The sequence below is a fragment of the Mesoplodon mirus genome, assembly GCF_964341445.2.
Source record: "Mesoplodon mirus genome assembly, chromosome: 5".
Taxonomy (NCBI): domain Eukaryota; kingdom Metazoa; phylum Chordata; class Mammalia; order Artiodactyla; family Ziphiidae; genus Mesoplodon; species Mesoplodon mirus.
In genome coordinates this window covers 31,835,737-31,946,080 of record NC_138980.1, presented here as the reverse complement: position 1 = coordinate 31,946,080, position 110,344 = coordinate 31,835,737, and the positions used below count along the sequence as shown (strand labels likewise).

The following is a 110,344-nucleotide window of genomic DNA, read 5'->3' as shown; positions in this document are numbered from 1 at the left end:
CTATGTTGTTCCACGTATCAATAGTTCATTCCTTTTTATTGTGCTGAGTACTAAAATTTGTTCATCCATTCACCTGTTGATAGATATTTGGGTTGTTTCCAGTTTCTGTTTCTGTTTCCAGTTTATCAATAAAGTTGTTATGAACATTTGTGTACAAGTCTTTGTGTGAATACATGTTTTCTTTTTTCTTGGGTAAATACCTAGAAGTGGAATGGCTGGATCATAGGGTAGGAGTAGGCTTAACTTTTATTTTTATCATTTAAAAATTTAATTTTTTAGAAGAGTTTTAGATTACAGAAAAATTGTGAAAGTAGTACAGAGAGTTTCCATACATCCCATACCCACTTTCCCCCATTAACATTTTACATTAATATGGTATATTTGTCACAGTTAATGAAACAATAGTGATATATCATTAACTAAAGTTAGTATAATATTATTATATTTTATTTAAAGGCTTTTACCTAGTATTTAAATTGGACTGTTTGTTTATTTTACTATTTTTTCTTTCTTTCTTTCTTTCTTTCTTTCTTTCTTTCTTTCTTTCTTTCTTTCTTGGCTGCGTCAGGTCATAGTTGCGGCATGGCGGGTTCTCCGTTGCGGCGCACAGGCTCCTCTCTAGCTGTGGCATGCAGGTTTTTTTCTTTCTCTGGTTGTGGTGTGCAGCTCCAGAGCATGTGGGCTCTGTAGTTTGCAGCACATGGGATCTCTCGTTGAGGCACGAGAGCTCAGCACCTGTGGCTTGGGGGCTTAGTTGCCCCTCGGCATGTGGGATCTTAGTTCCCCGACCACGGATCAAATCTGCATCCCCTGCACTGGAAGATGGATTCTTTTGCCCTGCCCCACCAGGGAAGTCCCTACTATTGAGTTTTGACAGTACTTTATATTTTCTGACTAAAGTCTCTCATCAGATGTAATATGCAAATATGTTCTTCCAGTCTGTCTTTTTATTTTCTAAACAGAGACTTTTGAAGAGCAGAAGTTTTACATTTTGATGAATTATAATTTATCAGTTCTTTTATGGATCATACTTTTGTATTATATCTAAGAAATCTTTGCCTAACCCCAGTTCACAAAGATTTTTGTCTAATGTTCTCCTCCAGAAGTTTTATAGCCTTGTGTTTTACATCTAAGTCTATGATGAATTTTCCTTTAAAGACACAAACTACTTGAATACCCATATATCTGTTAAAGAAACAGAATTTTTAGTTAAAAACCTTCCTATACAAGAAAGCTCACTTTTGCCACTTCTGTTCAACATTGTACTGAAAGTTCTAACCAGAACAATTGGGCAAGAAAAAGAAATAAAAGGCATCCAAATTGGAACAGAAGAAGTAAAATGTTCTCTATCTACAGATGAAATTATTTTATATACTGAAAATCCTTAAGACTACACATCAAAAACTAGTAGAGCTAATAAAGGAATTTAGCCAAGTTTTAGGGTTCAAGATCAACACACAGGGACTTCCCTGCGTGGTGCAGTTGTTAAGAACCTGCCTGCTAATGCAGGGGACACGGGTTCGAGCCCTGGTTAAGGAGGATTCCACGTGCCGTGGAGCAACTAAGCTCATGTACCACAACTACTGAGTCTGTGCTCTAGAGCCCACGAGCTACAACTACTGAGCCCGCACGCCTAGAGCCCGTGCTCCACAACAAGAGAAGCCACCGCAATGAGAAGCCCGTGCACCCCAATGAAGAGCAGCCCCCGCTCGCTGCAACTAGAGAAAGCCCATGCACAGCAACGAAGGCCCAATGCAGCCAAAAATAAATTTATTTATTTATTTATTAATAAAAGATCAACAGACAAAGAATAGTTGTGTTGTAAATCAACTATACTTCAATAAAGTAATTTTTTAATGTTTTATTTTATTTATTTATTTATTTTGGCCACTTTGGGCCTTAATTGACACACGCGGGCTTTCTCTAGTTGGGTGAGTGGGGGCTTGTTGTGGAGCACGGGATCTAGGCGCGCAGCCTTCAGTAGTTGTGGCACGCCAGTTCAGTAGTTGTGGCTTGAGGGCTCTAGAGCTCAGGCTCAGTAGTTGTGGTGCACGGGTTTAGTTGCTCCACGGCCTGTGGGATCTTCCCGGACCAGGGCTTGAACGTATGTCCCCTGCACTGGCAGGCAGACTCTTAACCACTGCGCCACCAGGAAAGCCCTTAATAAAATAATTTTTTAAAGTTGTATTGCCATACACTGGCAATGAACAATCCAAAAATGCAACTAAGAAAACAATTTCATTTACAATAGCATCAAAAGCATAAAATGCTTAGGAAAATATTTAACAAAAGAAGTGCAAGGCTTGTACACTGAGAACTATAAAATATTGCTGAAAAAATTAAGGAAGACCTACAGAAATGGAAAGACGTACAGTGTTCATGGATTGAAAGACTTAATATAGTCAAGATGGCAATACAGCCCCAAGTGGTCTACAGGTTCAGTGTAACTGCTAACAAAATCCCAATGACCATTTTTGCAGAAATGGTAAGGTTGATTTTAAAATTCATATGGAATCTCAAGGAACCATGAATAGCCAAAACAATCTGGAAAAAGAAAAACAAAGTTGAAGGATTCACACTTGCCACTTTTATAACTTACTACAAAGCTACAGTAGTCAAGAGTGAGGTACTGGCATAAAGATAAATCAATAGAAGAGTATTGAGAGTTCAGGAATAAACCCATATACCTATCATCAAATGTTTCTGAAAATGGTGCCAGGACTATTCAATAAGAGAAGAATAACTTCTTCAACAAATTGTGCTGGGACAACTAAATACCCACAGTGCAAAAGAATGAAGTTGGACACTTGCCTTATAACATATAAAAAATCAACTCAAAATGGATCAAAGATGTAAATGTAAGACTTAAAACTGTGAAACTCTCAAACCTAAGCGTAAATCTTCACGTTGGTATTTGGCAATAGATTCTTAGAGATGACCCCAAAGCACAAGCAGCAAAAGAAAAAAATAGATGAACTTGACTTCATCAAAATTAAAAACTTTTGTGCATCAAAGGACACTATCAAGAAAGGGAAAAATACAAGCTACAGAATGGGAGGAAATACCTGCAAATCACACATCTGGTAAAGATCTAATATCCAGAATATATAATAAACTCATATAATTCAACAACCAAAAGACAAACAACCCAATTTAAAAAATATGCAAAGGACATGAATGGACATTTCTCCAAAGAAGACATACAAATAGCCAGCAATCACATGAAAAGATGCTCAACACCATTAGTCACTAGGGAAATGCAAACTGAAACCACATGAGATGCCACGTTATACCTGCTAGAATGACTGTAATTTTTTCAAAAAAGGAAAATGTATTGGCCAGGATGTTGCATAATTGGAACCCTCATACATTGCAGGTGGAACGTAAAATGAGGCAGCCTTTGTGGCAAACAGTTTGGTGGTTCTTCAGAAGGTTAAACATAGAATTACCATATGACCCAGAAATTCTACTCCTAAGTATATATCCAAAAGAATCAAAAACAGGTATTCAAGCCAAAAGTTGCTTACAAATGTTCATAACAGCGCTATTAACAATATCAAAAATGTGGAAACAACCCAAATGTTCAACTGACAAGTGTATAAACAAAATGTGGTTACACCCATATAATGGAATACTATTCAGCTATAAAAAGACTGAATTGTACACTATAAAATGATTAAAGTGGTAAATTTTATGTTATATACTTTTTACCACAGTTGTAAAGAATCAGTGAATGTAATTGACCACATTAAAAAAACCAAGAGAGATAAACCATATGATCACTTCAATGCAGAAAAAGCCTTTGACTAAATCCAACATCTTCCTAATTAAAATTCTCAACAGGGCTTCCCTGGTGGTGCAGTGGTTGAGAGTCCGCCTGCCAATGCAGGGGACACGGGTTTGTGCCCCGGTCCCGGGAGATCCCACATGCCGCGGAGCGGCTGGGCCCGTGAGCCATGGCCGCTGAGCCTGCGCGTCTGGAGCCTGTGCTCCGCAATGGGAGAGACCACAACGGTGACAGGCCCGCGTACCGCAAAAAAAAAAAAAAAAGTACCTCTATACACATATACAGACAATATGATTAAGTAGAAAATTAGATTCTACAAAAAAGCTACTAGATCTAATATGTGTGCTCAGCACGTTTACAGAATACAAGATGAACACACAAAATGAATTGTATTTTTATACACAAGCAGTGACCAAGAGGAAATTGACATTTTAAAATGCCATTTACAATAGCATCAAAAAATTAAATATTTAGAGATAAACCTAACAAATAAAATGAAAGACTTGTACAATAAAAACTACAAGATATTGCTGAGAGAAGTTAAGATCTAAATAAATGGAGAGATATTCTTTGTTCATTGATTAGAAGACTCAGTAGTAAGATGCAAATTCTCCTCGTATTAATCTATAGAGTCAATGCAATCACAAAATCCCAACAGGACCTAAAAGAGTCAAAACAACTTTAGCAAAGAAAAAGTTGGAGGACTATCATTACCAGATTTCAAAATTTATTATACAGGGCTTCCCTGGTGGCGCAGTGGTTGGGAGTCCGCCTGCCGATGCAGGGGACGCGGGTTCGTGCCCCGGTCCGGGAGGATCCCATATGCCGCGGGGCGGCTGGGCCTGTGAGCCGTGGCCGCTGAGCCTGCGCGCCCGGAGCCTGTGCTCCGCAGCGGGAGAGGCCGCAGCGGTGAGAGGCCCGCGTACCGCAAAAAAAAAAAAAAAATTTATTATACAGTTACAGTAATCAAGACAGTGTGGTATCAGTATCAAGATAAACAAATAGATCAATGGAAGAAAATAATCTGGAAAAAGACATGCACATACATAGACAACTGATTACTGACAAAGTCGCAAAGGCAATTCAGTGGAAGAGAGATAGTCATTATACTTTTTTTTTTTTTTTTTTTTTTTTTTGCGGTACACGGGCCTCTCACTGCTGTGGCCTCTCCTGTTGCGGAGCACAGGCTCCGGATGCGCAGGCTCAGCGGCCATGGCTCACGGGCCCAGCCGCTCCGAGGCATGTGGGATCTTCCCGGACCGGGGCACAAACCTGCGTCCCTTGCATCGGCAGGCAGACTCTCAACCACTGCGTCACCAGGGAAGCCCCATTATACTTTTTGATGCTTAAATTTTCCCATCTTTGGCCCCTTGCAACAGTTTGACAGCTTCTTTGTTCTCTGGTATACGTTCCTGGCTCATCCTGTACATTTCCTGCCCCCAGACTGGAATTAGTCCTTTCTTCAAAGAGTTCTATGACCTGTTAGTGGCAAATGATATTTAGAAACCACTGTCTGGGCTCCTCAGTAGTTATTTCTTATAGACCTCTTCAGTCAACAGAACTAGACAACGCATTTTCTGTTTGAAAGAGAAAAATACATTGTGTTCTTACTAATATTTCTAAGTCAATTTAAGATTACAATGTTTTTACTCAATCCTTTTGACTTTAGATATATATATTTCTCTTTTACCAAAAACCTTGGTTCTAATGCATAACATAATCACTCTTTTTTGCTTTATCTACATGAATATATAGTTTTTATTTTATTTATTTTTTACTGAAGTATAGTTGTTTACAATGTTGTATTAGTTTCTGGTGTACAGCAAAGTGATTCAGTTATACATATGTGTGTCTATCTATTTTATATATAGTAGTGTGTAACTGTTAATCCCAATCCCCTAATTTATCCCTCCCCCTCCTTTCCCCTTTGGTAACCATAAATTTGTTTTCTATGTCTGTGTAGTTTTTAAATAACAGCATCAATATTATTATTGACCTATGATTACTAAATATCATTTAAGATTTCTTTCTGCTTTTAGGATATAGCCTATCAGGAATTTGTAGGCAAGTTACTGTGTTTTAAATTCACTTGAAATTATTATTTTCTTATTATTTTCTCCGTGGTTGAGCCACTAATTTGATACACAGCATCATAGGCTAGGTCCCATAGAAAACATAGCCTGAATCAAAAGCTTACATGTTTATACTTTACTGGGGAGTACAATTCCAAGGCATCAGGCATGAGAGAATGAAGCAGGGAGGCAAGGAATAGGGACAAGAACAGGGTAGGAAGTACATTGCTCCATCCCATGGGTTTGCCTCAGAGAGACCATATAAATGACCGCATCTCAAGACAGCTCAACACGGGGCAGGAAATGAGAAATTTTCATGTGGTGGATTCCCGTCTGTCACTGGTCAGGGTTTTGCCCCATGGCACATGAATTCCCCCACATTTCTGGGTAGTGCATGTGTGGGCACCGTGCTGATCCGCAGTGTCTTGTGCTCCAGTAGTAACAGACAAGCTGTAGGCGGGGGAAGCGGGAGGCTGGTGGTACATGGGTGAGGTGAAGTGCTGTCGGGTTGTGTCTGTGTAAATGGGTCACCATGGTGGTGACTAGACAGAATCCATGCAGAGTTGGTCACCACAGAAGTGGCCAAGGTGAAACAAGTGGTCAAGGGCCTTGGAGACAGGTGAGGCTGCAAAGATCTGAAGTGAAAACATAAGAGGCATCTGATACAGCACACCCCTTGGACCCCTCCGTGCTGTTCATTCCCTCTCATTACGCCTGGTCTCATACGACAATATGGGTTCTCCTCTACTGTGGGAACAAAATGCCCTCACTCCTTCCAAAAGGGGTGGTACAAGTCCAATCATTCATAAAATTCCCTTTAAGGCAGTAACCAGCCACAATCTCTCTTAAGACTTAGGGAAAATGAGTTAGTGAGACAAGCTACAGTTCTCTGCAGCTGAAGCTGGTCCCAAGGCTGTAAGTGATAATCACATCATCTCCCTCCTCCACTGTTTAGTCTAGATTTTGTCACTCTTAGCTAATACTTCAGTTGGCCTGATTGCTTTCCAGTGGAGTGATCCAGACTTTCATTTCTGAGGAGTCTGAGCCTTTAGTTACCTGGCCCTTGTCAGGTTGTAGTTGTTGCAATTGCTTGTTTTCTGTTGTCACTGGGTATAGAGGCACCCAGAGGTGTCCCAAGTGGATCCCCTGGGCTCCAGACATACTCTTTCTGACTCTTGTGTGTAACAGCAACCCTGGCCCCTCACTGTAATCAGGGGCATTGCCCTGCCAGTATGGTAACTCCTCCACCTCCAGGTTCATTGGCATATTGAGCCCAAAGTATCCAGATGGTAATCCCAGCATCTGGTTCAGTGGAACCTACACTATATCCCCTGGGAAACATGCTCCCCTCCCCCTGCCCCAAGCCAGACAGAGTCTAAGATTGTAGGGACAATTTCAATGCATCTGAGTTATTTAAACCATCTCTAAATAGGCCTCCTCCCTTTCCCACCCTGCCAACTGAGGTGTGTTTGAACTTGTTCACAGTTCACAAATCATGAAATTTTTTATGAACATGGTGTTTTTAAAAAGCAATAAAATATCTTTGCTTTAAAAAAGAATCTCTGCTTTAAAGGTCACTGTATTCAGCGTCCTTTCCCCCATCACGCAAAACTGAGATGGCCCTCCTTTTATCCTCTGATGTGAGATGCTCTAATTAAAGACTTTCCCTCTATATCCCACAGGCAGTAGCTTTATTTCCTGATTTAGTTCCCAAGGCTCTACTCTCATAAGTCCACCCACATTCATGAGGCCTTTGCTCTAAGGATCTAGCCTAGGCCCAATATTTACAGACCTTTGACTTTGTGCCCAGTGCAGCTCTCAGTACTGGGGACTCAGTGGTGGCCCAAGCCAACTTGCCTCTCTTTCCCTCCTGGAATACAGAGCTGGGAGATAAACAATAAACAGTTAAATAAGACAGTATCATCTAATGACAAGTGATTTGAAGAAAACATACATTTTAGGTTTTCTCTGACGATGCTGTACACATGTACTGAGATCTGAACGTCAAAAGGGACCAGCCAGGGGCTTCCCTGGTGGCGCAGTGGTTGAGAATCTGCCTGCTAGTGCAGGGGACACGGGTTCGAGCCCTGGTCTGGGAGGATCCCACATGCCGCAGAACAACTGGGCCCGTGAGCCACAACTACTGAGCCTGCGCGTCTGGAGCCTGTGCTCCGCCACAAGAGAGGCCGCAACAGTGAGAGGCCCGCGCACCACGATGAAGAGTGGCCCCCGCTTGCCACAACTAGAGAAAGCCCTCGCACAGAAACGAAGACGCAACACAGCAAAAATAAATAAATTAATAAACTCCTACCCCCAACATCAAAAAAAAAAAAAAAGAAAGAAAGATCAGGCAGTAGGCACTACCCTCAGATTCCCTCATTCTCCAACTGAGAAAAAAGTGGAACCTCTGCTTAAAAAAAAAAAAAAAAAAGGGACCAGCCATGTGAGGACTCAAGAAAAGTGTTCCAGGCAGAGTGTACTGCAAATGCAAAGTCCCTGAGGTATGAATAAGAATAATGAGGTAGAGGTTTGAGAATAATGTGTTCACAGTAACGAGGTCAGAGAAGCGTAAGTTAGGCTTCCTTGTCAGCCACAGGAAGGAGGTTGGATTCTATTCTAAGGACAATGGGAAGCCAATAGAGGGTTTGGAGCTGGAGAGCGATAGGATCTGACTTACTTTTTTTTTTTTTTTTTTTTTGGTTGCATTGGTCTTTTTTGCTGCACGCGGGCTTTCTCTAGTTGTGATGAGCGGGGGTTACTCTTCGTTCAGGTGTGCGGGCTTCTCATTGCTGTGGCTCCTCTTGCTGTGGAGCACGGACTCTAGGTGCACGGGCTTCAGCAGTTGTGGTGTACAGGCTTCCGTAGTTGTGGCTTGCAGGCTCTAGAGCACACGCTCAGTAGTTGTGGCACACGGGCTTAGTTGCTCTGCGGCATGTGGGATCTTTCTGGACCGGGTCTCAAACTCGTGTCCCCTGCATTGGCAGGTGGATTCTTAACCACTGCGCCACCAGGGAAGTCCCCTGACTTACTTTTTGAAACGTTTCTCTGACATCTGTGATGAGATTGAATCAGAGAGGGGCTGACTTACTTTTTGAAACGTTTCTCTGGCATCTGTGATGAGACTGAATCAGAGAGGGGCAAATGTAAAATCCAGGAGACCAGTTAGGAGGGAACTGCAGCGTTCCAGGGGAGAGATGAGATGGGGAGATAAGAGGACCTATGTGACAGATACAGTCTATTATTGACTTTTGGGTCTCTGTCACTTTCCACCTGATACTGCAGTTGACTTCCTGTTATTCTAGGAGATTCCTGAGGCTAGGTCACCCCCAGAACTGAGTAACTGTAAGACAGTAACACATATTGAATCAATCTATAGCAAAATCTAACTTCTGTGAAGGGCTTTAGCAATGATAAAGCCTTCTCCCTTTTTTCCAAATTTAGTTTATTGAAGTATAGTTATTTACAATGTGTGTTAGTTTCTGATGTATAGCAAAGTGATTCAGTATATATATATATATATATATATATATATATATATAGTCTTTTTCATATCCTTTTCCATTATTATTATTATTTTTTGTGGTATGTGGGCCTCTCACTGTTGTGGTCTCTCCCGTTGCGGAGTGCAGGCTCAGTGGCCATGGCTCATGGGCCCAGCCGCTCCACGGCATGTGGGATCCTCCCGGACCGGGGCACGAATCCGTGTCCCCTGCATCGGCAGGCGGACTCTCAACCACTGCGCCACCAGGGAAGCCCTCCATTATGATTTAATCGCTGGATATTGAATACAGTTCCTTGTGCTATACAGTAGGACCTTGTTGTTTATCTATTCTATATATAATAGTTTGCATCTGCCTATCCCCAACTCCGAATCCACCCCTCCCCCAACCCCTCCCCCTTGACAACCACAAGTCTGTTCTCTGTGAATCTGTTTCTGTTTCATAGATAAGATCATTTGTGTCATATTTTACATTCCACATATAAGTGATATCGTGTGGTATTGTCTTTCTCTTTCTGACTTACTTCATTTAGTATGATAATCTCCACGTCCATCCATGTTACTGCAAATGGCATTATTTCATCCTTTTCTATAGCTGAGTCATATTTCATTGGCTATATATATGTGTGTGTATGTGTGTTAGTGTGTGTGTGTGTGTGTGTGTATCAATCATATCTTCTTTATCCATTCATCTGTCAATGGACATTTAGGTTTTTCCATGTCTTGGCTATTGTGAATAGAGCTGGATAAAGTCTTCCGTTAATACTTTCTTTCATTCTGTCCTCTCCTAAATCTGCAAGGTGGCTATGATGAGGCCATGAATTTTACACGTCCTCTCTGAGTTAACCCTTGCCACAAACTGTGAGGTGGAGACTATTTGTTTACAGCTGAGAGATGAGCAGACTGAGACAGAGAGGTTCACTTTCCAAAACCACACAATTAATGGTGCAATACTCAGGTGTCTCTGCAGAGCATGAGATGTACTTTGTGACTTACATAAGGCAAAACTTTGCTTCCAAGCTTAATTTTTTTTCATCAGTCCAAACACCCCTAGCAGAAGCCTGAGAATCTAAAATACACTATTGGGTGCAGGTATTACTTCTCTCACTCCCCTTACTTTTTGGATGAATCTAGTTGAGTCGCCTTAATTCCTGCTAGCTCCACTTAACCAATAATGAATAATTTGATGGATAGGAGGGCAACAAACAGAAAACTGTTGCTGACATCTCAATGGTCTGCTTTACTCAGCAATCAAAATGCCATGTCCCAAACTGACAGAAAATATCTTATGTTCCAGTTACTCAGAAATTGAGGGCTTGTTCTAGGATTTCCATGACTCAGCAGGACAGAATTCATCCTTTATCAGGAACAAAATGGTAAGGCGTCAGCAAAGCCTTATTACTAGGATTAGAGAAATAAATATTCATTAAATTCTCTGAGACAGCTCTCAGTCACAAAACCCTGTGTGCATTCAAAACCTCTCTCTCTCTCTCACACACACACACACACACACACACACACCAGTCCAGAGACTGATGAAAATTCATTTAATTTTTCATTAAACTGTGTGTTCTTTCGAGGACAGTGGCTATGTCTTAACTTTATAGCATCTGGTCCAGAGCCTGGCTCAGAATAAGCACTCAGTAAATGTTTGTTTAATCGACTCCTAAAATCTGTAGAGAAATATAATTTTTTAAATTTTATTGAAGTATAGTTGAGTTACAATGTTGTGTTAATTTCTGCTGTACAGCAAAATGTTTCAGTTTTACACATATATACATTCTTTTCATATTCTTTTCCATTATGGTTTATCACAGGATATTGAATATAATTCCCTGTGCTATACAGTATGACCTTGTTATTTATCCATTCTATATATAATAGTTTGTATCTGCTAATCTGTAATTCCCAGTCCTTCCCTCCCCCACCCCCCTTTCCCTTGGCAGCCACAAGTCTGTTCTCTATGTCTGTGAGTCTGTTTCCTTTTAGTAGTTACATTCATTTGTGTTGTAGTTTAGATGCCACACATAGATGATATGTAGATGAATATAATTAATAAATCTATTAAAAAATATCTTCAGAATGCTTTAGAATGCACTGTCCGATGCAGTGGTCACTAACCATGTGTGGTAACCTAGTACTTGAAATGTGACCAGTCCAAATAGAGATTTAGGGAAGTGTAAAATACACCCCAGATTTTGAAGACTTAGTACAAAAAAAGATAATATATTTGATATATTGGGTTAAATCAAATATATTACTAAGATTGATCTCATCTGTGTTAGATGTGACCCTAAAGGATTTAAAATTACACATGTGGCTATCATTGTATTTTGATTGGACAACACAGCTCTAAAAAGGAAAATAAAGGTCAGAAAAAATTATTCTTAAAGAAGATGGCAAGCCAATATTTGATGCCACTTTTCATGCTCTTCATCTTGAACCTATCAAAAAAGCTTAGGTTTCTTCCAAGGCCAGCTTTTCCCGTGGCAAACAGAAGCCATGAGGATTCTGCCTAGGTCAGAGCGGTGGGCTGGTAGCTCATGGGCTGAAATGTGGCTTGCAGTTATGGTTGACATAGTAATTTTCTTAAAATCTGAATTAGTTATTACCATTTCAAAATGGGGAGATTTCATACACAGATCCTTATTTGTTAGGTGCTCTTAGAAAAGGGGAAGTTGTGGCAATGCTGGTCTTTTTTTTGTTTTGTTTTGTTTTTTACTTATTTTTGGCAGCGTTGGGTCTTTCTTGTGGCGTGTGAGCTTTCTCTTGTTGGCGGTGGCTTCTCTTGTTGTGGAGCACGGGCTCTAGGCGCGTGGGCTTCAGTAGTTGTGGCACACAGGCTCAGGGGTTGTGGCTTGCGGGCTCTAGAGCACAGGCTCAGTAGTTGTGGTGCACGAGCTTAGTTGCTCCGCAGCATGTGGGATCTTCCCGGACCAGGGCTCGAACCTGTGTCCCCTGCATTGGCAGGCGGATTTTTAACCACTGCGTCACCAGGGAAGCCCTGGTCTTTTTAAGTGAAGTTTAGTCAATTTACAATGTTTCAGGTGTACAGCAAAGTGATTCAGTTATACATATATATATACATATACATACACATATTCTTTTTCAGATTATTTCCCATTATAAGTTATTATAAGATACTGAATATAGTTCCCTGTGCTATACAGTAAGTCTTTGTTGTTTATCTATTTTACATATAGTAGTATCTACCTATTAATCCCGAATTCCTAATTAATCCCTCCCCATTACTGGTCTTACATGTAAGCCAAAAGGTACAGCTAAAAAGCAGAAGCCGCCTTTGCCCAGGGAATGGACTCTCCAGTTTGCCATATTGTATTCCTATGGTCGAGTTGTTGTTGCTGTTGCTTTTTTTTTTTTTTTAAGTAAAATATTTCTTGTAGTCACATCTTTATTCAAAGAAGAAAAGGGAAATGTAGACTAAGAGGGTGTCTGTGTCTTAAAGGAAGAGAAGAACATTCAGTGGTGTTTAATATAACCGCAAAGTTTGTGTGTGGAAAGAATACATCTTAAATCAGAATTATGCAACAACTCCAGGTGGCACCTGACTTTGCAATCCCTCATCTAGTTCTTCCAGATCCATCATTATTGGAGACATTGAATAGTACTGCATCTCATTTGAGCTTTGAGTTGATGTAAAAGAAATTCTCCAAAGTGGCTCTACTTGCTTACAATTTTACCTTAAGGGTCTAAGAAAAATTCTAGGACCTTGTTATGAAGTTTGTGCAGACCTAGTAAGAACTGATTCAGGCCTGAAAGAAAGAAATAGCCAAAACTTAAGTCCTTCCATCCTTTAATGTACTCTTCACAGAACTTCAGCTTTCCAAGCACTTCCGGTTCTGTCTCACCTAACTCAACCCCGTGAAGTTCATGGGGTGAGATTCCACAGATGGGGAGGACAGCGGGGGCCCAGGAGGCTGAGTGCCTTGCTAGGAGTCAGACGGGTAGTCTGTGGAAAAGCACCAGACCATGAACCCTCTGCCTCCCAAGGCCTTCTGACAGTGGACAGAGAAGACGGATGGCAGGAGAAAAGAAGTGGAAATGAAAATGGGAGACCTGAAGAGAGGTGGCGGGTTAAAAGGGGCAAGGAAAGTGCAGAAGAAGGCAGACATTGAGGGGTGGAGATAAGGCAGTGGAAAGGGTGGGGGACTGCTTCCAAGGAGAATGAGCTGACACAGCATATCTGGGGCTGTTGGTGAATCTCATTCCATCAGTGGCAAAACTAGAGCAGAGAGGAGGTGGTTTTGCCCGGAGATGTCCAGCACTTTGCCAGGTGGACACTAGAACGTGAATCCAAGTCTCCTGATCCCAGTCCTGGGATCTTCCTTCGGTTGGTCACAGGGAAGACGGGCCAGTGGGCAGAGAGACGCGTGAGGGCCTGAGGCAGGCAGGAGCAGAGTCGCAAGAGGGGTGGACGGAAAGCTCTGCCTAAGGCTGGTAGTGCCCGGGTGGCCGAGTGCCAACCATTTTCAAGGGGCGCACACCTTCCACAGCTTCCGGCTCGAAGGCGGCGTGGGAAACGCCTCCACCCCCACCCCGCCCCCAGTATTCGGGGACTTTCGGAACCTCCTGAGAGATGGTCAGGGGATTTTGGAAACATCATGGCAGAAATCAAACATCAAACGGCCGATATTTCTGAACGACCGCAATTTCCTAAAAAACATTCAGAAACATTGGAGATGAAAATGGTTAGGAAGAAGGCGAAATCTGCCGAGGGGCATTCGTGAATTTCCGAAGCTTCTCGAGGGGCATTCGGGACCTCTCGGCTCTTTGCGATCTATTCGAGAGTCAAGTCTCTGGTAGATCCGTTCGTCGCCTAACTCCTAAGGGCGACTTGGGCAGTCCCCCGACAATTTTCGGAAGTGTTCGGGATCGGCCCGAGAGTGGTGCCCTCTAGCGGCGGAAATTGTCACCATCCCCAGCCTCCAGGTTGGGCCGGCACGCACAGACGCAGTTGCGCGCCGGCGGCTGTTCAGACCGGATGTGGTTGCTACTGAGGTCACTTCCGGCGGGTGACGGTGCGGACGGGTCAGAAGCGTAGAGGCGGCTGCAAAATGGCGGCGCCAGAGGAGCGGGATCTAACACAGGAGCAGACAGAGAAGCTGCTGCAGTTTCAGGTAGCAGCGAGTACTCGGTGAAGCGAATGCCACCGCGGGCTAGGGAGTGGGTCCCTAGAGGAGCCCAGAACCCTGCTCAGATTGGGCCCGAGATTCTTCTCAGACCAGCAGGCGGCCTCCTCCCCCCCAAGCGCCAGTTGCCCTGCTTGCTGCCCCCGGCCCCCGAGCCTCTGTCGGTCCCCAGCCTTCCAAGAATGGCTGCGGCCAGACCCGCTCCCCCTTTCTCCCCTCAAGAGGGTCAGCTTCCCGGGTTCCCGTTAGCGGCGCCCGTCCTCAGCCATCCTTTCCAGCCTGGTTACCGGTTGGACCCTCTCCGCCAACGACTCTGGATCTGCTGGGATGCTTAATCCCCACCGTGGATTTGGCCTCGTTTCGGGTCTCTAGGAGGCCTCCTACCAGCCTCCCATGCCATTTCCACAAACGTTTACTGAGGGCCTCTTGGGTGCCAGGCCCTGTGTTGGGCGCTCTGGTGGCAGTGGGGTCAGGACTAGCGCCCGCCCTAAAGATGTGGGAGGACACCTCGTAATGAAACAGTGCATGATAAATGTCATCAGTGCCGTCTGACGGGGTTTATTACCCCGGGCTTATTCCTGGGCTCACGTTCTTGACTCTGCTTGAGGAGGGTGGGAAACTTGCTGGAATCTGCCTCCTTTTAGTGGATGTTTGGGTTAAGAACTTTGGACACTAAGCACTTTATCCCTGAGCTGGAGAATCTGGTTGGAGGAGACTTAGGTAACCTTGACTCTGTGTTACCCTGATGGGTACCAGTTTCTTCATTTCTAGAATACGTATCTTAAAAGTGTTTATCCCCTAAGGATGTTGTGGAGATCAAAATGAGTTTATGGATATCTAAAGGGCTTTGTAAACAGTAAACTGCTCTTAAACAGTATTGCAACTATTAATCATTATTTAACTTAGTATAGAATTAAAGTTAGTGGTACACTTATTTCCTAATATAAAATATGCTAAATATTCATTAATTATGCAATATTTACCAAGAACCTTAGTGCTCAGGCAATAACAACAAATGGATAGAATACCATTTATTGAGTATGGTGTTGTAAGTACTTTTCCTGAAACACTTAGCATACATTATTGTACTTAATGCAGCCTTATGAGAGTCACTGTTACAATCCCTATTTTACAGATGAGGGATATGAGGCTTAAGAAGTAACATGCTTAGGTTACACAGCTAGAAAGTTGCGATGTCATTTAAAACCAGGTGCATCTTTCCAGAACCCTTCCTGAGCTCTTGACATGTGTGCTATACAACCCATGTAAGTAGCAGTGTACACCTGAAAGTGGAATGCAAATGCTCTAATATTGTATTTTTTTCCTCTTTGCAAGTTCTCATTTTTCTGAGATTTCCTTGATTTCACTGCAGTTAATTTTGAAGTGTTTTCTTTTAAATCAAGCAGTGGGTTGGAAGTGTATAAATTGGAAAATACGGTCATAGAAGTAGTTGACATTTGTTTGGAGTTTTGAGTAGAGAAATTGATGACACAGCTCATTAGAATTAGAATGAATAAAGAGCAGACAACTAGCTTCTACTTCCTTATAGACTACTAATTTCAGAGTGTTGTTTAACTTTGGCAGATCATTTTATCCCTTACAACTCTTGAGGGATAAGCCCCCATGTTGTTTCAAGTGTAATGAGGTGAGGTGAACCATAAGTCGTGAAGTACTTAGTCTGGTCCTGGAAGAACATGAATATGTGGTAGCATTTCTGAGATAAAGTGCATAGGAATCTCTGTTTTTGTCTTCATTGGCTCTCTCTATCAGTAAGAGAGGTGGGTAGCAGGTTAAAGTTGTATTAAGATTGCTTTATGAAATTGGATGTAATAAGGCAAATACATTTTACATTTGTGTATTCTTTAAGCAGTTGCTTGGATCAGGTTCATCATCCAGATTACCATTAACATCCTCTGAAATTTACTAGGGTGTCAAGCGTTATACGAGGTATTTGATGTACATTAACTCTTTTAAACCTTTTTGTAACACTGTAAGGTGTTAACCCCAATTCAGTTTATTGATGAAGACACAGGTTCTCCGAGGTCAAATAACTTGCTCAGGTGGTAAGTGGCAGAGATTTAGAAATCCATACCCATACCCATCTTGCTTATAACCTAATGGAAAAGCCAGACACATACATAAATAATGAGTATTCTGCAGTATATTAGTGCTCATGGTGTAATAAACATAGTAGTAGAAACAGAGTGCTGTGGAAATTTAGGAAATTATAGTATTGATGAGGATGGAGGGGGAAAGAAGGGTGGCTCAGTAGTTACCATTAAGTTTCTACCGTGCCTTAGGCGTGGTGCTAGATAGTTCAGAAGCATTATGCTTAATCCTCACAATAGCCTAGTAAAAGCGCCACAGGTGATATCCCTCCTCCTAGGTAAGGAAACAGGTCTAGTAAAGTATTTGCTCCAGATCATTAAGCTCTTAAGTAGTGGGGGTGGAATTAGAATTAGAAATCTAGTGGATCTGGATCTGAACTTAAAAGCTGGACTCTTTCCACTGTACTTTGCTGCTTTGAAGGAGGAGTGGAATAACAGGTGGTGGGCAGGAGTATGTTCAAAGCTGAGGTATGGATATGAAATAATGTAGAATGTGTTTGTTGTGATGGATTTAGAGAATTGGAAGTTGAAAATAACACTGGAAAGGTAAATTACAGCCAGATTTTGGAGGGCTGTGCTCAATGGTTTAAACTTTAATCTGTAGGCTTGAAGAGCCATCAAAGATTTTTTCAACTAGAGAGTGAAATAACACTAGGTTTCAGCTTTGCTTCACTAACAGTATGGAGCATGTGCTTGGAATCTCCACAGGGGGTAGGACAGAACAGGATGACACTGCTAGGAGTCAGTTTTCAGTAAGTTGCCTCATTTGATATATTGAAATTAGCAAAAGTGAAATATTTTGGAAATCTCAGGTTTCCTCTGTTTCACTTTTTTTGTGACATATGATTTGATTGGAACTCCTTAGGGTATATTTAGCAGGCTTCTAAGTCTGTTTGATGTCTTTTAAGATTGTTATAGTTACTTTCTCCTGTTTATTTTAGAACCAGTTGAATATGAATAACTAATGCCATATTTATTTTAGGCCTTCCCCATTTTCTTCAAATGGGAAATAATGAGTTTTAAGAGGAGCTAATACAAATATGGGGAAGGTCAGTTGTGTTGAAGTCCGTGTTTCCAAATTTCCAAGTATAGCAGATTCCCCTGGTGTCTTGGTTTACTGCCTCTAGGTTACTGTTTGAACACCTGGAGAAGGATGACATGGATAACGAGAGAAGCGACTAAAGGAGCTATACATGGCCAATAGAGGAAGAAACAGTCCTTTTCTGCTTGTACAGGAGTATGAAATTTTGAGATTTGAAGGTGTTTTTGTTTTTGATGTTGTTTAAACACTTACTGAGCATTTACTTTATCCAAAGTGCTCTAGATCCATTGTATCTTTAAGTCCTCCCAGTAAACATGGTGTAGGTTCTGGTATTGTTGAGTAAACTAGGATCCAGAGATAATTTACCTAACGTCAGTGATGAGCTTAGATTTGAATCCAGAACTCTGGATTCTCTTTCTTACTACCTAGCACTGCTGCTCTGGCCCTAGGTTTTGATTTGTTTTCAACAACAGGTAGGTGAGTAGGGCCAATAGAAACAGTATGGGACACTTTGAAGAAAGAGAACACAGCAAAGGAAGTCCAAAAGTGTGATTCTAATCCTGGACATCATCACTAATGTTAATTCTCTTAATCTCCTCTACGTGAAGATGGACTTTTTAAGGAGAAGGGAAGAAGAATCCCCCAAAGTGGGAATGAACAAGGAGGACCGTTCTCTCCCTTCCATACCCACAGGTATGAGAGAGAAAATGGGAGAGAGGGCTTCAGGGGGAGTATCTTCAGGGAAAAGTCAAGTTTCAGTTAGACCATGAAGGTGAAGGAAGTGTTCTGGAAGTTAAGGATCCTAGGGGATATTGCTGACATAGCAGGGCTTTTAATTCTAAACAGAATCCTAAAAATGTGATGTTACTGGGTCAAAACAATGTACATTTTAAATTTTAATAGCTACTGCTAGACTGCTTTCCAGGGAGTTTTGGCAGCTCACACTCTCACCAAGAGGATGTGAGACGACCAGTTTCCCCACATCCTTGCCAGCACTGGATGGTATCTTTTCAGTTTTCGTTAATCTGGTTAAATTTTCAGAGTCCTTATTTTAATTTGCATTTCTAGTAGTAGTGGTGTCTGTAGTTTTTTATTTTGTTTTGCAGTCAGTTGAGCTTGAACAGCTAATGCAAACACTTGTTTTAAGCTATTTCAAATGGGAAAGAGTGGGGACATAGGAGTGAGGGATTGGCTTTGCAGGTGTCCCATGGTATTATAGAAGGTTTGTTTTTTGGTTGCAGAATAAACAGTGCTGATTTTAAGATTGAATTCTGTTCTATAAACTCCTAATTATGGATGAGATTGAGCTCCTTTTGGCTACTTATGGTTAGTTATTGTATGAATTCCCTGTTTATCCTTTGTTCATTTTCTATTGGATTATTTGACATTTTCTTATCAGTTTATACGAGTTCTTTATGTATACTGGTCATGTATAGAAAATATTTTCTTTCGTGACATCATTTATCTTTGATCATTAATCTCTTCACTTACCCTTATTTAAAATTATGTCATCAAATTGGCATTTTTTTTCTTTCTGGCTTTTGGATTTTGTTTTGTCTAAGAATGCCTTCTACTTAATGATATTATACATATGTTCTCTTTTGTTTTCTTCAAAATATTTTACAGATTTCTTGTTAAAATCAGATCTTTAATCCATGTGGAATTAATTTTTTGTATGTATGAGATGAGAACCCAAATTTGCTTTTTTCCAGGAAACACTATAGTTTAGCTGAATAGTCAATCCCTCCCCCAACTGATTTGAGTAGTCCTCTTTATCATAGTGTACTCTGTTTTCGATAACCTATTTGCTAGTAGCATTACTGAATTAATAATAATAGCTTTCTACCAAATTTTACTGATAATATCTGATAGGACAGGACTCCTTCCCTATTCTTTTTTTTAATTATTGGTAATTCTTACAAGTTCTTTCATGTACATTTAAAAATCATTTTGTGAGCCACTATGGAGAACAGTATGGAGGTTTCTTAAAAAACTAAAAATATGGGCTTCCCCGGTGGCACAGTGGTTGAGAGTCCACCTGCCAATGCAGGCGACACGGGTTCGTGCCCCGGTCCGGGAAGATCCCACATGCCACAGAGTGGCTGGGCCCGTGAGCCATGGCCACTGAGCCTACGTGTCCGGAGCCTGTGCTCCGCAACGGGAGAGGCCACAACAGTGAGAGGCCCGCGTACCGCAAAAAAACAAAAAAACAAAAAAAAAAAACCCTAAAAATATAACTACCATACGACCCAGCAATCCCACTACTGGGCGTATACCCTGAGAAAACCATAATTCAGAAAGAGTCATGTACCACAATGTTCATTGCAGCTCTATTTACAATAACCAGGACATGGAAGCAACCTAAGTGTCCATCGACAGATGAATGGATAAAGAAGATGTGGCACATATATACAACGGAATATTACTCAGCCATAAAAAGAAACGAAATTGAGTTATTTGTAGTGAGGTGGATGGATCTAGAGTCCATCATACAGAGTGAAGTAAGTCAGAAAGAGAAAAACAAATACCGTATGCTAACACATATATATGGAATCTAAAAAAAAAAATGGTTCTGAAGAACCTAGGGGCAGGACAGGAATAAAGACGCAGACACAGAGAATGGACTTGAGGCCACGGGGAAGGGGAAGGGGAAGCTGAGATGAAGTGAGAGAGTGGCAAGGACATATATACACTACCAAATGTAAAATAGATAGCTAGTGGGAAGCAGCTGCATAGCACAGGGAGATCAGCTCAGTGCTTTGTGACCACCTAGAGGGGTGGGATAGGGCGGGTGGGAGGGAGACGCAAGAGGGAGGAGATATGGGGATATATGTATATGTATAGCTGATTCACTTTGTTCTAAAGCAGAAACTAACACACCATTGTAAAGCAATTATACTCCAATAAAGATGTTTTAAAAAAATCATTTTGTGCAGCCGTGGAATTATTGGAATTGCTTAAAATAATATATTAATTTGGGACTGGTTGAAATTCAGGCACTTGTACATTTCTTTATTGAGATGTCACACGTCCTTTAAAATATTTTTTGTAACTTTCCTCTAGTTTTTGGATATTCCTTATTAAACTTATTCCTAGGTATTTTGTAGTTTTGGTCACCCTGTGAATGGGATATCTCTTTATTTCTAAATGGTTACTAATAAAAATACTGTTCCATTTTGTACATTTATCTTGATTTTGTTTGATCTATCGAATTCCTTATCATGTTTTCTGATCATTACTGATATTTTCTAGTTTTGTCTCTTGGGCTCTATTTTTAATAACAGTTTTATTGAGATATAATTGTCATATCTTAAATTAACCCTTTTAAAGTATGCAGTTCAGTGGTTTTTAGTGTATTTACAAAGTTGTGCAACCATTACCACTGTTTACTTCCAGAGCATTTTCATCACCTCAAAAAGAAGCCCATTAGCAGTCACTCTCCATTCTTCTCTCCTTCTAACCCCTGGCAACCACTAATCTATATTCTGTCTCCATAGATTTTGCCAATTCTGGGCATTTGGTATAAATGGAAGCATACACTGTACAGCCTTTTGTGCCTGGCTTCTTGCACTTAGCATAATGTTTTCAAGGTTCATCCATATTGTAGCCTATATGAGTACTTCATTCCTTTTTATGGCCAATAATGTTTCATTGTGTGGATAAACCACACTTTGTTTATCCATTCGTCAGATGATGGACATTTTTATTGTTTCCACTTTTCAGCTATTAATATTGATGCTGGGCTTCCCTGGTGGCGCAGTGGTTGAGAGTCCACCTGCCAATGCAGGGGACACGGGTTCATGCCCCGGTCCGGGAAGATCCCACATGCCGTGGAGCGGCTAGGCCCGTGAGCCATGGCCACTGAGCCTGCGCGTCCAGAGCCTGTGTTCTGCAACAGGAGAGGCCACAGCAGTGAGAGGCCCGTGTACCGCAAAAAAAAAAAAAAAAAAAAAATATTGATGCTGCTATGAATATTTGTATACCAATTTTTGTCTGGACATATTTTCAGTTCTCCTAGGAGTAGAATTGCTGGGTCACATGGTACCTCTGTTTAACTTTTTGAGAAATTGCCAAACAGTTTTTCCAATGCAGTTATACCATTTTCCCCTACCAGTAGTATGTGAAAGTTCCAGTTTCTCCACATCTGCATTAACATTTGTTAATCATCCATCTTTGAAACCATCCTAGTAAGTGTGAGGTGTTACTCTCGTTTAATCTCGTTGTTTTGATTTGCATTTCCCTAATGACTAAAAAGATGGTTGAGCATCTTTTCATAGGCTTATTGGCCATTTGTGTGTCTTCTTTTGGAGATACAAAGTCAAATCTTTTGCCCATTTTTTAAAAATTGAAGTGTAGTTAACTTACAGTGTTGTGTTTCAGGTGTATAGCAAAATGATCCAGTTATATTTTTTTCAGATATTTTTCCATTATAGGTTATTACAAGGTACTGAATATAGTTCCCTTTGTTACACAGTAAATCCTTGTTGCTTATCTATTTTATGTATGGTAGTTTGTATCTTTTAATCCCATACTCTTAATTTATCCCTCCCCTTTCTTCTTTTCCCCTTTGGTAACCATAAGTTTGTTATCTATGTCTGTGAATCTGTTTCTGTTTTGTATATATATTCATTTGTACTATTTTTTTAGATTCCACATATGTGATATCATATAATATTTGTCTTTCTCTGTCTCACTTCATTTAATATGATATTCTCTAGGTCCATGTTGCTGCAAATGGCAATATATCATTCTTTTTTATGGCTGAGTACTATTCCATTGTGTGTGTGTGTGTGTGTACACACTACATTTTTTTTAAACTGAAGTATAGTTGGTGTACAATATTATATAAGCTACAGGTATACAATGTAGTGGTTTGCAAGTTTTAAAGGTTATTCTCCAATTATAGTTATTATAAAATGTTGGCTATATTCCCTGTGTTGTACAATATATCCTTGTAGCTTATTTTACACATAGTTGTTTGTACCTCTTAATCCCCTGTCCTTATATCACTCCTTCCCCCTTCTCCCCACTGGTAACCACTAGTTTGTTCTCTATATTGGAGAGTCTGCTTCTTTTATGTTATATTCACTAGTTTATAGTATTTTTTAGATTCTACATATAAGTGATATCATACAGTATTTGTCTTTCTCTGTCTGACTTACTTAACTTAGCATAATACCTTGCAAGTCCATCCATGTTTCTGCAAGTGGCAAAAAGTTCACCCTTTTTTATAGCCGAGTAGTATTCCATTGTGTATATATACCACATCTTCTTTATCCATTTATCTGTTGATGGACACTTAGGTTGCTTCCATATAATGGCAGTTGTAAATAATGCTGCTGTGAACATTGGGGTGTATGTATCTTTTCAAATTGGTGTGGGTTTTTGTGTGTTTGGATATATACCCACCAGGAGTGGAATTGCTGGGTCGTATGGTAGTTCTATTTTTAGTTTTTTGAGAAACCTCCATACTGTTTTCCACAGTGGCTGCACCAATTTACTTTCCCACCAACAGTGTATAAGGTTTCTCTTTTCTTTGTATCCTCTCCAACGTTTGTTATTTGTGTTCTTTTTGATAATAGTCCTTCTTACAGGTGTGAGGTGATACTATTTATTTATGGCTAGCTGGCTGGCTGGCTATGTTGGGTCTTAGTTGCAGCACATGGTATCTTTATTGTGGCACACGGGATCTTTGTTGCGTCATGTGGGCTTCTGTTTAGTTGTGGTGTGTAGGTTTTCTCTCTCTAGTTGTGGCGCCCAGGCTCCAGGGCATGTGGGCTCTGTAGTTGTGACATGCGGGCCCCAGAGCGCATGGGCTCTGTAGTTTGCGGCATGGGGGCTCTCTAGTTGAGGCGTACGAGCTCAGTAGTTGTGGCATGCAGGCTTAGTTGCCCCGTGACATGTGGGATCTTAGTTCCCCCACCAGGGATTGAACCCGTGTCCCCTGCATTGGAAGGTGGATTCTTTGCCACTGGACCACCGGGGAAGTCCCTGCCCATTTTTTGATTGGGTTGTTTGTTTTTTTGATATTGAGTTGTATCAGATGTTCGTATATTTTGGATGTTAACCCCTTGTCAGTCACATCATTTGCAAATATTTTCTACCATTCCATAGGTTGTCTTTTCGTTTTTTTGATGGTTTCCTTTGCTGTGCAAAAGCCTTTAAGTTTGATTAGGTCCCATTTGTTTATTTTTGCGTTTATTTCTTTTGCCTTGGGAGACTGATCTAAGAAAATATTGCTATGATTTATGTTCGAGTATGTTTTGCCTGTGTTCTCTTCTATGAGTTTTATGGCATCATGCGTTATATGTAGGTCTTTAAACTATTTTTATTTTTGTGTATGGTGTGAGGGAGTGTTGTAATTTCATTGTAGCTGTCCAGCTTTCCCAACACCACTTGTTGAAGGGACTGTCTTTTCCCCATTGTATATTATTGCCTCCTTTGTCATTGATTAATTGACTGTAGGTGTGTGGGTTTATTTTTGTCCTTTGCCCATTTTTTACTTGGGCTATTTGTCTTTTGTTGTTGGGTTGTTAAGAGTTCTTATACATCCCGAATACAAGTCCTTTATCAGATATATCATTGGCAAAAATATTCTCCCATTCTCTGGGTTGTCTTTTCACTTAGTCATGTCTTTTGAAGTTTTTTAATTTCATGAAGTCCAGTTTAATGTTTTATCTTTTGTTGCTTGTGCTTTGGTCATGTCTTAGAAACCATGGTGTAATCCAGGGTTACAAAGATTTACACCTGTTTTCTTTTAAAACTTTTGTAGTTTTGACTCTTACACGTAAGGTCTGATCCATTTTTAGTTAATGGATATGAGGTGGGGGTCCAACTTCATTCATTTGGTTGTGGATATCCAGTATTCCCAGCACCATTTCTTGAAAAGATTATCCTTTCCCTATTGAATAACCTTGAAACCCTTGTTTAAGATCAGTTGACCATAACTAAAGGTTTATTTCTGGATTCATTTCTGTTCCATTGATCTGTATCTACACTTATCTGTATCTACACTGTCTTGACTATTGCAGTTGTGTAATAAGTGTGAAATCAGGAAGTATGAGTCCTCCAACTTTGTTCTTTTTGGCTATTCTGGATCCCTTTCATCACCGAATAAATTTTGGGATCACCTTGTCAATTTCTGCAAAAAAAGGCAGCTGGGTCTTTGATAGGGATTACTGTTAACTCTAGATCAATATGGGGAGCATTGCCATCTTAACAATACTAAGTCTGTCAATCCATGAATATGAGAAGTCTTTCCGTTTATTTAAGTCATCTTTAGTTTCTCTCGATGTTTTGTAGTTTTCTGTGTACAAATCTTGCACTTCTTTTATTAAGTTTATTCATACATATTTTATTCTTTTTGAAGGTACTGGGAAAGTAAATGTTTTCTTAATTTTATTTTCAGGTCGTTCATTACTACCATATAGAAATATAACTGATTCTTGTATATTGATCTCATATCGTACAACCTGGTTGAACTCATTATTAGTTCTCTATTAGTTTTTTTGTAAATTTCTTAGTTTTTTCTATATACAAGATTATGTCATCTGTGAATAGATAGTTTTATTTCTTTTTTTCCTTCTTGCTTAGTTTTAGTATAATGTTGAATAAAAATGGCAAGAGTAAACATCTTTGTCTTGTTCCTGATTTTAGGAGGAAATCATCAGCCTTTGACCATTATTATGTTAGCTGCGAGTGTTTCTTAGATGAGGGTGACGAAGTTCCCTTCTATTCCCAGTTAAGTTTTTATCCTGAAAGGGTGTCTTGGGTTCTTAAAAGGGTTATATGAGACAATGCAAGTAAAGTACCTGATAAATACTAGGGCTTTATCAAAAAAAGGGGCAATTTTGGAGAATGTTCAATTGTACACATGTTCTGTTACATTTCTCTTTATTTTTCCAGGGAATATTTAATAAAGGGTAGAACTGAAAATTTGCAAAACTGTCATCCTTTTTTAAAACTGGAATTAGAAGATAAGAAACACTTATCAAGTAGCCTAACGTATACTCGAAGGAGTGCAAGTCCTCTTCAAAAAGGATACATATAGAAAATATTTTATATACAGAAGACTTGTCTGATATTTTTCAAATTTACAGAATTAACCCTGTGATTTGGGAATTTAAAGTGTTGACAGTTAAACTTTGTAAAGTTTTTTCACTTAAACTCAAATTTAGCTTAGTTTTAGTATCCTTAGATACATTGATACATTGTATTTCCACAAGATACATTGTATTTCATTAGCTTTTGCCTAACCTTTTCATACAAAATGGTGACATTCTGATGCTGTCATCCCTTCTTTATTTGTTAATAGGGATAAAGATATATGTTCCCTCCCCTGTTTAGTTACACCGAGTTATAGTATATATAATAAAGGCGGGATAAACATTTGCTCCTTTCGATTATTTATTAGTTTTTAAATAATGAGTTGATTCCTAGCATCCTTGAGATTTTTAAATTATTTATTTATTTATTTATTTTTGGCTGTGTTGGGTCTTCGTTGCTGCGCATGGGCTTTCTCTAGTTGCGGCGATAGGGGGCTACTCTTTGTTGCGGTGTGCAGGCTTCTCATTGTGATGGCTTCTCTTGTTGCGGAGCACAGGCTGTAGGCGCATGGGCTTCAGTAGTTGTGGCACATGGGCTCAAGAGCGAAGGCTCAGTAGTTGTGGCACACAGGCTTAGTTGCTCTGTGGCATGTGGGATCTTCCCGGCCCAGGGCTCGAACCCATGTCCCCTACATTGGCAGGTGGATTCTTAACCACTGCGCCACCAGGGAAGTCCCACTGAGATTTTTTTTTTTAACATCTGTATTGGAGTATAATTACTTTACAGTGGTGTGTTAGTTTCTGCTTTATAACAAAGTGAATCAGCTATACATATACATATATCCCTATATCTCCTCCCTACCCCACCCCTCTAGGTGGTCACAAAGCACTGAGCTGATCTCCCTGTGCTATGCGGCTGCTTCCCACTAGCTAGCTATTTTACATTTGGTAGTATATGTAAGTCCATGCCACTCTCTCACTTTGTCCCAGCATACCCTTCCCCCTCCATGTGTCCTCAAGTCCATTCTCTACGTCTGCGTCTATATTCCTGTCCTGCCCCTAGGTTCTTCAGAACCTTTTTTTTTTTTTAAGGTTCCATATATCTGTGTTAGCATACGGTATTTGTTTTTCTCTTTCTGACTTACTTCACTCTGTATAACAGACTCTAGGTCCATCCACCTCTGTACAAATAACTCAATTTTGTTTCTTTTATGGCTGAGTAATATTCTGTTGTATATATGTGCCACATCTTCTTTATCCATTCATCTGTTGATGGACACTTAGGTTGCTTCCATGTCCTGGCTATTGTAAATAGAGCTGCAATGAACATTGTGGTACATGACTCTTTTTGAATTATGGTTTTCTCAGGTTATATGCCCGGTAGTGGGATTGCTGGGTCATGTGGTAGTTCTGTTTTTAGTTTTTTAAGGAACCTCCATACTGTTCTCCATAGTGGCTGTACCAATTTACACTCCCACCAACAGTACAAAAGGGTTCCCTTTTCTCCACACCCTCTTCAGCATTTACTGTTTGTAGATTTTTTGATCATGGCCATTCTGACTGGTATGAGGTGATACCTCATTGTAGTTTTGACTTGCATTTCTCTAATGATTAGTGATGTTGAGCATTCTTTCATGTGTTTGTTGGCAGTCTGTATATCTTCTTTGGAGAAATGTCTGTTTAGGTCTTCTGCCCATTTATGGGTTGGGTTCTTTGTTTTTTTTGATACTGAGCTGCATGAGCTGCTTGTAAATTTTGGACATTAATCCTTTGTCAGTTTCTTCATTTGCAAATATTTTCTCCCACTCTGAGGGTTGTCTTTTCGTCTTATTTATGGTTTCCTTTGCTGTGCAAAAGCTTTTAAGTTTCATTAGGTCCCACTTGTTTACCACTGAGATTTTTAAAATTTGAATTGTAGGTTTTTAAAAATTGCAGTAGGGCTTCCCTGGTGGTGCAGTGGTTGAGAGTCTGCCTGCCGATGCAGGGGACACGGGTTCGTGCCCCGGTCCGGGAAGATCCCACATGCCGCCTAGAGGCTGGGCCCATGAGCCATGGCCGCTGAGCCTGCGTGTCCGGAGCCTGTGCCCCGCAACGGGAGAGGCTGCAACAGTGAGAGGCCCGCCTACTGCAAAAAATTAAAAAAATAATAAAATAAAATAAAATTTGCAGTGAACTCATGGATGTAAATATATTTAACGTAATTCATTTCATTGCCATTGTGCTTATTAAGGCTTAGGTTGTGCCATCTTTGACAATTGTGAGTCTATTTAGATTGGCTCCTGATGACTTTTATCTTTTAGGAAATCCTAGTATTTACATAATTTTATTTTTTCAGAGTCACAGAAAAGATTTACCGTTTGAATTTGTAATTTGGAAGAGCCTGTATTATTGTTCCTGAAGACTTTTATCATATTGTCATGACCCCAGTCGTACTTGATAGGTTTTTAGCTTTTTGACATCATAAGATGTTTGACTCATCTTGTGCATTTTCTAGAATCAGGCGTTTCTCCAGGAAACCTTGTTACTTTTTGGTAAGAAATTATATTTAGATGCCACAGGTCTGGTAGCCATGAGTGCTCATTGCTGTTGGGTTGGTCTAGAACTTTTTAGTTAACAGAACCAGGAAATACATATAATATATAGTACAGACACACACATATGTTTGTATTTATTTAATTCATGATAAAACAATTTGATATTTCCAATTCAAATTCAGGACTGCCAATTCAAATTCAGCCCTACATTTTACCTCTCTTCTTTCTCCATACCAAAAAATTTGGTTCTTAATGAGAATAGCATGATTATTAATTTGCCTTATCACATAATCAATACTTTGTCTCAAAATAATAATACCCTTACTAGTAACAACAATATGATTATTTAAAACAATTTAAGCCCTTTTATTGCAGAATGTATAGTCAGTTTACTGTGTTTTAAAGTCATGTGAGATAATTTCATTTTGGATAGTTATGCTACCAACTGTACGTTTGATTTTTGCTTCTGATGTTTAGGAATTGCTGCTGCTGCTTTTTCTAAATTTTGTTTTATAAAACAGCTACATGATTCCAAAGTCAAATCTACATGTAACAATATATTTAGACAACTCTAACTTCTATTCTTCTCTCTTATACCCTGTTCCCTGCCTTCCCCTGCAGAGAAGTTTAGAATTAAAAAAACAAAAACCTTTCATTTAAAAAAACCAAGTAATAAGTATATATATTTGTGGACCCCTCCCTTTTAAAAAAGATAAATGGTGATGTATATTACACACTTTTCTCCAAATGTCTTTTATACCTATTATCTCATGGTGGTAACTACATAGCAATATAGGGATTTATTTCTCTTAAGTATTTACAGCTGTATAATACTCTATTGTATGGACATACCATAATTTAGATTGATGGATATTTGGGTTATTTCTCATCTTTTGCTGTAATAAATAATAGAGCAATAAGTAGCCTTGTGTACCAACATTTTATTTTTTGCTTTGGGATAGATTCGTAGAAAGATTTCTGGGTCAAAGGATTAAATGCTTATGTATATGTATACGAATATGTAGTGTTGCTAAATATTGCCAAATTTTCCTATGTGAGGATTGTACCATTTTGTATTCCCACTAGCAATGTATGAGGCCCCTGGCAACCTCACCAACAGAGGGTGTTGTCAAACTCAGTATAGTTTTAATTTACTTTTTCCTTATGAGTGAGGAATTTTTCATATATATAAGGGCCATTTGAGTTTATTTTTCTATAAATTGTCCACTTTTTCTTATCCACTTCTGTAACAAGTTATCCTTTTTCTTCTGTTTTTTTGGGTTTTTTTTTGCGGGGGGGTTGTCTTTTTGTTTGTTTGTTGTTTGGTTTTTTTGCCCACACTGCACGGCATGCGGGAACCCAGTCCCCGACCAGGGATCGAACCCATGTCCCCCCTGGGAGTGGAAGTGTGGAACCCCAACCACTGGACTGCCAGGGAAGTCCCATCCTTTTTCTTATGTATTTTAAAAAACTCTTTATATATTAGGATTTTTTTTTTTTTTTTTTTTTTTTGCAGTATGCGGGCCTCTCACTGTTGTGGCCTCTCCTGTTGCGGAGCGCAGGCTCTGGACGCGCAGGCTCAGCGGCCATGGTTCACGGGCCTAGCCGCTCCGCGGCATATGGGATCTTCCCGGACCAAGGCACGAACCCGTGTCCCCTGCATCGGCAGGCGGACTCTCAACCACTGCGCCACCAGGGAAGCCCTCAAAAGAACTTTATAATCAGCTTCTCAAAATTGAAATTTTATTAAATTTATAAAATGAATTTGAGGGGATGTGATTGACATCTTTATGTTGCTGAATCTTCTTATTCAAGAACACAGTTATTGTCCTCTCAGAAGCTTTTTGACAAACTGTTTCAGTAGTGCTTGCTAGGCTTTTGTTTGTTTGTTACATTTTTATGTAACAATCACAGGCATTTACGATCAAGTTGGTTCAAGTTTGGGGTTATTTCTTCAGAATGGGCTGGGCATCCCTGTTTGTTTTTGCACTCCTTTAAGTGTTTCAAGGAATAACATTTGTGTAATTGGCAGAGTAGTATAAAAGAATATCTGTACTACAGATATTCTTTTAGAAGCATATTTTTTTTTTTTTTTTTTTTTTTTGCAGTACGCGGGCCTCTCACTGTTGTGGCCTCTCCCGTTGCGGAGCACAGGCTCCGGACGCACAGGCCCAGTGGCCATGGCTCACAGGCCCAGCCGCTCCGCGGCATGTGGGATCTTCCCGGACCAGGGCACGCCTGCATCGGCAGGCGGACTCTCAACCACTGCGCCACCAGGGGAGCCCCTAGAAGCATATCTTTGAGGTGGATATTGATAAAGGTTAATTCTGCCAATTTTCTTTTGGGCCAGTTGAGGGTCATTTGACATATTTAGGAAATCTTAGTGGCTATTTCTCCATATTATATTTTCCCTTAAAATGAATAGCAAAAAATAGTAACATAATAAAATTGAAGATTTGATGTTAAATGCTTCCTCTGTGTACATGTGTTTTTAAACTACCATTTGGTGAGAGTGCCAGAAATGATAAATAGCAAAATCACTATGAGCACTGAGGTGCCTCTTGGCTTTGGATTTTCCCACCAAGGAAATTTTGAAAATGTTTTCATTTTCCTGGTATAAATTTAGAAGAGAAAATATTTTCTGGGGAATTTTTTTTCAGTATGTATGCATGTATATATGTATTAGTGTTTATAAATTCCTGTTGGAGTTAAATAAGTGAAACCAAAAAATCCACTACCCTCAATTAACCCTCCACTCTATCTGCATTGCCTCTACCCTAGTTTACACTTCATTTCCCCTTTGGAATATTTCAGTAACTGTACCAGTGCCCCTAATTTCAAGTCTCTGTCCTCTTCAATTCAGCCTTCCTATTCGTTCCAGAATAATCTTTCTAGCAAAGATTTGATTGTGTCACTAAGATTTTTCATTGCTTTGCATTGATTAAAGCAGCATGAAATCTTTGCATCTCATGATCTGACCCATATTTCGCTGTCCGACTCCATAATTCTACCCTTTCCATTTCTATTCCAGTGATATTTTTCAGTTCCCTTAACATGGCATTCTTTCTCATGCCTCTGTGCCTCCATGCATACTCCTCTATTGCCCTGAAACACCTCCTTCTGCTAGTTTTCAGCTCAGAACTCTGATACCATCCCGAGTTCCCTGGAAGACTTGGATTTGTTTATTACTGGTGTATAGTTTATTTATTTACATGTCTTTTTTTTTTTGGCTGCATTGGGTCTTCATTGCTGCGCAGGGGCTTTCTCTAGTTGTGGCAAGCAGGGGCTGCTTTTCATTGAGGTGAGCAGGCTTCTCATTGCAGTGGCTTCTCTTGTTGGTAGCACGGGCTCTAGGTGCACAGGCTTCAGTAGTTGTGGCACGTGGGCTCAGTAGTTGTGGCTCACAGGCTGTAGAGCACAGGCTCAGTAGTTGTGGCGCATGGGCTTAGTTGCTCTGCGGCATGTGGGATCTTCGCAGCCCAGGGCTCGAACACATGTCCCCTGCATTGGCAGGCAGATTCTTAACCACTGGGCCACCAGGGAAGTCCCTATTTACATGTCTTTTTACTCCACAAAATTATTGGGGATCAGGACTGTGATTTCTTTGTGGTGCTTGCTGCATGATGCTCAATTAATATTTGTTGAGTGAATTTAATAACTCACCAGAAATCTCACTTAACCAGAGGGGTTTTGTTTTAGTTGTTGTTGTTCTTGATGTTGTTTCTCTTTCTTTGTTAAAGCAGTTCCAGCAGCTTTAAGTATCCCATTTTTAGAAGGAAGGGAAAAATAAAAATTCCAGTTAGCCACATTCTCATCTTTGCAGCATGATGTAGGGGAAAGAGCTCCATATTAGGAATTGCACCATTTGAGATCTTGACAGTTAACTGAGGCCCTCTAGGCCTCAGTTTCCATATCTGCAAAATGACTCTGATATTTCTAACTTTACAGGGTTGTTTTAAGAGTGGATAAGAAAGCACATACTACAGTGCTTGGCTCATAGATGCTTAATAAATAATTGAATCTAAATCATGGAGCATTTTATAATGCCAAGTTTTGAGGCTGAAAAGTATAATTAAATTTAAAAGCAAATTATTAACATTTTGTCACTTGACATTAGATTATACATATATAGATACATGTATATATGTATGTATATATACATACATATACATACACAAATCTCATGCATGTCAAGTTTTGGAAGTGTAATTTCATGCTATTTTGATATACAGTGGCAGGTACTGTTGGCCTCGAGGGTGGGGAGGGAACAGGGAAGGCCAGATTCTCAGATGACTTTTTGGAAGACTAGTAAAGTTTGGTGCCTTTGTAATGTTTCTCATAAAGAAGAAAACAATAACACCTTTATGTCTTCCTAAACAACTTTTCTGCTTGATTCTGAGTAGCTGAGTCACATTAGGAAAGGTTGAATAAGGCCAAAGTGGTTTTTGTTTGTTTTTTAGTGGAATTAAGTGTGTTAAATGAAAGAATAGATACTGAAATAGGAACTTAGTGAAAGGTAATTTATTTGATTCCCAGAAAACAAAGTAATCTGATTGGAGTACTTTAGAACCTTTTAATCAAGTTGAAGTTCATCTCACAACACACTACAAATGTCTTTTTCCCCCAATTTTTAAAATGTGGCAAAATACACATAAAAGTTACCATCTTAACCATTTTTTAAGTGTACAATCTAGTGATAACTAATACATTCGTAATGCTGTGCAACCATCATTATCATTCATCTCCATAACTCTTTTCATCTTGTAAAACTGAAACTATACCCATTAGACAATAACTCCCATTTCCCCCTCCTCCAGCCCCTGGCAGCCACCGTTCTACTGTCTTTCTCTATGATTTTGAGTACTCTAAATACGTCACTTAAGTGGAACCATACAGTATTTGTCTTTTTGTGACTGGCTTGTTTTTCTTAGCATAATGTTCTCAAAGTTCATCCGTGTTGTAGGATATTGCAGAATTTTCTCCTTTTTGAAGGCTGAATAATATTCCATTGTATGTGTATATCACATTTTGCTTATTCCACTCATTTGTTGACAGACACTGAGTTGTTTCCCATCTTAGGTACTGTGGATAATAATGCTGCTCTGAACTTGGGTGTACATACACAGTAGTTCTGTTTTTGATTTATTGATGCACTGCACACTGTTTTCCACAATCGTACCATTTTACATTTCCACCAATGTTGCACAAGGGTTCCAGTTTCTCCACATCCCGGCCAGCACTTTTCATTTCCTGTTTTTTTCAGTAGTAGCTGTCCTAACAGGTGTTAAATGGTAGCTTATAGTTTTGATTTGCATTTCCCTAATGATTAGTGATGTTGAACATCTTTTTATATGTTTATTGGTTATTCGTATATCTTCTTTGGAGAAATGTCTATTCAAGTCCTTTGCCCAATCAAGATTGTTTATTTTTTTGTTGTTTTAAGAGTTCTCTATACTCTGGATATTAATCCCTTATCAGATATACAGTTTGAAAATATATTCTCCCATTCTGTGGGTTGACTTCTTACTCTGGGTAGTGTCTTTTGTTGTACAAATTTTTAAAATTTTCATAAGTCTAGTTTGTCTCTCTTCTTTTGTTGCCTGTGCCTTTGGTGTCACATTCAAGAAATCATTGCCAAATCCAGTGTCAGGAAGTTTTTAGCTTATGTTTTCTCCTAAGAGTTTTATAATTTTAGGTTTTACGTTTGGGTCATGGATCCATTTTGAGTTAATTTTTGTATATGGTATTAGGTAAATGAGTAGGAAAAACACACTCCTCCTATGTTTCTCCTTTTCTCTGAATAGACATGTATGTTTTCCACACATCAAGCAATTCTTTTTTTTTTCAAGTTCTCATCATTTATTGATAAAGCAAAATCGTCCATGGCATTAGAGTCTAAGGAGCATTCTATGCAAAATCATGGTGAGTTACAGGACGAATAAGGCAATATTTTACTCTTCAAGTTATAGTCATGGAATTAACCTGACTTTCCTTGGACTGTAGGACTTTTGCTGGGAGGAAATGATGCAGTGTGAGGTAGTGGAACATGTACTGTTTTTCTTTTTTAACATCTTTATTGGAGTATAACTGCTTTACAATGTTGTGTTAGTTTCTGTCAAGCAGTTCTCCTAGATTCAATTCAATTCAGTTCAGTTCTGACACTGTCTACCTGAAGTTAGCATCAGATCCCACGAGTTAAGAGCTCAGTCCCACAAGACTGCCCCCACTTCAGATGCCAATCACAAGTCCCAGTTGCCACCTGAACTTCTGACTGACCAGCTATATATTGGGGTTCACATGACCCCCTCCTTGGGTTTGATAATTTGCTAGAGTGGTTCACAGAACTCAGGAAAACACTTTCGTTTACTGGTTTATTACAAAGGATATAATAAAGGATACAAAAAACAGCCAGGTAAAGAGATATCTAGGGCAAGGTCCAGAAGGGTCCCAAGTGCAGGGGAGCTTCTGTCCCAGTAGAGTTGGGGTGCACCACCCTTCTGGCATGTAGATGGCTTCACCAACTCAGAAGCTCTCTGAATCTTATACTGTTGGGATATTTACAGAGGCTTTATTGCCTAGGCATGATTGATTTTAACTCCATTTTCAGACCCTCTTCCCTCTCTGGAGATTGGGAGGTGGGACTGAAAATTTGAAGCTTCTAATCATGGTTTGTTCTGTCTGATGGCCAGTCCCTATCCAGAAGCCCACCAGGAGTCACCTCATTAGAACAAAATACAATGATATCATCTAGAAAATTCCAGGGGATTTAGGATCTCTGTCAGGAACCAGGATCAAAGAACAAATATGAGAACAAAAGATGCTCCTAGTGCTCTTACCATGTAGGAAATTATAAGGGTTTTGAGAGCTCTGAGTCAGGAACCGGGGTCAAAAACTAAATGTTAGAACAAAAGAATCTCCTGGCACCCCTATCTGCAAGGGTTTTAGGAGCTCTATGTCAGAAACTGGGGGCAGAGACCAATATATATATTTCACAGTAAAGATCCAGCTTTTGCATGTGGATATCCAGTTTTCCAGCACCATTTGTTGAAAAGACTGGTCTTTCCCCATTGAATGGTCTTGGCACCTTTGTCAAAAATTATTTTACCATATATGCAAGGGTTTATTTCTGGACTCTATTCCATTCCATTGGCCTATATGTCTGTCTTTGTGTCAGTACCACATTGTCTTGATTATCTTTGTGTCAGTACCACATTGTTTTGATTACTGTAACTTTATAATAAGTTTTGAAATCAGGAGGTGTGAGTCCTCTAGCTTTGTTCTTCTTTTTCAAGATTGTTTTGGCTCTTTGGGTCCCTTGAGATTCCATATGAGTTTTAGGCTTGGTTTTTCTATTTCTGCAAAAAAAAAAAAAAAAAAAGGCATTGGGATTTTGATAGGGATTGCTCTGAATCTGTAGCTCACTTTGGGTTTTTAACAGTATTGTCTTCCAGTCCATGAACACTGGGTGTCTTTCCATTTATGTAGGTCTTTAATTTCTTTCAGCAGTGTTTTGTAGTTTTCATTGTACAAGTCTTTCACCTCCTCAGTTAATTCATAGTATTCTTTTTGATGCCATTGTAAATGGAGTTGTTTTCTTACTTTCATTTTTAGAGTGTTCATTGTTAGTGTAAAGAAATGCAGCTGAAACTTGTGTGTTGACTTTGTATCCTGCTACTTTGTTGAATTCATGTATTAGTTCTAACAGGGATTGGGGGCAGTCTTTAGAGTTTTCTACATATAAGAAGTTATGTCTCAATTGATTTTAATAGATAGCTATCATACAAAGTAGCTTCTCAAACCACAATGAAATTAAGGTAGAAATTAATAACAGAAGTAAAACTGGAAGATTCACAAATGTATGTAAACAACACACTCTTAAATAACCAATGGATCAAAGAAGTAATCACAAGGAAAATTAGAAAATATGTAGAGATGAATGAAAATGAAAACAGAACATGCCAAAACTTACGGGATGCAGCAACAAATGCTTGGGTAGTGCTGGGGGCATTGGTAGCTATTAAACACAAATGTTAAAAAACACAAAAGATGTTAAATAAAATAAAAAAATAATAATAAAAGGGTCTTCCCTGGTGGTCCAGTGGTTAAGACTCCGTGCTTCCCGTGCAGGGGCACAGGTTTGATCCTTGGTCGGGGAACTAAGATCCCGCATGCCGTGCGGCGTGGCCAAAAAATAAAAAAAAAATTTTAAAACCCAAAAGATCTTAAATCAACAACCTAACTTTATAACTTAAGGGACTAGAAGGAAAAGAACAAACTAAACTCAGAGCTAGCAGAAGGAAGGTAATATAAGGAACAGAGCCTAGGTAAACAACACAGAAAATAGAAAAATCAATGAAACCAAAAATTGGTTCTTTGAAATCAACAAAATTGACAAACCTTTAGCTAGGTGGACTAAGAAAAAGAAAAGATTCAGATTACTAAACAAATGAAAATGGAGACGTTATTACCAGTTCTACAGAAGGAAAAAATGATTAGAAGAGAGTACTGTGAACAATTGTATGCCAAAAAGTAGATAACCTAGATGAGATAGACAAATTCCTAGAAATACAAAACCTACCAAGACTAAATCACAAAGAAATAGAAAATCTGAATAGACCTATTACCAGTAAGGAGATTGAATCCATAATCAAAAATCTCCCAACAAAGAAATGCCTTGAACCTGATGGCTTCACTGGTGAATTCTACCAAACAAATTTAAATAACTAATTCCAGTCTTCCCAACTTTTTTAAAACATTGAAAAGGAGGGAACACTTTCTAACTCATTCTTTGAGGCCAGCATTACTGCCATACCCAGATACCACTAAAAAACTACAGACCAATATCCTTTATGAACATTAATGCAAAAACCCTCGAGCAAATACTAGCAAACTGAATTCAGCAGCATATTAAAAGGATTATACACCATGACCAAGTAGGATTTATCTCTGGAATGCCAAGAATGCTTCAACATATGAAATTCTATCCATGTAATACTCCACATTAAATAGTGAAGGGAAAAAATCCACATGGTCATCTCAGTTGATGTCCTTGTCCACATGAACTAAGTATAGTTTCATTATAACATTCTCATGTTTAATGTTTCCTTCATGTTTCTTAAAAATAATAGCTAAATTGAGCATTCTACACTTAATCTTTACAACCCAGTGGGTTAATTAGTATTTTAATTTACATTTTACCAAAAAGGAAACAACCTTAGGACTTCCCTGGTGGCGCAATGGTTAAGAATCCGCCTGCCAATGCAAGAGACACAGGTTCGATCCCTGGTCCAGGAAGATCCCACATGCCACGGAGCAACTAAGCCCGTGCACCACAACTACTGAGCCCACGCTCTAGAGCCCGCGAGCCACAACTACTGAGCCTGCGTGTCACAACTGCTGAAGCCCACGCACTTAGAGCCCATGCTCCTCAACAAGAGAAGCCACCGCAATGAGAAGCCTGCGCACCGCAACAAAGAGTAGCCCCTGCTTGCCACAACTAGAGAAAGCCCCCGCACAGCAACAAAGACGCAACGCAGCCAAAAATAAATTAAAAAAAAAAAGAAACTGGACCTCAGAAAGATGCCTAAGGTCACCCAGCTGGAATTAGAATGAAGGATTATTCAAGATTCTGGTGTCTTCTAAATTTCCAACAAAACTCCACCACTTATTCCACCTACTCTTAATTGCTTGGATAGGACCTTCCTTTAGGTGAAGTTAAATTTTTTTTTTTCTTTTTAACTAAAGGCAGGACTTTTCAAAGCCTTTAAAAGATGTATTGGGAATTTCCAGAAAGGGGATTTGATAAGCAGCATTTTCCAGTCTTATTTGACACCAAACTCAAAAGAACAAAACTTAATTGTTGACCCTGGGCATAAAGGAGAAAAATTTTATGTACATCTGTGAGCTGTTTCTTAGCTACCAGTAGGTACAGTGAAGAAAGAAGAGACTGGGATTAAGGAGACTGGACAGTTCTGCCACCCTCATGCTCTGTGACTTGGGAAAGCTTGTTCACTTTGCTAAGCCTCAGTTTCCTTTTATGCAAAATGAGGGGTTGAAATATTGTCCTCAATTTATCTTTACTCTAATGTGAAAATTGGAAAAATTCCAGATGTTTATTCTCAGTTGAATCAAAATTTTGTTGAAATTTTCCAAATTGAGAATTTATTTAAAACTTCTTGTTTTGAAACATGAATTAGTTAAATAATGGGAGGCAGTATAGCATAGGAGACAACCTGGACTTTGGACGTAGTTATTCTGGGTTTCAGTCTTGGCTCCACCACTTATCATTATTCTTAAACAAGGATATTCTTACACAAGGTATATAACCTCTTGAATCCTTGGGTTTCTTGGTGAAAATGAGGGCTTTATTACTTACATTGCCTATTACATAGTAATAGGTGCTTAGGAAATGGAAGCTGCTGGTATTTAATTTGGTAAGTCAGTAATTAAATGTGAATAATAAAGATCTGAGTGTAAGAGCTTTAGTTACAGATTAGAGCCGAGGTGTGATCACTTCACTTCCTTAAAGGACTTCAAATTCCATTTCTTCTGCCACTACTAGTGAGAGCACACTGCGTATTGCATAAAGCAAAGCTATCTGTGTTGCAGGAAAGAGAGAACAAAGATCTCTGCTTTTTCCCAAGTTTCTCTCTGGGAATAACTGAAAACAAGTTAAAATATGCATCCTCAACAAGCTAGAGCCAACAAGCCAAGTGGAATTTAGAGAGTACTTAGATTTCAACTCAACCTCCTGCAGTGTTCGTTAGTATAATAAACAGATGAGGTGTGGAAAGAAACACTTCTTAGGAAAGCAGTCTAGTGATTACTGTAGAGTGATTAACTCTAGTTACCCAATCCCTATCCAAATAGTTGAATGAGACATCTGGTTACAACACTGTACGTCTATTGTTTGTGGTACCTTCCTTGAGTTATACTTAAGCAAGAGATAGATCGAGGATCACAGTATTTCAGATGTAGGTTGCAAAGTGGTGTTAACATCCTACTATCATCTGATTTGGGAGGAGGAAGTTGGACTAAGGTTCACACACATCCCTCCAATCTCCCCTATGCACTTTGCTAGTTAGAGATTGATTGGGGTTCTGGGTCTTTTTTGCCCTAAAGATAAGTACTTCCTTTCTCCTACTAATGCTGTCAGTCTGTTACATTTGTGTAAATTGATGTAACTAAATGTAACATTATGCTAAATCCTTGGGAGGGCAATTCATGGAAGAGGAGTTAGCTTTGAGGGGAGGCGGAAGGGAGAGATCATCTTGGAACAAGGGATATTTCTCAGTGAGACAGACTTGGATGGACCTGCCTGAATAGGGGATTTGTGGTAGACACTGGTCCTGAAAGATTAGAGGGAGAAGGAGGTGCCAAAGTTAAACTTTCTACTCATTGAAGCTCTTTTGTCCAGTACCATCTCAGATCATCTCAGATGTCAGTAGATGTGAATGTAAACCAGAGTTCTGAAGAGCAAGCCAGTTAGGTGAAATTACAGATTTAGCTAACCTTTATTGATCACTTACTGTGTACCTGAATTAGTGCGCGGTGTCTTCCACATAATTCTTTTTAAAGAGTCTCAATATTCTCAACTGATAATGGGTATGATGGCACTATCTCATGGAATTGTTGAGGAAACTGTGTAGTTCCTTACACAAAGTAGGAATAAATGAGTGATAATGAAAAGAACAATGTTTAAAAACTAGAGAGAGATAAAGAAGTAAAGTTGATCATTGGCTTGAGGGCAAGATGTTAATTTAAACATTTTCTACTGTATGCTAAGGCACTACACTAGGTCTAGGGGATATAGAGATAAATGGGTTCTCTTTTCAAAAGAAAGTTCCTATTAAAAGAATTACAGCCTGCTGAGTTCTAAACAAATTAGTTTAGGAGGAGCTTGAAACCAATGACTGAGGTTATTAAATATAAAATTCCCTCAACTTCTGTGTTTCATCTCTGTTCTCTAAGTGCTTATAGCCAAACATGTTATTGCTGAGGAGAGAATTGGTAGCAAAGCTAATACAGTGTATCCAGCCAAACCTGTAATATTCTTTCTTTTTGAACAAAGCTGGCATTGCAAAGCTTAATTGGCACTGAAATGACTATTGGCTTGACACATATTTAGTTTTTGACTCACGTTGAAACCAGCCCTATTCAATGTAAATTGGAATAGTCCTTTTAAAGTGCATTTTAGCAGTATGTATCAAGAACATAAAAATATGCATATTCCTCTCAGGGAAAACTGAGAATGTGGGGGGAAAATGTATATTCCTTGGCCCATAATTTTAACTAGATCCTAAGGGGAAAAATCCTAAATACAGAGAAACTTTATAAACAGAAATGTTCATCAAAGTGCTGTTTTTTTTTTGTTTTGTTTTTTTTTTGTTTTGTTTTTTTTCTTTTTGCGGTATGCGGGCCTCTCACTGTTGTGGCCTCTCCCGCCGCGGAGCACAGGCTCCGGACGCGCAGGCCCAGCGGCCACGGCTCACGGGCCCAGCCGCTCCGCGGCACGTGGGATCCCCCCAGACCGGGGCACGAACCCGTATCCCCTGCATCGGCAGGCGGACTCTCAACCACTGCGCCACCAGGGAGGCCCCAAAGTGCTGTTTTAATAGCAGAACATCAGAAGCAGTTGCAAAATCTATATGTAAATTGTTTTAGCCAATTAGAATATTATATAACCATTAAAATGGGTATGGAGACTAATGCATAAAGGAGTACTTGGTATAATAAGTAAGAATGCTCAAATTTGTACATATCTAGGAGAGAAGACTCTCATGGAGAAGAGAAAATTGAGAAATCTCCCCAAACCTTGACTGTATGCAGTGATGTGTGAAAGGTGGGGCTGGTTAGTGGAAAGAATGGGGTGGAAAGAGTGGTTCCCAAGCCAGGAGAGAAAACACCAGAGGAGTCCTACGAAGATCAGAAAGCCAAGGTGAATGGAGTTTTGTCAAGATGCTTACAGTCTAGAAAGGAGAAGCAAAGACCATTAATCAGTTCCCCCTATATGTTTGTTTTGTTTGTTTGTTTTTAAGTTTGGAAAGGAGATTGAATCAAAACTCTAAATCCTTTTCTTGGAATACAGGGAAGTGGTAGTGGTTGTGACCACAGGGAAACCTCTCCCTTCCTCATCTTTCTCTAGTATTTAAACTGTCTTAACCTAACTTATACTAGGTTTTTTTAAAGTACAAAACTGAGAGAAAACCCAGGTAGCCAACCCATATCTAGGTTATAAGTTACATCTGTTTTCAGACAGTGAGTGCCAGATGAGTTCGGCATGTTTTTCATTTGACTTTTTGGATCCTACTGGCTAGCTTTGAGGTCAGGAAATCCATTCCCGCACGATGCATTTAGCATCATGATATAATGAGTAAGAGTGCATTCATCCTTGGCGGTCTGTTTCCACTTTTCCTCCTAATTTTTTTGAACACTGTATCTTAATATTTCTCTTCTACTTCCACATATTATCCAATCTTCTTGGCTCTGTCTTTACAATATAACCTCAATCTATCCTCTTCTTTCCCTTTTCACTGCTACGATCCTATGCTAAACCAGCATTCTCTTTCCCTAGGATTCCTGTATAGTCTCCTTGCTGTTTCTTGCTCTCTGTCATGCCCTCTACAATTAATTCACAAAGCAGCCAGAATGACTGGCTACATATGGTCATGACACTCCTGCTGAACTTAGAAGTAAGGCTCTGGGTTAGTGATTCTCAACTCTGACTGTACATTAGACTCAGCTGGAAGCTCCTTCCCTTCCAGGAAAAAATTTACCTGTGCCTAACCTGCATATTCAGAGAATCTGATTAAATTGCTTTTGTGTGGGGGGGTGTCTAGATAGCTGTAGATTCCCCTTGGATGCTTCTGATGTGCAAACAAGGTTGAGAGACACGACCTTAGATGAACTTCCCCTACCCTGCCTACTTCTCAGACCTTATCTGCCAACTTGCCAAGCTTGTTCTGTCTCAGATGTGTCTCTCCCACCCCAGTTCTGTTTGTTTTTCCACTTTTTTTTTGGCTGCGTTGGGTCTTCGTTGCACGCAGGCTTTCTCTAATTGGGGTGAGCGGGAGCTACTTTTCGTTGCGGTGCGCAGGCTTCTCATTGCGGTGGCTTGAGGAGCATGTGGAGCATGTGGCTTGTTGTGGAGCATGGGCTCTAGGTGCGCAGGCTTCATTAGTTGTGGCACGTGGGCTCAGTAGTTGTGGCTCGCGGGCTCTAGAGCGCAGGTTCAGTAGTTGTGGTGCTTGGGCTTAGTTGCTCCACAGCATGTGGGATCTTCCCAGACCAGGGCTCGAACCCGTGTCCCCTGCATTGGCAAGCGGATTGTTAACCACTGTGCCACCAGGGAAGTCCTGTTTTTCCACTTTTGAAGTAAACTTTTTATTTTAGAATAGATTTAGATTTACAGAAAACTTTTTAAAATAGTATGCAGACTTCCCATATACCTTCACTCAGTGTTCCCTATTAACATCTTACATACTAGTTTGGTACATTTGTCACAATTAATGAACCAGTATTATTACATTATTATTAACTAAAGTCCACACTTTATTCAGATTTCTTTAGTTTTTACCTAATGTCCTTTTTCTGTTCCGGGATCCCACCTTACATTTAGTGACTGTGCCTTCTTAGGCTCCTCTTGCCTGTGACAGTTTCTCAGACTTTTCCTGGTTTTTGATGACCTTGACAGTTTGAGGAGCGCTGGTCATGTATTTCTTGGATTGTCCCTCAATTGGGATTTTTGTGATGTTTTTCTCATGATGAGGCTGGAGTTCGGGGTTTGGGGAGGAAGACCACAGAGGTAAAGTGCCTTTTCATTACATTTTATCAAGGGTACATATTATCAACAGGATTTATCGCTATTGATGTTGACCTTGATCATCTGGCTGAGGTAGTGTTTGTCAGGTTTCTCCATTATAAAGTTAATCTTTTTTCCTCCTTTTCCATACTGTACTCTTTGGAAGGAAGTCACTGTGCACAGCCCGTAGATACCTAAGGAGTGAAGAGTTATGTTCTACCTCCTAGAAGGCAAAGTATCTATCTACATAGTTATTTGGAATTCTTCTGCACAGGATTTGTCTATTCTCCCCCATTTATTTATTCAGTCATATATTTCTGTTCATATGGACTCAAGGATGTTTATTTTGTACTTTGGATTATAACCTATTACTACTTTATTTTCTTGCTCAAATTGTACCAGCTTTGGCCATTGGGAGCTCTTTCAGTTGATTCCTGTATCACTTTGATATATTCCCATCATTATGGGGTTTTTTGAGCACTCCTTTACTTTCTGGAACTACAGGATTCTCCAGGCTCATCTTGTGTATTTTCTGCTCCAGTCCTAGAATTAGCCATTTCTCCAAGGAACCTGGTTCCTTTTATTGGAGAACAGTATTAGAAACCCAAATCTGGGCATTATGTGTGCTTGCTGTTGGGGTGTGTGTTGTTGCCTCTAGGCCCTCTCAGCTGATAGAGCAAGGACATACATGTGTGTATACTAAGCTAACTAGTTCTATATGCAACCATCTGTCTAAATTAAACTTCAAAATGAGTTGATTCAGATGTTTCCAACTCTCACCCACGTGGATCATTCCAGCCTTCTCCCCTCGACTATCTGTAACTTCCCACTTCAACAATGAGAAAACTGGCTCCCACTCTCTGTTTAATTGTTCAATTTCAGTATAAGTATATGGATATAGTGCTTCAGAATGAACATATACAGTGAACCAACTCTGTCAACTAGAGCACAGTGCTTGTGTGCAGTTCCTTTTGCCTTTAGTCTTACAGACTGCACTCATTTCCAGAGTTTTAGGTTAACACCTTTTCCTTCCACTGCGTTCAGTGAGGATGTTTCATATATTTTTAATACCATTAGATTATTTTGTCACAGTCTGTGTTCTATCCTGGGATCCTCTCACCTAAATTATTTTTTAAATTTCTGTACATTAAGGTTCACTCTGCTGTAAAGTTCTGTGGGTTTTGACAAATGCATAGTGTCATGTATCCATTTGTCTCAGAGTTTTTGCATTTGTCCTTCTGCCTGGAATAGTCTTCCCACATATTTTCCCATGACTGGACCCTTATCTTTCATCAGGTCTCTCCTGAAATGTTATCTCCTTGGAGAGTCCTTCTTTGAGCACCCAATCCTAAGGAATCCCCCAGCCTAAATTTTTGTTCATTTATTTTCTCTATGTGTGTGGTTTGTTTTGCTCAGTCTCTCTCTAGTAGGATACAAGCCTAATGAGTACAGGGACTGTATTTGTATCCTGGCTATCTAGAATACCAGATCAGTGAATATTTGTTGATATATGAATAGTCCTTTCCTAGCATATTGCTAGTGCATGTTTTTAATACTCATCAGTAGTGACTGAAAAGCAGGCTTATTCAAGTTGGGCTTCTAGTTTACCCTGATTCACTACTTATACAATAAAAGGGTTTTGCTTGCATTAGGTTAAGTATTTCAGTATACTGAAGATGTGCAGTTACCCTGATTGTACTCTCCTACAGTGTTCATAACCCCTTTTTTAAAAAGTTATTTTAATAAGTGACGTATAATCTCTGGTCCCACTTAGAATTGTACAGTACCGTGGGTTTCCTGGCCTGGCTGTACATTAGAATCAACTGAGGAGCTTTTCAAAAAACCCACTGATTCCTTGGCTCCATCCCTGACTTATTGATCTACAGGAAGATTCTGCAAATGTGTATTTTTAACAACCAGCTTAGCATCTAGTTCTGACTAGATGGAGTTTAATTAAAACCCCAGGGTATTAATGTACAATGAGTTTTGGTGAAATTTTCTAGAGGATTTCACTTTAGTAGCTATGATTATTGAAGCTTATACTAAAAGGTCTTTTTAACTTGGACAGTCTTTTTCTGCAACCTTTTAAGCCCTTAACTGTGTGCTAGGTACTGGGGAGCATTATATAGAGATGAATCACAGACACTGCTCTTAAGGAGCATGCATCCTCTGATAAGGCAGTAGAATGAGTGTAAATAGTCATAATAGATGATAGAAAATAATAGGTTCATAAGAGAGGTAGAAAGCATTTTTGGTAAAGACACAGTAGTCATTCATACCCTGAGAAGAAGGTAAAAGTAAAGTCCAATTCTTAAAGAGAATGTACAGAGAGGAAGTGGAACCCTGGACATCCCAGTTCTCTGCAATGGGCTGTAAGGAAATCAAAAGTTAAAGGGGATCCTATTATAAGCCAGAAGGCAATAGCCAAACTGGTAAGAGGCCCGCGGTGGTCAGGAAAAAAAATCCACATTGTCAGAGCTGTCAAAGCCAGTGGTTCTTAATAGAGCTCTAGAGTTCTTAACAGAGCTTTCCAATTGCAGTATTGAAAATTTTGTAGTATTTTAAACATAAAAATACATTAGCAGGGACTTTCCTGGTGGCACAGTGGTTAAGAATCCGCCTGCCAATGCAGGGGACACAGGTTCGAGCCCTGGTCCAGGAAGATCCCATGTTCCACGGAGCAACTAAGCCCATGCACCACAACTACTGAGCCTGCTCTCTAGAGCCCGCAAACGACAACTACTGAGCCCGTAAGCCACAACTACTGAAGCCTACGCACCGCAACGAAGAGTAGCCCCCACCCGCCGCAACTAGGGAAAGCCCGCGCGCAGCAACAAAGAACCAATGCAACCATAAATAAATAAATAAATAAATAAATAAATAAATAGTTCAGTTTAAAGAAAAAAGCAAAGTTTCTATACTACTTGTGTAATTAAAAAAAATAAACAACTGCATACCTAAAGAATGCAAACTTCAGTTTTTGGTTTTTTTCTTCTAAGCTCTGGAAAGTATATTCAAATAGTCCAAATTAAATCCCTCATGTTGTACATAAAGGAAGCTAGAATTAAAACATGTTTGGTCACTGATCACAGGGCACAGAACCAAAGCAAGAATCTCAGGCTCCTGACTCACCAGTACATGTTACGACATTCTTAGCAGATTGAGATCAATCTCCTTTTCCTGTTGCTTGCTGGTTATTAAGAGGAATTTCTTGAGGATAGAGACTATTGTATTCATCCCTATATCCCTGGACATAGTAAGTAATACGCAGAATAGACAATAAACTGTAGATATGTGTTGCATGAAAGGATGGATGGATGGGTTTGGCTTTTGTATTAGACCTTGAAGGAAGGCTAGGATTTAGCTCTGTGGAAATTCTGGTCATTAGGTGTACACGTAAGCTGTTAGATTTGTTGAGTATCGGACACCTAAAGGGAAACAGAAAATAATGTAGAAAGCTAGGTTGGGGCCACATTATAGAAACAATTGAATGCCAAGCTAAGGATTTTGGATTTTATTATCCAGTCAGCTGAAAAGTTTTGAGCAGAGAAATAACACACATGGGAGTGGGGAGACCAGAGGAGGTAGGGAAGAGTTAGGAAGAGGAAGAGGAAGAGAAATTAATTATTTTGACAATTCACTTGAGGTGTCATTAAAGCTTGATTGAAGATGCCGGCTCAGGGAATGGAAATGTGGTTATAGATATAGAAAACAGTCAGAACTTGATTACTGATGAAGTATGTAGTTCAAGGGATAGAGTACTCAAAGATGAGGCTGAGGTTCCAGATGTCATATTTGCCTGTATATTTTGGAAGGTGGTGATGTCATTAACACATACAGTGGTTTTAAATGATGCATTTGTGGTACTGGTGCCACATCTAGGTAGAAATGTTGAATAAGCTGTTGGAAACATGCTGCTAAACTTCAGAAGAGGTGACAGGTCCAGAAATTTATGAGTCATTTGAGTAGAAAGGGTCATTGAGGATTGCCAGGAAGAGGCAAAAGCCAAGGACACATCCTTAGGGAAATTTCTACATTTAGAGGGGATAGGAGAAGAGCCAAAGAAGGAAATGTGGTCATAGACAAAGTGAAACCTGAGGATAGTACAAGGAGAAGGGAGCAGGGAAAGTACATACTGGAGGGAAACACCTGAAGTACAGACCTTTTGATAAAAAGTTTTACACATTTTGTATTATAAGCTAATAGGTAAAATGATGTAAGTTAGTGAAAGGCATTACATTTGCAGAAAACCTGCATTTTTATATCAGTATGTATTATAAACAGTAGATGTTTATCATTAAAGACTTTTTCTGGGCGCAGAGGTTGAAGAAGTCTTTCATTTTTTAAACTTGAATTTGAGAGAATATTGATTTTGATCAAGTAATCTTGAAAGCCTTGAGGTTTTAAAAGACAAGAGATTTTCATTTTTTTTTTGTTGTATGGGAGTAACAGCTACAATAACTGGCTGAATAAATTCTGAATAGTGACGTTTTACCATACTTGAATATCTGCCTTCAAAACTTTATTTTCCCAGCGGTATTCGTAAGTATTCTATTAGGGGTAAAAATATCCAATATGCACTGTTGGATTTTCCCTAAGTAACTTTTTGTTTTTATCTTTCAGGATCTGACTGGCATAGAATCTATGGATCAATGTCGCCATACCTTGGAACAGCATAACTGGAACATAGAGGTATAATAGGATTCATTGTGAGCTTACTTATATTTCTTTTTCCCTGGTCTGATAACAAATCTCAAAGACACGTGTTTTTTTTTGTTTGTTTCTTTATGAATGTCTGAAAATTTTTTGTGAAAGGTAACAAACTGTACCTTTTCTGCAAAGTCCCTCCTTTTGCAATCCATGTTAAGTTTTGAGATTTAGCCATTTGAATACATTTTAGCTCGGTTCATTCATCCTGTGTAGCAGGTCTCCTCTATGAGTATACCGTTAAAAAACCCCACCGCCCTGTTAAGGCTTTTCCTTTCTCTACTGTCTTGCTATCACAAAGGAGCCTGCAGTTACCACGCAGGTCTGTCTTGGACGCCTACTTCTGGGTGGAATTGCCAGTGGACGGCAGGTGGCACATATTTTTTTTCACAGCAAGAATCTTCTCTCTCTAGAAACAATAAATGCTGGAGAGGGTTTAGAGAAAAGGGAACACTCTTGCACTGCTGGTGGGAATGTGAATTGGTACAGCCGCTATGGAGAACGGTATGGAGGTTCCTTAAAAAACTACAAATAGAACTACCATATGGCCCAGCAATCCCACTACTGGGCATATACCCTGAGAAAACCATAATTCAAAAAGAGACATGTACCAGAATGTTCATTGCAGCTCTATTTACAATAGCCTGGAGATGGAAACAACCTAAGTGTCCATCATCGGATGAATGGATAAAGAAGATGTGGCACATATATACAATGGAATATTACTCAGCCATAAAAAGAAACGAAATTGAGCTATTTGTAATGAGGTGGATAGACCTAGAGTTTGTCATACAGAGTGAAGTAAGTCAGAAAGAGAAAGACAAATACCGTATGCTAACACATATATATATGGAATTTAAGAAAAAAAAATGTCATGAAGAACCTAGGGCTAAAACAGGAATAAAGACACAGACCTACTTGAGAATGGACTTGAGGATATGGGGAGGGGGAAGGGTAAGCTGTGACAAAGCGAGAGAGAGGCAGGGACATATATACACTACCAGACGTAAGGTAGATAGCTAGTGGGAAGCAGCCGCAGAGCACGGGGAGATCAGCTCGGTGCTTTGTGACCACCTGGAGGGGTGGGGTAGGGAGGGTGGGAGGGAGGGAGATGCAAGAGGGAAGGGATGTGGGAACAGATGTATATGTATGACTGATTCACTTTGTTATAAAGAAGAAACTAATACACCATTGTGAAGCAATTATACTCCAATAAAGTTGAAGAAAAATCTTCTCTCAATAGATGTTTTTTCAAATTTACAGCTGTTTAGTCTTTAAAAATAAATTTGGGGGAAAGGTGAAGATTATGATCAAAGTTTATAAAATCATAGAAAAGATTGTGACCAAATCCCTCAGTATAGTGTCCCTCTCTCTTTATTTTTTCTTAATTACTCTTTGAGAAAACTACTGGTTTTTAAATATTTGGTTTGTAACCAGATACCATCATGTGACCCTTTTTCTTACATATTTTATAATTTATTCTTTTGGATTTTCTAGATAGTTGTATCATCTGCAACTACATGATTTTTTTTCAGTATATGGATCTTTCGGGTTTTTTGATACTGAATTGGCTAGAACGTCAGAACAGCCTCAGTTATCATGGTAATAGCAGACATCCTGCCCTCACTGTGATGCCTGTGATGTTGTATTATCAAGTGTGATGCTGGTGATGTTGTTACTTTGAGATAGAACTACTAGAACGTAATAAGCTCCGTGAGCGCAGAGTTTGTTTGGTTTTGCTAACTGCTCTATTCCCAGCATATAAATTTGATCCTAGTACATCATAGGCTCTCAAATATTTATTGACTGTTCTTCCATTCTTGGTATATTAATATATCAAGAGTGCATGTTGAATTTAATCAAGCACCCTTTTGATATCTGTTGAAATTACTGTTTAATTATGGTATATTATTTGAATAGGGTGCTGGATTTCTGAAAATATACTCCTAAGTGATATTTAGTTATTCAGCACTATTTTTTTTTTTTTTTTTTTTTTTGCGGTACGCGGGCCTCTCACTGTTGTGGCCTCTCCCGTTGCGGAGCACAGGCTCCAGACGCGCAGGCTCAGCGGCCATGGCTCACGGACCCAGCCACTCCGCGGCATGTGGGATCTTCCCAGACGGGGGCACGAACCCGTGTCCCCTGCATCGGCAGGCGGACTCTCAACCACTGCGCCACCAGGGAAGCCCAGCACTATTTTTGAGCAATTAAATTCTAGGCTCTGGCACTATGCCAGCAAATAAGACTGAGTCCCTACTCTCATGGAGCTTAATTCTAGGTAATTTAACTTTGCAATAAATGCTATGAATAAGATGAGTATAGAAAATAGAACAAAGAGGATCAGGAAAGTTATTTTAATAGGGTGGTCAAATAAAGCCTTTCTGGGGAGGTTATATTTGAGCTGACACCTGAATGATGAAAAGGAATAACGAATGTGAACATTTAAGGCGAATGCATTTTAGGCAGAGGGAATGATGTTGCTCTGTATGATACTCTGGTGTTGTCTCCTTGCTAGGCTTTGATTTCAAGCATATGCTGACTTGATAAAATGACTGACTTGATAAAATGAGTTGAGAAGCCTAGATAGCATAGATTTGAAAGAAGGCACTTAAAAACTTATTTCTGTCTGTTCTTTGTTAACTTCTTCATGGTTTCCCCATTATTCGTAATCTATTTGTTGATAAGCTTTCTTAGAAGATGCTTTTTTCTTAGAGATTTCCAGGTTATTTAGCATAGGCTATACAAAGCAGCATATCATTTACTCTCTTCTGTGTCTGTTCTATTATCCTCTCTTCTCATTGTTTTTATTATGCTTATTTTCCTTTTTTCAAAACGAGACTTGCTGGAGACTAGTTTATTTTATTTGTTTTGTTTATAAAAAGCTCTTATATTTATCAGTTCTTTTCTGTTTATTAAGTAAAATCTCTCTTTAATGTATTTTTTCATACTTTTGTAGGTTTACATTTTTTTAGCATTATGATTTTTGCAGCTTAGTTAATTTATTTGTACTCTTTCTTGCATTTAAGGCTGTGAATTTTCTTCTGAAACTGTATTTTAAAAGTTTTTCATTTTCTTCTTTGGCCCAAGAGTTATTTAGAAACATATTTGGAATTCCTAGTAGCTTGTTTTTTTTGTTTATCCTTTTCATATTAATCTTTCATTTTATTTATGTAATTTAATATTTATATATTAAGGTCCTTGTCATTTAATAACATTCCATTAACATTATGAAATATATATATTTTTAAAATTAAATTCTTAAAATTTAGAGAAAAATGTAGAGATAAAAGGAGCCACCATGTACCTACCATCCAGCTCCTGAAAGCAGGCATTTTGCAATATTTGTTTCAAATTTCTTTTAAACAAATATAGATAAAATTGAAGCCCCCATTGTCAGTTGCTTGCATGTCATCCCTGTCTGCACCCCCTCCCTTTCTTTCCTAGAAGTAACCACTCTCAACAACAGTGGTTGTCAAGGAATGTGTTTTTTGTGGGATGAAGGTTTGGTGTCTGTATTCAATCAAGCTTATTAAATGTACAATTAGAGTCTGCTGTTTCTTTTTTTTCTGGTTACTTAATAAGACTACTTGACATGATGAACTTGAATGTGGTTTTATAGATTTCTTTATTTTTCATTGGTAATGTCTTTGTTTTTTCCTGATTACAAAACCAGTACATGTCTGCAAACAATTTAAGAGTTTATAAAGTTGAAAATGAAAGTTCTTAATAACCATACTTGAGATAACTACTTTTGATGTTTTAGTATATTATATGTCCTTCCAGACTTTCTTATATATACACCTCTGCTTAGTGTGCTGATAATATTAACTTTCCCAATGTTAATAACAAATATATCAAAGAGAATGCTTTTCTATATGCTGTGGGAAGGCAGTACATGGTGCAAATAAAATGCATTAATAAATTCTATGTTTATTTGGTGGGGGAGATGTTCTAACTTTTATATAGTTTGACTATTTTATTTGATGCATGAAGACCCGTGGCCATTAGAACTTTCATGTAATAACATATCCTTTGTTAATATCAGATGATGCTTTTTACTTTAAATTCTAATTTGGTTTATTACTATTGCTGCCCCTGCTTTATTTATTTATTGTTTTACAGTTAATCTGGTATAATGTCAACCATGCTTTAACATGAAATGACGTATAGAAATATTAAAAACTTGTTGCAAAAATACCCATGCACCCACACAGGAAAAGAATTCCACAGTGTTAAGAAGAAAATGCTCACCCTTGATCCCATCATTTCATGGATAGCTAGTGTTAAATTTTAGTGTATATCCTTTCAGACTATTTTTGTTAGTTTATATGGCTATATAGATTTATGTATAATTTTCTTGTTACACAAATGGGATTATGCTATATTTACATTTTTTCACTTTTAGTAACTCATAAAAATAATACATAAAATACATAAAGATAACTGTCATTTGAAGACATACAGATGGTGGCCAATAGGCATATGAAAAGATGCTCAACATCACTAATTATTAGAGAAATGCAAATCAAAACTACAATGAGGTACTATCTTACACCGGTCATAATGGCCATCATTAAAAAGTCTACAAATAACAAATGCTGGAGAGGGTGTGGAGAAAAGGGAACTTCCTACACTGTTGGTGGGAATGTAAGTTGGTGCAGTCACTGTGGAAAACAATGTGGAGGTTCCTCAGAAAACTAAAAATAGAATTACTGTGCGATCTAGCAGTCCCATTCCTGGGCCCATATCCAGATAAAACTATAATTCAAAAAGATGCATGCACCCCTGTGTTCATAAGCAGCACTATTCACAATAGCCAAGACATGGAAACAACCTAAATGTCCATTGACAGATGAATGGATAAAGAAGGTGTCGTGTATATATACAATGGGATACTACTCAGCCATAAAAAAGAATGAAATATTGTCGTTTGCAGGAACATGAAGTTCAAACAAAGCCTAAGATTAAATATGAAAAAAATCCTGCTCAGATCATTTGCCTACCACTATTTCTCAGTCCTACACCCCCAACATAGCAATATTAACAATTTCTTTTGCTTTTTTCCCAGATATTTTTGTGCCTGTCTAAAAATACGTATATTTTTCTCCAAAGAGCTTCTGTTTATATGGGCTGTATCTATTGATATCTATTACCATATGACAAATTAAAACTGAAATTGTTCTGTTTATTAATTCACTTTAAAAATAATAAACTCAGGACTTCCCTGGTGGCGCAGTGCTTAAGAATCCGCCTGGCAGTGCAGGGGACATGGGTTCGATCTCTGGTCTGGAGGATCCCACATGCCGCGGAGCAACTGAGCCCGTGCACCACAACTGCTGAGCCTGTGCTGTAGAGCCCGTGCTCTGCAACAAGAGAAGCCACCACAATGAGAAGCCCGCGTACTGCAATGAAGAGTAGCCCCCCTCGCTGCAACTAGTGAAAGTCTCACGCAGCAACGAAGACCAAATGCCAAAAAAATTTTTTAAATAATAATAATAAATAAATAAACTCATTACACGTTAACATAAATGTTTGCAGACTTTTTTGTCTGGCTTAATAGAAAACAGCTGGATTTTCATATTCACTTCTGCTTGTAATCTTTTGTGATATGTAGTTTTAGTTGAAGTATGTGAAGAAAATCTGGCTTCACCCAGGTATGTAGTTTACCATTTTAACCATTTTTAAGTGGCATTGCCATTTAGTGGCATTAATTTAATTACATTTACATTGTTGTTCAACAATTACTATCCATCTTTTTTTAAATTTATTTTTGGCTACATTGGGTCTTTGTTGCCGCGCGTGGGCTTTCTCTAGTTGTGGTGAGAGGGGGCTACCCTTCGTTGTGGTGCGCGTGCTTCTCATTGTGGTGGCTTCTCGTTGCGGAGCAGAGGCTCTAGGCGTGCGGACTTCAATAGTTGTGGCACGCAGGCTCAGTAGTTGTGGCTCGCGGGCTCTAGAGCGCAGGCTCAGTAGTTGTGGCGCATGGGCTTAGTTACTCCGTGGCATGTGGGATCTTCCATGGCATGTGGGATCTTCCCGGACCAGGGCTCGAACCTGTGTCCCCTGCATTGGCAGGCATATTCTTAACCACTGCGCCACCAGGGAAGTCCCCACCCTCACTTCTGACAGCAACTGCAAGTTCAAGGTGTTCCTAAAACCACCTTCAGATTTGATAATTCACTAGAAGAGCTCACTGAAAGCTATTATAACTCATGGTTACAGTGTATTACAGGGAAAGGATACAGATTAAAATCAGCTAATGAAAGAGGCACTTAGTGCAGAGTCTTGAGTTTCAAACACAAAGATTCCTTACTCCTCTCATGGAATCAGGACATGTTACACTCCTGGCACAAGTGTGTGACAATATGCATGAAGTATTACCAACCAGGGAAGCTCACCTCAGCTTCAGTGTCCAGAGTTTTCACTGGGGCTTCATTACATAGGCATGATTGATTTGATTGGTTGCCTATGTAATTGAACTCAGTCTCTAGGTTGACTGATACTGCATTACCCAAAATCCCCAGCCTAAATTACATGGTTGGTCTTTCTAGGGTGGTCACCCCTACCCTAGGATCCCATAGCAAAGATACTCTTATCAGGTGTGACATAGATTATCTCCAGAAGTCGAAGGCAGTGATCAGACCTCCTCTTGTGTAAGGCCAAATTTTTTTACTACACTGGGACAAATATCCATTTTCAGGGGCAGAGTTAGGAAAGGAATGAGACTTTTTACTGAAGATCATCTGTCTGCGAGGAATTATATTAGAATCTTTGTGTATGGTCACCTCATTAATTTTTCAAATTAACCCTGAGAAGTATTGTTTCTTCATTTTGCACATGAAAAACTGAGGCACAGAATCCAAGCAACTTTTCTGAGTGCTGGAGCTAGGATTCAGACCTAAGTTTCTCTGCTCCAAAGCCAAGCCTTCCATCAAACACCAACCCATCAGGATTGCTCCATTGCACAGCTCTGGGGATACCGCCTACATTGCTGTGTTCTCTGTGGATGGTTTTCCTTACACTTGTACAGTAAAGCACCTTGTATCCCAGCTACCCTAAATAACACATACCATCTGAATAAAAGCAGTGAGCTTCCAGACAAGTTCCTAGTACTACTCTACTGTGTATGAATTCTGGAGCCATCACCACACATTGCCTCCTACCATAGCAAGTTAAAGAAAGGTTCATGAATATATACTCCCTGGTGACCTGTTTCGAAACACCAGCAATGGTTGTCTCATCTCTTCTAGGTTGATTTGAGCATCACTGAAGCTCTTGCTATTCTTTTTTTCTCAGGCTGCTGTACAGGACAGATTGAACGAGCAAGAGGGTGTACCAAGTGTCTTCAACCCACCACCATCCCGACCCTTGCAAGTTAATACAGCCGACCACAGGATCTACAGCTATGTTGTTTCAAGACCACAGCCAAGGGCAAGTTATTTCATAGCTGGAATTTCTCCCTTTTTTATTTTAAAAGTTCTTCCACTTGGTTATGTTGATCTCTGTATGATAGGAACAAAAGGAATATTCAGAATATAAACCTGTTAACTTGACCTAACTCCTTGGTAGGTTTATTGGGTTTATCATTTTTCCTTTATTCCTTAATGAACCAATGAAAGTATCCTTTTTTTTCCTGTTCTATGCCAATTATTTGAAGAGTTTTCTGTGCCTTGTTTATAGCACTTCATCTACATGTATTTACATGTCTAAAAATGTTTACTACATGTTTAATAGATCTTCCACTTTTAAGTTAGAGTGTTTACTGAATTCTTTGTTGCTTCATTTTACTTAATTTTAAGCTACTTCTAGGGAAGTACTTGTAATCTCCGTGGGAGCCTTGGCCATATCTTTGAAATTAGTCTTGAAGGGCTAGCAGCAAGGAGGTGAGTTCAGTTAAATTCAGCAGGCATTTAAGAGTGTTCCAAGGTACTTGATATTTTGCTGTTGGGGATCTAGAGATGAATAAAGAGGCATTCTTCCCTCTTCAAATTATTCACAGTCAAATTAGGGAAGTTAGGTGTGTATACTGATAGTGAACACTCCAGAGAACTTTTTGGAGTTTCTTATTCTTGGAGTTCCACTCACCTCTTATACTTGGATTTAGAATTTACTCCATCACTCCTTTTTGTGGAGTACTTGATAATGTTTTAAAAATAGTTTCTAAGTAGCTGTTTTGGGGTATTCTGAAGTAGAACAGCACAGATTCCTAGAGCAATTATATGATTCAAGGAGTAGTTCTAGGGAATTCTCTGGTGGTCCAGTGGTTAGGACTCTGCACTTTCAGTGCTGAGGGCCCAGGTTCAATCCCTGGTCAAGGAACTGAGATCCTGCAAGCCGTGTGGTGTGGCCAAAAAAAAAAAAAAAAAAGAAAAAAAATTTTTTCTATTTTAAATTAAAAAAAAAAGGAGTCGTTCTGTGTGTGTCCAATGTTTCTCCAGTTTGTTTTGGGCTTGACTGTGTTTGGGACCCTAATGTCCACTAATGGAGCTCCAGAGCTCTAGAGCTCCCTGGCCATGGACACAAAGGATCTCAGGTTAACACAATATACCGTGTAAGAAATGCTTTGTAAGCTAAAGAGCCCTATATATTTGCTAATTAATAATAAGAGCAGCAGTAATCAACACTGTTAAAATAATAATTAAGAGTATTACCAAGATTAGCAGCTGTTTGGAGATTTATAATTGTGGTTAATATAATTATTTGTCATTTATATACAAATGTCCAAGGTAGCAATAGTGGTTATCTTTCTTGTTATTTCTATATACCACATTTTAATGTATTAAGTCTAAAAAGGAAAGAATGAATATTTATGATTTGGGGAGGAAAACTGGCAACTGAATTTGACAGCTAATGTATGTAAGTAGCTATAGAATAAGTGTTCAAGCAGATTTAATACAAAAATTATTGTGTAAAAGAAAAATTTAATAGTATTAGATGAAGTGAGGTCAAAGGTAGTTGGTTTTTAAGAAGGATGAGGTGGGCCAGGAAATGGGAACCTTGTTTTGCGGAGAGAGAAATGACAAGAAAAGGACAAAAAAGAATGAAAATCTTAGCTAGCAATTAAGGTATTAGGGATTGAGAGAATGATATCTAACTTTGTTTTTGGAATTTCAGGGGCTGCTTGGATGGGGTTATTACTTGATAATGCTTCCATTCCGGTTTACCTATTATACAATACTTGATATATTTAGGTATGTACCTTTGTATGTATGTGTTAGTAGTAACAAGGTAGACGTTGGAGCTGAAACATAGACCAGAATAAGCATTACGCTCTATCAATTTTGGCTTGCCAGTTTGCCATCAGATTGAATACTTTCCCTGAAGTATTCATATAGCATGAAAATATTTTCGGTTTTTCAGACATAACAACAGATGTTATCATTTTCACAAATAAGTCTGCCTCCCTATCCCACATGTTTGTCCCCCTACATTCCCTAGTTCATCTTCACACCCTTTCCTTTCCAACCTCTGTTATCTTTACTAGCTTCACACTCCTTGTAACTTTTACCCTAAATCATTTTACAACTCATAATTCCAACAAATTCTTTTGCTCTGAGATGACCTACTTTCTTCTGAATTCCTCCTATAACAGTTTCACCATTCTAGATACACTTTCTGTACATTTTCCTCTCCTAGCAACCCATAGGTTGCTGGCACTGGAACCCTTCCATATGTGTACCCCCTTACTTCACACTTTCACCTTTCTTCTTAATTCCTTCATGTACCATTTGGAGAGCTCAGCACAGGAAGCTACAGAAAGGCTGGAAAATGTCAAGGGGCCCAAGTTTCTGGCACATCAGACTTGGGGTGTCTGGTCTGGAACTCAGTAGTAGATGAACCCACACCTAGACTTCATGGAGAACTAAAATGTTTTATGGGCATCCACGCCAACAGCTGGAGCCTTGCATACAGGACATTCTATACCTTCCTCTAAATATGGGCTGATCTTTGCCTTGCTCTAGGGAGCAGAGCCTGAAGGTAGGGACCCAGCAGCTGCAGAAGTGTTAGGATCAGACGATGCCTAAGAATGGGCATGTAAAAACCTTTAAAATCATAATGAAGTCTTAGTTGACATCTCTATTTTTTTTTTAAAAGCTGATTGTCAGGGGCTTCCCTGGTGGCGCAGTGGTTGAGAGTCCGCCTGCCGATGCAGGGGACGCGGGTTCGTGCCCTGGTCTGGGAAGATCCCACATGCCGCGAAGCGGCTGGGCCCGTGAGCCATGGCTGCTGGGCCTGCGCGTCCGGAGTCTGTGCTCCGCAACGGGAGAGGCCACAACAGTGATAGGCCCGTGTACCGCAAAAAAAAAAAAAAAGAGTTAAAAGCTGATTGTCCTAAATTGTTTGGCCATTGGAATATATTGTAATGAGAAACAAAAAAATTAAAACCTTTATCCATTCATCAAAATTTGAAAACTTAAAGAGTAATAAGATAATCCTAAAATACTTGATTTCAGAGAAATTTATCAAAACATTAACCTTCTTAAGGATTTCTAATCACTCCCCCACATACACAGCTTCTTACCTTTGTTTTTAATTTGCTCTGGAATGTTTGTGTCAATGAGTTTGATTTGATTACTCAGGAGAAATTCCAAGTGAAATCATGTATATATGGGGAATTTGTTAAGGGGATAAGGAATTGGCTCAATATTTGGTAAGGAAGGTATCATAGTTTAGTCAGCTTTTCTATGCTGATATTTCTTTAAGTATATGAATATTGTTTGCTTTCCTTGGGAAAAAATATGCATGGCATGTGTTACTAATTTTAATGCAACTGTATCATCCAAGTAACTTATTTAATGTTATGTAGCACATTGACTTATCAACCCCCTGCTCCTTTGCCTTTTATGGAAACCCAGAGGATAAATAAATGGTACTATACAAATGTGATAAGATGGGCTCTTTAGAAACAGATGTGTGGTACCGTCTTTAACCTTACAGTAACTGCCAGGTCTCCAACTCTGCCAGTGTTGTCTAGATCCATTTTATAACTTCCTCCATGGATGCTGTCAAGCATAAATCAGTGAGCAGAATTTACTTGCCCCATTGAAGAGCAAGTCAGTCATGACTGCAAGTTTGGATTTGAAGTTCTTGTCCATAATTTGAATAGTTTGGGAATGTGGACTCATAATTCAAAATCCCAGGAGAACAGAAAGGAAAGGGAGAGGCAAGTAAAAGAACCAGAAAGAGATACAGCTCTGTTCTAGAATAACACTGTCTAATAGAACTTTCTGTGATGATGGAAATGTTCTATATCTGCAGTGTCTAGTGCGGAAGCCACTAGCCACATGTGGCTTTTGAGCACTTGAAATGTGGCTGGTGTGAGTGAGGAAGTGAATTTTTAGAATTGTATTTAATTAAATTAATTTTCTTGGTAATTTAGATAGCCACATGTGGCTCGTGGCTGCTGTTTTAGACAGTGCCGCTATGGAGAGTCTGGGGGCACAGCCTGACCTGTGATCTTTTTGGTTATTGCGTCTTCCTTTCCCAGTTCTTATAGCCCTAAATTTTTCTGCAAAAAGCACTCAAGATTTGTTTAGGCCAGTGTTGGAATTTATAATTCTAGTAATTTGCATTCTTCTTAAGCAGGCAGTGGTATAATACTTGCTGCTTTGTGGCTTTTGAGCTAGACTGTACTCTCAGGTTTGATGGTCCACTCACAGACCGTTCACCTCCCTTTGCTGCCATGCCCATGGCTCTGCTATAGGAATCTTTACAAACTGGCCCACTCCATATGCACTACAGTAAGCCGATTCATGTGATATTTATTCCTTCCTCCCCAGGTTTGCTCTTCGTTTTATACGGCCTGACCCTCGCAGCCGGGTCACTGACCCCGTTGGGGACATTGTTTCATTTATGCACTCTTTTGAAGAGAAATATGGGAGGGCACACCCTGTCTTCTACCAGGGAACGTACAGCCAGGTCAGTGCCACAAACCATATAGATGCCAATTTATTGATATGATTCTATCCTCAAAGGAAAGCATAGCTTAGCACTGATCATGTCATTCTTTTATTCAGAAACTTTAAATAGCTTTTTATTGCTTACACAAAAAGAGACCAAGCCCTTTAGCTGGGCCCTCCTTGATCTAATCCCAACCTCCTTTTGAGGTCTTTCCTGCATAACTTGTTTCCCTATACCCTAGGTTCCAGCTGACCATTCCCTTAACATACTCTGTACTTTCCCACCTCTGTGCCTTTGCTTTTGCTTTACTGTTTCCTCTATCTAGAATGCCTTCCTCACATTTTTGCTAATTGGAATCTTGCCCATCCTTCACCAGCTCATGTCACTCCCCTCTTGTACCCTTTCCTAATTGTTGCGCCCTACCCTGCCTACTTGCAATCTAAAATAGTAGTCTTTCCTTTTGTACTTTCATAGTGGTTTTCTTTTTTTTTAAAACGTTATAGCAATTTCACATTCTTCCTTATTTTATAGTTGTTTGTGTTAATGTCTTATCTCCTGTACCAGACTGTAAGCTCCTTGTAGGCAAAACCTAAGTCTTAGATCCCTCACAGAATTGAATAAGGGGATAGACCATAGACTGAAAGCAACACATCTCATTCAATCCAAGCCACACAGACATTCGACTGTTGTTACCTCTCAGGGAACAAAAATTAGGAGTTCTATGGGTGTTGGGCATATCTCTAGTTTACCAGAGAAAAATGTAAAAGTAACACCTTATGCCTGAGGGTGGTTCTGCAGCCTCCAGGATTCCTGGATCTATCTGGAGAAAGAGAAAAGTGCTTACTCTTGCTTCCTTCTGTGATTCTCCCACATCTGCTTTTTCCCACTGGCTGCTCCCACCCCACTCAAAGAGCATTAAGCACCTACTATATGCCACGCATTGTGCTCAGTGCTAGAGATACAGACATGAATGAGATGGGTGCCTCTCATACACCCTCTTTGCTGTAATCCTGAGGGTAGACCACCAGTGGTGGTTCAGGAAATCTTAATTAAATTGTAATGTACCTGGGATTCTGCAAATGCAAAAGCATACACAGAAATCTGGGACACTAGCCTTGTCTTTGAAGATCTTTTAACCCTATGCTCTTTAAAATGCCCTTGGGTCCCTCAGTCCCTCATCCCTGCTTGGTATGTGGCCTTGGATCAGGCTCATCTTCGCAGTATTTTTTATGTTGTAGCTGTAAAGTGGCAAAATTCTCATCTCCCTTTTCAGGTCAGATTCTCCTGTTTATATCTTCCTTTAGATTGTGGGAACAGCTGACTTTTCTGTGATTGGGCGGGGAGGGGGCCTTTTTTTTTTTGTCAGCCTGCCTACTCTCATGTGCCTGATAGAATTTAAATCCTAACAACACTAAAAACTTTTTCATTGAAGCTTGTTAGCACGGACTTTCTGTAGGGAGAGAAATGCCAGGGGTATGAAGGTAGGAGCCCAGGAATTTTCTGGTTTTCTTGCTCACCTTTTTCCCTCATTTCTTCTTTTGTTCCTAAATACGTAGCTGTATCCATTAGGACCCTTAGCCTAATTAAAAGTTTGAGGCATAATCATCATCGTAATTTGGGATCTTCTGTTTCTCACAGGCACTTAATGATGCCAAACGGGAGCTTCGCTTTCTTTTGGTTTATCTGCATGGAGATGATCACCAGGACTCTGATGAGTTCTGTCGGTAAGTGGATTGATTTTTTTTTTTCCCTCTTTTCTGATCTTATCTACTGATAATTTGTAGTAAGCAAGTTCTTCTCATGTCCTCTTCATCCCTCTCCACAGCACCACACTCTGTGCTCCTGAAGTTATTTCACTAATAAACACTAGGATGCTCTTCTGGGCATGCTCCACAAACAAACCTGAGGGATACAGGGGTAAGTCGTGTTTCTTTTGCCTCATTGAGGTTGTTGAGATATCTTTGAAATAATCTGGAAGGACATGCCATTTATTGCATGACTATTCTGTGGCTGACCAATCCTCTCAGCAGTCCTGAGAGAGGGGGGTTGTATTACCTCCACTTTATGGTTTAGGAAACAAGCTCAGAGAGTTTAAGCCACTGGCCCAGGATCATACAGTGAGCAAGCTCAGGTCTGTCAGACTCTAGCCCATTCATTACAGTTAACCATTGCCAGAGCCTGTTTTATTTTTAAAAATACCCAGTCCTGGGGCTTCCCTGGTGGCACAGTGGTTGAGAGTCCGCCTGCCGATGCAGGGGACATGGGTTCGTGCCCCGGTCCGGGAAGATCCCACATGCCGCGGAGCGGCTAGGCCCGTGAGCCATGGCCACTGAGCCTGCGCGTCCGGAGCTTGTGCTCCGCAACGAGAGAGGCCACAACAGTGAGAGGCCCGCGTACCGCAAAAAAAACCCAAAAACAAACAAACAAAAAAACCAGTCCTGACCAGCAGCTTGCCTTTAATCTTAATGAGCTTTTTACTGAAGAGTTTATTCTTGTCATCAGCAATTTTAACAGAGCTTCTTGCACAATGAGTTTGAGTACCCTGAGTGCTGATAGGGGTTCAGAAAGCTCAGATCTTTGCTGACTATAACTAACTCTTAACTGGAGGTAAATATCTTTAGAAGTCAGTATAAGATATAAAGACATCTAGTGAAGGAAAATGTAGTCACTTTGCAGCTACTTCTATTCAGCAACTTTTGAATATATACTAGCATACCAGGCACTGTGCTAAATCCTGAGAACCAAAGATGCAGCAGATGTTTTGTCTACATCCTGGAATCCGAATTGTTATACCTAATTGGTTTTTAAACATCTGATAAGTTCCTGCAGTATATGTTTTGCCATTCTCTTATGGCTTTGGGTGTGAGGAGTGATAGATAGAAGGAGACTAAGGATATTTTTAATAGAAGCTTAAAATCTCTTCTTTCAAATCATAAGGTAAAAGAGGTAAAACTCTATAATTGTAAAATCTTGGTTATTTGGAAGACCAACTTTCTAAACTCCTTCAGAACAGAAAAGCTAGCCCTTTTTTAGTGGATGGGGGCAGGTGGGACATAGGAAAAGGGGAGAAGGAAGGGATTGGATAAGAGGAACAAAAGACAGGGAAGATGATGGTGGAGATTCTCACCAGTAACATAAAGCTTGAGACTTGCAGCCTTGTCCCCTTAGGCTTGACCCCAACACAGGGGGAAATTATGCTGAGCAGTAGCCAGTCTTTGTAGATCCTTTTCCCTCCATCAAATAGACATTGTTCTTGAACTCTGCAGCCTGCCCTAGCATCATCATGACAACCACACCCCACCAGAAAAGCCTGTCCTACTCTAATCAAATTACCTGGGAATAGGGACACAAATATATAACCACAACAGCAAAAAGATTGAGAAACTAGGAGGGAAAAAGGTAGGCAGGGAATAAATGACACCTCCCTTCTTTCCCAACTGAGACCAAAGCAGTTCTCTCTTGCTTGTTGTGTAAAGTCTAAGAATTAATCTGTTTTATCCCTAAGTCCTGCCCTTGATCTTTTGGGTCTTCTTTCTGTCAGTCTCGCAGGCTTTAAGAGAAAACACCTATCCATTCCTGGCCATGATTATGTTGAAGGATCGGAGAATGACTGTGGTAGGACGGCTAGAAGGCCTCATTCAGCCTGATGACCTCATTAACCAGCTGACATTTATCATGGATGCAAACCAGACTTACCTGGTGTCAGAACGCCTAGAGAGGTACAGGGGAGTTCCTCTCTGGAACTGAGACCAGCTGTAGACTTGGGTGCCTTACCTGGGGCTCCACAAATCCTGACTTCTTCTCTGTTAGGCAACTTGAAAAGCCTTGTCCATTTAGTGTTAAAATGTTTATATATTTTGACCTAAATAACTCCATCAGACCATCTTTTCTTGGAGATGTGATTCAAAATAAAGACAGGACTCTATGCTCAGGAATGTAAATTGTGTCATTTAAAATAGCTGAGCATGATATAAAGAACTTAAATGTAAAAAATGAGGAATGCTTATAACTCCCCCATCACTTAAGTAATGTGCATTAATTAATGTAGAAAATTCAGGAAACATAGAAAAGCACAGAAGAAATTTTAAATCATTCATAATCCTACCACCACTTTTAACATTCTGGGATATTTCCTTTTAATTTTATAGACACAGACACACACACTCCTATGTACATACACAATTTTTTGGAGAGAAAAAGAAATATCCCAAAATGTTACAGTGTTTTCTCTTTGATTAGTAGAACTCTGAATAAGATGTTTCTATATTTTTCACATCTTCTAAAATGTGTGTATGTGGTTTTTTGGTTTTATGAAAGCAACATACACAAAAATGTTGTAACCCAGAAAGGTATTTACCTATAAAATATCCCGCTGGTCATTTTACGGCAATAATATTGTGTTTGTTACTTCTGTTAGGATTGGGGGGAAAGGATAGTTTTACATGGAAAGTTAAAAAGAGAGGGAAAGGGGCTTCCCTGGTGGCGCAGTGGTTGAGAGTCCGCCTGCCGATGCAGGGGACACGGGTTCGTGCCCCGGTCCGGGAAGATCCCACATGCCGCGGAGCGGCTGGGCCCGTGAGCCATGGCCGCTGAGCCTGCGCGTCCGGAGCCTGTGCTCCGCAACGGGAGAGGCCGCAACAGTGAGAGGCCCGCGTACCGCAAAAAAAAAAAAAAAAAAGAGAGGGAAAAGCTTGCCATTTCTTTTTCTGCCAAATTAAAGTAAGAAAGAGATGGCTCATTCAGATTCTGCATGAGAATCTGAATCCCTTATGGTAATGTTAACTGGTCATCTGCCAAGATTGTCAACCTTTTTAACCCTCTAAAAAATTTCAATATAAGAAAACACAGAGCTTTGTGAGATTTATTTTTTCCCTCTATGCTTTTGATCTGTCCACAGGGAAGAACGAAACCAGACCCAGGTGCTGAGACAACAACAGGATGAGGCCTACCTGGCCTCTCTCCGGGCTGACCAGGAGAAAGAGAGGAAGAAGCGGGAGGAGCGGGAGCGGAAGCGACGGAAGGAGGAAGAGGTGCAGCAGCAGAAGCTGGCAGAGGAGAGACGGCGGCGGGTAAGGAGCCTGTCTTTATTTACTTCTGTTGACTCCCGAACTGGTCTTTTCTCAAGTGTGAAAGAAAAAAAACTAGATGATAGGATTGTGAGTGATTTAAATTCTCCATGCCATTTTAATATTTACTACATTTTCACAAAAAATATTTTTTAATTGTTTAAAAAGTTTATTAAAACAAATACGAGAGTAAGTAAAAGTTAGGCAGACCAGCTCTGTTCCATGAAAAGTAAGTATAAATAGATAATAAGCAGTTCAATATGCTAATTCACAGCAGTAGGTTTTAAGCATTCATTCTTAGTACCAGTGTTTAGCTCATCTGACATTTTATTCATCATCTTGTTTTATTGCATATTGCCGCTTGATTATAGCCAGGGTCTTTTAGTCATTCCCTTTTTTCTAACAGTTACATACCTTAACATAGTCAATAAATAATACATGTGATGCAGTAGTATGTCATCAAATAAATATATTTTGAATTAGGGTGTTTCTGACCCTTGCCAAGAAGTTTTTCTTCTGATACTGGTTATTAATTTTTCGTCTGACTGCCCAGTAAACCTACATGATGTGATTGTGTTTCTTGTTTCCTTGTTCCCTAATTGGAGCCATAGCCTCACCTTTGCTTTGTGTCTCTACAGAATTTACAAGAGGAGAAGGAAAGGAAGTTGGAGTGCCTGCCCCCGGAGCCTTCCCCTGATGACCCTGAAAGTGTCAAAATCATTTTCAAATTACCCAATGATTCTCGAGTAGAAAGACGATTCCACTTTTCACAGTCTCTAACAGTAAGGACTGCCTAAGTTGTGTGAAGTGTGTATAAAGTCTGGGCTGTCTGGGCTGTAGATATGGAAACTTTTAAAGACTCGCAAGAGTGTTGTTGCTGTATCTGCTGCTCTGATGAACAGGGGAGGAAGGAGGTGGGGCAGAGAGAAGAGTGCACTGAATTACTGTAGGTTCCTTCAGGTCTAGCTGCCAACTCAAAGCAGTTATTAAGGTTTCATTTTATCATGTTGGAGCTCTGCTAAGAAGAAAAGATACCTTACCAAGAAGTCCCACAAAAGACTTGTATGTTGGAGGTGGGAGGCTCTTCCAAGCTACTCGACTTGGATTGGCTTTAGAATCCCACCAGAACCCCTTGCTGTGTAGAAAAAGCTCTATCCCCGCTGCCCTGGAAGGACTGGAATTACACAACTGAATATAAATGCATGTGCAGCTTGCATGCAGTTGTCACTCTTTCTTTCTACTCAGCCCATTAGAAGCCCCACTTAGTAGGGCTACCTTGTATATCTGGTGTCCATAGGTAAATAGTGTTTGTCATTCCATAGGGATGTAGTTAAAAGCAGAGACTCAGAGTCTCACAGAATGAAGATCAAATTCTCATTGTTCCACTGTTAATAGATGTGTTTCCTTGGTCAGTTTACTTAATCTCTAAGCCTCAGTTTCTTCATCTGTAAAATGGGTATAATAGTCGCTCTTTAATAGGATTGTTAGGATTAAGTTCATATGTAAAGTGCTCAACATTGTGCCTGGCTCATAGTAAGCATTCAAACGCTATTGTTTTTGGTGTTTATTAGCAGAAGGAAGTTCCTGTTTATATTGAGCGTTGGTAAGTTGCCTTTCCCAGTTTACAACTATAATAGATTCTGCCATTTCCCTGATCATTTGAAATAATCAAGAATAAACTGCATAATAGAAATGTGGATGCTCTGTAGTCAGGTGAGGCTGGGTAGCACATTCATTACTTCTGTTTAACTGGAAAACATTGTCCGAGTTATAGAGTCTCTTATAGGACCTCAGATATATCCCGTATGTAAAATGGAAATATAACCTGTCCTCTGATAACATTAAACTGAAGGTATGTCAGGCACTGTGCTAGGCACCCTAGGGGTTATGCAGGTGAGTAAAGCATGGTTCTGGAATTCATGGAGCTTACTGGCCAGTAAGGAATGTAAGACGATTCAAAGAGCTAATTCAGAGTAAAATGTTGTGAGGCATTCTGGTGAGAGAGAAGCAATAGCTTCCTCATTTTATTTGTTTATCTCTCATTTATACATTGATTTATATGGGGGAAGGTGCTCACATCTCTAACTTTGGATTTTTTAGTTGGGAATAACATGAATGAGCCTCACACAGGACCTAGCATGTAGTAGATGGTTTCTAAATGTTCATTCCCTTTCCTTGATGTGTTTCCTAACTGCTGTTTTCTGTGTGGGTATTAGCTTGCAGCCATGTTCACTGACAGTTTCTCTGTAGTATGCCCAAGCGCTTATGGAGCTTTTACTCCCCAAACTCTAATTATCATTTTGTATATGAAAAGCCTAACCAAAATTTCCTCTCTTGAGAGTTTTGGAGGAAAATCTATTAGAATTGTGGAATAGAATAGACTTTTAGCCAAAGGGGAACCAACCCATTTGTTAAATATTTAATCCTTGTAGGCTTTTTAAATACGTTTACACTACAAGTTATTTTTTAAAGAAGAAAAAAACTTCAGATGGATAGAAATAATTCATAAATGGGGACAAGGATCAGATGGGAAAGAAAGAAGTGTAAGAGGAGAGGTGTATTGGCAGTGCTGGCCTTTCATTTAACATTCATAGAGTTAATAACATGTAACTGAATAATGAGTTACAGTTTTTTAGTGCTCCTGCAGACTTTGTGTGATCTTCCTGTGAGCTCTACCCTTTATAAATACTCTCCATGAGTGAATGTGCAGCAAAATGCTGTTTGTGCATGATGCTCAGCTCTTGACAGGGGTTAAAAGCTAGGCTAAAAAAGGGTAAACTGGGGCCTCCCTGGTGGCGCAGTGGTTGAGAGTCCGCCTGCCGATGCAGGGGACACGGGTTCGTGCCCCGGTCTGGGAGGATCCCATATGCCGTGGAGCGGCTGGGCCCGTGAGCCATGGCCGCTGGGCCTGCGCATCCGGAGCCTGTGCTCCGCAACGGGGGAGGCCACAACAGTGAGAGGCCCGCATACCGCAAAAAAAAAAAAAAAAAAAAAAAAAGGGTAAACTGTAGAAAAATCTAGCCTTCAAGAGTGAGCAGAAAAGTGGCAGCTGACTTTCTCCTAAATGAATGCATGTAAGAGAGAAACCAAATTATACTCAACCCAGAAATCATTTTTCTATCCATTATGAACCAAAAGGGACCTGTAGAGGTGATTTCATCTGTTTCCTGATGGTATTGGCGCATTGCCAGTGATAAACAGAAAATGCCAGTGTTGTATCAGTGTTGAGTATTGTCAAGCAGTGGCTGAAAAGGAAGCAAGATATTTTGCCCTTTTGTAAAACCCTTGTTGGGTTCATACCAAGAATACTTGGTGCAAGTCTAACTGATGCATCTCAAGAAAAGAAAAGGAGAATGAATGTTAATGGAAATTGCAAAGACAGAGAAAGGAACTGAAAGTGATTAAGGTTGGTGGACCAAAATATGAGAATTTTGTAAAATCATGAATGGATTAGGTGAAAGGAAAATGAATTTACTCCGTAAACGGATTTGTAGCAATAGCCTCTTCAGGCAGAGGGGAGGAACAAAAAGGAAATAGAAATAGATTCCCTCAAAAAAGTAAGGGGTAACTTGAATGGGGTGCTCCTGATCTTTGGGATGGACCTGAAAGAGGTTAGCAGTGCCCTATACCGCACATCCCTTAGAGTCTTGTTAAAAACAGAATTTGAGATAAAGAGGACCATAGATCAGACCCAGGGTGCCTGTTCTTAATGTGTGGCGTTAAGAGACAGGGGAAAATAAGAATTTACCTGTACCTTGCCAGAGCCAGACCAGGGTGAAGAGGGCTTTCTCACAGAAGAGAGGTCTACGTGGAGGGTGTCAGATCTCGATCAAGTGAAGGAGGTGTGCATATGTGGGGGCACCCAGTGCAGAGAAGTCAGAGCCCAAGTGGCCTGGGGATGGGGTGGGTGTTAAATCCAGAACCAGGTAAGGAGGGTGTACATGAGGAGAGGGGAATCAACTCATGGCTCTCAGTATACAGGGGGAAATACAGATATAGATGCATATATGTATGTACACATTGTCTGGCTTTCTCCACAGATAGTGCTTGGGAACATCAGCACCCCAATAGCAATGAACATACCTAGCACCTAGATCATGGTTGTTATTTATTTATTTTCTGTCTTTTCGTTTTTGGCCACACCACACAGCATGCAAGGTCTTAGTTTGCTGACCAGGGATCGAACCCATGCTCCCTGCAGTGGAAGCGTGGAATCCTAAATAAACACTGGACCTCCAGGGAATTCCCTAGATCATGGTTTTTAAATAGCATTGTCCATTAAGAAGAATCATGGTTCCTTGGAGAAATGGCTGATTCCAGGACTGGGACAAGGAAAATACAAGATTAGCCTGGAACACCTTGTGCCACAAAGCAAGGAATTATTCAGAGAATGATGGAGACATGTCAGAAAGACACGGAGGCCAGCTTGACTGGGCTCCTCAGACTCCATCTGAAACAGTTTGAACATTAGAACCTATTGAGTAAAATAGGAAAGCATGGCTCTATATTAATATAAATAAATAAATTGAAGAAAGTTTGAGGAGCCGAATGTCTCCATAGTCTCAGAGTACCTCCCCACAAAATACTCGTTAATAACAAAGGAGAGGGCTTCCCCGGTGGCGCAGTGGTTGAGAGTCCGCCTGCCGATGCAGGGGACACGGGTTCGTGCCCCAGTCCGGGAAGATCCCACATGCTGTGGAGCGGCTGGGCCCGTGAGCCATGGCCGCTGAGCCTGCGCGTCCGGAGCCTGTGCTCCGCAACGGGAGAGGCCACAACAGTGAGAGGCCCGCGTACAGCAAAAAAAAAAAAAAAAAAAAAAAAAAAAAAAAAAAAAAAAAACAAACAAAGGAGAAAAGACTACCTTAGAGCGGAGAGGCCTGGCAGGCACCATCTTAATCAAGTGGTCACAGCGGACATCATAGGTAATGGAGCAAAATGAAATTGTACTCCACCTGAATAGGATGTATTGAGTAGAGCACAGCATCATTTCTGTAATACTCCTGTCAAAGATGCATAACTGGAAGCTAATAAGAATAAACATCAGATAAACGAATTGAGAGACAAAGTAACTGACCAGTAATCTTTAGGAGTGTCAAGGTCATGAAAGTCAAGGAAATCCTGAGGATTTGTTCCAGGTTAAAAGGAGCAGACTTAGGAGATGTGACAACGACTAAATGCAACATACAATTTTAAACTGGATCTTTTTGCTATAAAAGGCAACTGCCAAAACTTGAATAGGGCCTGAATAAAAATTTAATGTATATTATTATATTACAGTAATAATGTATCAGTTAAGTTTCCTGATCTTGAGGGTTGTTTTATGAAGGTGATTGCCCTGTTTGTAAGATATGCACAAGTATTCTGGGGTGATGGGACATTCAGTTGGTAGCTCTCTTTCAGCTGGTTCAAAGAAAAAATTCTGTACCTATGCTTCCAACTTTACTGTAACTCTTGATTATTTGTAAGTTTAAAATGTTTAACTTTATATCAGACAGGTTTTCAAAAAAGAAACAGATGGGTCAACTCAGAGTAGGACTAGCATTGGGCTGTGCAATCAATCTCTTAAAAGAGCTTCCCGACATGTTTGCTCTGTGAAATGGATCGACTTTGAAATGGAACTTCAATCTAATGTGATTACTTCATATCTCCAAGTTACCCTGGGGAGAGCTGGGGTATATTGGATTTCATGGTTGTGTGTGTGTCTTTGTCTTTTTCTCACTGCCCTTCTTTTTCTATAGGTAATAGAAAATTACCTTCTTTTTCTGCAGGTAATCCACGACTTCTTATTCTCCTTGAAAGAAAGCCCTGAAAAGTTTCAGATTGAAGCCAATTTTCCCCGGAGGGTGCTGCCCTGCACCCCTTCAGAGGAGTGGCCCAACCCCCCCACACTGCAGGAGGCCGGACTCAGCCACACAGAAGTTCTCTTTGTTCAGGACCTAACAGACGAATGACACTTTTTCTTCCTCTCCTTTTCCACCCCAATCCCTAAAAGAAATGGGAAAAAAAAAAACAAAAAATTAAGAGAGAGAAATTCATATTATTATTATTATAATACAATATTTTTTTTAAAAGACTGCTGCATCCTCAGGAAGGATCGGAAACCATGCTGCCTGCAAAAGTCACCACCTGTGTGTGCACTCGAGGTTAGCAGTGAACGGTCCTGCTGGCAAACCTGCCCTTCCCTACTGCCTCTGCACCATACCTTCCAAGGAAAGGAGACTCTTCACCTCCAACCCAGCCATTGTCCCAACGGGGGAAGGGGACATTCCCACGAAATCTCATTCATTCTTGCTTTTATAGAAAATAAAAGTGAAAAAACCTCCAACAACCAGCTACTGCAGCATCTCCTGAGGACTTGCTTCTTCCACCTCTGGAGAAGGAAGGGAAGGCACAGAGCAGAGATGTTCCTTGAACTTCCCACAATTTATGAATAACTTTAAATTTTTTGTGTTGTTGCTTTGTAATGACCAAAGGAATCAGGCTGACATAGGTGTATTTTTTTTCCTTAACATCATTTGATAAAGAGCTATTTCTTAAACCCATGAATTCTTGCCCTGGGCTCCTTAGCCCACAGGAGTGTAATAAAGGTGTCCCAGGCTGGTTTGTGCTTATTTCTGCCATTGTCCCTCTCACGTTCCCAGAGAGGTTCTTTTTGGTCCAACTCTTGCTGTCCTTTCTTGCCACCTATGCACCCCACTTGGTACAATGGGAGGAAATCTGGGTTTGTAGCCCTACAAAGGCTGTGTATGTACAGATACACCCATATACATGGTATGAACTCCGTGTAGACTAACCTATACGTACAAACGCAACTTTTCCTTGGAATCTGGACCAGGTGGTCATTATGGGATCTGAACAAAGGATATGTGTTCTGACATGTGCATGCTATTCCTGCCCAGCCCTGAGCTTTCCTGAATTGCCAAGCTTGGTGCCTTTCCAGAGGACTAGCAGGGTCTGTGGTGGAACAAGCAGAACCATGTGAGAGTACCCCGCCTGTCTCACTGGGAATGTGGTGGTGATGGTGGTGTTTTAAGGGTTGAAAGAACCAGAGGCCTTGAAGGGAGCCAAGACAGAACTCAGCCTGTGTAAAGTGTCGGAAGGCACATTTCAGTTTTTGATGTAGCCACCTGCTGGGGGCAGTTTTATCCTCTCCCTCTCTTGCTGTGTTGAAGCAGTAGGGGTTTTTCCCTCTGATGTCTCATCTGTGGTTGAGTTTATGGTAATGGGTACTGGGGTCAGGCCATGTATTCATAGATGTCAGCGTGAGCTGACAAGTATTCCAAAGTGTTCTGTAGCTAGACTTGCAGAACTTGTAACCCTGCAAGTTACTGAAGTTACTGCAGTTCCCTAGCATGCTGTGAGGCCAGGGGTTCATGCATGTCAACATAAAGCATAACTTGCTAGATTTGCAGCCTCCAAAGGCTTTCTCTTGCTTAGCTAAAACTAAGGACCGTTCTTTTAGGTAGCAGTGATGTGACTGCTCTTCTCTGCCACCCTTAGTGGTTGGGGTAAACACCAAGGGGCAGGGTGAGGAGCCCCATGGGTATCACCTGGGGAGCCTGAGAATTTCCCAGTGGCCTTGGCACAGGTGTCTGCAGCACCATCTCCAGGAAACTTTAATTCTGCTCCTGGCTGCCTGTTTTTCTTTCACTTTGTTTCCTGTTCTCCCAAGTCCAGATGAGTGGGAAATCGCTTTCCGACTGTTGTCATAAAATGTATCTGGAGTGACTAAGGATAAACCATGTTCTCCCCTCTACGTTACGTGAAGTCTGCTTCCTGCTGACAACCATGCAAAGATGAATTTTTCCTCTTAACTCGGAGCCACCCTCCCTGTCTGGAATGCAGAGCTGTTTCCCTGCGTAGGAGGGTATTAAGGACCTTCACCAGGCTGGGTGTACCAAGTATCTTTTCCACACCTCTTTGGGAAGTTGTAAATTTTTTTCTGAATTCAATCTGCATCTTATTCTATGATGTGCACTTTACGCCTGTTGCCTTTTGATAACTTGTCCAGTGAAGGAGGTCAGATGCCAGAGTATTAAAGTCTATTCGTGTTGGTACAACTCTTGGGTTGGCCTGTCCATTTAGTTTTCAAGAGGCTCCACCTGAAACACATGCTTCTTCCTAGCGTTGAAACAGCCCTGCTTTACTCAGTCCCGGTTCCTGTCTTCACACTGACCTAGACCTGCTGCCTAGGTGCCATCTCCTTTCCTCCATGAAAGACACACATTTTATCAACGCCCGTACAATCTGTATGTTACTCCCAAGGACCTCTGGGAACTTGATGGGACCTGCAAGTGAGAAAATACTGAGAAGCCGGTGATCTGCAAGCATTTGCTCTTCTTTCCAAACCACCTCCTGATTATTTCAGCTGTTGTTTCCAAATGGCAAGTCATCAACTAAACAAAAACACTTGTTTCCAGTTTTGTTCTGTACTCCCAAGGCTAAAGTAGATTCAGCTGAATTTCCATAGGAACTGACCAAAGATCCCTAATTGAAGTCAGTCGAATTTCTGTAGCCTCAGTCTTCTTTCACTTCTGCAGAATTTCCTGCAGCAAATACTCCTTTCTCCTTGCTTGTTTTCACTATGGTGTTTGGATAAGATGGCCAATGGAGAATATTTCTTTAAAAAAAAAATAAAAAGAACCTAGAATCTTCAACTGAGCTGTCTTGAAAATTGCTAATGGTGCCAAGGCCAAGGAAAAAGTTACGGAAAATGACTGTGGGAAGGAGTGATAACCCCCAGAATGCAAAATCAGGAGTGTATTATCTGGTGCTTGAACAAGGAGCTCCACTTTACCACTGGTTTTTTTTAGGACTTGTGAAGGATGCAGCAACAGGAAATCCATCCACAAAGGATGCAGTGCCCCAACTTGTACTGCACCTGAATAGTTACGTGATAACTTACTGAAGAAATCTAGTGTACTTTAAATTTTTTTCATAAAAGTTTACATTGTATTGTAGGTTAACATTAAATGTTTTATAACAAAAATTTCCTAACAAGTTGTGGGTCTTTCTGTCTAGGGGAGATCTGGTAGATGTTTCTCTGTCTGAAGGCAAGGTTGGAAAACACCAGGAGAGGGAACAGAGGGAACATTGCCAAGAAGCAGGGAGTTAAAATAGACCTTCTAAAATGTGTTCCTGTGGAAAATGTCAGCTCAGGCAGTGTGCTTTAGTAGCAGGAGCTGGCAGATCTGGGTTCAAACGGGGGCTCTGTCATTTGACAGCCTTATGACCTCAGACAGTTTTCTAGCTTCCATGAGCTTTAGTTTCCCCAACTGAAAAGTTAACATCATCTGCCTCAGGATAGGATTGTAGATTAAAAGATTAAATCAAATAAATGAAAAAAAACCTTAAAAAATGTATATGAAGCACCTGACACAGGTGTCATTTAAGTATTTGTTCCCCTTTCTCTAAGGAAGTGTATTTTGAAGGTATATTTTCTGGCATTAATAACTATCAGTTTCTTAAGGCATGTCGTTTCTCCTGCCAGAACAGACCCATGTCCTTGCAAATGAGTGGTTAGAGAAGAGTCACTTTGGATCTAACAGATTCTGGACTATTGGAACTATGCTCCTAGGTATTTTTGCTCATATTTTCTGAGAGGAAATTTAAGCCTCAATTCTTTGCCTTTCTCTTTCCCACTGTCTGTCCTGGGCAAAGAACTCATTTCTGTGAGTATGGATTCTTGTCACCTTCAGAGTCTGCCCTGTTGCTTACCCAAAGGTGTGTAGGTGGGTATGCGTGTGTGTGTGTGTATATAATTTTTTTGAATGCACATCTTAAGTGTAAACTAGAATGTCTTCTTCATCTAGTAAGTTTTCAAGAAGAGTTTATTCACCTTAGGTCAGAATCCACTAAAAATGAATACTTCGCAATTGTGAAGCTTACATATAAAAATTTTGCCATCGATTAATAGAGTCAAGGAAGATGCAGTCTCTGATGCCAGATACACCTGGTCTCAAAAATCCTGACTGGGGCTGTGATTTTGGCCAACTAACCTCGGCTCTCTAGGCTTCAGTTTCATCATCAGTAAAATAGGGCCAACTGTACCATTTCCATGAAGATTCAGTGAATTGCTGCTGCAGATTGCCTGGCACATAATAAGTGTTGGGTAAAAGCTCCTATTACTGTTTTCCAGTTTGTAGTTTGCCCACTGCTAGCAATTCACCCCATGTGGATCAAGGAAGGAGAGAAAAAGGGGAGGGGTTGAGGCTTTGCTTATGGGCAAATGGTGCCCGACACTTCTTTTCTTGACACACTTCCATCATTGCAGTTGGAACTCCATGTGTGCTTTTACCTTGATGGAGCCACAAGCCCCGAGCCACCAGAGTCCCTTCCTCTTGCTGCTTCTGCCACTTTGATGCACTGTCCTCCAGGGCAAACTCCCAAAGCACATGCCATCTGCTTGGACTACTTTATCCTGTTCTGGTTGCTACTGGCCATTCTCCAGATGTTGGCAACTGATAGTTTCCACCAGCAACCTCAATGACTCACGTCTTCATATTTGGATTCCCTAAAGTTCCCGTTCTTCCGCTCCTGATTTGCCTTGTGTGGCAGCTGAGTATGGTGGGATGTGGCTTTGGAGTCAAATCTGGATTTGAAACTGCTGCTTACAGATTGATCTAGGGCAAGTTTCCTCCTATATAAGTCTCATGGCAGTACATCCTTGCAAAAGTCCAGGTGCCATTTGTGGGGGGGGGGGGGTTGGGTTTTTTTAAATTTGTTTTGGCCGCACGGAGTGGCTTTCAGGATCTTAGTGCCCCGGCCCCCGGCAGTGAAAGTGCCAAGTCCTAACCAGTGGACCACCAGGGAATCCCCTCCAGGTGCCATTTAAATGAGCTGGTATCTGTGAGTGCCTGGCATTGGGTAGATGGACACTTAGATGAGTGGTCGCTTCCCTCCCTCCTATGCCAGCAGTCTCCTGCTTTGAGTGTGGACTTCACTCAGAACTACTTCACCCTCAGGACTTCAGAACCAATCCCTCTCACCACAGCTGTTACCACTCCAACTCCACTGTCCCTACTCTGCCCTCAAAGCCCTCCTGTCCCTTCACCCTCATTTCAGTCTCCCTACTGGTGTCATCTTGGCTTCACACCTCTCTCCACTACAAGCCAGTACTGACTGTCACAATTCCCAAAGTAAACTCAACCGTTTGATTTCTTTCCTCTTGCTCCTTCAGCTGCAGAATCCTAGCATGTATCACAGTGAGTTGAAAAGCCCTGGGGGTTGGTGCCCACTCCTTTGATCCAGCTCGAGGAAACCCTATGCATTTCTACACCATAGGCACTGCTTCACTGTGTCCCCCTTTCTCAAATCCAAGCCCACCTGCATCCTCCTCACTCACTCTAAACCTACTGCAACATCTTACTTCCTGAGAAAACTGAGGTCTTGTCACAGAACTTCCTCATCTTCCTTTTTCACCTCAAAATTGTTCTGTGATGTCACCTGCTTCCTGTTTCTCTTCTGTCTTGTGGGTGTATTTTCTTTTAAAAGAGATATAATTTACACCCAGGAAAATGTCCAGCTCTTAAATCCACAGCTTGATAAAATTTTACCTAAATGTACACCAAAGCCAAGATGCAGAACACCACATTACCCCAGAAAGTTCCCTTGTGCACCTTCCCAATCAATAGCCTCTCAGACATAACCAACTATTTTGACTTCTTTCACTATAGAAGTTTTGCCTGTTCTTAAACTTTGTATAAATGGACTCCCTATGTATGTGTGTGTGCTTTTATAAGTTGTTTTCATGATGAAATTTTAGGAAGTTCAAAGAAACAAAAAAATGTATTATACCACACTGTCCAGAGATGTCTGCTGTTAATATTGTGATGTATATCTTCCCAGACTTTTCATTGCATATAAAAACATTTTTAATACAGAAATGGGATAATATTGTAAATACTGTATTATCTCTATTTCACACGTTCTTCTATATCGTTTTTAATGGCTATGCAGCATTTCACTGAATAGCTGTATCATAAATTGATTAAAAGCCTATTATGACATTTAGGTTGTTAACTTTTTGTTTGCTTTTATCTAATAGTTTATCTAATAGATTGATAAACATCCCTGTAGCTAAATATGCACACCCATGTTTATTTTCTCAGGAAAAAAAATTTTTTAGTAGTGAAATTACTGAGTCAAAAAGGCATGGAAATTTTTACTTTTTAAAATGTTTGTGTTATCTCCAAATTGTAGTGCAGAAAAGTTATTTATACTCCTATCAGCAGTGTGTGCTCAGTCTCCCATCTGTGTCATGATCTCCAGATCTTTACCAAAAACTATCCCCTTTCCAATTGCTTGGATCTCTTTATCTTCCACCAAAAACTGTTTGGCATCTCCTCCCTTACAAAATCTTAATGTTGCTTTACCCACAAGTCACCACCCTGTCTCCTTCCCTGCCAAGATAGTTTGCACAACCAGCCTCCACTTCTTTCTTAACCTCCTATTAATTATACTTTCATCTCCACTGACTATCTCTTATGGTCACCTGTGACCTCTTCTTTTTTTTTTTTAATAATGTATTTTTAAAATTTGTTTTATTTATTTATTTTTGGCTGCGTTGGGTCCTCGTTGCTGCGTGCGGGCTTTCTCTAGTTACGTGAGCGGGGGCTACTCTTCGTTGCAGTGCGCGGGCTTCTCATTGCGGTGGCTTCTCTTGTTGTGGACCACAGGCTTCAGTAGTTGTGGCACGCAGGCTCTAGAGCACAAGCTCAGTAGTTGTGGCGCACGGGCTTAGTTGCTCCACGGCATGTGGGATCTTCCCGGACCATGGCTCGAACCCGTGTCCCCTGCACTGGCAGGCAGATTCTTAACCACTGCGCCACTGTCACCAGGGAAGTCCCACCTGTGACCTCTTAATTACCATTTTCATTGGCCTCTTACAAGACCTTTCAGAATGTAGAAGTCGCCCAGCTGATATTTGACACAGAGTAAGCGTCACCTTGTTTCCATTCCCACAGGTTGGGGGTCAGAATATGTAAACGAGGTTAAAGAATTCACACTTTATCCTGAAGGCCATTGAGGGGCTTTAAACAAGAGACTGGGGTTTTAGAAAGCTGATTCTCTCACCGTGGGGAGACTGGATGGGAGCGGGCAAGACGGCAGGCAAGACAAAGAAGTGACATGATAAGAGTCGTGGGTCAGGAGCGGCCTGGGGATGGAGAGAGTCTAATGATGGGCTGAGCACTATTTAGGAGGGACAGTGGCCAAGGCTCGGAGGCTGATTAGATATGGAGGGTCAAGGAGAGGGAGGAATTGAGGATGGTTTCCGACAACTAAATTTAGAAACAGAAGTAGTCGCTGGTGCTATTTCAGTGGAGGAGTGCAGTGTCAGAGGCAGAAGTAATGCATGAGAGGTGAAGCGGAAAGATCGAGTATAGGCAGCTCTCACAAAATTTGTCAGTGAAAGGTATGGGGGGAAATAGGAGCCAGGACTGAGGGAGAGTTGCTGTTTTAAGGTAGGAGAGACTTCATTATGTTTAAATGCTAAAAGCGATGAGATTTTAGAGAAAGAGGTTGAAGATACACAGAGAAGGGATAATAGAGAAAGATGCCACTGGAGTGGTAGGAGGCATTGGCTTTAGGAGGAAGGATGGGAGCAGAAGTCAGTGCATTCTGACTTCTGGAATGTAGGTTTGAAGACAGAAGTTGAGGATATCCCCATGTGATCGTGTCTGTTCTCTCTGTCAGGTTGGGGGGAAGTGATGGGCCAGAGGTCTAAGAAGACTGGGGAGATTTAAAATGGCTGTTTTAGAGAGCAAGACAGAGTGTAGGAAGACTCAGAAGTCTATCTCAGCAAACTGAGGGCCCAGGCGAGACTGAGACCAGAATACACAGTGGGAATATGCACAAAAAGCCACTAGTCTACCTCCCTCACTGCTGCCGATTTATTTCTGAAAACAGAGGTCACCTGGGAGCATTCAGGGCCTCTCAGTTCCCCAGCCTAGAAGTTGGGGCCTCAATTCTAGAGCCCTGATGGAACTTCATAACTTCATTTTTCTCTGTTCCTCCACATGGTCACACTAAGTAACACACACAGATCTCTTGATTGTTCCCTAGACACACCAGGCATTTTCCTGCCTAAAGCCAGGCCAAGAAAACTCATATTCAATAGAAATGGTTTAAAGGATGTGCTGTCAATTTTTCAAACTCCTCTGATTGCTAAGAAGGCAAGTACCTAGACCACATGATTCTAGTCTTCCAGAGTCAATCACATTGACAAGACTCTTGTTTAACTCTGGCTTCATTATCACCCAGGTACTGGCAGGAGAGTAGATGTAAGTCGTAACTGGCCTGGCATACCAGTTTTGACACACAGAGCTGCACACACCTGGATGTTCTCACACAGCTCTTGCCTTTTGGCACCTATCTCTAAAGAGGTCTTTAGTTAGCAAACAAACAGGAAACCCATTCTAGCTAATTTAAGGAAAAAACCGATGTGTTGAAAGACTATGGGGTAGGTCCCAGAATGGAAAGCCAGACCTCAGAAAGGGTGGGGTCCAGGTTTCAGAAAGGGTGGGTGGAGTGCAGTTGTGGGAAAGGGATTGTTGCAGGTAGAGGGCACATTTCAGATGTCAAGGACTCCCACCTTTGGAGCATAACTGACAAGCAGATTGATGTTTTTGTGTTTAGTTGCACCCCATACAACAGAGGCCGAGCCTTTTAAAATGGTGCAGAAAAGTGTAAAGAAAATAACTATCATTAACATTCCCACCACTCAAAATAATTAATATTGATATTTTGGCATATTTGCTTCAGCTTTTTTGTTTCCTGGATATGCTTTGGTTAAAACCACCTAAAATGTTTATGTATTTGCTAAAATAAATCCATTCATACTCAGCAGATGTGGCTAATTTCTGGCCAATCTGGGCCCTGGCACCAGCCCCTCAGGTGACCTACCATGGCCTTGAGTACTGACCGGCTGGCCGTGAGCCTCTGCTGTTCGGAGGGCTTTCCCAGCCTGCACTTCATCTGTGATCAGATTAACAGTGGAGCATGATGGGTGTGTCCCAGCTTGTCAGTGGAGGCCAGGGAGTGGACATCATCGTACCAAAAATAATTAATAATGAGAGAGAGAACAGTTAATTTCACTACACTGGGACAATGCAAAGAGAGGGCAGGGCCTGTGTAAGATCACCTGGGCCCTGGGACTGGGGTCAACTTCCCACATATTTTTCCTCCCAGCAGCTCACTCATTTATTCACTTATTCAGTCATCTATTTAGAAAACACTCACAGATGCCTACTGTGTCCTTGCCCTTTTGTTAGGGTCTGGGAATGTGGCGAATGTGATGGTCCTTTGTCTGGTGAAGCGGAGTCATGGACGACAAGGATTCATAACAGGTGAGCCATCTGCGTGGTGTGCGGTGGAAACCAGAGCAAAGTGTGGCCTGCTCTGGCTTGAGAGAGGGGTCTGAGGAAGCTCGCTAGAGGAGGGGACATTCAAGCTGGGCTTTGGGAAGGGAGCATGCTTACCAGAAGGAGAGAATTCAAAGCATTTGAGGCAACTTAGTGTGATTCATGGGCCAAGGAAGCAGGGGGCACATGGCACCTCCCTCTCTGAGCCTCAGTCCTCAATTTCCCCAGTGGGAACTATGAGGAAGGTAGGAACAGCTTTACAGTCAAGAAAACGGAAGAAGGATCCTGTGAGAGAAAAACTTGGTGTGGTGTGTGCTCACGAAATGTGAGTGGTCTTCCAAGCAGAGAGAACAGCACGCAAAACAAGGAGGTGAAAACGGGGCACGATGGAAAAGAAAAATAAACAAAACTCCTTCTGTGGCTGCCAGCCCCCGAAGGACCCCTCCAAGGGACAGAGATCTTCCACTTCCTGTTGCATCCAGGATGTTGTAGGTGGCAGTCGGGGAGGGCTCACCTGGAGCCTGGAAGAGGAGGAAGAAGAGACCAAAGGGAAGCCTCCGTGCAGGCTTTTCAGAGGTAGATTCTCTGACTTGGAGAATTTAGAAGTGGAGACTACAAGGCTATCTTGATTCTCGCATTTTCTAACTGGGCCTAGAAACCAGGCCTCTCTGAGCCTCAGTGCCCCCAAATGGAAACCGAAGATAATAAATACCTCAACTAAGCGTGTTGAGGAGCAAACACTATGGGACCTGGCCCCTGCCTCCTCTCCAACTTCACCCTGTGCTCCTGCCCAAACTCATTCTTGCCTCTGGGCCTTTGCACATTCTGTTCCCTCCCTCTAGAATGAATGCTCTTCTCCTGACTAGCTCCTTCTCATCACTCAGCTCTCACTAATTTCAATGTTGCCTCCTCTGAAAGACCACCGCTATGTAAGGGTGCCCCTCCCTGTATTCTCCTTCATGGCCCTTGTTATATTTGAAACTATTGTTTTTTTGTATATTGTCTGTCTCTCCTTCTGGAATGCCAGTTTCTGGGAGGCAGGAACTTTGTTTCATTCACTGGAGTTTCCCCAAGGCCTAGAACAGTGCCTGGCTTTGGGCAGAAGCACTCAGCCAGGTTTGTTGAATGACAAACCAAGCACCCTACCAGGCCTTGAGGATCCAGTGGCAACTAAACTGCCTTTATGGAATGTTTAGACTGTTACACCCTCTGTGCCCAGAGAAGAACTCTGAATGTTCTACCTGTCAGCATACAAGCTGAGTTCAAAGGACACTGAGCCCAAAAGTGAGAGAGCATCCAGTCCTGGAGCTCCACCCTCCTCCCTCCAAGGACAACTTGTAGTGTGTGACCCTTGGAAAGGTGTTGCCAATGACACCAACTGTTATTAAATTAAAGACACACTTTACTGGCAATTCATTCATTCAAAAAAATGGCCACCATGGGCCAGGCATTGTTGTAGTTAGTGGCAGGCAGAGCTTTTGACAGAAAGGAGGTAACCACAATAACCTCTTACCCCCCACCACTGCCACACCTTACGTAGCAGAATCGCAGCCCAAAGACGATATGATTTTACTCTGATTCATAATGTCAAGTCGTTACCCAATTTCCCTTTCTTTACTTTTTATTTTGAAATAAATATAGATTTACAGGAAGTTCCAAAAACATTACAAAAAGGTCTTACGTACATTTCGTTTCCCTCAACAATAACATCTCGTATAAAACCAGAAAATTGACGTTGGCAACATCCACAGATTTTGCCAGTTTTGCATACCCCGTTTGTGTGGGTGTGTGTAGTTCTGTCAGTTTCATCACCCGTGTAAATTCATGTAACCTCACCATAATCAAGATATGGAACTGTTCCATCACCACAAAGATCTTGCTCCTGCTACCCCTTAGTAGTCACACACATCCCACCTTAGTCCCCCATCCCTAACCAACCCCTGGCAATCACTAATCTATTCTCCATCTCTCTAATGGTGTCATTTCAACAGTATCGTAAAAATGGAATTATATGTCACCTTTGTGATTGGCTTTTTTCACTCAGCATAATTCCCTTGAGATCCTCCAAATTGTCACGAGTGTCAATAGTTCATTCCTGGTGACCTCCCTGTTGGTCCAGTGGTTAAGAATCCACCTTCCAATGCAGGGGACACGGGTTCGATCCCTGGTCAGGGGACTAAGATCCCACATGCCGCGGGGCAACTGAGCTGGCGCGTCCAGAACTAGAGAGAAGCCCATGTGCTGCAAAAAAAATCCCACGTGCCCCAAGACCCAACCAGCCAGAAATAAATACATACATACATATTTTTTAAAAAATCGTTCATTCCTTTTCACTGCTAAGTGGTATTCCACCATCTGGATGGACTACAGTTTATCCGTTTACTCACTAAAGGACAATTTGGGTTGTCCCCAGTTTGGGGATATTAAGAATAAAAATGGCTATTGAACTTTTGTGTGTATATTTTTTGTGTAGACAGGTTTTAATTTTTCTGGGATAAAATGCCCAGGAGTGCAGTTGGTGGGTCATATAGTAAGTGCATGTTCAGTTTTATAAGAAAATGCTGGGCCGTTACCATGGTGAAGCTGGGCAAAGCGGCAGAGCAGGGGCTGCAGCAGCTCTTCAGCAGCGGCCAATTTGCCACTTGCTGGGGTTTTTTATGCCTCTCCTGGTTTACCCAGGATTTAAGAGGGGTGCAGATGCTGGGAATGGCCAAACCAACCTATTTTGAGCTTACTTTGGGGATCAATGACTATTTGGTCATCTGGATTTGGAAGCAATCAATGGACAGGAACAACATGGAAGGTGTGCGCTCTGGCTGGGATGAGCTGGAACAGCGCTCACCAACCAAAGGCACAGGGCTCTTACTTCACAGATGCATCTCTACTGACTTATTTATGATAGACTGCATCAAAATTAATATTTTAAACAAGGTTTTAAAATATAAAAAAGAAACTGCCAAACTATATTCCAGAGTAGCTGTGCTATTTAACATTCCCACCAAAAACATATGAGAAATCAAATTTCTCTGTATCCTTGTCAGAATTTGACATTGTCACTATTATTTTAGTTGTCTTAATAGGTGTAATAACCTTATTGTGGTGTAACTTGTGTATCCCTAATGGCTAATGGTGTTGGACGCAATAAATATCCTCTTTGCTAAAATGTATGTTGATGTCTTTTGCCCATGTTTTAATTGGACTGATTTCCTCTGAGTTTTGTGAGTTTTTTATATATATGACATGAGTCCTTTGTCAGATATGTGACTTGCAAATTAGGATTTAATTTTTTTTTTTTGTGGTACGCGGGCCTCTCACTGTTGTGGCCTCTCCCGTTGCGGAGCACAGGCTCTGGACGCGCAGGCTCAGCGGCCATGGCTCACGGGCCCAGCCGCTCCGCGGCATGTGGGATCTTCCCAGACTGGGGCACGAACCCGTGTCCCCCGCATCGGCAGGCGGACTCCCAACCACTGCACCACCAGGGAAGCCCTAGGTTTTAATTTTTGATGAAGTTCAAGTTTCAGTTTTTTTCTTTTATGGACTTTTTCTTTTTTTTTTAACATCTTTATTGGAGTATAATTGCTTTACAATGGTGTGTTAGTTTCTGCTTTATAACAAACTGAATCAGCTATACATATACATATATCCCCATTATCTCCTCCCTCTTACGTCTCCCTCTCTCCCACCCTCCCTATCCCACCCCTCTAGGTGGTCACAAAGCACGGAGCTTATCTCCCTGTGCTATGCAGCTGCTTCCCACTAGCTATCTATTTTACATTTGGTAGTATATATAAGTCCATGCCACTCTCACTTTGTCCCAGCTTACCCTTCCCCCTCCCGTGTCCTCAAGTCCATTCTCTACATCTGCGTCTTTATTCCTGTCCTGCCCCTAGGTTCTTCAGAACCATTTTGTTGGGTTTTTTTTTAGATTCCATATATATATATGTGTTAGCCTACGGTATTTGATTTTCTCTTTCTGACTTAACTTCACTCTGTATGACAGACTACAGGTCCATCCACCTCACTACAAATAACTCAATTTCGTTTCTTTCATGGCTGAGTAATAGTCCACTGTATATATGTGCCACATCTTCTTTATCCATTCATCTGTCGATGGACACTTAGGTTGCTTCCATGTCCTGGCTATTGTAAATAGAGCTGCAATGAACATTGTGGTACATGACTCTTTTTTGAATTATAGTTTTCTCAGGGTATATGCCCAGTGGTGGGATTGCTGGGTTGTATGGTAGTTCTATTTTTAGTTTTTTAAGGAACCTCCGTACTGTTCTCCATAGCGGCTGTATCAATTTACATCCCCACCAACAGTGCAAGAGGGTTCCCTTTCTCCCCACCCACTCCAGCATTTATTGTTTGTAGATTTTTTGATGATGGCCATTCTGACTGGAGTGAGGTAATACCTCATTGTAGTTTTGATTTGCATTTCTCTAATGATCAGTGATGTTGAGCATTATGGACTGTTTTTGGTATCATACTTAAGAACTCTTCACCTAGCCCTAGATCCCAGTGAAGATTTTCATTTGTTTTCTTCTAGTTTCATGTTTCACCTTTAAATTTATGATTTTTTTCTTTTTGCTTATGGTTATCCAATTACTCCAGTAATATTTGTTGAAAAAAACTATTCTTCATTGAATGTTCCAAAATCAGTTGTTTGTACTTGTGTGGGTCTATTTCTGGGTTCTTTATTCTGTTCCGTTGATCTATTTGTCTATCCCTCTCGTGATAAACTGTCTTAATGCATCTCTACAGTGAAATATTGCAATCAGGCAGAGTGATTCTTCTCACTTTATTGTTTCTAAAAATTGTCTTAGCTACTCTGGTTTCTTTTGCCTTTTCATGTAAATTTTAAAATAAGCATGGCAATATGTCAAAAAAACCCACAAAACTTTGCTGGATTTTAATAGGAATTGCATTAAACCTAGAGATTAATTTGGGAAGAAATGACAATTTACTATGCTGAGTCTTCCAATCCAAACCTGACATGTTTCTCTATGTAGGTCTTTGGCTTGTTTCATCAGTGTTTTGTAGTTTTCAACATACAAGTCTTATGTTTTGTTAGATTTACATGTTTATCTTTCAAGTGATTGTAAATAGTATCATCAGGTTTTTAATTTCCATTTCCATGTGTTCATTGCTAGTATGTAGAAATAATACAATTAATTTTTGTATGTTGATCTTATATCCTATGACCTGACGAACTCATTTAGTTCTAGTTATTTGTAGATTCCTTGGAATTTTCTACATAGATCTTCAGCATATCATCTACAATAGAGTTAGTTTGATTTCTTCCATTTTAATCTGCATTCCTAATTTCATTTCCTTTTTCTTGCCTTGTTGTGCTGGCTAGGACTTCCAGTATGATGTTGAATAGAACTGGTGAAAGCAGATATCCTTGCCTGTCCTGATCTCAGGGCTGGTAAGCACCTAGTCTGTAACATCATTAAGGAAGATGTTAGCTGCAGGTTTTTGTATAGATGATCTTGTCAAGTTTTATCATGAATGAATGTTGAATTTTGGCCAAAAATTTTTTTGCATCCATTGATGCGATCTGTGATTTTCCTTTCCTACAGGCTTTTTGAAATACTGAAAAAAAGCTTAGAGACTTCCCCATCTGACAATTCACTCAGACTGGGAACTCAGCTCCTACCACTGGTCTAGTGCACCATGCCCCAGTGTGCTCCAGAGAATGCAACTTGGCCTGGCATGTGGCCAAAGAAGCCCAATGTAGGACATGCTGCCCAGAGTATGTATCCACTGCTAGAGATTTACAACACACATCAGCATAGCCAAGGCTCAGAAAAGCCCTGTGATATAGGCTGTTACTCTCAACATGGAATTTCCCGAACTTATCTTACCAGAGTCCTTTTTTGCACAAACGCCATTATGTTCCACAGGACTTTCTCTGAAACACACTTAGGGAACTACTCAGCTGAGTCTGACCCTTAATTTGCCAATGATCCAAAGGTTGAAAGAGAAGTCCCCTGACCAAGGTCACAGATAGTGGCATCACAGACAGGCACAACAGGTCTCCTGCCCCCGACCATGCTGCTTTGACATACTACAAAGTCAGCGGGCAGCCCTGCCATACCACACGCCACCATGGAGAAGAGGAACGTACCCACATCACCACTCTGGCCCCTTTAGTGGCTCTCGGGCCCTTCGTCCCCACTGAGCTTGAGGATGAGGGGCTCAAATCCTTGTAGGTTCAGTGGGGCCCATGGGTGGGTGGGTATGTAATGCAGGCTGGGCCAGTCATGCTGTTCTAGCTCCCTAACGGTAGCACACAGTTCAGGGTTGGGCGTGCAACCTGTTGGTCTGACAAGACTCCAGACCAGGAATTATTAGAATTACTGGGGGGAAAAACAGTTTTTGCATGGAGATGATGCTAAATTAGAAGAAACTGAGCTAGAGGTACCAGGAAGCACCAGGCAGAACAAAGTTGTAAGATGAAGAGAGACCTGGTTCCTTAGGACACGCCTGAGCCCCATCTGGTCAGGCTGAAGCAGAACCTCCCTCCAGAACTTAAATGACAGACTAGGTAAGTGCCGTTTCCCTCAAACCAGTTAGATGGAATCCTGTTGGTTGCCAACACAATCCTAATTTGCCCGTGAAGCAGTGTGGCCCAGGGCAAGTTGTCACTGAACTGGCCCCGTAGATCCCTCTCCTTCAGGAGGTATCATTTCCCCCAAGATTCCACAGCAAAGAACAATCTTTTCTGCCCCCCTCATCCCTGTCCCCTATCCAACCTCAGATCGACACCCCCACGCGTGCTTCCCATCAAAAGGACGAGAACACAGGCGGCCAAAGTCAGCTTGGGCAGTACTCGATATACATCATACATTTATTATTAGTGAATATCCCTCTGAAATCAGCAACAATATTAAAAAAAATAATGATTGCACTACTTGGTCAAGCAGAACTAGCAAGTTTCATTTTAAAAAAAGTACAAATCTGTTAAAAATTTCAATCAGTATACACATATATAATACAACATACTAGTTATGTTAAATGCTACAAACCAATGTGAATCCAATGGAATGGAGAAAACCACACATTTAAGCTTTAAGAACCATTTTTTTCTCTATATATTAGCATTTTCTCAAATACATACATGGGAAAAATGAGGTAACTGTAAAATGTGCAAGGAACAGGGCCCCCCAAATTACATATATTTATATATGTAATTTATATATATATATATATATATATATATATATATATATATATATATATATATATAAATAAAAGACCTTTCTTTCTAACACAGAACACAGGCGCTGGGCCCAGCCAGGGCTGGGGGACAGCACCCACTGTCATGCCTAGGCCAGAAGTTGGTAAATAAAAGAGTAAACAATGACAAGCCCCCACCACAGGAAATCATTGGTAACATGGCATCTATAGCAAGGTCGGCAAATCACAAACATCCTAAATAATTGTTTTATAAATCTTTTTTTTTTAACTTTTTTTTTTTTAAATGTTGTGTTTCCCCCCAATAGCTGCTCGTTGGAATCACTGCTGCAGTCAATACACCATCCATGAGCCTGTTTCCGCCTGCCCCAGGAACCGTTAAGGGTTTCGAAAACCTTTTTTTTGGGGGGTGGGGAAGGGAAGGGGTCGGAGAGGGTAGTTCTCTGTGTAAAACAGGTGGGGTTTCAACACTGCTATAAATATAGAAATGTCACCTGGAGTTATATACAGTAAGACTCTGGGTTCTCCATGGGGCGGGGCCAGGCTGATGGGGCCCCACGGCGGGCTTGGGGGAGGCGGGGGGCCAGGGCCGCTGCGGAAGAACGAGGGTGGTTGGAGCATCCCTGAGGCGGCAGGCGCCAGGGGCTGCCTGCTAGGATGTGCCGGCCCCACACGCAGTTCGTTCGGGGCAGCAACCCCAGCGGGGGGTGAGGAAGAAACGGAATGGGACCCGGGTGGGCGAGGGTAGGGAGCTCGGCCAGACCCTCCGGGGGCTCCTCCAGGTCTTGGAGGGCAGGGCTCAGGCTGGGAGGGGGCCCCTGGAGGCGGGGTCCACACCCTCCTTGGACCCTGTCCCCCTGGGACTTCCCTGGAGACACGCCCAAGCAGGTGGCAGGCAGGCCCTGGCTAGAGAGGGAGAAATGCCCTGAAAAGCGTACGGTCCCGGTAGGCTCTGGGGACGTGTGCAGTACAGTGCATGGCAGTTATCAGCTGAGCACAGACCCCCCCCAACCCCCCCAAAACCCACCCATGACCGCCAGCCGCCCGGCCCCGCCCCAGCCGCACACATGCATGCAGACCAGGCGGCACCACCAGACCATTCCCTGCCCCTGGGCACCTGGTCCTGGTTGGTCCCTATACACCCCCCCCCATTAAACCAAAAGAAAAGAAATTGTTTAAAAAATCCACACCCTCAAATCCTACACGTGATTTCGGGCCAAATGAATAAACAAAAACTGCTGCTCCTCACGTTCATGCAAAACGACAGAGAGGGGAGATCGGGCATGGGTCTGGGCCCTGTCACCGCCAGGCAGGGGCGGCCACCAGCAACACAGGAAATCACTCTCCCTGGCCTGGTCCAGGCCCCCTCAGGATACATGCCGCCCCGGGTCAGGGCCTGCCTCCCACCTGCTCGGGAGGTTGGCTCTGATGCCCTCCAGCCTGGGCTTGGGGCAGGAATGTTGTGCCCGAGGTGAGGGTCCTCTAGGGAGCCAGCCCCACCCCACAGCAACCTGGGTCGGGCTGGCTGCCTGAGTCTGTCTGGGGTCAAGGCAGGAGAACCCACTGGCCTCCTGCCACTGTCTGTCCACGCCTGTCAGTGCCACCTGAGCAGAGAGCACACCACTTCAGTGCAAGAGACCAGGCGACCCAGGACAGCACCCCCTTTGCCCATCCCGGGGCCAAGGATCTCCACCAGGCACACGAGGGGAATGAACCCCTGGCTCCCAGTGCCGGCAGGAAAAGGAGACAGACCCGAAGGCAAACAGGAGAGAGACTGAGTTAGGGACTCTCAGGCCGCTCCCTGGCGGGCGTCTTTTAGACTAGTGGGCAAACGGGGAGGGAGTCTTTGGAGCTTGGCAAATGCAAGGGCTTATTGCAGGGGCTTCTCTCGGGCTGACCCTGGCACCAGCTCTGGAGATGCAGGCAGGAACAGCAGGGCAGGCCTGGGCCACGCCCTCCCCGGCCTTCCCGGGCCCCCGGAGTTTCCAGAGCTTTGGGCAGGGTTCTCCTGGGTGGCTGTGGACCTCACTCAGCCTCCCTGGGCACCTCGGAAGCGTCAGCCCGACAAATGGGACACGTCCGGTTGGCCTGTGGGGAGCAGCCGCACATCAGGCTCCACTCTCACCGGACCCCCATCCCATCCGGGGCTGTTCCGCTGCCCGGTGGGGACCTGGCTCCCTGAGTGGAGCCGGAACTTCTGGATGCTGAAGAGGACACGAAGGGAAGCCCTCCAGTCCACCCTCCTCCCTCACCACACCAGGAACACCTGGAAGCGGGCGTGGCTACGTTACCTTCAACCACTTGTCGACGCACTTGGTGTGGAACTCGTGGTTGCAGGGGAGGACCCGGAGCAGCTGCCGTGCCTCGAAGTCGCTGAAGCAGACGACACACCTGGGAGGAGGGCACAGAGCGTCACCCCCACACTGAGGGCGAGGGCAGGTTCGCGGCAGAGCACGAAGCACTACCCTGGGAAGACCGCACCCCATCTGTGCTCACAGATAGGCGGGAGGGGGCGCAGGGCACTCACAGCGTCTGCTCTGACTGGTGGCTGTCGGGATGAAAGCGGTATGATGGAAGCTGCTCGATGTCCGCTTTGGTGAGGCCGCGAGGCTTGGCGTCTCCCAGCCGCTCTGCCAGGTTCAGGAGGGCCTGGACGTGTGCAGGAGGGGAGGGTCAGTGGCAGCCAGGGCTGGAAGTCCCCCAAGCCCCCACCTCCCAGGACAGGGCTCCACGGGACCTCATAGTTCTCCATCTCCACGTCATCCACATCAAGATCCAGGCTGATGGTGGGCCCCATTGCTGTTGGTGACATTGGCAGCATCGAGCTAGGGGGAAATAGGTACGCGGGCCCGGGGTCAAGGTCAGTAGGTGTAAGGGGCGCAGAGCTGCTCCCAACTCCCGCCATGAAACAAAGCCCAGAACTCTGCACTGTTCACACCAGGGACCCCAGTGTCTGTCCCAAGATGTCGCAGTAGGGCAGGGAGCCCAGCTGGTGAGCGTGAGTGTGCATGTATGGTTTGGCGGGGATGCTAGGTGGCTCGAGAGGCCCCGGGACCCCACGGGGCTGTGTTTGGGTCTAACCACTAGAGGCCCCAGAAGAACAGGGTGCCACAGCTCTGGGGCAGATGTGCAGGTACTTACAGGAAGTAGGGCAGGAAGCTGGGGTAATACGGTGGTGGCGGAGGCGGCGGGGGTGGTGGCGGGAGCGGCTGTTGCAGGCGGTATCTCTGGGTGCTCAGTCTCCGGGGCATCATGTGGGAATATGGCTGCAAGAGGGGGGCCAGGTGCACGTCAGCCACGGGCCTGTCTCCCGGTCACCCTAGATCCTGGATGGGGAGTGGCACTTACCACACCAAAGGACAGCTCCTGGTGCAGGGTATCGTGGGGCAGGTAGTGCAGGGGCACGGACGGGGACAGAGTTGGGCCCGGGGCAGAGGTGGAGTAGGTGAAGCTCCCCAGGGGGTGCTGATCCCCCCGCAGGTCCACGTCACTGTCGAGGCGCTGCAGGGGCTGGAAGAAGCAGGGGTGGGTCAGCAGTCAGTGACAAGGGAAGCCCCCACCTCCCTGCCCCACTTGCCATCCCCTCTAGCATCAGACCCATCGCTCAGACTCACCATACGTGGGTGCTGGGTCTGCAGCGACACAAACTGCCCAAGAGGCGCCATATGAGCGGGCTGGGGGTGTGGGGCTGGCGGTGGAGGGTGCAGGATATAGTGGTCACTGGAGATAAGGTGGGGGTAGGCCTGATAGGGCACAGGGAGCTGCTGCATGGTACATGCCTGGATCAGCTGCTGAGAAAGGGGGCAGAGGCTGGAGAATGTTCTTCTGGGCTCTGGGCTGGGTCTGCTTGTGGCTGGGCCAGGGGCCATTCCACCCAGCTAGCGGTCCCAATCAAAGGCCTCTGGACCATCCATCCCTGGCCTAGGCCTCCGAGGCAGGACGTCTTGCTCTTAAGGCCCACAGTTACCACTCCAAACCATAAAGCAGGCACTGGGAGCAGGGAGGTCCCTGAACTCTGAAGTGCCCTCCCACTGGACGTGAACGCACGTACGCCGTTCTGGATGGGGCTGTGGCCTGGAGCCGAGCAGACACCGACAGCCTGGATGGGCGCTGTAAGCTCAGCTCAGTTCCGACACTGGCCTGTGCCTGGGGCCTTCAGCTGGGGGCAGGGCAGGAGGCCCAGGCGCTCACTCACCGGGGGCGGGAGGCAGCAGAGAGGATAGTGCTGCCCGCTGAACATCACGGAGCATGCTGGGAGCTGCTGGGTGCTGCAGCCAGGGATGTGTTGGCCTGTAGGCAAGGGGAAGCCTTGGGTCGTCACTGTGGTGACTGTGTAGGACAGAGGGACAGGTCCCTGGTGCACCTGCAGGAGGAGAGACCCAGGAACTGTAGGGAGGCCACTCGGCTGCCCCCAGGTGAGAAGCAAAGTCCTGCCGGGCCAGCTCTGGTGAAGGTGAGGTCAGGGCTTGCTCCCTCTGCTCCTCAGACCGGCTCGCCAGAGGCCAGGGGCAGCGGGGTGTGGGCGTGGGGGGTTCTGCTTACCTGCTCGTGGAGATCAACCATGAACGGGCTCTGCTGGGAGGCTGGGTGCAGCATTCGGGGGCTCCCGCCGGCAGGAGCCGAGGCTCGGCGCTCCTCTACGGGGAGGTATGCTGGTCGGGTCGGCGGCTGCTGGGAGGGTAAGCGCTCATCCTGGGTAGGTGGGCTGGCCAGGGGGCCCTCACGGCCAGGGCTGCACCACAGAGAGGAAGCCCCAGTAGCACTGACGGGGGCCGCTCATTCACAGAGCATGGAGAGAAGCCAAGGTCACTACCCACTGGGGAAGGAAGACAGCTCAGGGCCCTGTGCCCTACCACCCCTGGCCCCTGTGCCCCAGCCCAGGCTGAAAGCTCCAGTACCAGGGGCTCCGGGCTCCACAGGACTGGGAGGTTCCCTCCTACCTTCCCCAGAGCTGGCCTGGGCTGCTGCTGGGTCCTGCAGAGAATCGCCGCTGACCCACAGGGGCAGAGGGCGGCCACCTAGTCACTGCCAGAGCCCATGGCTGCATCAGGGGAGGCAGAGGGGTGGAGGGGCTGGGCCAGGGCTCACAACCCTAGGAAGCAAACCGACAAAGGAACTAAGGTACAGAGAAGTCCAGTCCCTTGCTCCATTAGGGGTCGGGGAGACAGAATCAAACCTCTGCAGCCTGGCTCCAGAGGCCACTGATGCCCACCACACCCTGGGCTCCCCAGGCAGTGCTGCGCTCTGGCACTAGGGTTCAGGCTTGGCCTGCAGGGAGTCCAGGCCTTAGTTTCCTGCTCTGTGAAATGAGATCAGGGTCCGCCTCAGGGTAAGTTCAGAGGGCTGGCCGGCATGCTTCCAGGCCAGGGGGCTCTGGTAAGGTTCCCGCAGGGTGGGGTCTCCAGGAAAACCTGTCCTGGCGTGGGGATCTACAACTCTGACCTCTAGGTAACTGGGGCTCCTGAGGGGACTCCAGCTTCCTCCCTTCTGTCTGGTTGGCTCAAGATGGATTGCAAACAGGCCTGGGGCCTCGTTCTCCTTCCACTAGTAACAGGCGAGAGGGTCTGACTTGGTTCTTGCCCTCGGGGTTCCCAGTCCAAGCCAAGTCAGTACAGTCGTTCCTCAGTATCGACGAGGGATTGGTTCTAGGACCCCCACGATACCGAAATCCGAGGATGCTTAAGTCCCTTATATAAAATGGTATAATATTTGCATATAATCTACACACATCCTCCCATGGACTTTAAATCATTTCTACATTACTTATGATACCTAATACAATGTAAATGCTATGTAAATATGATGTAAATGCTATGTAAGTGACAAATTCAAGTTTTGCTTTTTGCAACTTTATGGAATTTTTTTCCCTAAGTATTTTAAATCTGCAATTGGTTACATCCATGGATGTGGAACCCATGGATAGAGAGGGCTGACTGTATACTTTCTTCCCATAATCTGTTCCCACAGTGCCTACCCAAATGGGACTTCACCTACTCTTCAAGTAAGGTACTGTTAGCTTCATTTTGCAGAAGAGAAAACTGAGGCTCAGAGACGAAAGGACTTGCCCAAGGCCTCACAATAAGTGTCAAAGCCGAGAGGTGGGCTGACTACCAGCCTCTTGCTGCACACTGATGCTGATGGGAAGGGGTCCAGCTCAAGGGTTCTGGCAGGACGCGATTAAGGAAGTCAACCTCTGGTGAACTGGTGGGTCTGGCGTGCAGCCAGGCCCTTTGTGTGTGGGGGGAGTGCATGCAAACCTGACCCAACACAGCCCCCAAGTGGGAGGTGGGGCTTGCTGAGAAAAAAAGAGGAAGCAAGAACCTAAACCTAAGGGAGGAAGTTGAGTGAGAATGGGGCGGGGCAGGAGCTAGGGTCCAGGTGGGGGAAGTTGGGGGGACCATTCATTAACTCCAGAGGTTGGAATGAGGCCCTGGCAGGGAAAACTCTGGAACCTGTCAGACCCTGCAGTGCTGAAGGGCGCATCCAACAGCACCAGCCTTTGGCTGTTCCTGCCACAGGGAACCCTGCCTCCATCTAACAAAACTCCTATGCTTCCTTCGTACCCAGCTTTAAGTGTCACCTCCCTGCTAACACAGCTAGGGAACCGGTGTACTGTCCCCTCAACACCTTGTTCCTTTCCTCTGTGCTGGGCTTTACGTGCATGGGCCCTGACTTTCCAGATGAGCCTGAAAGGGAGGCTCTTCACCTCATAAGACAGCACAGGGCCAAGGCCACAGCCACAGTAGAGCTGAAATTCACATTTCTCCCACCCAACCTGGGCTCCAGCACTTGGCAGAGGGGTGGGCAGGGCCCAGTGACCAGCTTGTGTCCAGCACAGGGCAGGCCTGATGTGGTAAATGCACACTGGAGAGCCAATTACATAGGTCTAAGGCCATGTCTAGCAGCAGTGAAGTTAGTGCCAATGATTAAAAACTGGGACATAAAAAAATCTGTCCTTTCAGTGTGTTGTGTGTCGGGGTGGGGAGGAAGGAAGCAGAAAATCTGGTCCCACTGGGCCCTCATTTCTGCTTGACCCACCTCACTCTGGGCATGAGTTTTCTCTCCAGACCACCCCAGGCCCGTTCCTGGCCTGCCCACCACAGGTGACTGGGGTCGTGAGTCCCCAGCGTGGGCCAAGTGCATATCCTTACACTCATGTGTACACACACAGCCTCCTTGACTCCTGCTGATAATCCAGCCGAGCAAACAAAGGCCAAAAGAGACTCAGAGGAAACCCCTAAATAACTGAAACAACAGACTCCTGACCCACCCCAGATTTTTGGATCAGAATCTTTGGAGGGTTGGGGAACAAGGGCACCTAGATTTCTACTAAATTCCCCAGCAGTTTCTACAGCACAGGCAGGTGCTTGAGAACCTCTGTTCTAACTAACCTCAGAGATCCTGGGAGCCCACAGTCCTGCCTATGAGGAGTATTAACAAGAACTACAATACTTCCCATGTGCCATCCTGATATGTCCTCATAGCAACCCTCAGAAGTATGCATGCTGAGGCTCAGAGAGGTGAGGTCCAAGGCCAGTCAGTTGGAGCTGTGAGTGCACTGGGACGTGGCAGTGGTCTCAACTGCTCCTCTTTTTTTTTTTTTTTTTGCGGTACGTGGGCCTCTCACTGTTGTGGCCTCTCCTGTTGCGGAGCACAGGCTCCGGACACACAGGCTCAGCGGCCATGGCTCACAGGCCCAGCCGCTCCGCGGCATGTGGGATCTTCCTGGACCGGGGCACGAACCCGTGTCCCCTGCGTCAGCAGGCGGACTCTCAACCACTGCGCCACCAAGGAAGCCCTCAACTGCTCCTCTTGTGCCAGGCTGTCTTGCTGAAGTCCGGGCAGTGTCAAGGCTCAGGGGTGCAGAATCACAGAGGCCTAGGCCCCATGGGAATATGCTCTGGCCAGCCTCTTCAAGGACACCCACACCTCAGGAAAGGAAGTGGCAAGGAGCCGAGAAACCCAACCACCAGACAGAAGGCCTCTAGCTGTGACTGATGGTGCTAAAGATGACAGTGTTGACCCTTGCATTCTTACACACAATACCCTGACCTCTGGCCAGAGTCTTGGCTGAGGATTGGGCACATCGCCTCCCCGCTCTGAGCCTCAGTTTATTCATCTGTAAAATGGGAATAGCCCAATAATCACCTCCCAGGACTGCTCAAAGGCCGCTGCAGTGATTTGTAAAGCTTAGGTGTGAATGATCACTATCAGAAAATATGACAGGCTGACCTTCACTCTCACCCCCCCCAAGCAGCTTAAAGATGCTATTTTAAGCTCTGCAGGAGGCAGCTGGGAAACATGCCTCCCTCAGGGAATATCCCCTCCCAGCTGGCAAGGGAGGGGACCCTGGTTCTTGACTGGAGACAGAGATGGGCCATGGGGAAGTCACCCACTTCACAGTTGAGGAAACTGAGACCAGGAGAAAGAAACTAACTTGCTGCAGACCACAAAGCCAAAGAAGGACAGAATTAGTCCTGGCTGGCCCCCTAGGCCCAGATTTCCTCAACCCCTGACTCTCATTACCATCGGTAACCTCAAGAATTACCTAATGCCAATTCTCTACTGCAGGCCCTAAAGGAGATCAGGAGATCTTTCTCTTTCAGGCATCCTGACTAGACCTATTGTGGAAAGAAGCAAGTAAGGCCCAGAGCTGGAGCAGCAACTTGCTCAAGGTCAAACAACAAGGCCACCACCTAACTGCTCTGCCTTTCACCACACCTCCTCTGCGCTGGGCTCTCAGTGAGGTCTCCGTAAAAGGGTCTTGAGGGCCCCTAAATCCAATCTTGCCCAGAAGCAGGGGCTGCACCTTGCATCCACCCCCTCCCCCAGGAGGCAGCCAACTCCCTACTTCCTATCCCCATCCTGGTCTAGGGAGACCCTGACATATCATTTGGGCCTGGGGGCTGTTTGCAGGTACAGGGACTGTTTTGCAGATAAGCCAAGTCAGGCCCCGAGAACAGGAGCAGACTCAGGGAGGCTGAGAAGCCCCCCTCTCACCCCTCAAAAAAGAGGCGGGTTGGACCCAGCACTGACTGGTGGGCAAAGCAGAGCTCCCCAACTGTGGTGCCTGGAGGCAGCTGAGAGCAGGACCACCAGGCTGCGAGCTAAGAGTTGCTGGCCAGCCCAGACTCCCTGGGTGACCTTGGTCAAGGAAATCTTCCCTTCTGTGAGCCTCAGTTGCCACAACTGTAAAATGGGAGTGGAAATCTCTCCTTCCCAGAGCTCCCAAATAAAGCCACAAGAGGCAAGACGCAAAAAACCAGGTGGTCACATTACTGGGGGAGGAAACCAGTGTCCCTGAGGAGCAGGCCCCTCCTCAATGTGGGCCAGGAGCAGGTTGCGGGGTTCGGGGAGCTTCCTCAGCCATCCCTCCCTGGGACTGGGGACGGGGGTGGGGAGGACGCGGTACAGATACTCGCCCAGAGAGGGGCCTCCCTCGTCCCCCTCTCACTCCTTTGTGCCGGGCTCGGAGGGACATCGGGGGCTGGAGGCCATACTGCGGCGTCCGGGCCAGAGCGCTGTGACTTTAAGAGCCGAGGATCCCGGACCATGTGCTCGGCGTGAGACAAAAGCAACAACAAAGGAAGTGGCGGCGGCAGGGGGAGGGGGCGGCTCCTTCCTCTCCAACCGCAGCGCTCTGCCTCTGGAGAAGGGAGCCTCGGCCTGGCCTTGGGGGCGCTGGGGGTGGGGAGGGGTCCCGGATTCTAGAGGCCTCGCCGTCCCCCCTCCGGACTGCCCGTAATTAACTCCTGCAGAGCCAGCTAGATCACAGCCCTCAGTCCCAGGGGAAGGGGGGGCAGGAGTTACAGGGATGCGGAAATCGGGAGCTGGGGGCTCTGGCCCCGACTCACCTTCGGCCGCCTGGCCACACGTTGACTCCTTTGTTCCCGATCTAGGACGGCCAAGCTGGGCAGGGGGCGGGGGGGTGGGAGTGTGCTGCCTGGACCCTTTAAGAGCCCCCGCCCTGAGGAACAATGTGCTCCCTTCCCCACCCCCCCGGTCCGGGGGCAGTCCGGCTCCTTCCGGGCCCCTCTTTCTTTGTTGTCCGTTCGCCGGGCGTCTGCCTCGCGATGCCCACGCGCGGTCAGTCTCTCGGCCCAGGCCCTCGGGGAGCGGGAGGCGGCGCAGGACGCGGCCGGGTTTGCGCAGCTGCCGGCGACTGGCCCTTTAAGAACTGTCCGCGGCGGCAGCGGAATGTAACAAACCCCACATTTGATTCACAACATTCGAAACAGCGGGGTCGCGCGCCGGGCGGGAGGGGGGCTCGCGGGGGCGCGCCGGGAGGTTCCGGCAAACAGTAGCCTGCTGCTCCCCTCGAGGGCCCCGCCCCTTGCTAAGAGTTCCGCCCCTCGGGGGCGCCAAGAGCCAATCATTCGCCGAGACTCGGCACGTGATTAGTGGGCCGCCATCTTGAAAAGCAGATTTTTTTTTTAAAACCTCCTCTCGCCCCCACCTCCTCACTTAAAGTGCCCGCAGCCATCAGAGGAAAGGGGCGGGGCCACATGGTCTGACCTAAAGATGGGAGACCCCGCGGTAAGCAAGACAAATTGGCTGTAACTCTAACTTGCTATGCAAACTCACAAATCACTCATGCTTCTGAGGCTCAGTTTCCCCGCCAGAGAAGTGGGTCCCGCCGGGAGAGCCGCAGCCCGGACTTACTGTGTCATGGTCCCCTCCTCGGGACGGCGCCTGGGACACAAGTGCAATGGACCTGACCTTCGACGGGGAAGGAGTGGCTCTTAAGCCAGTCCGAGTGGTTAGGAAGGCTCTAACAGCCCTGGGCCGGCAACCTCCCCGGAGATGACGTCAGCCCCGAAAGCTACTGCGCCGCGATGACATCATGGCCTGGCCGCCTCGCATCTCCTTGTTTATACTGCGCGGTGGCTTTAAAAAGTTGGGAGGGGCTGGATTGCCCAACGAGCCAATAATGGGCAACCCATGCAAATAAGCTAACGCTTGTCGGGAAGGAGGATTGGCTCGGCTCGCGTTGACGTTACAGAGACATTTAACCACCCCGCCCCCAGCGTGGCCAGGGAAAAGGGCGGGGAACAGTTTGAAGCTGGAGCAGCAGTCGTCCCGCGCTCTAATTACTCTAGGCGAGGCCTTGGAGAGCTCCCTGCTTAGGGGGATTGGGGAACTAAACCTAATGAAGTCTTTAGTTTTCTACTGTACTCCTCCTAGCAATTATGAGACGGATTACTACAACCTGCCCATTTTACAGATGGGTAGCGAGAATCAAGAGGGGTGTCATTCACTCCAGGTTACACAGCGAGGAAGAGCGCCGAGCAGATACTTGAACCCAAGCCAAAGCCGAGCGTCGTTCCCCTTTGCCTCGATGCCTCCCCAGGCAGACATTATACAAAGTGGGGTATTATCTCTGCATCGATAGCAAAAAAAAAAAAAAAAAAAAAGCTGGGAGCTGAGAACAGGTCAAATAAATTATGCATATAATCAATAACTGGACTCCTCTGTATGCAGCTGCACTGACATAGGGCTACCTCCAGCACAGCCCTAAACAAGATACCAGCACAAAATGTTAAACATTTGTTAAGCCTGTGTGGTGGGGTTGCTGGGGGTGTGTGTGTGATTTTCTATGCTTCTTTGGTATATTTCATAATCCAAAATTTAAAAACTGAAAGAAAGATTCTGAACAGAGTATAACAGTATCAATGTTTTTAAAAATTGGATATATACAGTGTCTGTATATAGAATATTTCTGGAAGGATATACAGGAGACTGATTAATAACTGTCCTCAGCGGGAGCTGGAGGAGCACTGGGTCAGGATAGACTGTTTATTGTACACGCTTTTGTACATTTGCTCCTTAAAAACAAAACAAAACAAAACAAAACTCTATACAGTATAACCTACTGAAAATTCTAAAGAAAGTTACTGTGAAAGAGCATGTTTTAAATATTTTAAGCCATAAAAAACTTGTGTTCCTTTAGAGTCAGAAATCCCCCTTTGGAAAGGGTATCCAGTGGAAACAATCCAGAAGGAAGCTGGAGAACAGACATGCTTATCCAAGTGTTGTTTAGACCAGCAACAATCTGACACCACAATGTGGATGGCGGCCAGCAACACAATGACTGAAAATGGTACCCACTCGCTGTTTGCATATCTCTAAGGACAGAAGATCAAATTCATGATGCAGTGCTACCGATGTTACCTGGAATGCCAAACTCTATCCATCATAGTTAAACTACGTGTGCATGAGAATAAATGGGGTTGCGTTTCTCTAACCATCTCCTTATCAGCAACTCTCCCTTCTCCTAAATCCCTTCCAACCTTTTATTTTTCTCACTCTGTAAGAGCAATCAGAAAATCCTTCCCACATTCAAAGTGCCTACATTGTTAAGACCACCCCCCTGCTTGCCTGTGTAGGGATAGAACCTGCAATGGCTCCCTAATGCCTGGCTTTCAGGGCTGTGTTTAACAAGACAAGCTTCCCTTACCAAAGTTGTTTTTTTTTTTTTTTTTTTGCGGTACACGGGCCTCTCACTGCTGTGGCCTCTCCCGTTGCGGAGCACAGGCTCCGGACGCGCAGGCTCCGGACGCGCAGGCTCAGTGACCATGGCTCGGCCCAGCTGCTCCGCGGCATGTGGGATCTTCCCGGACCGGGGCACGAACCCACGTCCCCTGCATCGGCAGGCGGACTCTCAACCACTGTGCCACCAGGGAAGCCCCCCTTACCAAACTTTTCAGGCTCACCTCTCCCCAGCCTCTCTCCCACGACCATGGCAGTGCTCCCTCTGGCCTTCCCTGCCTGAGATGCCCTCTCTCTTCCTTTCTACCAATCTATTCCTCTTTGTCCCTTGAGGCTCCGCTCCCATTTCACCTCTTATAGGAAGCTGGGAAGTCTCTAGCCTCTAGCTTGTACTGAACTCCTCTGTCTCTGAACTCAGGCCTAGATACACCCTGACCTTCACTTCATGCCATTTAATTTGCACACAACCCTGTCATGATTGCTTCGTGTCTCACTCAATAATCTCCTCCTGGGCTTCCCTGGTGGCACAGTGGTTAAGAATCCACCTGCCAAAGCAGGGGACACGGGTTCAAGCCCTGGTCCGGGAAGATCCCACATGCCGTGGAGCAACGAAGCCCGTGCGCCACAACTACTGAGCCTGTGCTCTACAGCCCGTGCGCCACAACTACTGAGCCTGCGTGCCACAACTACCAAAGCCGGCGCGCCTAGAGCCTGTGCTCTGCAACAAGAGAAGCCACTGCAACGAGAAGCCCGCGCACTGCAACGAAAAGTAGCCCCCGCTCACTGCAACTAGAGAAAGCCCGTGCGCAGCAGCGAAGACCCAACGCAGCCAAAGATAAATAAATAAATAAAGAATCTCCTCCTGGTGGAAGAGGATTCAGCATTTTTAACTGCACTGACATTCAGCCTTCACTGAGAGGCAGACACCACAGGGGTAACCAGTCTCATTTTATGGTTGAGGATCTGAGGCTCAAGGAGGTGAAGTGACTTGCCTGAGGCCACAATGTGAAAATCCTTTACCACTCCCCACCCTCAGAAAGCGACTCCAGTAACTACTCCACAATCCAGTTACTCCTTTGAAGCCACCAAGCCTCTGACTGTGCCATTCTCTCAGTCTAAAATGTCCTCAACACCCCTACTCACCTCTGGCCAAACCCTGCTCAACCTTTGGGGCTCAGCTCAAAGGCTGCCTCCTCGGAGCCTCTCCTGACCATCTCCTGGCTTCTTCAATATACGGCATGACTGTTATCACACCACATCAGGATGGCAGAAGGTATCTCCATGGGACTGCTCCCTCTATCCGCAGCAGGGCCTGGCTCACACTTCCTTGGATGCTCAAGGAAGGGACTCTGTATTGCCCTTCCTTGCCCCTGATGCTTCAGGGCCAGGAAATCCTTGCCCTGCATTCTCTCATGCATGACCCTCTGGTTTACGCCCCTGGGAGGCCCTCAGTAAATTCCCACAGACCTCTGGGCTCCCCCCAGGACCGGAGGCCAATAACACATCTCCCTCTGAAAAACCTTGCTGGGTGCATGCAGAATCACTCTGGAGCAAGAGGGAAGGAGGCTCAATTTTACCAGATTTCCCAGAGAAGCCAGAAGTCTGGACTTTCCTCTCAGGTTCACTGACAAGTCTTGTGCTTTGGAACCCCAACGTGGGCCCAAGGGCCTGCATACCTACTCTGTGCCCCATTCTTATCACCCCACCCCCACTCCCTTGAAGGCAGGTTCTGTTACTTTCACCTTACACAGATGAGGAAAGTGGCTAAGGAAATGACTCCCCTTGCCACAGATCCCAGAAGTGTGGCCCAGGTGGGGGTGGTTCACTCTTGCCCAGGCATCTGCCTCGAAGCTCTGTGGAGAAATCAGGGTTCTAGAGTCTTCTGCATGATCTGGGCAAGTCCTACCCTGATCATCTCATTGGTCCTCCCAATGACCTAAGAGCTAGGTACCAGTGTTTGCTCCAAGAAGCTTGGGCAAGAGAGGATATGATTCACCCACCGTCACACAGCCATCAAGGGGCAAACCTGGGATCACATTTTAAACGAACATTAAGTTTGGTGCATGCAACGCAAATGCCAACACAGGGTCCCCAAGTGTTGCTCAATAATCAAAAGCACAGATGTCCTGGGGCAAGAGACTCTCCAGATCCCAGAGTGGAAGAGTGGCAGAGAGGGATTTGAATCCTGGTCCCTCGAGTGCAAAGTACTGGATGCTACAATCCAGCTTCCACTCCCAGGCCTTCTCTGCAGGAGATGGGAGGGATTCTGTGCAGGCAGGAAGAAGGCAGGGTCATGGGTTCCTGCTGGGGCCCTCCCCTGCTCCATCTGCCTACCTAAGACCTGGACAGCTGGCTGCCTCCTTCCCACCATCAGGATCAGAAAGTACTCCACTCCTTTATTCTAAGACCCCTCAAACTCTCCTCCAGATGCAGGGCCTTCCCAAGTGGAGCTGGCAGAACACAGAGATTGAGGGACCATCCAGGGACACACAACACAGCCTGGTAAAGCCAGCTCAGGACACAGACCTCCCTGCTACCCCAGGTCATCAGACTTGAGCCTCACACTCCAGGCTGGGGGTTGACAGGCCCCCTGCCAAGTCCTCTCTGCTCAGGGCAGGCCTGAACACACCTGAGCCCCAAGCTTTGTCTCCCCTAAAAAGCAGAGGCTGTTTGTGCATATGGGGGAGGGCAGAGTGTCTGTAAAAGGTCTTCCCAGGTCTGGGTTCAGGGCTGCAGCACTCTGGCTCCAGCTTTGAGACTTGGTCACTTATGTGGTCTCACTCTTCCTCAGTCTCATCTGTAAAAGCAGGATGATGACAACACTAGTGACCGATGACATTTACTGAGCACTTAGTGTGTGTAGCACTGCTGTTCATCTCCTAGAGGCTACTGAGGGGGCAGGCATACACTGATGGTTAAATACAGAGCCTCTGAAGCCAGCCCACCAAGGCTTGGACCCTGGCTCTGCCTTTTATCAGCTTGGTGACCTTGAGGAAGTCACCACCTCTATGAGGCTCACAGTTTGTCCAGGTGTAAAATGGGGGTGATTATACCTACCTCAATGAGTCAACAGTGGCTCTCACTTGTGTGTGCATCTTCGGCGGTACCTGCCTGGCTTTCTGGGCCTGGGTCTGCGCTTGAATGTGTGAGCTTTGAGGGTAGGGCGTTGGGAGGGGCTCCCCTTTCTGACTACCTCCCCGCTGTAGCTCTCACCACTGGAACCCGCAGGGTCTGCAGAGGAAGGAGCAGGTACCGTCACCACATCATCCGGTGATGAAAATCGGGGGCTGTAAGAGTGGGGGTGCCTGGTAGACCCAGGGAGAGATGAGTCCAGCCAAATTCCCCATTTTCCCTCTATCCAAGGCCAGTTTCCTACACCCACGTCGCCTTCCTGCCCCCGACACCATCTCGACTCGGGCTTAATAGCCCTCAGGCAACAGAAGGTGTGTGACCTTGGACAAGACACAGACCCTCTGGAGCCCCCGCCTTCCTACGCCCTCAAAGCAGTAACCAAGCCGCTGGCGCGCGGCGGTCTGTTCACCGGACCCGCAGCCGCCCCAGGGCAGGGCTCGGGTCGCTCTGGATCCCCAGCGGCTGGGACAAGGAGCGCTGGTAAAGTGTCTGGGACAGCCGAGAAGAGGCCAAAGGACTGCAGCTCTGTCCCGGACGCCTGGGGCCCAGCCGAAGCCGACACTCGCCAGGGGTTGCGATCGGGGCATGAGTGGGGCGCAGGGCACGCTGGGACTCGTAGTTCCCAGGGCCTCCCCGTACTGGGGCTCTTAGACCTACCGGGTGGAGCAGCTCTGGCTCCGGGTCCCGGGACAGCGAGCTCCGGCCCTGAGGACGCAGGCAGCGGCCTCGCTGGAAGTCCCTGTGCTACACTGCCAGCCCGCGGCCGCCCCCTATCGCTCCGTCTCTCTGGCCCCGCGCCTGGGGCGCAACGCGCAGGGTCCAGGCCGGGCGTTACCTGGGGCCGCGGCGGGGCTCCACCCCCACCGGGAGGCCGGCGCGTCGCTCCCGCTGCAGCCGGGGGTTCCGGTCCAGCTGCGGTTCGCGCCGCCTGCCGCGGCCCCCCCTCTGGCCCCAGGCAGTTGAACCGTCCACGAACCTCTTTGCCCGGGCGCGCGCACGCGCGCGCGGGTTCCACGCCGGCTACGCAGCTTCACCCTCCCTCCCGCGCGTGTATGGAAGTACCTGGACTGCACCAAACGCGCGGGAGCGGAGGGTGGGAGGAGGAGGAGCGTGTTTCGGCCGCGCCCACTCAGTGTCCGGCGACAAAGGGCGCGCAAGGGCAAAGAGTCCAGGGCCTGGCCTCCCAGCCGACCCCTTACTACTGTGTGCCCTTGGCGAGTGACTAAATAGGAAAGATAATACGACTCCGTGGTCGTTCAAAGAACCTTCCCTTTGCGGACAGTTTGTTCCCGTCCCTCAGCCTCGGAATTGTGTGTGGGGGGTGTGCGTGTGTGTGTGTGTGTGTGTGTGTGTGTGTGTCAAGGATCGATATACAAAGAGCAAAGACTATGGGTTCAGCAGTTCTTGGTTCCTCCTTTTGTGTCGTTCTCTGAGCTTCAGTTTCTTCGTCTGTGAAATGTGAGCGATGATACCGCCTTTGGGCGGTAGGGAGACTAGTGATAAGAGAAAGCGTATGCCCATGGCTAGAGCTAGCCTGGACCAGAGCGTGACTGATACCTGCTCAGGCCGGGCATCCCCATTCCCAGAGGGGATCCCCGCCGCCTGCATCCTTGGGTATAGTTAGCCGGCGAGGACTACAACTTCCAGCGCGCCCCGCTCTGGCTGGGTCGTTCCGGGAGTTGTAGTCCCTGAAGTCCTCACCTCTCAGAGGCTGTCCTCAGGAGGCCCCCTTTTCTCAGCCCAGGACTTGGCACCTCTGCAGAGGGCCGATTTGTTTTTTAAAGCTTGCATTTGTTGAGCTCTTCCCACGTGCCAAACAATATTCTAAGTGCTTAAAATGAATTAACTTAGTTGGTCCATAAAGTCCAGCAACCCAGTGAGGGAATATTATTATTGTCCCTGTTTTATAGATTTGAAACCGAGACATAGCCAGCTAAGGGATTTTGCTAGGAAGCAACAGGGCTCAGGATTTCTGCTCAGGCGGGACATTCAGAGCCTGCTTTCTACCCCACTCTGGTTCATCCCTTAACAAACAAGTTTATTTGTTTGTTTGTGTTTGTGTTTTTTTCTTTTTAAATCAGAACTACATTAAAGCCTAATTTAGGGTATACTTTGTAACTCTACAGTAAAATAAACAAATCTTACATGTATAGCTTAGTGCATTCTTCATAAATGTATACCTCTGTATAACTAAAATCCAATCAAGATCTAGAAATTTTTCATCACTCCAGAAAGTTTCCTCTCACCCCCTTCGAGTCAATTTACTCCAGTCATAACTATCGATCTGTTTCCTATCACTATAGATTTGTTTTTCATGTTTAGAACTTCATGTCAATGGCATGGCTGACTGTATAAATACTGCCTTCTTTCATTCTGCATCATGTTTTTTGAGATCCAGCCTGTGGTGTGTATCAGTAGTCTGTCCTTTTTTTGCCCCCAGCTTTATTGAGATCTAAGTGACATATAACATTGCGTAAGTTTAAGGTGTACAATATTATTTGATACATGTATGTATTGCAAAATGTTTCTCAAGATAAGGTTAGTTAACACATCCTTCACCTACACAGTTGCCATTTTGTTGTTGTTTTAGTGAGAACATTAAAGGTCTACTCTCATAGCGACTTTCAAGTATAAGATAGATCCAGGGCTTCCCTGGTGGCCCAGAGGTTGAGAATCCACCTGACAATGCAGGGGATACGGGTTTGAGACCTGGTCCATGAAGATCCCACATGCCATGGAACGACTAAGCTCATGTGCCACAACTACTGAAGCCTGTGTGCCTAGAGCTGGTGCTCCACAACAAGAGAGGCCACCGCAATGAGAAGCCCATGCACCATGGTGAAGAGTGCCCCCCGCTTGCCACAACTAGAGAAAGCCCGCATACAGCAACGAAGACCAAACACAGCCAAAAATAAATAAATAAAAATAAATAAATTTATTTAAGAAAAAAAGGTAGATACAGTACTGTTAACTATAGTCACCTGGCTGTACATTAGATCCCCAGAACTTACTCATCTTATAACTGAAAGTTTGTGTCTTTTGAGCAACACCTCCCAGTTTCCCACAGCCCACAGCTCCTGGTGAACACCATTCTACAACCTGTTTCTATGTATTTGACTTTAAAAAAAAAAAAGGTCTACACATAAGTGAGATCATGCAGTGCTTGTCTTTCTTTATCTGGCTTATGTCACTCAGCAAGGTGCCCTCCAGGACCATCCATATGGTCACAAATGGCAAGATTTCTTTATTTTTTATGGCCGAATAATATTCCATTGTGTGTGTGTATATATATACATATATATGTATATATATATACATATATATATATATACATATACATATGTATATATATATATATACATATATATATATGTATATATATATCTCACAGTTTCTTTATCCATTCATCCATTGCTGGACACTTAGGTTGTTTTCAAGTCTTGGCTATTGTGAATAATACTGCAATGAGCACAGGTAAGTTTTTTGGTTTTTTGTTTTTGTTTTGTTGTGTTTGTTTTTTAACTTGCTGGCTAGTAATTCATTGTATGAATGTACAGTAGTTTTTGAAACCCAATCCTTTGAACAAATGACCCCTGAGTTCCAGCCACCTTGGTCTTTCAGTTCCCCTGAGGGCCCAGTTCTTTCCACAGTGGGGTTTGGACACCCTGTTCCATCTGCCTGGGCTTCCCTTTCCTTTCTCTTGGCCTGGCCTACTCTGCTCTCATACAGTCTCCCTCAGTGGGGTCAGGGATGCTCATCCCCACCCCACCAGTGCCCACCGCCAAGCACAGTGCCTGGCCAAGGTGAGCAGTAAGCCCCTGTCTGTTGAATGGACACAGAAGTGGCAGGTGGCCCCAGGAGGGCCGTGTGACACCAGGTTGCATTTCTAGAGGGCTCAGAGGCCTGTTCCATCTCAGAGCTCCACGAATTGAACTGACAGAAAACAAGCACATGTTATTTCACTTCCCCCTATTTTCCTGATGTGGAAACTGAGGCTCAGAAGTGGAGAGTGGTTTGCCCTAGGGCACACAGCCAGGAAGGGACAGAGCTGGAATGGGAACCCAGGTCTGCCTGGCCGCAACGCAGGCCTGGGATGGTGGTGGTGGGGAGTGATGGGAAAAGCCCGAGGGAAGGCCCTGGGGGAGTTGTCCCAGAGCAGAGTGGGGAAGTGGGGCCTGGTGCTCCCGAAAGTCCAGCCCCGTGGAAGTGGCCGGGCAGCTCTCAACTCAATAAAACAAATACAGTTGTGACCATGGACTGGAGGTCGTGGGATGAGGTGAGCTCCCCATCACTGGAGGTGTGCAAGCCATGGTAGAACAGCCCCTTGGAAGGGGTTCTTTAGAGGGACTGTGTGCCCTGGGAAGGGGCTCAGTGGTCTGGGGGGAGGTGAGGAGTTGGTCTTATAGGTCCCCAAGTTCTTTCTAAGGTGGGAGGTTGTGAGTCTCTGACACCAAGGGGCTCCTCTTGGGCTGGTCCCTCAGCTGTAAGACAGAGCGATGAAAGAAACTTTTACTCTGCAGAGCCGTGTGCAACAGGGAGGGATGACTGGAAGGTTGAGGAGGGATCAGACACATGCACAAAAAAAGAGCCACACTCAGCCCAGGCTCTCCAGGTCACCTCTGAAGCTGCACGCTGTGGGGGAGGGGTGGTGTCTCCATGTTGCTGATGAAGAAGTGGCAGCTCAGAGGTGAGTGACTTGTCGGACATCATACAGCTGGTCAGAGGGCAAGTGAGGACTTGATTTCAGCTTGGTCAATTTCTGAGCACATAGTGAGTGCACACAGTAGGTTGCCAGCAAAGACAAGCAACGGAGAAGTTTTTCTGATCAAAACTTTAAAAAACCACACCCCTGAGACAGTGGCTACGAAGGATCCCTGATGTGTGTCTGAATTGCTACCTCAGGTGCGCACCTCTTTATCACTTGCCCTGTGCTGGTGCTTTACCATGTTACCTGCTTCATCTTTATAACAAACCTATGAGTTGGTTTTTGCTGTTGTGCCCATTTTACAGATGAGGACTTTGAGGGTCAGGGAGATGAACTCCCTTGCCCAAGTTCCCAGTGGGTAAGCGGTAGGGAGATGATTAGGACCCACGTCATCTGAGTCCACATTCTGGCCTCTTAGCCCTACTGTGTGCCTGGATGTCTGCCAGTACCCAAAACTGACTCTGGGTCTGGATCTGTGACTCAGACCTGGATCATCACAGCCCAGAGCCCAGTGAGCTTTTCAGGCCGCCCTGTGGCAGGCAGACACGTGCCCCTTGAGATGGTTATGGCACCATCTGGCCACACCTGGCTCATCCACACACTGATCAAAGGTCTGGGCAGGCCAGGACATGCTCTGTGGGCGTTGGAGCAGTGATCCAGAGCTGTTGGCCCCAGCGGTCAGAGCAGGGAGGGAGAGCAGGGCCTTAGGTTGGGGTCTGCCCTACCCGGTCCTGGGCAGAGAGACCAGGCTAGCTCCCTTGGTCTGCGGTGGGCCTGGAGCCTGGAGCTTTGGGCAGTGTTGCCTACCTCTCCGCCTAGCAGTTAAGCCACCAGTGATCCCACCACACCTCTACAAAGCTAATATTCCATGAGCCTTCACTCTGTGTTAGTCACTGTGCTCGGGACTTTAAGTGCATGACTTCATTTATCCTTACCACCACCTTCTGAGGTAGGTTTCATACATAACCCATAATTTACAGATGAGGAAATTGAGGCTTAGAGAGATTCTGTAACTTGCCTCACTACAATTGAACCCAGACCCGACCCTGAACCTGATCTCTTGACAGCTACGTTATAATAGCCATGTCAAGTGCCATCCAACCTCCTGTAGCATCCTTTCCTTGGAGACACACAAGAGGAAACACCCCTTAGGTATTAGGAATTGCACCATAGCTCCCAGATCCTGGCTCGCGATTCCTCTCTCTCTCTTCCACCCCCGGTCTCTGTTGCAAGGATGCTGAACTTAAAGGATCCCAGATCCTGTTTCCCTCTTTGCCTTGCCTGCTGGGAAGCTCAGAACCCAATTCATGGCCCACCTCTGACATTTATCGAGAACTTCAAGGCAAATATTTAAATATGTTATGGACTCTACTCAGGCTTAAATTTTCCTCGTTTTTCTCATTTGTTTTCCTTTCATCCAGGTTTCTTCACTTTTTAAGCTTGTTGTAGCACATAATTTTTCTAATTTTAAAAAATAGTGGTAAAATATATAACATAAAGTTTACCATCTTAACCATTTTCAAATGTACAGTTCAGTGGTATTAAGTACACTCATATTGCTGTGCAAACATCTCTGCCATCTGTCTCCAGAACTTATTTCATCTTGCAAAACTGAAAGTCTGTATCCATTAAATAATTACTCCCCATTCCTCCCTCCTCCAGCCCCTGGTAACTACCATTTTCCTTTCTATCTATAATTTTGACTACTCTAAGTAGCTCCCATAAGTGGAATCAATTTTTGTCTTTTTGTGACTGACTTGTTTCACTTAGCGTAATGAGGTTCATTTATAGCATTTGTAGCATGTGTCAAAATTCCCTTCCTTTTTAAGGCTGACTAATATTCTATTGTGCGTATAGACCACATTTTGCTCATCCATCCGTCAATGGACGTTTGGGTTGCTTCCACATTTTAGCTATTGTGAATAACGCTGCTATGAACACAGGTATACACGCAGCATATATATTTTGGTAATCTGTTTTAAAATTGAAGATTTAGGGCTTCCCTGGTGGCGCAGTGGTTGAGAGTCCACCTGCCGATGCAGGGGACACGGGTTCGTGTCCCGGTCCGGGAAGATCCCACATGCCGCGGAGCGGCTGGGCCCGTGAGCCATGGCCGCTGAGCCTGCGCGTCCGGAGCCTGTGCTCCGCAATGGGAGAGGCCAAAACAGTGAGAGGCCCGCGTACCGCAAAAAAAAAAAAAAATTGAAGGTTTAGGAAACAAACATTCTTTTAAAGTGCCTGGCATATTGTAACTACCTGATACATATATCTATTGAGTGTAAGTCAGGTGTGGCACCTGGCATGAGGAGAGGGCCACCCAGGATGATGACAAGACAGTGGGCATGTGTCCTGAGCAAGCTATGGATTCAATGCCCTGGGAGCTCAAACAATTGGTGGGTGTTGTCCTTGCTATGTGCCAGTCCTCATGCCAGGAACAGTATCTCAGTGATCTGGTTTTATCCTTACAAGAATCCTGTGAAGTAAGGAATATTATTTTCTCTAAGTTATGAATGAAGATGTCCAATATCATGCTACAGGGAGAAGTGAGGACTCCAGGAGGCTTAACAGGGAGATGGCCAAGCCAAGTTCAAACTCTGGCCTCTCTTACCCTAACTCTGTGCCCCATCCTTAGCGTCTGGGTGGGGTGGTATAGGGATGAGGAACTTCCTGCCTGAGGGGCATTGTAGTCAGGACAGACTAATTCAACCAGACCTAGTAAAAAAAATGAATGTATTGTTTCAA

General features: G+C 43.4%; 2 protein-coding genes across 16 annotated transcripts; one reads left to right on the top strand and one right to left on the bottom strand.

The window, feature by feature from the left end:
- Positions 1-14,377: 14,377 nt before the first annotated feature.
- On the top strand, positions 14,378-73,700 carry FAF2 (Fas associated factor family member 2). The gene is made up of 11 exons (XM_082623551.1): positions 14,378-14,496; positions 47,661-47,729; positions 55,041-55,175; positions 56,859-56,935; positions 59,525-59,663; positions 61,284-61,369; positions 61,471-61,562; positions 63,187-63,364; positions 64,543-64,714; positions 65,350-65,493; positions 70,480-73,700. Exons 1-11 carry the CDS (start codon positions 14,434-14,436, stop codon positions 70,660-70,662), a joined length of 1,338 nt encoding a protein of 445 aa, XP_082479677.1. The 5' UTR covers positions 14,378-14,433; the 3' UTR covers positions 70,663-73,700.
- Positions 73,701-86,895: 13,195 nt separating this feature from the next.
- RNF44 (ring finger protein 44) lies at positions 86,896-103,963 on the bottom strand. 15 transcript variants are annotated; one of them, XM_082621516.1, is made up of 12 exons: positions 103,874-103,960; positions 102,823-102,996; positions 92,217-92,368; positions 91,819-92,008; positions 91,472-91,639; positions 90,891-91,067; positions 90,625-90,786; positions 90,418-90,542; positions 90,014-90,101; positions 89,804-89,925; positions 89,568-89,667; positions 86,896-89,364 (listed from the first exon to the last, which is right to left on the bottom strand). In XM_082621516.1, exons 3-12 carry the CDS (start codon positions 92,321-92,323, stop codon positions 89,302-89,304), a joined length of 1,302 nt encoding a protein of 433 aa, XP_082477642.1. In that variant the 5' UTR covers positions 92,324-92,368; positions 102,823-102,996; positions 103,874-103,960; the 3' UTR covers positions 86,896-89,301. The 15 variants fall into 15 exon arrangements, with proteins under 15 accessions (XP_082477642.1, XP_082477634.1, XP_082477643.1 ...); XM_082621508.1 differs by lacking the exon at positions 103,874-103,960 and adding an exon at positions 103,733-103,813; XM_082621517.1 differs by lacking the exon at positions 103,874-103,960 and adding an exon at positions 103,555-103,710.
- Positions 103,964-110,344: the final 6,381 nt, after the last annotated feature.

Coding starts and splice junctions, on each gene's coding strand:
- FAF2 (XM_082623551.1), top strand. CDS start 14,434: ATGGCGGCGCCAGAGGAGCGGGATCTAACACAGGAGCAGACAGAGAAG. Junction 61,563..63,186: donor CAAACCTGAGGGATACAGGG/GTAAGTCGTGTT, acceptor TCTTTCTGTCAG/TCTCGCAGGCTTTAAGAGAA. Junction 63,365..64,542: donor GTGTCAGAACGCCTAGAGAG/GTACAGGGGAGT, acceptor ATCTGTCCACAG/GGAAGAACGAAACCAGACCC.
- RNF44 (XM_082621519.1), bottom strand. CDS start 92,323: ATGCAGCCATGGGCTCTGGCAGTGACTAGGTGGCCGCCCTCTGCCCCT. Junction 91,068..91,471: donor TCTGCTGCCTCCCGCCCCCG/GTGAGTGAGCGC, acceptor CCCCTTTCTCAG/CAGCTGATCCAGGCATGTAC. Junction 89,365..89,567: donor GCGTCGACAAGTGGTTGAAG/GTAACGTAGCCA, acceptor TGCTCCCCACAG/GCCAACCGGACGTGTCCCAT.